A 144,179-nucleotide genomic window follows, 5' to 3' on the forward strand; every position below is an offset into this window, starting at 1 on the left:
CAATACTCCTTCCATACTTCTCATGGATCTGGTAAGTGTCTACCCAGATCACAGGTTCATAGGTGTGTAATAGGCTAATGATCACAAGGGCATTTTTAAGACTAGTCATGCATCCCAAATCTCCGACAAGTTCTGGTACCCTTGATAAGTGTAAGCAGGGGTTTGGGAGATGAAACATTAACAAGCAGGCCCAGGGAGATGAACCATTTACAGGTTACCTGTGCCCATTAGCGACATAGGTGCCAACCCAGGGATGAATTGCCTGCTCCCCATTCAATTGCCCAAGTGATGCTTGAAATGGGTTAGGGAGGAGCTCTGCTTCACATGGATGGGGAGCTTGTTAAAGAGATGGGGTAGTGTCTGGGATACATACCTATCTCTCCAACAGGTCCTGTTTATATCACAGGCAAGGTTTAAGACTTTAGAATGGATAATTCTGGTGTTGTTTGTTTTGTGGATGTGCAGGAGGCCCATCAGAGTGGGGTCTGATAATGCCCTGTATGCCAGGCATACATTTCCCCTCAAAAGCCTATAGGAGACAGAATACAGGGATAGGGCATTGAGGTCGTCTGCATAGGAAATTTTACTTACCCTGTATTCTTTTAGTGAGGAACCTCTGTGAACATTCCAGTTGTTGGATATTCCTGTTTAGGTACATACCCAAGGAAGCGTTGTACTCAAAGATAGCTGTGATGAATGCCGAATACAGTGGAACAATGATTTCCTTGGAATTAGATACCATACCTTTGTTTATAAGTTGTGCAGCATAGAATGATTTGCTCACCACTGTAGACACGTGATGAGCAAAGGCTAGATTACTATCTATGTGTGTCGCTAAGTCCCTGACTACTGGTTCAACTCTAAGGTTGTATTGTCAATATGATAGTTATCAGGGTAGATGACTTCCAAAAGAATACTATTATGCATTTCCTGGCATTTAGTTTTAGTTCATCGCTCTGACACCAGTTGTTTGTCCATGACAGCCATTGCTGGAGAGCATTTGTGTCAGTGTGGGATTCAATGACAGCTCCTAATTTGCAATCATCTGCAAATGTAGTCAACCAGAGACCACTGGCATGGGCCTTGACTTCAGAGAAGTAAATACCAAGTGACCGGCCTCTTTGTAAAGGAGGGCTCCCCAGTTCTAACTTTCTGCATCCTGTCTGTGAGCCAGTTGGCTATCCACTGGGTGACATAAGGGTTTGTACCTAACCTCTTGAGTTTGTCTACAATGCCTGAGTGAAGTATTGTGTCAAATGCCTTCACCAGGTCAAGCTAGGCAGTGTAAACCATTTTGCCCTCATCCATTGCTTTGGCAACCTTCTCAAAGAAGCCCACTAGGTTAAGTAGGCATGACCTGCCCTTGACGAAACCAAACTGGGTTGGATCCAAGGTCTGGACGTTTACTATATCACTATTGATCATTGATCATCTCCATGACAAGTCTTTCCATGTCATTATGCATAAGACTATTGAGACTTATGGGTCTCTGGTTTCCAGGGTCTGTAGATTCCCACCTTTGTGCAGAAAGATGACTGTTACTGTTGTCTATTTATGAGACATGAAGCCTGTTTGGAGGCTACAGTTAAATAACAATTCAGAGGACCTGAAAGGTCATGTTTCATGCTATTTAGAAGGCATCTTGGATATTGTTAGGATATTGTCAGGACCCATTGATGCAGTGTTCTTGGCCTTAGAAAGAGCATTTCATACCCGTTCCTTAGTGATAGCAGGGGGGAGTTATATTTGATGGTATTTCCTGAGGGAAGGTTGGGGGGGAGTTGGAGCTGAATTTATCAAACAGTAAGGTTGCTATTTCTTCTAGCTCAGTATAGGTGGCTCCATTTACAATGATCTCTGCACACAATTGTGTATTGCCTTTGAAATTGCAGACATAGCTAAAGAATGCTTTGTGGTTGTCCTTGGATTAGTTGTGAAAATCCAAATAAGTTAATATGTTTTGTGGGATTGTTTGAATTGCAGGAGAGCCAATCAAAGTTTAGGTCTCCTAACAGGATAGTTTCTTGTGACAGGTTGGCTGTAGCCCATTGTAAGATTTCCTCCATTGTTGGCGAGTTATTTCCTGGAGGGATATAACTGCGTATGATGCTGATTCTCTTTTTGTTTTTTAGGGATAAAATTGAACCTAATGTTTCTGCATTTAGGAATTTGGGAAGTGGGATTTGCAGAGACTGGAGCAGGATATCCTCAAACATCCTCACTATGTCCAGAGGGATTCCTGACAGGAAATACTATCCTTATTTGTAAGGATAGTACAGGGAACACTCATTATTACAGCTGTAAGGAGAGAAGAGACAAAAAAAACTTAGTACTTCAGGAAAGTAGGAGGAGGATTATGTAGAGGATAGGGCATAGAGAAGGAAAGTTCAGAGTGAGAGGGATAGTACCAGTGCGAGCCAAGGAAAGAGGATACAGAGAGTGAAAGAGGGAAGAGAGTCAGGTGGGGGGAGAGACCTATACTGTAGCAGAAGAAAGAGTAGAACTGGAGGCAGAAGGAGAGACAACTGCAGAAATAAGGATAGATGAGGAGGAACGGGAGGCAGATTAGTAGTACAAATTATGGACATTGACATGGCATAAACATGCCATTAGGTCTAGAATTTATGACCACTCTCATGCAATTAGGAGGAAGATTTATAGTAATGATTTAAGTAGACATGCCAGGAGTTGTAATATTTCTAACTTTTTTTTTATTCTTGAAGAAGTTCCAATAGGACAGAGAGAGGATAACTGGGACATGTATCTTGAGTTCAGGCAATTATATTGGCAACTTCTACTAAATGCTACAACACACCCCCCCCCCCCCCCACACGCCTAAATGATAAGACTTCTGTTAATAGTGTGCTAACTGTCAGGGCATCAAAGTTATGGATTGTTTTGCAATTTACTTTGAAAGTACTTTATTTTTAGTAAATGGCTTTAAGAAAGTTTTTAGTTATATTCATGAACATTAATTTCAATTTAAAATTGTGGTCATCTGATTTGATAATTTTTTTTGAAATAATGTAGTTTTAAATATTCAAATGAATGGGTTCTCATGAAGCAGTTCTTCAATTTACTGTGGAACAAAAGCACAAAATAGATTTAACAAACTGCTCACCATACATGGACAACTTTTTTTGTTTTTTGGAACATTTGTTTTTACATTTAGTTATGCTGGTATGAATTGGTCCTTTGTTTCTAGTGGGAACCTAAGTCAAGTGAAGTTCAGACATCTACAAAATGGCAATCCTCTACTTGGTTAGTGTGCTGTACCAGTAGATGAATGGGGGTTTCCAAGTTATCAAGGTCATTCTTTCTAGTAAAAGTGATGTCAATATCCTGTACTTTGAATTTGATGTAATGCAGTGGCCTAAACAGGGTTATAGCAGGGTCCCAGCTTCCTGCCATGTCTGACACAAATCTGTTTGGTAAATTACTATAGAGGGCTTCATTGGGGAGCAAGGGCTTTTTCACTTGAAGTCCACCATGTGTATTCACACAATAGAGCCCTCAACAACCATACCTGTGCCTGCAAAACTGAAATATTTAAGATGGGTAGGGGATGAGGAAAGGGGAAAGGGGAAAGTGGTATGCATATTGCTGGAAATTAGGTTGGGGGAGATATTTGCAATCACAACAACATGAAAATATAGATGCACAAGGGGGAAATAGAAAGATAAATATAACCTGAGAGAAAATAGAGACCACAAGAGATGTGAGTCCACAACAAAATGAACGTTGTGATAACAATGAAGGAATAATCAAGGTTAAAAAGAAATTCCTTAGGATAAGCTCAGAGGCCATGGTTTTAATAATAAAAAATGTGTGGCCAACAAATTGAAACATTCAGAAAACATGAATAACATATTCAGGAATGAGCAGCAAGAACAAAATTAACTCACCTGCACATTCTGTATAATAACCATCGAAACAAACATGGCTAATGCAATGGAGATGAGCCGCTGGGGAAAACAGCGAATTCCGTAGCAAACAGTCATCTGATAACAGCAATGTGATAACATTTCTAGGTATGACAAACTACTTCAGTAAAAACAAAAAAGAAAACAAGAGTCTAAACTCATGCAAAATAAAAAATGGCGGACTAAAGTTAGAGAACAAAAATCAGTTTAAACGACCTTAATTCTGAAAGCAATGCACTGACCAAGCTAAGCTGCCCAGAAATGACAGTATAGTTTAGCCAGATGTAAAGACGGTGCATAAACAGGGCAGTAACACACCAGCAAAACATCCATCAATGTAATATAGTAACTGTCTAAGGCAGCCACATATCAAACAGGAGTAAAATAGAATTACCTAAGCTATTTCTTTGTTTGAGTAACACGAATGATTCTTTAAAGTTAAAAAAATCTAAATATCACATCAAACCAATACTATAGAAATTAAATTTGCCATTTAGTTATGGAAAATAATTTATTTATTTATTAGACATTTCTTGATTTAATGGATTAGTCCAACTGAGCAGATGCCCATTTTCAGCCAAGACCCAACGAGATAAATAATAAAACTGATTACAGGGATGTGTGTGTATCTAGGCTCCAGTTCACTATTCTTCCAGATATGAGGATAAAGAGATCCTGGATAGCTAGTGGCAGCAATTGTAAAAGTTCAAATTTCTATGAGGCTTTCAAGAAAAGCAGGTGATCTTCAAAAAACGGAATCTACAACAAAAGTCGTAGACTGAGGAAACTCCTAATGAAATATGTAAATCCAAAGTAAAACAAAACACACTGTAACAAATATCTGCAGGCTGAATGCATAAATGGCAAGGGAAGACAAAACAACCAACCATGGATAACTAAATGCAGAAGAAAAATTGGAAAAGACACTAGTTTCAGATAATCCAGGACTCTGCTTCCTGCACTGATTATTTTACAGCTTAATGTAATTCTTGTGGGTGCAAAGAAAGCCATCCCTTAGTGTCTGTATATAGCACCTTCAGCAGAAAATGCATCAGTTACCGAAGTATTTATCATTAGTTAACTGCATGAAAAAACTGCTCTGAGAATCATTTCCAGCCATAATCTGGGCCGCAAAGATAAAGTCAATATACAGAGAGTGTAACAAATCAGAAATCAAAAAAGTAGCAAAATAAGTATAAATAAAATTATCTACAGAACAAACATCTGGCTATAGTAGATTATTATGTACAGTATACAGCCAGACACCCAAAAAAGCAGGAAAAAAAAAACATTAACAGCCTCACAAAAGAAAGTACAGCACATAACACTTCCACCAATGTGCCAGAAACAGTCAGCAGGACAGCAAGTAATGCAGTGGGTAAAGTGACAACGGACACAGAATTCATAAAGGAATAGGTGATGCAGGCATGACAGATGTAAAATCAAAGCTAGAAAGTCACAACCATGAGTTCAGGAACAAATGCAAAATGCAGTAGGACATTTGTCCTGTAAGTCTGCAATATAATTTACTTGCACATGCTTGGCTTATGTTGCATTGGAGAGGGAAGTGAGGCTTAGCGATGCAGTGAACAGATACAAATTTTGACAAGGATGAGGCTGAGATAAAACTGATGCCCTGAGAATGACAAAGTGCAAAGACTGCAATACTCCTTCCATACTTCTCATGGATCTGGTAAGTGTCTACCCAGATCACAGGTTCATAGGTGTGTAATAGGCTAATGATCACAAGGGCATTTTTAAGACTAGTCATGCATCCCAAATCTCCGACAAGTTCTGGTACCCTTGATAAGTGTAAGCAGGGGTTTGGGAGATGAAACATTAACAAGCAGGCCCAGGGAGATGAACCATTTACAGGTTACCTGTGCCCATTACAGACATAGGTGCCAAACTAGGGATTAATTTCCTGCTCCCCATTCAATTGTCCAAGTGATGCTTGAATTGGGTTAGGGAGGAACTCTGCTTCACATGGATGGGGAGCTTGTTAAAGAGATGGGGCAGTGTCTGGGATACATACCTCTTTCTCCAACAGGTCCTGTTTATATCACAGGCAAGGTTTAAGACTTTAGAATGGATAATTCTGGTGTTGTTTGTTTTGTGGATTTGCAGGAGGCCCATCAGAGTGGGGTCTGACAATGCCCTGTATGCCAGGCATAGATTTCCCCTCAAAAGCCTGTAGGAGACAGAATACAGGGATAGGGCCTTGAAGTGGTCTGCATAGGAAATTAATCTTACCCCTGTAGTCTTTTAGTATGGAACCTCTGTGGATATTCCAGTTGTTGGATATTCCTTAGGTACATACCCAAGGAAGTGTTGTACTCAAAGATAGGTCTGATTAATGCCAAATACAGTGGAACAATGATTCCCTTGAAATTAGATACCATACCTTTGTTTATAAGTTGTGCAACGTAGAATGATTTGCTCACCAATGTAGACACATGATGAGCAAAGGCTAGATTACTATCTATGTGTGCCGCTAAGTCCCTGACTACTGGTTCAACTCTAAGGTTGTATTGTCAATATGATAGTTATCAGGGTAGATGACTTCCCAAAGAATGCTATTATGCATTTCTTGGCATTTAGTTTTAGTTCATCACTCTGACACCAGTTGTTTGTCTGTGACAGCTATTGCTAGAGAACATTTGTGTCAGTGTGAGATTCAATGACAGCTCCTAATTTGCAATCATCTGCAAATTTAGTCAACCAGGGGCCACTGGCATTGGCCTTGACTTCAGAGAAGTAAATGCCAAAAAGGAGTGGTCTAAGGAACGATCCCTGTAGGACTCCACTTGTGACCAGCCTCTTTGTAAAGGAGGGCTCCCCAGTTCTAACTTTCTGCATCCTGTCTGTGAGCCAGTTGGCTAACCACTGGGTGACATAAGGGTGTGTACCTAACCTCTTGAGTTTGTCAATAATGTCTGAGTGAAGTATTGTGTCAAATGCCATCAACAGGTCAAGCTAGGCAGTGTAAACCATTTTGCCCTCATCCATTGCTTTGGCAACCTTCTCAAAGAAGTCCACTAGGTTAAGTAGGCATGACCTGCCCTTGACGAAACCAAACTGGGTTGGATCCAGGGTCTGGATGTTTACTATATCACTATTGATCATTGATCATCTCCATGATAATTCTTTCCATGGCTTTACACATAAGACTAGTGAGACCTATGGGTCTCTGGTTTCCAGGGTCTGTAGATGGCCCACCTTTGTGCAGAAGGATGACTGTTACTTTTGTCTATTTATGAGACATGAAGCCTGTTTGGAGGCTACAATTAAATAGCAATTCATAAGACCTGATAGGTCATGTTTCATGCTATTCAGAAGGCATCTTGGATATTGTCAGGATATTGTCAGGACCCATTGATGCAGTGTTCTTGGCCTTAGAAAGAGCATTAAGTACCCGTTCCTTAGCAATAGCAGGGGGGAGTTATATTTGATGATATTTCCTGAGGGAAGGTTGGGGGGGAGTTGAAGCTGAATTTATCAGGCAGTATGTTTGCTATTTCTTCTGGCTCAGTATAGGTGGCTCCATTTACAATGAGCTCTGCACACAATTGTGCACTGCCTTTGAAGTTGCAGACATAGCTAAAGAATGCTTTGTGGTTGTCGTTGGCCTGGGAGGTCAAATTTAACTTAAATTTGGCTTTGGTAGTCTTTATTTGTCCTTTGAGTTGTTTGTTTAGTTTGATGATAGTGTTTTTATCCTGCTGGGTGCTGCACCTCTTTATATTTGTCATGATTTTCTTCCTTCTGTTATACAGCCTAATGATTTTGTGATTCCACCAGAGTGAGTTGTTTTTTGAGCTAGTTCTGTACTTCTTCCTTGTGGGTACATTTGCCTCTATGCAGCTATTAACATGCTTGTACAGGGTTTCTGTGAGCAGCTCTGCAAAGGCAGCAGTGTTCTCAGGGTTTATGGGGGCTTGACATTTTGCCAGGTTATCACTTAACAGCAGGAAGTTAGCCTTAAAGTAGTTCCTGAATATTTGAGGTTTAGCTGGGGGTCCAGGTTTTATTTTTACTTCAAAGGAGACCATTTTGTGGTCTGACCTTACCAGGAAAGACATTACAGTAGGGGGGTGTGCAGCCCTCTCCCATATTAGTGAGGACCACTTCCAGTATGGTTGCACCCCTGGGTATATTGATCCTGCTCAGGAAGAATGAGTGGCTAGAAAATGACGACTGTCATAGATATGACAGTCTTGTCAAAAGACAGACAAACAGGAGAAACCCACAAATTATATGGTCTGCTAACAAGAGTAATTTAATAATCCAGGATTTAATCGCTTCAGTTTCTATTTGCCTTCTGTGTGGCTGTGAGCAAATTACTTTAACAACCATTGTTTACTGCTTGTCTTCGTGGGTTCTGTTCAAGCAGCTTTATTTTATACAAACACATCTTGATAGAAGATTACTGACTAACTTAAGTAATTTATATACAAACTAACTGCAGGATTCATACATGGTTACTCTCTGGCTGTACTCTCAAAATGGCACTAGGCACATGCTCAGTATTTATACATGCACGTTATGTCTTTGGCATGCTTCTTAAAGACAGAGTACACACAGCATGTGCACTCTGATCTGCATCCTCCCTCCTGAAAAACAAAACATGCAATGTTATGAGTCTACTCAGCATGCAGATATCACACACAGTTTTGTATCATACAATTTCACAAATGATATACATATATACACAGTTAAGTCCATGTTGCTGCAAATTTCACACTGAGCCTACATACTCGTCCATATTGTTTGACATAAAACTGGGAATTGGACTTAGCAGCCGACGTGGTCTCCATACATTGATCAGTCTTAGAAGTGTCTGAAACATCTTCAGGATTGGAATCAGAGATAGTAACACGCTCTAGGATGGAAACAACATTCAATTCGCTCTGAGATTTAGAGTCTGTGTCCTTCAAATGATATTTTGATGATGATTCTGGTACAGGGAGTAAATGTCTACGGTTTCTCCTGTACTCCATACCCTCAGATTCTACAAGGTAGCATCTCAGCTTGGCACATATACCTGTAACTCGATCAATCTGGTTGAAACCTTTCATCATTTGCATTCTCACTGTTTTTCCTTCCCTCAATGGACAAAGAAATCTGCTTAATTTGTCATAACTGGACTTCTGGATTTAACACTTTTTGAATAGTTGAACCTTTACAGTTCTGTTGTTCTTAGCTTTAGGTCTTAATAAACTGGAACTAATAAGTAGCATCATTCTAGTTTTCCTGGAAAAAAGTCTTTCAGCAGGTGAGCTAAGCATATCATCACTGGGTATGTTTCTGAGATTAAATAAGTTCAAAAAGACATTAGTACTGTCATGCTTTGACCTTTCAAGTAATTGCTTTGCACTCTGCACTGCACATTCAGCTAGATCATTTAACTGTAGATATTCAGGACTGCTAGTAACATGTACAAAGTCCCACTCTCTTAAAATTTCTAAAACAACTGTCTAGTAAATTGAGTACCATTGTCTGACATAACTTTGTGTGGACTACCATGGACCGAGAAATGATGTTTCAACTTAGTAATAACTAGTTGATTTAAGGTTAGGTAATAAGTCAATCTCAAACCAGTTCAAATAAGAGTCTACCAATACTAAGTAGTGTTGATTGTTCCACTCGAAGACATCAGTGGCTACTGTTGACCAAGGTAGTTCAGGGACTGGACTTAGCTGAAGTGGTTCTTTTTGCAGATGCGGCTTAGTACTTTTGCATACAGAACAAGAAGAAAGTACTTTATCAATGTCTCTCAGTAATGACAGCCAAAATACTAATTCTCATGCTCTTCTCTTAGTGTATGCAGAACCTGGGTGACCATGATGCAAAATCTGGATATATTCTTGTTGTAAGGAAGCAGGAACAACAATTTTAGGACCTTTGAAAATAATGCCATCTTCCATCAACATTTCATTCATCGCTGTAAGGAAAGTAGGTTTTCACTACAGATGATGCACTATATTGCTTTGATGGCCATCCAACATTAATGTAGTGATTGAGCTTTAAGTTCACTTCACGTGCTCTGTCTGGAACTCTCTTTAGGTTTCTGTCATGCTCTGCTTCACCATTGCCTCCAACTAGTAAATCATCTACTATTATGGAACAAGGATAACCCAAATAAAATTGTTCCAATGCACGCTGAAAGACTTCATTTGCAGAAGTATTCCAAATGGCATCCTTAGGAATCTGTATCTGCAAACTGGGTACCAAAAGTGGTTAGTAATGAGGATTTGCAATCAAGCATCACTTGCCAAAATGAACATTTTGCATCTAAGACAGAAAAAACAGTGGCATTCGGTATTGGAACTGCGACCTCTTCGACTCTGCACAATGGATGATATGGTCTCTTCAATACTTTGTTCAAATGTCTTGGGTCAATACATATTCTGATTTCATCTGAGCTTTTTTGTGAGCTGCCACCATAGATGACACCCATTCAGCTGATTCTGTAACTGGACAAATTACATCATGTTGTACCATTTTATCCAACTGTGCCTTGACATTATTCTGTATAGTTATCGGAACTCTTCTTGCTGGTCTGACCACTGGAATGACCTCTGGGTCTAACTTCATGGAATACACTACTGTAAGTCTGCCCAACTTATCATTGAAAACATCAGCATACTCTGAGAAAATAGCTTCAGAAAAATTGGAACTCAGAGGTGCTATCTTTGAGACCCAATAAAGACTGTACTGGTCTTTGAACTATGTAGAATAACAAGCTGTAACAGTTTTTGGCCAAATAACATGAAAGCATCACTGATCCTTTGGTTTGAATTTCTTCACCTCCATAAGCAACAAGTTTCGCACTACTGGTCATCTTGAGTTGTTCATTAACTCTCACTTTAGCAGATGTGCTTGCTGATATAACATTACACTTTGAACAGAAAGGATCAGTGAACAGCCGATAGCCTAGTACCAACCTATGAACCAGTGTCTACTTTTAAGTTCTGTGGATCTACCATTGATCTGGACAGTATAAAATACTTCTCTCTTTGCCAATAAATTCACTGCATCAGCTCTTTCACCAAGCACCACCTACATAGAAAGCTGACTGTTGTGTCTCTACTTGATCAACCTGCTTTTTTGTGTGACCTTTTTTTGCAACTGTATGGGTTTTACTTGATCTGCAAAACTTTTGAAAATGGTTCCATTTTTTACACTTGTGGCACTGCTGACCAAATGCTAAACATCTTTCTCTCTTTTAGACTCATGATTTGCACCACAATTGCAACAGCTGACAATAAAGCTGGACTTGGGTTTTGCTGATTCATGCTTGTACTGCACTGCGGATGTTCCTTTAGCTGAACTAGCCTTAGAACTTGCTGGAAAGCTACACGGTTTCCCTGATGAGCTAGCAGGGGCTGTGGCTGACATGTGGTTAGGCCTACTTCTGTTTGCCACATGTTGCATCCTATTTACATTTGCTCTGGAGCTTGCTGAAATCATGCTCTTGTCACTTGCAAGCATACTTGTGTGTTTTTCTGTTACTTCATGGATCTGACAAATCTCTGTGGCTTTACTTAATGCTAAATCACTGTCATGAAGCAAGATCTTTCTCACAGCAGCACTATTAATATCACACATGAGCCTGTCCTTTATTAACTCATCTTTTAAGTCACCAAACTAACACGTTTTAGCTTTGCTTCTCAGGTCAGTTATGTAAGCTGCAAAAGTTTCCATGGTTTCTGATCTCTTGTGTAAAACAAATGCCTTTCCTGTGTAATATTTGTCTGGAGGTTACACATCTCTCTGAACTTGCGCTTCAAACACTCAAGTTCTTCCCTTGATTCAGTCTGTACAACAATATGGCAATTTTCACTTTCTCCCTCATATACTGCTGGGGCATATACAAATGAACACTCTCTTTCTGTGGCCTCTGACCCAGCTAGGTTTAACAAAATGAATGCCTTGGTGCATGTATCTTTATCTGAATAAGCTGCTTGTATAAAAATATCATACGTTTGCTCAGATATTCTCCCATTCTCTGTAATATTCTGATCAAATACAAGTGGTGGGGATTTCTGAAATCTGTCTGCCATATTAACACATATCAGTGAGGGGTTTTGCAAATAAGCACGAACACATATACGTATTTGTAACTTTGCGCTTCTGAGATTATGCTTTTGGGCTTTTCTATGAAACAACTCTTTCAGCACTGTAACACCTTTGAAATCACTTTATTGCAAGAAATCGCCTCTTATCTGCGTAAGAAATATATCAAACAACTTGCACGATGCAAGTCTTTATGCAACTGGACTTTGCAAAAAAAGTCTCTAGGGCACTGTGATACTCTTGAAATTATTGCCTTGCTAAAATAATTTATCATCATTTTAAGAAGCATTTCAAACAACATCACAGTGTGAATGAACTGGGCAAGAGAAGCTCAGAGTCAATAACATTTCGAAGTAATTGCACTTTGCGTATAAACTGTACACAGCACACTGAAATTTCCCCAAAATGGTGGTACCTTGCGAGACAACTTTTTACAGTGCAAGAAACAGTCTGTAATGGTGGCACTTTGCAAATAGACATACCACACATAGCACAAGAAACTTTTCGAAATGGCTGTACTTTGACTGTACTTAACAAAATAGTTGCACTTTGCACACAAATAATTCTTGGGAATACATACACAGTAATAAGCACACACTGTAAGCACTTTTACACACTCTGAGATACTTTGAATAACTGTAGTTATGCCCTTGATACAATACAAAGCCATAGTTATGCCCAAACACAGCACTTTGCAAAAAAACATACAGTAGTTTTGGGCTAGGGTCAGTTAGAAAAGAATTCTTTTGCAGACAGTGAACAAAATCCAGCTAATTAGTGGGAGGAGCTGAGAAATAGTATTCCTCCTTTATAGATAGATAAGTACTAAGCTAACTGCCCTTGTGAGCCATTTAAAGCTTAGCCAATTATCCCTTGTGAGACTCAAACCCTGCACGTTGTGTTTGTAAGGCAAACACCTTAACCATTAGGCCACCCTCCCACCCTATCTGCAAGTATTTAGTGGCATCTTTAGTTGTAGTGCAGTGTGACTTGCTGTTCTCTGCCTAAGTATTGCTCATTTCTGTCTGCATGTGATCCCCCCCCCCCCCCCCACCTGCCACACTGCTGTTCTGCTTTTAAACTTGGTGGATTTTATGTTGCCCTTCCCTTCTATACATCTGATTTTTTGGCACTCTTCCCAATCTCATCTCATCAGCTCATTCCACCAAGCACTGAGATGTCATTTGAGAAGGCCTCCCCTCCCTTAGTCTCTTAAATTGAATTATCTGCTGATTCTTACAGTCCCACTTACTAAAAATAAAAATAAAAAAAAATAAAAAATGCACTTTATTCATCTGCTTTTTCTGCAATTCTGCTTATCCATACTTTATTAAGCTTTTTACTGCAGATTCCTAAAGTGCTCAGTTGCATTTAATCTGCTGCATTTATAACTGTTTGTTAGTAGCCTGATTACATTGTAACTGTTATTATAAGCTTCTTAGTTCTGATTTAAGCACTTGGTCTCCTAATTAGTTATCTTACATTAGGAAGGTCTGTGGTCTACGCTCTTGTGGCAGGAGAGGTAGCATACACCTTCCTGAGCTGGGAATTACTGGTGAAGGCTTATTGGGCCTGTTATTCCAAGTGTCTTTGTTCTAGTTTAAGCACTTGGGCTAAGACTTCATTACTAAATCCACTCTTTCAACACTTGTTTTTCACATTTCTTGTCACAGCGCATTAATTGAGTGTGTCTGTGTTGAATATCTTAACTTTTTGACCTTTTCTACAATCTTTAGTTAGAAATGCTGTTCTCTGCACAGCAGCGCGCATAGCGGTGATCTGTATAGATGCTAATATTTTGCAGCATAATTCCCCTTGTAATATGTGTAGACCCCAATCTCTCAAAGTGTAGGTTTCCCTTAAAATACCCTTACTGTTGTAGCAAATTTTTTAACTAGTAGAGCATCAGGTTTGTGCATAGCTGAACATTGCTAATCAAGTTCCCTGTCTTATTGATGTATTCAATACTTGAATTTCTCTCACTCCTCCCTAGTAGGTCAGCAGCCATGGATATGCACTTCTGGAATCTTTCTCTCTAGCTAATCTAGTTGAGATGAGTTTCTGAGGCATTATAGCAATTGCCTCATGCACACTGACAACCCAATTATTCTTAATAAAACAGCTAAAGAATGTGGGGGGGGGGGTAAATTCACTTTAACAGTGGAGGCAAAACTCTCTTGTACAACCAAAACTAATCCTATAGAGGTTGTCAGTGACGCTTGTACTATGCCTACTGCACAGGGTAAAGACCCTATGCATAAAACTACTTATGCTGAGGCACTAACAGGTAACATTCCTAAAACACTAAGACCCTCTGCACAGCACAATCAAAAAAAGGGTCCTCAGGCATCACATAAATCCTCCATTAAAACACCACACAGCAACACATAGTACACTGTATCTAGTGCCTCTACTGCTACACTGTGTTAAAATACCATGCACAGCTACACATAGTAACACTGTATCGAGTGTCTCTACTGCTAAGCACTTAAGGCAAACTAGTGTACAACCAAATTTCTTGGTCATTGTTGATTCTATAATGAAGCACACAGATGTCCCTGCAGCAGACTGAGTAAGGACAGAGTCACATTTATCTGCCTTTATGGGGCTAGGATACAACAAGTCACACAGCCAGCCAGTTCATTGAACCACAGGTTCCAGTATAACTCTGCCATAGTTCATGTGAGTGTTAATGCCCTGAGACATACCTCCTTTCACTATATGAAGTGACAAGTGAGACATGATCACATTCATTTATTTTGTGCCACAGACAGGTACGAGCCTAGCACTGAGTGGCATACTACCTTCTGCAAGGACAATGTCACATTAACAACAGAAAATGATTGATTTTTAACAATTGGCTTAGCTTCTGGTGTCAGTCCAAGGGCGTACAATATTTGATGGCCTGGGAAGATACAAATGACAGGCCACGCTGCTTTGCTAGGGATTGTCTGCCCTTATCCCCCTCTAAGCTTTCAGATATTAGCAAAGACCTTTTCCACTACCATAGTGTATTTTTTAGGCAATGTTAAACAGATAAACCTCCCAGCTTAACTGAATCTGCAAAGGAATATCTGAAGGTGGTACTGCCCATCACTAGAAGTCTTAACAAGAAACTCCACTCACTAAAAGCCTTCCTCTCCCTTGGGAATGTAGATATCAGTGTAGTACCGGAGACATCGTTTAAAGCCAAGGAGAGTTCCCTGGTAATGCAAGGTTACAATGTCTTTCAAACCTTTAGACCAGCTACTGCACAGTAAGGAACTAAAGAAGGAGGAGTCTCAGTCTATGTAAAGAACAACTTCACATCCTGACTAGTTAAAGTGCATAACCCACTGGAACTCATACATGTACTAAAGTCATTCCCCTACATAAAGGCGGTCCAACCACTGACCTGGTAACTACAGGCCCATAAGTCTGATCAGCCTCATATGTAAGGCCAAGGAAAGAATCATCATGAACATGATAAATGAGGACATAGGTAACCTCCAAATGCTGAAACCATCACAGTTTGGCTTTATTAAAGGAGGGTCATAGCTATTAAATCTGGCAGACTTCTTTGAGAGGGTTGCCAAAGCAATGGATAAGGGAAGACTGTGCATGCAGCTTAACTTGACCTGGCCAAGGCTTTTGATATAATAGCCCAGTCAGGCATTATAGAAAAGCTCACCAAATTAGGTATAAACCATTTTATCACCTGCTGGATAGCCAGCTGGTTCAGTGATATGACCCAGAAGGTCAAGAAAGGTGAGGCCACCTCCATCAAGAGGCCAATGAATAATAGCCTCCCCAGGACTCAGTACTAGGCCCACTCCTTTTTGGCACTGATTTCTCTAAAGTGGAAGCAAACCCTGAATTTATATGACTGACTAAGTTTGCAGATAATTTCAATCTGGAGATTATAATCAACTCCCCTGCAGACACTAGCACTCTTCAAGAAGGCCTATCTCTAATTAACAAATGGTGCCAAAGCCATGGTCTTAAACTCAATGCTAAGAAATATATAATTCTACCCTTTAGGAAACCAACCATCCCAGCTAATTAACATGCTGATAACAGGTCCCTAAGGGTTGATCCAGTGATCAGGGAGTATGCACTTAGATAGTAGCCTAAACTTCAACCCTCATGTGGCCACAGTGGTAAGGAAATCCTTTTATGTTGTGCAACATATAAGTAAGGGCATAGCATCTAGATCCAAAGAGGTCATTATCCCACTGTACTCTGCCCATATCAGACCAGTCATAGAGAATACCGCTCTCTTTGGTATGTACCTGACCAAGCATATACAGCACCTAGAGTGACCTCAGAGGTTCCTTACAAAAAGAATAAAAGTTTTAACAAACCTGCCTTATGTAGAGCTCCTTAGTCCTTTACCTCTACTCAGTCCCCTGTAAATTTTTGATGGGGTAATCTATGCATGGCTTACAAGGCATCCACAAACCCCACACTTATGAATCTCCTGCATATTTGTAAGTCAAACAGTACCAGAAATGCAAAGTCTAAGGAGCTGAATTTTGTCTGTGACTTAAACAAAACATGCAGGAGGCATGGATGTGTGTCCTAGAGATTGCTCCTCCTATGGAGCAGGTTTCCCATCCATATGGATTTGAGTTCATGTATTACCCAATTTAAGTACAACCTAGACCAGTGGATGGGGAACAGGAAAATTACATTGGTTCTCTTACCCATGTCCCTTATGGACAGAGGTAGCTTATAAATGCCTGTTTCTCAATATCATATTTGGATACAGGGCATCATTATTCTTTTGGGAAAATTTGACTAAGCTTAGAAAGGTCCCCAGGGTCATTAGCTAAGTAGCACTCTATGAATCTATTAATACAATACTATGTCACCACCTGGATTGCCAATTGACTGACAGGACACAGATAATCAAAATAGAAATTACCTCCACAATGAGACCATGGGCCTCTCCTGTTTGGCATCTCTTTTCTGGAATAAAAGTCAATGCCAAAGGGCTCTGGCTGACTATGTTTGCAGAAGGCTGAAAGCTAGGAGCAGCCATTGAGTCCCCAAATGACTAGGTCATCGTACAGGAAGACTTGTTCCAAATAAATAACTGACCCCAAAAATCACAGACTGAAAATAAATACCAAAAAAATATTTATTGTATTATTTTGGAAGTCATCTACCCCAGGGAACTGCCACATTGTCAATATATCCCTAAGAGTTGACCCAGTTGTTTAGGATTTGGGAACTTATGGAGAGAGTGACCTAATGTTTGACCAACATACTTCCATTGAAAGAAAGTCCTTCTATATTGCACAGTTTATAAAAAAAGGACTTGTGTCTAGATCTAGGGATATCATTGTCCCCTGTTACTCAGCCCTCATTAGGCCAATTGTTGAATATAATGGCCCCTTTGGCATGTATCTTCCATGCACATGCAACAATTGAAACACCTATATAGGTACCTTACTAAAAGGATACAAGTCCTAAACAACATGTCCTACATGGACTGACTTAAAGCCCTATCACTAGACTCGGTATCCTACAGGCTGGTAAAAGATGACCTGTGTATGTCATATAAGGCATCCTCTGACACTTTACTGATGGATTTCTGAACATCAGCAAGTCAAATGGCATTGAAAATGTTCGATCTAGGGATCTAAATCTTTTCTGCAACATCAACAGAATAGTTTGGAGGGACAGGTAGATCTTGTAGAAGTCACCGCTGCTCTGAACCAGAGTCTCCATCCACATAATTTAATTCTCATCTCCATCCATATTCAAGCACAACTTAGAGATATAGATGGGAAATAAAATTTACTATCCTTTAGTCTAGCACGACTCTGGAACTCCCTACCACCATCCATTCGTACTACCCCTAGCTACTCTATCTTCAAAAAATCTTTCCACTCACATCTAGTAACCCAATGGGAATGCTCCGGCTGCCACCCTACATAACTTACTCTGCAAACTTTCATCTTCTCTTCCCTTCAATAGCATTCTTCCTTTTCATATATTCATGTAAATTAGTTTCTAAATGTATGTAATTCTTACCCACACCTCTCTCTGCAAGTTTACCACATGTATTATCGATCCTGTATATGTCTACTAATTATTCCCTTAATATTCTGTATTATCTGTTCATTTATCACTAACCTAGACTGTTTGTAATATTTGTCCTTGTCTAAATTTCTGTAGTATACTTTCAATCTATGACATATAGTAATGGTAATAGTTTTTGGTCCGCTCTATTTTATAACACATGTAAGCTTATAATCTACATCATATAGCAACCTTGATTTGTTTATGGAGCTTTTCTCCCCAGGACTCCATTGAAAACGGGTTCACTTTGGCCCAATGGACTATCCTGGTAAACCAACTGCAAATAAATAAATAAATAAAAAATACTATAGGACTGGTCCTTGTACCACTAATGGACAGAAGTAGCTCATAAATGCTTTATCCCATTCATGAGTCCCCTAAAATTGTCTATGGTATAATCTTAGTTATTCTCATTAGGGATAATATATAGTTATTGACCATGGGATAGGTAAGGCCAGTATATAACCAATTGGGATAGGTAATTTTGAGCACAGAAAGGGAACCGTTCCGCAAGGACAGCTAGCCTAGTACTTACCCTATGAACCTATAAAGGCTATTTAAATACCATTAGAATGTGCCATTTTGAAACCAGCAAGCCATCTAGTCTACAAAGTGGTACAAGATGAAAACAAACAAACAAATGGCAATATTAATTAAGGATGCGCTGTAGTCACTAAATAGTAGCACATTTACTAAATTCACAAGATAAGCGTTTTCATCTTAATGTAATCACAAAACTTCATTACAATAAGTATCACAATTGAATAGTCCCATTCATTAAGTTTCAAATATGTATTATAAAAACAGACTTAAAAACTCACTTATACACTCAAAAAACATTTCAAAAACATATGACACCTACTCTAAAACCATCTCTTATATCAAGTACATTTATTATTGTGTATATGCTCTTAGCTTAAGCAGGTAGGTGATGGAAGAAACCTCACTGCACCCTAGGGAACCACCTGCATTCAGTCATAATCACCATGTAAGTTCCTTTTTCCTCTAATAACAATCCCCAAAGGCCACCTCTAGGGTTAACACCTAGCTCTTCCAAAATTAAAAACGTAAACATAAGTGAGTTTTTAAGTGTTATTTTATAACAAGCATTTGAAACTTAGCAAATGGGACTTTTCAGTTGTAGTACTTATTGTAATATTGTTTCTTTAAGAATTTTAGTGCCAATTTATCATGTGACTCTACTGAATTTTAAATTAAACTGTTTTACAAGTTTTTTTAAACGATAATGTCTTTTGATTATAGTAAGATGAAAGCACTTATCTTGTGGATTTATTAAACGTGGTACTGTTTACTGACTACAGCGCATCTGCGCTTAATTCTGCAAAGCCATGTATTCTAACAAGACTATGCATTGATATCTGGACGTCTGCCTGCATCTAGTTTTGTTATGTCAAGTCATCTGTGACTTGTGCTAAATTTTACTAATTTCTTTAGATAATTTGTGAAATTCTGCTGGACTTTATGGCTGAAAAATGTGGTAAAGATGTTAAAACAGACTTTAGAAAAGGGACTGTGTGTATGAGTAAATCAAAAGCATTTATTGAGACTGCACAGCGCAGTTAATAGCAATGAATGAATTTACATAATTAGAATTCATGAACTTAAAATTGAACTATTTGGTTTCAGCAGTAAAATATGCTGAATTAGCCCAACAGGCCCACTAATTCTCTGTGTCCTAGGACAGTTTTTGCCCTGCAAAGATAACTGCGTGAGTCATGCAATTTTGTTGCTTTGTGAATGTGGGTCTGTAGTGAATGGGACAGTTTACTGACCAAATTTAAGATGCACTTAAAGTTTTCTAGAGCAGCTAAGGTGACAGCTTAAGGTGACATAAATGCACAAGTTAGCATGTTTCACCCATTTTGTTCTAATCTTAAATGGATTCCTAAAAAGTGCCACCAGCTTTGAGCATATTAGTTAACTGCCTGTTGCACATTTGGTAGGCACAACTAGCTAACCTCTTGTGACTGCCTGTGCTAAAGCTGTCCTTCATATGGAAAAAAGGTGCAAAGATGTAGTTGCAGCACCATTGTCTGATGTAGCCTCTTAACAGAAAGGCATTTGGGTAGTATAGTATGACATGTGATCTAGTTCTGTACCTTTCACAGATTGCAGCATGGCAGCTGGTCGTATCATTAAATTGCCACCTTGCTTCACTGCTACAGAGGAATGGCATCTAGAATTTAATGCAGGTAGGTCTGTCATCAGAGAGAAAATACTTACAGCCTCTTATTTGGAGAAGGTGGCCAAGGAGGCTGAAATGACACTTTGCTTACCATCAAAGAGAATTAAAGCATCCCACTCCATTGCAAGGGAAGTCAAGTGGGCAGGTTTTGGATAGGAATCATAATTTAGAAGGAGGCCAAAACTTTGCAATAGTCCACATAATGTTTATGATTTTTGGCCTTGGTGAGGTGTTCTCATTCCCATTTGTGACAACCGTTTGGACAGGTAAATATTACAAGGATCATCATACTTGATCAGCCTAATGAGTGCTAAGTACAGTAAAATGATTTAGAGCTTTTCTTCCTGAGAATACACTGAAAATGGTTTCCTACCCAGTTGGACCTTCCTGGTAATCAAATGTCAATAAATAAATATGCAGCTTCTAAACTGGATCGAATTTTCTGTGCAGCTTATGCTGTTTTAGTTAGTGCACTATTTTCTAAAGTAAGTCTAGTAAACTTGACTTTTGTTTTTAAACTTTGTGCATTTTATTTCAGAAATTTACTTTGTACTCAGCCTTTTTTGCTCTAGTTTGTCATATTTGTAAAGTTTGTGACACTGACTTGCTATTTCAGAATGCTTGACCTAATTTTACTAGCTAACCACCCCAAACACATTTTAGTAACACTGCCCACCACTACCACATGGACTTTATCATTTTTTGCATTTGTCAGTCTTCTTATTTCTATTTCACATTATATGTGGGTTTTATTCACATTTTCTGAACCTTTTGAATTCTCTGGGAGCATAAGGTTTTTACTTTTAAGCATGGCTTCTGAGCCTATTCTATGGAATTTGCTTAGCTTGTTTCTCTCTCTCTCTCGCTTTCTCTTTTTTTTTTTTCATAATAAATCTTTATTGTTATATACTTTTCATACAAAATTATAAAATACAAACTACTAACTAACACTGTAACAATCACACCAAACAATATACAATATTTACAAGAATGCTTCCATATAAGACATTAGAAATATAAGAAAAACACAGGAATAATTAGTAAGTTTCCAATATTGAACAGTTTGATTAGACATTTCTCTCCAAATATAGCAATGATTATTACTATCTTCAATTCAAAAGTTTTATGCTAATATAATATTAAATATCTGTTCCCAAATTTTCGGATTATTGATACCCTTACTATGTGAATTTAAAAGTAATTTATGAGCTAGTATATGTTTTGTCGCCAACACTCTGAAATTTTGCCATGATGTTTTAGTTGGGTCTAGCCAATTTGAAGCTATATAAAGCTTCATTAGTAAGAAAATATTAATATGAACTATACTCTGTGATCTGGTAAGTTCCTTTGGGGGAATATGCAAAATCATAAATTTCCAAGACAGTGTTGTGCTTTGGTAGCCCACTTTCTGAAGTTGAATTTTAAGGGAATTCCACAGTTTGTATACACACTTACAGCTCCAGAACATATGAAGAAGATCAGCCAGTTGAGTTTTGCAGCATGGACATGTTGCAGAGTTTTTAGAATTAAATTTATGCAGGGCAAGGTGTGTATAATATGCATTATTCCAAATCATCAGCTGTGTATATAACAGTTTTTGAAGAGAAGTTGATTTAATAGTCAATTCAATTGCCTTTAACATATTACTTTTATCTGTCAATAATATTTTCTCTTCCCAATAATTTGATAACAAAACTTTACCTTGAAATTTAAGTTCTTTAATTAATTTATTCGTAACTGTTATACATTTAATATCCTGTTGGAGAGCTTGCCATACCTCAGAGCATTTATTTATAGTCTCTTCATCCAGTTTAAAGTTTTGTAGGTAACTTATAGTAAATTCTCTAATTTGTCTAAGAATAATCAGGTAATTTTTAGATAAATTGAATTTTTGTCTTATTTGGTTGGGCGATCGATCCAGATGTTTATATATATCGATCATAGTTAAATTCACAATTAATGGAAACTTCTTTAGATCAATTAATTAGTTGTTCAGCTTTACATTTGGGTTTCTGTGAAAGGGCTGAAAGACCATCATATGCTGAAGTAAATCCAATGATTGAAATAGACTCTGTAAAGATAATATTTCAGTTTTAATGTGTTCCACAATCCCATATACCTTCAGAATATCTTTACTTAGAAAGGGCATTGCTTTAGGATTAATGTTCAACTTTAAAATATATTGATAGTTCAGGGTTAGCCAAGTTGGTGTCCACTTAGTACTAGTTATCTCATGATTGGCCATTCTTAAAATCCTATTGGAATTCACAATAAGATAATACATTTCAAAATTAGGCAACTCCAGATCTCCTTTACTTTTTGGGGTCATTAATTTGTCATAAGATACCCTAGTTTTCTTTGGCTCCCAAATAAATTTAGCCAAATCTTTATGAATTTGTTCAAAAAAATGTTCTTGAAAGAGATAAATGGGCTGACCTAAAAATATACAGTAACCATGGCAATACATTCATTTTTATAATAGAAACTTTTGCTAATACTGGCAAGTGCAATTTTTTCCATCTCACAAAATCAGAAACTATTTGTTCCCAAACTATTTTAATGTTATTATTATAGAAATCTTTATTATCTGTGGAAAATACAACACTGAGGTATTTAATATTATCTTTGAATGTTACCTGCCCCACTAAAGGTAATAATGAGAAAGGTTTAGGTGTCTTTAAAGGGAATATATTGGTTTTCCCCAAATTAATTTTATAGTTAGAAACCTCTGAAAAATCATTAATTGCTTTCAAAATCTTCTCAGTGTCTGATATTGGAGATGCACAATAAATATTCAGATCATCAGCAAAAGCTGCCATTAATAGTTTAGTTCCATACATTATTGGGACATTATGATAAACCTTCTGCTTAAAATATATGAACAAGGGTTCAAGGTAAATATTAAATAGTAAAGGGGACAAAGGACAACCCTGTCTCGTTCCCGACCTAATCTGTATTCTTTTGGAAAAAACTTCTGTTAATATACAGTGTAGTATAAGGATTACTATATAAAATTTGTAAGATTTGAACAAATTCCGGGGATATATCAAAATAAGGTAAGAGATAAAACAGAAAATGTGTGTCTACCCTATCAAAGGCCTTCTGTGCATCTATTATAAGAGCATATATATTCAGATTATTTTGCTTTGCATGCGCTATCATGGTATGTAATGAAAGGTTATTATCACTTGTTTGTCTACCTGTCATAAATCCAGCCTGTTCTTTAGATATTATATGAATCATGATTTTCTTCAATCTAAATGCTATAATTGAGGTTAAAATTTTCATGTCTACGTTAATTAATGATATCGTCTATAATTATCTGGATTCTGGGGATCTGAGTTAACTTTATGTATAAGAATAGTTTTAGAAGCATTAAGATGAGGATCATGAATTTTATTCCTAATTATATAGTTAAACACACCTGAAAGTATCTTACCGATAGACTCTGCAAACTTCTTGTAAAACTCCACTGTCAACCCATCAGGACCTGGTGATTTCTTTGGTTCCATATGCTCAATTATATATATTATGTCTTCTTCTGATATCGGTTTAACCAAATCATTTTGAAAATCCTCTCCTATTTTTGGAAACTTAATCAGGTGTAAAAATTGTTCATAAACTGTATTAGGGGATATATCCTTCTGCCCCTCATAAATATTAGTATACATTTTCTCAAAGATATCAATAATATCTGCAGTTTTACGATATATCTTATTATTAAATTGTATTTCTGAAATTTGCCCATTTGTTTTTGATTGATTAATGATCCTAGTCAGCACTCACGATGGCATTTGAGCATGATTAGCATACTTAACTAGAGTCTTATAATCTTGAAATGTTACTCTAGAGTTTTGAATTAAGAAGAGATCCCTTTGACATGTAAGCAACTCTTTCTCTGTTTGCTCATTAAAGTTTAACATTAGCTCTTGATCGAGTAGTTTGATTTTGCATTCCAAGTTTTGAATGTCTTTATTTAATATTTTTTTATAATAAGAGGCTTTTGCAAAGGACCCTCTTATTTGAGCTTTAACTGCAGCCCATTCAATATCTGGGGCATTCTGATGTTTATTTAAACCACCCAGTAAATCTTTAAGGTAGTTTGAAATTTCTTGTAATATGTCATCCTTATTTAGCAAGTTTGGATTCAGAGACCAATTATACCCTCTTTGTCGTAAGATATCTTTTACTTCTTTAGCGAAACTCAGCAAAATTTTTGAGTGATCTGATAGGTATCTGGCATGTGTAACAACAGTAGGGTCTAAGTTAATCAATGATCTTGAAATCAGAAAAAAATCTATTCTGGACCACATTTTGTGACATGGGGAATAAAATGTAAAATTATTAGTACTATTATCATTATTTAAATAGTGAAAAGGGTCATATAATTGAAAATCTTCTTTTAAATCATTCAGTGCTAATACAGCATGCTTATCAAATGCTCTTTGTGGACAAGATCTATGCAACTTCGGATTTTGGTAAGCATTCCAGTCACCTCCCATAATTACATAATGTCTATCGAATTGCGTTAAAATAGAATATAATGATGTTATAAATATTTGTTGGTTATTACATGGCGCATAGATATTAAAAAGTACTATAGGTTTATCAAATAGGGTAGACGAGAGGGTGACATAACACCATCTCCCATCTTTAACTGAATTAGAGTCCAAAATCTTCTCTTTATATTGATCTTTAATAATTATAGCTACCCCAGCACTATTTGACTTACCTTCCGATGTTATTACCTCTCTGATCCATTTCTTTTTTTTAATATCCACCCATTGATCATTCATTAAATGAGTTTCTTGCAGTAAAATAAACCACGCCCTAGCCTGCAACAATACATGAAACAATAGTTTCCTCTTCTTCATGTTCTGGAGCCCTTTAACATTCCATGAATCTAATTCCCACATTTCAAAGATTGGCTATACAGTAAAAGGTTTGGAGGGAAAACATAGGTAAACAGATACAATAATTTCAAAGTCATACATATAGTGGAAGCAATTCTTATATCCCGTCCTACCCCAGTGCTTACCCACTCTAACCCCGGACCAGGATAAATATAGGTCTTATATAACATGTAATACCTAAGGTATACAGAAAAAAAAATATATAAAAAACACTACATTATATAGTTTAAAATGTGTTCCATAGTTAAGACCTATAAACTTACTTATGACAAAGCCTAAACTAAACATTCCTTAACGAACACTGCCATGAACTACAACTCTATGGTTACCTATTATTTAAACAATTCAAACTGCACATATAATAAGACAGTACATATAAAATCTATTACAAAAAAGGGAATTTTTTCCTTTTCCTATACTGAGATTAGTTATCATACATAGTCCGCATGAGAGACAGAAAAAAAAATACCTTTAAATAAATAAAAAACTGCTTAGTAATATCCTTACTTATAAGTTCACTTTAACCTAATTTAATAATAAAACAGACTACTAACTAACTAAAGTAAAATATAGTACCCTCTATACACAGTACATTAATAACTATAATGACAACTACATTGTACTAACATAATAATATCCCTGCACCCTCTGTAACTACTATAATTACAAGATTTTAAGTAACAGTTATTAGGAAAGCATAACAAGTGTGCCTATGTGTTTAATTTACCAAACATCATGTTTTTTCACTGTTAAATAAGCAAAAGTAGTGTTTAAACAGTTCCCTTTGGATTCCCAAGGCAGGAAACACTATGAAATATTCACGATGGGGGACCGCTTTAACAGACGGACACCCAGAAGTGTCACATCGAATTCGACCCTTGGCAGCATTTTAGGCATTTCCTGTCTTCCTCCTCATCGAAAACAGTTTGTTTAAGCCATAAAACATCGGAAAATGAGCGCAGGTAATCCAGATAAGGAAAACAAACAGTTTTATTACTTTGAAAGGGGCCTGCAGCTTTTCACATGAAAACAAAGGATTACACAGACCTGGAGGCACAGTAGATAATGGATCCCATCTCAGCAGCCTGCCAGTCTCAACGAAGGTTCAGTTCAAGTCTCTGATGCAGGTAAAGCCTTGAAAACTTTAAGAAAAACAGTTTTAGCCTCATTTTTCATAGAAACAAAATATTTGATTCCATCCATTGTAAAAATAAGCACATTAGGGTATTTCATTTGAAACTTAATTTGTTTATTAATGAGGCATTTGCAGTATGGAGACAAAGCCTGTCTTGCCTGTTTGACTTGCATAGGCAAATCTTGTGACAAAGATATTTTATTATTTTCCCACATAATATAACCACCAGCTTGTTTTGCAGTAATAAGTATTTTACTTACATCTTGATAGTTGAGAATTTTAGCATATGCAGGTCTCGGAAAGTTAGATGCTTGTACCTCTCTTAAAGCTCTGTGCGCTCTTTCAATAACAATCTGTTTCATCCCCTCAGAGTTATTTAATAGCACTGCAAATATTTGTAGTATGGATGAAATTAGCTCATTATACTGGACAGATTCTGGAATCCCTCTGATGGTAACATTGTTTCTTCTGGATCTTGCTTCTAAGTCTGTAAGCTTGTTTTGCATAGCCTGTATATCCAGATCATGTAGATTTGTTTTTTTTCCAGTAAAGTTATTTTGTCCTCATTTTCTGGAATTCTAGCTTCCGTCTTATCCATTCTTTCCAGCAACTGAGTACATGTACTTCCAAATGACTGTATTTGATTAGTCAGTTCTTTCAGTGCTTCTTGAATAGGCAGCAAAGCTCTTTTGATGTCTTCCATATTTAAAGGCTGATCAGGTTTAGATTTAATGCCTGTTTTCTGTTGTTCCTGCATTTGGGTAATTCTTTGCCTTTTGGAAATCGCATCTTTTTCAGGTGATTGTAATTCCGAAAGCTTGGTTTTAGTCATAGTTGTCTCCATACTTTTAAATTCTTTAGACATCCTGTTAGTACACAAATCCTTACAGTATAGAAAGCACACAGTCCCTTTGTTTACTTCTCTCTGCAGAGCCAGCTAATCTATTGCAATCCAGTAAAATATATTCCTTTTTATCCGGTTTTTCTCCTTAATATAGGATAATTAAGTGAAGATAAAATTATTTCTCGAAGATTTGATGTTAAAAACCTCGTGTTATCAACTCAGGGTTTTGAATTTCTCAGGTTAAATGGAGAGCTGCAGTTCAGCAGTGTTCCCAGAATGGCAGACATCTTTGAATCCCCTCCCTTTCTCTTTTTATTCCTGCATTTGTTTTTGAACATTCTTTGGTCATTTTGTGCTCTCAACTCTGGTGGCCTGTGCTTTCTCTTTTGGTTTGTATTTATTTTCTATCTTACCTTATATTGGTAGAATCAATTAATTTCTTGGGCTGATACACTTTCTCGTATCTCTGCATTTTCATTTCAATGTGATTGCAAGTGCCATCTCTGGCCCCCCTACTGCTGGCTTTCTGACTCTTCCCTGATCATTCTCAAGAAATCTTAAGTCTTTGAATAGTGAAGGTACATTCATAGCTCATGGCAATGGGCCATTGCAGTTACTCTCTTTGTACACCCCAATGAATATTTGGTCAAAACCCAACTTAAAGATGGCATACTCTCAGGAACCTTTCCTATCCTTTCTTTACATAGTAACAAATGTTAGGAAACTATGACACATCCTCCTGTGGCCATCATAGCCGGCCTTAGGCATAGGCCAACTAGGCAGCCGCCTAGGGTGCCGCTGTAGTAGGAGAGCTTTACCTGTATTTATTTGGTGTAGATAGACCAGGATGGGGGCACTGAGTGGTGTGGTGGAGGGCACCATGGAGTCCTTTTGCCTAGGGTACCAGATGACCTAAGGCTGCTCCTAGTGACCATCTTTAGTGATTTTCACATAAATGCCCAACCTCAACCAGACTACAGATCTCAGATCAGTTGCATGACAGAGACTGAGATAATTAACAAATTTGGATGATTGGGTAAAAGCTCATTTTCAGCAGATGTCTCGGGAGAAAAGCACCAAAGTATTACAAAGCATTTTAAGAACAATAATTTTACAATCTTCAAACAATAATACAAAAACATCTACCGTTTAAATAATTATACCAAACTAGACATAATATGAAAACATTGGTTAAGACCGGATACAAGTTATCTGACAATGATTTAATATTTAGAGACATTTTAGCCAGTTTATAGAGTATAATACTAGCAGGAATTGTAGTATGAAGTGAGAAGAAAAGCAGGCTTCTGGTACATGTAGTGAGAAAGTCATAAGAGAGAAATTGATAGAAAGAAGGAAGTGAGTGAAGAAGGCAGAGAAATGAGTTATAAGGTATGAATGGATAAAATCTCAATAAAGAATATTATATTAATAGGTTTGCTATCAAAATGAAGAATGAAGGCTCAGCGAATACAGGAATACCGAACGGAAGTTTACTGATTCCCATATTTCTGAACTTCATTTGAGCAAGTGTCCTTTGCAGCGAATGCTACTGTGCATTGGCTTATGCGTGGTTGATTTTAGGAATAGAAATCGCAGTACATTGTGGACTGGGAAATATATCCTTTTCCTTACTGTAGTGCCAACTCAGAGTTGGAATTTATAGTTTCCAAGGAATGCAGGGGGTGCAGGGGGCCTTGCCTCCCTGCAAAAACGTAAATTCCATTTTAGCAATTATGCTTACTTTACCACATGTAAGTATATAACATTTGATATTTGGCGTAAATGGTGATATTACTAAATTTGTTCATCAGATTCAACATTTTTACCAAATTAGTATGCATGATTTCTACATTGTCTTTCTGTGTAAAAGCCGTTTTTTTTTTCAGTGTCGACATTTTGATAGTAAACCGAATTAACATTATGATGTAGTAAATGACCAGGAGAGCCAAAGTTTAAGTAGAATTAACATGGAATTAAATCTAACATTTAAATGGTGCTGCACATTTTTTTAGCAACAAAGTTGATAATGAAATAGCAGAGTCCAAGTATCAAGTCAAACAAACCAATACTAGAAAAATAGAGCTAGTCATTCGGCATGATCCTCTGTATGCAAACAATGCAGCATTACAAGCCAAATTTAATCAGAAATGTCAACAAATGATAGGGAAGCGAAATACAAAACTGAAGACACATGAAATGAAACACAGTACAGATATGACAGTTGTCACTGCAGCAGACTGGGGGGGGGTCAAAATAATCTGAAAATTGAGATTGAAGTGAAAATAGTGGAACAAATTAACAGCCTCAGGTATCGGGGGGGTGGATGAGGAGAAAGGAATGAGGATGTCAATCTCTGCAATTAGAGCTAGGCTTCTTCTGCTCTGATGTCATTTCTTTATTTGCCCCATTGTCTGCATCCTACTACCCATCTCAGACATATTGTTTCTATCACCTGTAGCTTTCTCAACTGCTCTGCCTTCACTGCTCAGGACTGTGTACCAGACAGAAGTATTAGTCGTACCACTGTTCCATACACCTTACTTTTCAGCTTCTTTCTGTCACCCTCTACCCCTGACTCTCTGTGCTAGATGGTTGCATAGCTTTTGATTTTACCTTTGACCTCCTTATTCAGACTTCTCTTCTCCTCAATAATCTCAGACAGATACTTGAAGCTTTTAACCTGCTCCACCATACCCCCTTCTATCTCAGTTTTCAGCTTCTTCTGATTTCCCCATTTGCTGCCATGACAACTGTCTTGTCTGCACTCAGCTTCATCCATTCCCCAATCATTTGTTTAGCACATTGCTGCTCTACACTATCTCAGTAGATGGGCTCTGATCTGTTCACGTTCTCTACTCTCTGGCTCACTCCACTACCTACCCTATTCTCACCCACCCCCTATTACTGTAAACCTAAACATCTTTGTCTCAAAACATTTTATCTAATCGTCTAATGACCTCAAACTTTCTCCTACTCCATACTCAACTATAAATATATATATATATATATATATATATATATATATGTGGATTCACTTTATAACCTCGAATTACTGAAATGTCGAATTTCAGTATCTCGAGGCTATAAAGCCGAATGTTAAAAATAGCGAAAGCCCATAATCGTGAATTTGAATATATGTCGAATTTGCGGTTATAACCTTATGCTGCGTAATGTCCGGGATTGTGTTTTAATGGTGCATGGTGCTATGTGTGGATGTAGGTGTTATGTCAGGTAAGTGTTTTCTAAGGGTTGTGAGTGGGAGTTAGAGTGTGTGTGAGTGTGCTGATGTGTTTGATGTGTGTGTGAGGGGTTGGAGAATGTGCGTGTGTGAGTCGGCTTCTGTTTTGTGTTTATGCGATCTCGGAGTTAGTATATATAAGTAGGGGGGTGTGGGGGGTGCAGCCCCCATTAGAAGTGCAGGGGCTTGCCCCTTCTTATGTGTGTATGAGTTGTGTATGTATGTAGTTTTGTTTGTTTTTGTTGTGATGTGGGTGTTGTGGTGTATGTGTAGTATTGTGTGTGCGTTTTATTCGGTGTTTTGACTTTTGCATTTTTTTTGTGTCTGTGTTTTGTGGATTCGGTTTTATAGTCTTGAGATACTGAAATTCGACATTTCAGTAATTCGAGGTTATAAAGTGAATCCATATATTTATATATATATATATATACATGCATGTACTTCTTTAGCAACTCCCCCTTCCCTTTTATTCATCTCCAGCTAGGACACTCCCATTCAGACTTCACTATTTCAATGTACTATCCTCTCTCCTTTTCCTACCTCATATCAACCATCCTTCAGACATCATTTCCCACCACATTTCTCCCAGTACATCACAATTAATATTTATACTTTTCTGCTACTGTCTACAACTCTATATCAACCCATAAGCTAAACTTTTCAATCCTGTACTCATCTATGAAGTAGGTGGTATATACCATATGCCAAAATTCAACTATCTTTTCACATTTATTTTTCCACCACCTGCATCATTGTACATTCTCCTACCTTGTCTGACCATGTTATACTTCCAGATGACGATCTTGCCTCAAATATTTCTGTCAGCTCACTTGATATCCTTTTCTCCATGCATCTGCATAAGGCACACCCACCAGCATGGATACCCTTAACAAATATTGCTCAACATCTATTCACAGATGGAAAGCTTTCAAGAACACCCAGCCTCCACCTATATACATCTCAAGTACAATTAACACCATCAAAACCTAATCATTTTGAAACTAGTCAAAAGATAAAATGAAAATAAAATGGCTTACCCCCATCCACACACTCACCCCACCACCACATTCCTCTGCACTTATAAGCAGTGGCATTCATCCCAACCTTGGTCCAATAGATAATCATCAATCCTTGCTGCAGAAACTAATTCCATACCTTTCATTCTCAACTTCCACACTACATATTTTTCACTTCAGCCTCAGAAGTATCTATAGTAAACTAGCTGAATTCTATGCATGGTTAACCCTATACTCCTTGACAATTGTACACACAGGAAAGTGACTAAAACAAGAAGTTACGATCACAAAATCCAACCCCATACTATAATATTGTAACAGCTGATAGAAAGCATAAAGGAACATGATGCACTGCTGTTATTTATAAAAACACTCTTCAGCTAAATCACTCTCCTTACAACACTTGGTCCCTTTGAAATCCACATCTCATTTCTCTGACTAAACCACTACATATGTTTATGTGTAATAGGCATATGTGATCCCTAGGGCAATAATATCAGTTGTTTGTCTTTTCGGCTTTTCCCGGTTAGGGGTCGCCACAGTGGAACTCTGGTCCGCTAATGATTGGCAGTAGATTTTGATGGTGCTGAGTTGCCAGTCCAACGCCCAACCTTCAGCGAAGGCACGCCCATTCAAGCATGTCTTTCGGAGGCCACTCGACCGTAGGGAGGACATGCAGACTCCCCACAGAAGGCACTCCAGCCGAGAGTTGAACAGGAAAACCTCTTGCTGTAAGGCAACAATGCTACCACTGTACCACTGCTGCTTATACAGGGCAATAATATCAGTACTGCAAAAGAATTCTATTAATATTATTGCCCTGTGTAAACCACGGTGGTACTGCAAAAGAATTCTTCTGTTGAGCCTCATCTAGCATCCCTTATAAAAAAAAATATTCTTTACGATTTTAAACATCATCTGGTTCTGTGTTTCATCTAATGGCCTTGACAATGCTGTAAATTTATATGGCCTGCCACAACTGATTTCACAGCCCACTCATATGAATAAAACTAGTGATAAAGGGGCAACTAGTGACTGGATTTTGACAGTCTCCTAACAAAATTGTATGCTTAGGCTCTCTGGCTGATTCGATAAGTAACCACCTTATCTTCACTATCAGAAAGCAGACAGGTATCCACAAATCACAACATATCAAACTAGACTGCAATCTATTACCCTTCTATAAAGGCATTTTCACCTCTAACTTAAAAATAGTTAACTGGAATCACCTCAGATATCTCCATCTATCTGAAGGTGTATCAGATGTCTCTTTAAATATCTTAAATGAACTTGCCTCACTGAGAACAAAGTACATTAAAGCAAACCCTTCCCCCTGGCTATCCAGAAACACTAAACAACTCATGAAACAGAGATAAAGCATGGAAAACTTCATCCATGAATAAAACACAGACAGACCTACAAACTTGCAGACAACTCTGGAACCATTCCAAGCACTATATAAAATCTAACACGTTTGCACAAATCTCCAAGCCACAAGCTATACCAGCCCCACAACTTTCTGATTCTCTATAAATCAGCTTTTAAATCTTGGTCATTCTACAAAACCTTCTCCTACAATAATCAACCACAATGACTTGCACAACATTGCCAGTCTTTTTAACTCCCATTTCATTAACTCAGTCTCCTCCGAAATAATTTAGGCCCTTCAAATATGCATACTCCAACACAAATACCCTTGCTTACTTCTTGTCAGCCAGTCCCTACCTCAACCACTAAAGCATTTCTTCCAAAGTTAAAGCCTACCTCTTAGCACCTGACAATCTACCAGCTGAATATTTTAAAACTGCAGCTGAGGCAGCAGTTTTCCAAGAAAACATCTTAAAAACCATTCTATCAAAGAATTCTATGTCCGTCTACTGTGGAAATAAAAGCTGCATTCTACCTCTTTGTAAAGGTGGCAACTCAACTGAACTCACTAACTGCAAATGTATTACCATAAAACCCTCCCTTATCTAAGGTATTAGAAAAATGTGTAGATTCAGCTACTTAATTACATCACACGGTTTTCTCTCCTTTCCATTTCAGCATGGATTTCACCCTTACCATTGCAGCACCACTGCTCTCCTTAGCTTCAGTAACACAATCAATATAAACAGAAATGAAGGAAACCTGGAGTTCAAAATGGCCGCTGTTCCGTGAGCACTGCTATCACCTAGGTCTCGATATGCCCTGGATTAAAACAAACCCAGAAGGCAACGCAGAATTAATAATACAGAAATAACTGTAGATATTTACTGCTAATATCATCCAGCAAACAAAAGAGGAAGAAAAAGTGACAGATTCAGCTCAGAAACAGCAGGATTAACTAAGATTTCTGAATAACAGCTTAAGCAATGTGCTACTAAGGCCCTGCATCTGACTGCAAGATTGGTAAAACACTATACAGCAAAATGTCAAAAGAGGAAAATAATATGGAAACAACAACTAAGACCAAATTCTCAGTACTTGCCTCACCTGAGAAAGACACAACTTCAAAAAGACAAAAGACAACTAAACAAACTGACAACTCTAAAAATACAAATAAATCCAAGACAGACCAGCCAGATAATCTGGAAGACATAAAATCTGCCTTATTACCTATCCAGCAAGCATTAAAGGACTTATCATTACAATTTCAAACCTTTGGTGACTCATTCAGCCAAATAATATCCAGAATGGAAAAATCTGAGTCCAAAATAATAGAAAATGAAATAAAAATAGACTCTATTTCTCAAAAACTGATGCCCATGACAAAGAAATACAAAACTTACAAGCAAAATTAACAGACCTGGAAGCAAGATCTCGAAGGAACAATATCATCATCAGAGGAATACCTGAAACTGTACTTCATAACAATCTAATACCAACAATCAAGCAAATAATAAATTCTCTCCTAGAGGAATCTGAAGAAATGCAGCAAATAACAATAGAGAGAGCCCACAGAGCCCTGAGGGAAATGCAAACATCACTGAAACCAAGACCTGTCTATATTAAAATATTAAACTACCAAGATGTAAATAAAATCATACTGGCAGCAAAGAAAAAAGGCACACTCACCTGGAATAATAATAAAATCTCCTTTGCTCAAGACCTCCCAATACAAATAAGACAAACAAGACAACTACTATCTCCATACTGCAGGTTCCTAATAGAAAAAAAAATAGAATTCCAGATGAAATATCCAAATCAGTTAATCTTTTACATCAAAGAGGTTGAATACATGGTTGCTAACCCCAAAGAGGCAAAAGAGACATTCCTGGCTGTTTTCAAGCAAATTCCACCTTCAGAAGTGAAATAAATCCACAAAAAAAAGATAAAGGTCCCTTGGATGAAAAAATGACCCCATTCACGAGCACTCTAGCTGGGATCCAACTCTGAAATTTTCCCCTTGCTGTCTAGGCCCTTGGGTCATTGATGTGAGCCATGAGGAACACAGGAAAGGGAAGTACAGCCTGGGTGGGAACCAAAAATGAACTGCTGTTTCCGATGCACGAATATAGGAAGGAAGTTCCCATTTCGGATATTGGCTTGCAAATTCAGTCCCCCTAGGCTTTTGATGGCTTCATTAAGAACAGTCAAACAAAATGGATTTCAGCAAGCTCCAAAGGATTTTACTGCCTGAAAAATGAAAATTGATCTGCACCAGCTAAAAGAAGAAAGTTGCACCATAGATGTCAACCAACCTGCAAGCAAAACCTTGAAGAAATAAGGTACTGTTGAACTGAACCATTCACTAAAACAGTACACCCAGTACTGTGTAGGTGAATGAAACTCCAGCCTTAAATAATAGGCAAGAAATAAACTGTCAGAATTATGCTAGCTCATAGATTAATATTGGGAAAAAAAGGGAAAAAATTGTTAAATGATTTATGTAAATACTAGAAATGTGTTAAAAGATCCTGGAGAGAAGTAATCTCAGGAAATTAGTAAAATAACCTAACAATCCTGGGATAATGTAAATATAGCCTTAATATGTGAACTATAGCAGAAGGACTGTTTGGCTAAGCTGTTTTTCTTTTTTTTTTTTTTTTTGTCTCTCTATACTTCCTACTTCTGTTAAATAGGTGCCAAGTATATATTTTATAACCCACACAGATTGATGTGGAAAAACATCAGTATAGGCACCAAAGAAGGCCAAAACCTAAATAAGTAAAGGGGAGGAAAAAGAAGTCAAATGAGAGAAAAATGTAAAAATGACAAGATTGATTGTTTAACAATATTACTATGGTACACATATTGCTATAATTTACTGAGGGATGTATATTAATATGCTGTTTTAAAAATACTATTAGAAAGAATTAGTCACAAGACAAAAACAATACATGCTGTACCTTAAATGCAATACCATCACTGTATAAATAATATGTTGGAAGAGGCTAGGGATATTAAGTAGCAGTGTTTGTTGAGGGAACTAGTTTGTTCAGCTTTGTCCACATTGTTTATAGTAACACAGGGGGGATACTATGGAGTAAATCTATATCTAAAAAGAAAACACATTCCAAGATTAGACGTAAAGGTAAACCATATAATGAACCTTCCCCCCTGATTATTCCTGGTCCAGGGATATAGTGGTTAGGCACAGTGTAGGACGGGATAAATAGATGCTTTCCTAAACCATCACACAGTAACACATACAAAACTAACAAAACAAAACTAATATACATGGCATATCTAAGGCATACACCTAATAAATAAATGTGGGAAATAGAATCATGGAATGTTAAAGGGCTCCAAAACAAGAAGAAAAGAAAACTATTCTTACACCTTACATTAAAAACCACAGCCAACCTCATACTAATACAAGAAACGCACTTGACTGCAGATCAATGGGCAGAAATTAGCAGAAAGAAATGGATAAGTCAAATCATAGCTTCAGAGGGGAAAACAAACAGTGATGGGGCTGCCATAATAATTAAAAAACAATTTAAGGAAAAAATACTTAAAACCAAAGCTGACAAGTTGGGAAGATGGTGCTATGTAACATTTAATAGTCCTACAATACCAAAACCTATAATGGTACTTAATGTTTACGCACCCTGTAATAACCAACAACACTTTTTTATGTCATTATACCCAACCTTAAACCAATTTAAAGATCACTACCTAGTGATTGGAGGTGATTGGAATACATATCAAAACCCAGAAAAGGATAAATCTAATCTGACCAAATCACATAATAAACAAGCCACATTAGCCCTTAATGAACTCAAAACAAGATTTCAAACTATATGACCCTTTTAAACATGGGAACAGTGCAGATAAAACAGGGAAATTCACATTCTATTCGCAATGCCACAAAATGTGGTCAAGGATAGACTTCTTCTTAATCTCTGACATATTCATTAACATGGACCCAACAATAACTATACATACCAGGTTCTTTTCAGATCACTCCAAAATCACACTGAACATTAACTGGGACAAAAAGATATATTTAGAGAATAGGGGTCATAATTGGTCATTAAACCCTAATTTACTTTCCAAAATGGATGTAATAAAAGAAACAGAAGCAATACTAAAAATAGCTCTTACAAATATCACTAACTCCCAAGTACCAACTGACATGGAATGGGCTGCAACCAAAGCATAAATCAGAGGATTGTTTATCAAAAAAGCAGCATACTACAAAAAAATACAACTGAAAGAGGAGCATATACTGAAAGGGAAAATAGAGCATCTTGAAAAAGAACTAATAAATAACCCTAAGAACCAAACAGAAGCAGAACTTTTAAATCTGCAAAGGGATCTATATATGCTAGAAACCAGGAACCTATCTTTCTATGAAGCCAGAATGTTAGCCACTTACGCAGAAGAAGCTCAAATACCATCTAGAGCTCTGGCCAGAATTATCTGCCAACACAAAAATGCCTCCAATATATCAGAAATAAACTACAGAGAAAAAAACTACACAAAAAATGAAGACATTATTAAAACATTTGAACAAATATACTCTCAAATATATGGAGCACAAATACTACAAACCTCAAAGGAAGATAGAACTCTTTTTCTTCAAAAACTGAAATTCCCTAAACTCAATTTAGACCAACAAAAAAAACTAACTGAGCCGATATCCATCAGTGAAATTACACTTAAAAGTGCATAAGGCTCCGGGTCCGGATGGACTCACATCAGAATTTTACAAAGCATTTTCCCCCTTGATAGCCAAACTACTATACTATACACTGAATTACATAATAAACTATAAAATAAATGATATCCACTTTAATGCCTCTAAAACTATATTTATATTAAAAGAACACACAGACCCCAAAAACCCCAAGAGCTAGACCCATCTCCCTCTTAAATATAGATACTAAAATATTTACCTCTATACTTGCAAACAGAATGAAAAATATGATAGAAAAAATCCTCTCCCCAGAACAATCTGGTTTTACACCACATAGACAGACTAGTGACAATACATTAACATTAGATGCACTAATATCCTACGCTAACCGATACAATATCAACATCTACACAATGGTAGTGGATGCCCACAAGGCATTTGATAAGGTTAATCTAGAATTCTTACTCCAAATACTACCCTACTTTAATATACCCAATAACTTCATTCAGATCATCCAAACTCTCTATAGCAACCCATACACATCTCTGTATATAAATAAAACTTGGTCAAATAGGATCCTAATAAAAAATGGAACAAGACAAGGATGCCCACTATCACCCTTCCTGTTTAACCTATACCTAGAACCACTCTTTCTATACATTAAACAAAATACATATCAAAATCTTCCATCAATGCACAACTTCAAAATATACCTCACTGCATTTGCAGATGATCTGAACATATACTGCACTACACCAAATTCAGATATAAACAAAATAATAGCTGCAATTGAACATTTCTCGACTATGTCTAACTACAAACTAAACCTTAATAAAACTAATATTTTCCCCCTAAAAACACCCAAACTCATCTCACTAATACCATTGTTAAACACAATAAAAATTAAAGAAGAAACTAAATACCTGGGAATCACCTTTTCCGGAGTAACAAAGACTTCTACCAACACAATGTAAACCTTAAATGGCAAAATATAATGCAAGACTGCAAAAGATGGAACAACCTAAAACTACCATTCTTGTCCAAAGTATCAATAATCAAAATGAACATTTTACCTAGATTAATGTATACATTCATGACATCACAGACAACAATACATAATAAATTCTTCAAACAAATTCATACCTTCCTAGCAAAATTTATATGGGAACCCAAAAAAAAAAACAGAATCTCCTATCCAAAATTAACACTCCCCAAAAGCAAAGGAGGACTAAATCTACTAGATTTTAAAATGTACTACTCAATCATTAACACTAACAGAATATTGAAAATAGCTGAACATAACCCGTCAATGGAAAATTGGTCTCCTCTTTGGGTGACAATATATTATAGATATATTAAAGCTCTAGGTTTCAATCCCAAAGCACTTCCATTCCTGAAGCAGAAAGAAATACAAACTTATAACATTATAGAGCCCTTAAAACATTCTATCAACCTAGCGCAAAAACTCTTTCAACTCTTGAACCTTAGACATGACATGACAATACTGCAACCCCTTCATAAAAACCCAAATTTAAAAATAAACAATAAGATGCTGGACTTAGTCCCTTTTCCCAGACTAAAAGATAAAACAATCCAAGATATAGGTTCACAGGTTCATAGGTTCATACTAGGCTATCTGCCCTAGGGCATTTATAAGCCTAGCCAGAATGTGTTTGGCTTTCGCCACCCATTTTAAATTTATTTTGCTATGCCCTTTTTCGAGGTTAGTATACTGTGCCTCTGTCTAACGGTGACACAGAAGTGATACCCAGGGTAAACCTACGATCTCCCATCCACTCATCAAGATTCCTCTTGAAGAGAGTCAATGAGGGACTCTGCCTAACCTGGACTGGGATTTTATTCCAGAGTGAAGGGAGCCTCTGGGTTATGAATCTGTCCCTCCAGCATGTCCTATTTATTTCAGTGCTGAGGTTCAAGTCTCTCGAGCGTAGCTCGATGGGATTTGGATTTTCTGAGGTGCAGCATGTCCATTAATTCCGGGTTGGACATGGCTTTATACGTCAGGCACAGATCGCCTCTGAACAGGCGGTATGCCACTGAGTAGAGCTGGAGTTTCTTTAACCGGGCAGCATATGGCATCTGTTTGAGCCCTTTAATCCTCTTGGTGAGGTACTTTTGGGTTCTTTCCAGTTGCTGCAGGTGTCTGGTAAGGTACATCCCAAAGGCATTGTACTCAATTATGGGCCTGATGAGGGATGAGTAAAGAGGCACGATGACCTCCCCTGATCTAGATGTGAATCCCTTCATGATTAGGTGGGTTATATAAAATGTTTTTCTAACCACTTTGGCCACGTGGTTGTCAAATGAGAGATTGCTATCAACTTGGGTCCCCAGGTCCCTAATTACTTCTTCTGTACTTAATGGATTACCACCTATGTGGTAATTTGTGGGCACTTTGTTTTGCCAAAGGGAATGACTATACACTTTTGGCATTTAGCTTGAGGCCATGGCTCTGGCACCAGTTGTCTGTTTCTATGAGGCCTTTTTGGAGGATGCTTGTGTCGGCTGGAGAGTCGATTATGGCGCCCAGTTTGCAGTCATCTGTGAACTTGGTCAGCCACAGTCCTTCGTGTTGGCCTGTACCTCCGAGAAATATATACCGAACAAGAGAGGTCCCAGGACTGAGCCTTGTGGGACACCACTTGTAACTGGTTTGGAGTCTGACATGGCTCCAGCAATTCTAACCATGTGGGTTCTGTCCTTGAGCCAGTTTGCAATCCATCTAGTGACATAGGGGTTTATATTTAAGCTGGTGAGCTTATCTATAATGCCCAAGTGGGGTATTGTATCGAAGGCTTTTGCGAGGTCCAGGTAGGCTGTGTGGACCACCTTCCCCTTGTCAATGGCCTTGGTGACTGTTTCAAAGAAATCAACCAGGTTTAAGAGGCAGGATCTGCCCTTAACAAAGCCGAACGGGGTAGGATCCAGTGTCTGTAGGTCCCCAATATCTTTATTTATGAGGTCCATGATGATCCTTTCCATAGCTTTGCAGACCAAGCTAGTCAGGCTTATGGGGCGATAGTTTCCAGGATCCGTTGAGGCACCACCTTTATGGAGAGGGACCACTGTTGCTGTACGCCACTCTCTTTGGGCACATATCCTGTAGTAAGGCTGAGATTGAACAGTAGTTTTATGTTTGGGTTTAGCTCTTCTTGGAGTTCATGTAGGACGAGCCGGGACACCATCTGGTCCCATTGATGCTGTGTTTTTGCTTTGGAGAGGCGGCTCTTACCTGAGCATCTGAGATGTCAGGGGCAGCACTCTGCTGGGATAGATATTTGCCCTTTTGTGGGGGGAGTTTGCGCTGAACCTGTCAGCTAGGATGTTGGCAATGTCTGTGGGTTCGGTGTATTTTTTGTCATTTTGGACTAATTCTGAGCATATCTGGGAATTACCACCCAGGTTCCTAACATAACTAAAGAAAGCCTTGTGATTATCCTTAGTGTCCTGTGCAATTTTTCTCTCGAAGCTGGCCTTAGACAATTTTATCTATCCCTACCTTAACTGTTCAATACAAGAAATGAGGACCAACTTAAACCTCCCTAAATCACACATATCAAAGAACTGTGTTCCAGTTATCTCCAAAATTTTACTATGACCAATAATGACATAGAAACTTGTAGCAGGCTTTGGAAAACTATTATCACAACAAAGAAAACTATTACCAATTCATATAAAATGATAAATGAAATCAAATACCAGAAGGACCTCCTCTTCTCTAACTACTGGAGAAAAATTAAACCATCCATAGATGATCAGCAAATAAGCCAGGCAATCAATCTAACACTGAAGATTCTACCCCTCAAAAAGTTAGCATACACTCAGCTCATGATCAATAATAATGCTTATTTTACACCTGCAATCCTACACAAATTTAACACATCAAAATCACCTTTCTGCCCACACTGTAAGGACCAGATAGCTGACTTAATCCATGTATTTTGGAGCTGTAAATGTGTCTATAAACTCTGGAACTCTCTCAAAGTACAATTACAAAAAATGGGTTATCAAACATCAACATTAACTTGGGAATTCACTCTGTTACACATTCTCCCACCCAACATCCCAAGAAAACAAGCAAATACACTTTTAACAATTTTCCTACTAATGAAACTGTATATAGCTTTTAAATGGCTAGATACGATAAATATCTCTTGGGAGGGTTTTAAACAAGTAGCTATACAACACCTTTTAGCTCATAAAATAGTAATAGATAAAAGAAACAAAAACATGAAATCCAGAGAAATTTGGGAACAAACCTTTAACATCATATTAGCATAATCCATCACACAGCAACTTAGAAATACACTATAATGGAACCAAAGAACACATACAAGTTCAGATATTAAATAATAACTTGGATATTATGAATGTATATACTGTCTGTATAACTGTGGAAATAACAATGAAAGCTTCTATGTACATAGTGTAGATATGTTGTATGACCTATATCCTGTGGTATTTGACATCAATGTATAACATATGTATATGTGTGTATGTGTATGTATGTACATATGTGTGTATGTATGTATGTATGCATATATATATATATATATATATATATATATATATATATATATGTGTGTATGTATGCGTATGGATATATATATATATATATATATATATATATATATATATATATATCTATATATATATATATATATATATATATATAGATAGATATGCACACGGTCATGTTGTAAGTTGGTTTTTATTTGTGACATTTATTAATGTAAAAATAAAAATAAAAATTATTGAAAAAAAAAAAGAAATGAAGGAAACCTTGTATCAGCTCTTTCTCTTGACCTTTCTAAAGCCTTTAACACCGTCTCTCATCACACTCTCCTACAAAAAGTCTTGCCTAGAACTCAACACTGCCCTAGCCTGGTTCCACAACTAACTCTCTAACAGATTGCAAGCATTTAAGTGGCAAAATGAACTCTCCTCATATTTTCCCATAACTGTCGGCATCCCCAAAGATCCGTTCTGGACTTCATACACTTCAAAGTATTCATCAATTATCTCTGTACGACAACTAAGAATGCTTACATAGTTCAATATGCTGATAACTTCACTCTTATTTTAATTCTGCAAAAAATGTATTTCAGTAGAGACCTGCCTGACAAAATCTGAACTGTTTCTCAAGCCCCAAAAATTAATTTTCACCCTCAAACAGCTAAATATTAAAAACATGCTTTCTCTATTAAATCTACAAACAATTCTGAAACTGAACTTGTCCCATGTACCAGATTCCTAGTTTTATACATAGATTAAGCTTTGTTTGTGTAACTTGAGCACTAATCCAGACATTCTCTAAAGTATTCAATGGTATTTATTACTGCTTGGTTGTAACTTGATTAAAGTGTAGCTATCATTCAAGTCTTTTGGATTAAGCACTTGGGCTTCAGACCAGTTGTTTTACATTAGGAAGGTTTGTGGCAAGCACTGTGGTGGCAGGACAGGTAGCTTTCATCCTTCTAAGTTGGGAACTGCTGATTGAGAGCCCAGTGTCCAAGTGTATTAGTTCTGGTTTAGGCACTTGGGCTTCAGGCCAGTTATTTTACATTAAGAAGGTTCGTGGACTGCACTCTTGTGGGAGAAGAGGCTGGACTCTGCCCTTCTGAGCTGGGAATTTTCTGGTTAAAGGTTTATAGTGCCTGAATATTTGAACTGTATCTTACTGAAATTGGTTCACCTTGTTTGCTCTAGCATAGACTAGATCCAGGCCTACTGAATCTAGCTTTGTTTATATACTTGTTGTTTGTTTGCTTGTTATTTCCCTGGAAGCTAATTCACCTAATACGCAACTTCTCAGCTTCTGTGGATCACTAGTGATATCTGCATTGCTTACTGTACTTATTTCCTTGTTTCACTTGAAAGAAAGTTACTGTTTGTCGTTTTTGCATTTAGTTACTTGTATCACATTGCACTCAAGTTACCTGGCACTTGCTCACTAAAGCAATTATATAAGTCAGCACTAAAAATTAAAAGCACTACACCCTCACTCCCCACTGGCCCTTGTTTTCAATTAAGGATTTCCCAATATTATTCTAGCATGTCCAAAGGTCAGTTGTCAATCTCCTCTCCGGTCCAGCTGGTGAATCTGGGAATCTTGAGGCAATGTTATAACTGCCTCATGTACACAGACAACCCTCTCCTCCTCCCACATAACACAAATACTTGCGAGATGCAGCTATTTAGCCAAACTGGAGGCTGAGCTCTCTCAACTCAGGACTGGCAAGACCAGACAGGAGGAGAAGGCAACTACACACACCACAAAACCAGCCTCACATAATGCTACCACTCCACTGAATCAAACACATAAACACACAAAGACATACTGAGGCTCTGAGTAAAAATTTACCTAAACAGCAGAGGCCTCCAAAGCAGACACCCAAACAACTGCTACCTCAAGACACCCCACAAGCAACACATAAACCACAAAAGCAGTGTGCAAAGCAGTCACAGCCCTTAAGGCCAAATACAACACCAAACATACTTGTCATAGGTGACTCCATAGTCAGACACACTGACGCCCCACTCACCAGGCTGAACAAGGAGAGGGTCACAGTAAGCTGCCTATCGGGCGCTAGAATCCGCCACATAACACAAGCACTCGGGTCACTCCACAGCAAGTACAAATATGACACAGTCATTGTCCATGCTGGTGTGAACGACCTGAGACGTACCTCCCTGGACTGCATGAAAAGAGACATAGAGGAGCTCTCTGATTATGTAGCCCAGGCAGGTATGACCCTAACCCTGAGCAGTATCCTTCCTTCACCAAGAATGATGCCACAATATAGAGACAAGATGATCAGCTTTAACAATTGGCTTAATGTCTGGTGTCATTCAAAGGGGATCCAGTGTCTGTCTGCCTGGGATGACATGCTTGACAAGCCACGCTGTCTCGCAAGGGACGGCTTGCACCTGTCACCCTGGGATTCGGATATTGGCTAAGGCTCTTGCCACCCCATAGTGCCTTTTTAGGCAAGGCTCAAATTCTAAACCTACCACCCTAGAAAACAAAATGGGAAGAAATTGAGGGTAATGCTGCTCAATGCCAGAAGTCTAAATCTCAAAATGCACGCACTCGAGGCCCTTCTCAGTATGGAGAACATCGATGTCTGTGCTGTAACTGAAACCTGGTTCAAGGCTCCTGAGAGCACCCCGGCACTATTAGGTTTTACCTCATATCATGCGTTCGGCCCCAAAACCCGGACCACTCCACAAAAGGAGGGGTGTATCCATATTCATAAAGGATACTCACACCTCCAGGTTGGTGGCAACGCATGAAGCTTCGAAACCATCCAGGTGCAACTAACCATAGGCAAAACTGCTCTACAAATTGTAGCATGCTACAGGCCACCCTCTCAAACTCAGGAACCCCACACAGCCTTCCTGAAGACACTGGAGGGTATAAATGTATCTCCAAACACCATCATATTGGGTGACTTCAACTACCCGAATATAGACTGGGAACATTACTCAAGCCCTAACTTTCTAGCCCAACGGTTCCTGGAGTTCATAAATTCAAATGCCATGGAACAGCTAGTTACTGTTCCCACGAGAGGAGAAAATATACTAGATCTCATTGTCACAAACATGGGGACAAAATGCTCCACACCGAAGTATATCCCTCATTGGTGAGATCTGATCATAAACTAATCTCACTGGAAATCCACATCCCGCCCCACCCCAAACAAAAGACCATAGTGAAGAACTTCTCTAAAGCAAACTTCACACTACTCAAGACTGGTGTGGTATCCTTCAAGGCCCCTGAGTCAGAGGAAACCACAACCCAAGCTGCGGAAGCCCTTACAAATGCCTTCTATGAACACCTCCAGGACTGCATGGATCAGGCAATCCCAAATAAAACCAAGACTCTTTCCACAAAGGGCAAACGTCCAGTCTGGTGGACCCCAGCCATTAACAAACTTTGCAATAAGAGGAGAAAGCTATTACATGATAGAACAAAATCCATAAAAGGGAAGTCACCCCTGATCATTATTAGTAAAAAAATACGAGCACTCATAAAATCAACTAAGGCCAGTTTTGAGAGAAAAATTGCCATGGATTCAAAGGACAATCATAAGGCCTTTTTCAGCTATGTTAGGAACCTGGGTGGAAACTCACAGATATGCTCAGAATTAGTCCAAAATGATACAAAAATCACTGAACCCACAGACATTGCCAACATACTGGCAGACAGGTTCAGTGCAAACTTCACCCCCTCTCCCCTAAAGGAGAGATAACTATCCCAGCCGAGTGTAGCCTCCCGGACATCTCAAATGCGCAGGTGAAAGCTGCTCTCTCTAAAGCTAAAAACACAGCATCAATGGGACCGGATGGTGTCCCCGGCTGTGTGCTACACGAGCTAAATGAGGAATTAAACCCGCACATAAGGCAGCTGTTTAATCTCAGCCTTACCACAGGATACGTGCCCAAGGAGTGGCGTGCGGCAACTGTGGTCCCACTCCACAAAGGTGGCGCCTCACGGACCCTGGTAATTACCGCCCCATAAGCTTAACAAGTCTAGTCTGCAAAGCTATGGAGAGGATCATAATGGAGCTCATAAACAAAGATATAGGGACTTGCAGACATTGGACCCGACCCAGTTTGGCTTTGTCAAGGGAAGATCATGCCTTTTGAACTTGGTCGACTTCTTGAAATAGTCACCAAGGCCATTGATGAGGAAAGGCAGTCCATACAGCCTACCTTGACCTTGCAAAGGCTTTCGACACAATACCCCACTCGGGTATTGTAGAAAAACTTACCAGCTTAAATGTAAACCCATATGTCACAAGATGGGTTGCAAACTGGCTTAAGGACAGAACCCACAGGGTTAGAGTTGCTGGCGCTGTGTCAGACTCCAAGCCGGTCACAAGTGGTGTCCCACAGGGCTCGGTCCTTGGCCCCCTATTGTTTGGCATCTACTTCTCAGAAGTACAGGCCAACATGCGAGGAGTTTGGCTCACAAAGTTTGCAGATGACTGCATACTGGGCGTTATAGTGGAAAGTGCATCGGACACTGATATCCTTCAGAAGGGACTCACGGAAACAGATAGCTGGTGCCAGAGCCATGGCCTGAAGTTAAACGCCAAAAAATGTATAGTCATACCCTTCGGGAAAAACAAGGTAACCCCAAGCTACCATATAGGTGGCAATCCACTAAGCACAGAAGAGGTTATCAGGGACCTGGGGACCCAGGTTGACAGTGGCCTTTCTTTGACACTCACATTGCTAAAGTGGTTAGAAAGACCTTCTACATTGCCCACCTGATCATGAAGGGATTCACATCCAGATCTAGTGAGGTCATTGTTCCCCTGTACTCTTCACTTATCAGACCAATGATCGAGTACAATGCCCCATTCGGGATGTATCTCACCCGACATCTGCAGCAATTGGAGAGACCCCAAAAGTTCCTCACCAAAAGGATAAAGGGACTCCAAAATCTGTCATATGCTGCCAGATTGAAGAAACTCCAGCTCTATTCAGTCGCATACCGTCTGCTCAGAGGTGACATGTGCCTGACATACAAGGCCATGTCCAACCTGGAATTAATGGACATGCTCCACCTCAAAAAATCCAAATCCACCAAAACCACTAGAGCAAGCGACTTAAACCTTAGCACGGATATAAATAGGACGTGCTGGAGGGATAGATTTATCACTCAGAGACTCCCTATGCTGTGGAATAAAATCCCGGTCCATGTGAGGCAGAGCACCTCGCTGACTCTGTTCAAGAGAAATCTAGACCTGTGGATGGGAGATCGTAGGTTTACCCCGGGAATCATCTCTGGGTCACTGCTGGACAGAGGCACAACAAACTAATGGGCACAGTATTTTTTCATATAAGGGGTGGCGTAAGCCACAATAATTTGGGCTAGGCTTATAAATGCCTTAGGGCAGATAGCCTAGTATAAACCTATGAACCTATGAACCTATCTGAAATTTTGTTAACACATTCAACCCATAATTTAAGAAAAAATCAAAAGCTACAGATATAAACCTTTCCTGACCAACACTGCAAAAAAACATATTGCCTACTCTCTCCTTCTGCCTACATTCTTTTATTCAACTCCCATTTTGACCAACAAATCACCTAACTCAGCAAGCTGTAACAATGGTACAATAAAGTATCTAAATTTGCTGGAAACCTTTCTTACTGGACCCACCTTTGTTTGGCCATCAAAACAGCTGCAATAGATAGAACTTCACCCATAATCTAACATACTCCCAACTCTTAATAATTCATAACTTCATTCACAAGCCAAATTCTATCTCTTGCCAGCATCATTTAGCCTTACACTCCAACCATATTGGTATAATCCACCAACAAACTCATAATACATATTGATAAATCTAAAAGCACAGCAGGTGACTGTCTTCCCTACCTATGTTTCCAACATTTGGAACACCATTCCTTTCTCCTTGAGGAAAGATGATAATGTTTCATTCAGCACACATCTGAAATATCATCTTATAAACCAATGGATCTGTCAGTATTCCTATCCCGAGGGATGAGGTTGACATAAGTCGCACTGTACTTCCCCTACACCATCACATGAGGAAACGTTATAGTATAAAGAAACCCCAACACCCCATATCGAATCCTGTAGTATAACAACAGCCACATTTGCGTACACAGATCTGGCATTGTGATCCTACCCATCTGTCCACATAATGGAAACTGTGACCCACTCAGTCTCTTTCCCATGTGGTAACAGTGGGAATATCTGATGCACAGTGTGGTTTGACAGTGCCCTAAGCAGCATATGTACACTGAATACATCATGTTTGATCCATGTCATGGTAAAATGTCATTGTGTGCTCATAAAGCCCAATGCATGTCAACTAGATATCAATGCTTCACCCATGCTAAAATGTACTGTACCTGTCACTGTCTGTGAATGGTAGCACAGCTTCCAGTTTATTTGCATACTCTGTTTATTTGTTTGGTTTTGTTTGTCAAGAAAGGCTGACTTGGTTACATTGCCCATTTTCAGCATAGACCCAGGGATAAAAGCTCCAAGAAACAGTAGCTGTACAATGTAACACAATTTAAACATAACTCTATTATTTATTTATTTATTTATGTGTTTGTCTTTCGTTGACTAGGTTACTCCAGCTGAACCAATGACCCATTTTCAGTGGAGACCTGAGGAAAAAAGCTCCACAAAAAAGTATGTTAACTATACAAGAAATCATAATGATAGACATGCATGTAATACATGCAATATACAAATAATCAGAAAATGAAGACAGTACAGATGATAACATATAGAATATGTTATATACAAAAGATAAAAAAAATTGTTTTTATCATAACATAACAAATAAACCAGAAATATACATGTTTAAAACTTGTAGGACTGAACAGAAAAAAAGAGAAAAAAGTACTAATAGTCAAGTAGAAAAAATAGAGAGATAGATATGTATAAATGAGTATTAAGTATAGGGAAAAGAGATGAAGTAAGACAGAAACATGAAATTTGTTTATTTTGGAGTAAATTAAAGTATACATCTGTTTAGTAGAGAGAGGGAGGTTGTACATTATTTGTTATATTTTCTTAAGGAAAGTAAACATGTCAAGGGAATATGAGTTAGGTAGGGTGGTGGCAAGAGCAGGAAGGTAAATTAGCAAGGTAGTTTTTTAGTTCTTTTTTGAATAGTTTGAAGTTCTTTTTTTTTTCTGTAATGTGATTAATATTTTTATTTGTATGTAACTTTGTGGAGCTTTTCTTCCTGGGCCTCTGCTGAAAATGGGCTCATTCCAGGCCCAGTGCACTTTCCCGGTTAACAAATGCAATACATAAATAAATAATAAATAAATAAAGAGCAATATAGATTTGATAGAATGTATATTACTGGGAAGTTTGCTCCAAGTATGACATATTGAGTATTTATAGAGCAATCGGCCTGTTGATTTGTTTAGTTTGTAGGTGTTGAGTAGGAATTGTTCTGAGGTACGGAGAGTACGTGTAGGTATATAGTGGGATATAACAGTGGATCGAGAGGGACAGTCTGAGGGTTTGTTAATTAGTGAATTGGCCATTTGTAGCTGAGATTGTTGGAGTAGTTGACGGCATTCAAGCCAGTGTTTTTGTTTCAGAGCGAAGCAGTGATGAGATCTGTAAGGGAGGTTACAGGCAAATCTTGCAATTTGATTGTAAGTTTGTTCAAGTTTGGCTATAAGGTTGGCTTGGAGGTGGGTAAATATAGGGGATGAGTACAACATGCAGGGGAGAAGGTAGGCTTGGGCAAGAGAAGTTGTTAAGGTAGTAGATAGATATTTTTTGTTTCTGTAGAGTAGACCAGGTTTTTGATTTGTCTTTTTGATGCAATGTTGGTTTTCTATTGTAATACCTTGGAGTTTGGTATGGGAGTCGGCCATGAATGATGGTATTGACCAGGGAAGAGATATAGAAGGAGGCACTAAGCCTGGACATAGATTTAGGATGGTAAAGAAGTAATTTAGTTTTTTTAGTGGTAAGAATGAGTTGGTTGTTAATCAACCAGTGTTCAGTGGTGCTGAAAGTGCTCTGAGTGATGGTGTGGAGGTCAGTGAGGTTATTAGAGCAGGTAAAAAAAGAATAGAATCATCTGCATACTGGATCAGTGAAGATATGCAGCAGGTGGAGTGTAGCCTGTAAAGATATTAAAGACTGGAGACCCTAAGATAGGTCCTTGAGGTACTCCTGTTTGGACAGATTGGAAAGGAGAGCAGGAATTTTGCCATATAACAGATTGTAGTCTGTGACTACAACTCTAAAAAGACAATGAACAAAAATGCAGTTCATTAGAAGAGAATAAACAACTACTAAAGAAAGTGATATTGATAAATATTGCAGGAAATTATCAGTATAAATGCAGCAACATCACTAGGCATTAGAAAATATAAAAAGACATATGGGCAGCTAACGTAATGTGATATGTATATTCATGTTGATATGCAAGCTGATAGGATAACAATAATAAATTAAGTTCTTATCGGAGGGGTGCAATAAGCTCACTAGAATAAGACATAAAAAAGTCATTTGGGAAGAAATGGTTTACTATAGCAATAACGCTGGGTGGGTAATAATTTACCCACGGTTGGCGTGGTTTGGTCCCAAGGGCTGCCCGAGGGACCAAACAAAGCCAACCGTGGGTAAATTTAGCATTACCCACACCCAGAAGTTATTGCTATTATGACATTATTATTTAAGAAAAGAAACTATTACTTTTCTTAAATAATGGCATAGTATAATGCCTGTTTACTGCCCTTCCGCAGATGTCTGGCATCCGGCAGTTCTGATGTACTATCAGAGCTGTGGGCAAAACGGAGAAAGCAAGATCTCCGTTGCTTTTTAGCGTTTATATGTTAAATGAGTTTAACATAGCGAGACAGTTTTAAAATAAGCAACGGACATCTCCGCTGCTTATTTTAAACTGTCTCGCCATGTTAAACTCATTTAACATAGCGAACATAAAAGCAACGGAGATCTTGCTTTCTCCGTTGCTTTTAACACTGTCTCGCTATGTTAAATGGGTTTAACATGCGAGACAGTTTTAAAATAAGCAACGGAGATCTCCGCTGCTTATTTTAAAGCTGTCTCGCTATGTTAAACCCATTTAACTTAGCGAGACAGTGTTTAAAACGAGTTATACTAATGGAAAAAGTCGGCGACGGACCTTTTTCCATTAGTATAACTCGATTTACAATGGGCACGCTGGCCAATCAGCGTGCACGTTTTGGGGGGATCATGGTATAATAAGCAAGAATTTTGAGTATTTGACTAGTTCTGTCCTGGAGGTTCAGAGCAGTTTCAGGTTCTAGTGACGTTTAGATACAGTTTGAAGTTGGTTTTAAGTGTGGAGGAGGTTTGCCTGATGCTGAAGGCAATGCTGTCACTCATTCTAGCTATACCAACTGATATATGGAGTCCCAACATCAGCTGCTGGGTTTTTAAGATTCTATTAGGTGTTGGTCCTTTGATCAACGGTACCGTTTAGGTTTACTCCATTTTATTATAATACTGATTGTTGGAGTGTTTCTAAGATATTGTAATATTTTCAGTGTTATTGAGTTTCATATAAGATATCTCATATAGTAGTCCTGGCCAGTTCAGCTCTTGCAGGAGAATGCAGTGACTGATTTAGTTTGGGAGGCTGGATGGAAATACACTTATTATAGAAGCATTCAGCTGGTTAATCAGTGCAGTCTGAAGATTTATAAAAACTGTAGATGCATACAACAGCACTGGAAGGAAGGCAGATGTTACAGCTGCCTCCTTGCTGTGGTCAGTGACAAATTGCCTGTATTTGTAAAATAACCATAATTTACAGTGGATTTTTTGGACAACCACATTAATGTGTTATAAAACTTGTTTGTTATATACAGTGGCAACCAATAAATTGGAGTGCGTAACTTGTTCTATTCTAGTGTCAGATGAGACTATATTTAGTGCAGATCTAGTTGGTATGAGGTTACTGCAGGTAAACATGATTAACTTTTTTAAGGGATTCTGGAGTAGTTGGATGACTTTAACCAGGTCTTCAGAAGTGTAGTTAGGATGGGGTGGCTACCCCAAGCACAAGATGTTGGGGGACATGATCATGAGCACTGAAAATGGCCCCTCCCATATTGACATGAAGGTGTCACATTACATAATGATGTGGCTCTCGAGGGAAGAGACATTTTTAGTTTTGGGGGTACCAGATTGAGGAATGACACTTGGGGCCAGAAGACATGACTATGGATCTGAAGGTCTCAACAGACAAGGAGGAGAAGACATCTTAGATGACTGTGTGTAGTTGGTATAGTTCTGCGGCTGAGTTACTGCTATTCCTCCACATTCTCACTGGACAGTGGTATTAATACTCCTTCCTGACTAGCACTATGTACATGGTCTGACCATACTGGGATCCTAGGCTCATACCAGTATCCTAGGACTGTACAGCCTGTCTCCTCACAACAGTATTATGGAGAAGGCAGCATGATAAACTGTATATGTTTTGTATTGGTTCGCAACCAAAATCTCTACTGGGTATTCAGTTTTACCTGCAACAGAGTATGAACGTGTTTGGGGACTTACAACATACAAACATATTAGAAATGTAGCTGTATAGTTTGACTTTGGCTGTACTGACTGGGTTTACAACTAGATGGTCTTATGGAAGTGCAGAATGCAGGAAACTGTCATATAACTGGGATGTGTAGTAGATTTGAGAATCATGTAAATTGCCTGGGTGCTGTGCATTTCCTGTAGAACTGTTGCCCTTCCAGTTCATAAAACTTTGAGACTGTTGGATAGCTGAGGCTTTTACTGATATGTGTGCAAGTTTTGGCAGCCAGTACCTCGATGAGGTGAGTGATGTTAGAGAAACACATAATGTTGGCTTTCCTGTGGCTTTCCTGTGGTGTGCTAGGAAAGTGTATGTATGTATGTATGTGTATATATATATATATATATATATATATATATATATATGTATATCTATATATATATATGATTGTCTACATATAGAAGCATTATATACTGAGGAATTCTGAATATTCTAGATGTGTAGCCTGTGAAATACCTTTCATGTCCATACTTTGTCTTTGAAATGGTTCTGTAGCTAGTATGCAAAGAGATATACATGCCTTGGTCTCCACAGGTATGAGAAGGACATTCTTGCCTATTGGTCCTGCTTGTGGGTGTGGCCTGGACCTGTACAGCCACCCAGTGGACTCTTAAGTGACACATACTGTCCTTACTGACCTTGTGATACTTTAACAAAAAACAATGCCATTTATGCTGGATGGAATTGGATGTACTAGGGGCTATAGTACATTGTTGCTGCTGCTGATGTAACTTCAAGGATGCATTGATGATATTTTGGCTGCTTTGCCCCTTTATAGTCAGTTTCTATAGCTACATGAGTTCCTTTGAAGGTGAATATGAGTAATGATTGTTTCCAACCTGCATACATTTAAGAATCATTAGGTATCATGTTAATGCCCTGTTTGGTTTGTTTACATTATGCAGCCATTTCCATATACCTTTTGTTGTTGCATTCGGTCTCCTTGTTCTAGAGTTTAACCTGGTACTATGACTTTCCACTGCTCTGTGCTTGGCTGGATATTGCCTATTTCAGAATGAGGCTTTGCTGTCAACTATGCAGCTTTTCTATGAATTTCAGACTGTATACTTCAAGTGGCCTGTTTAAATTATAGGATCTGGAACTGTCCAGATACAAGTTTATCTGCCACAATGTTTGGTTGGCATCAAGACCCAAAAAAAAAAATAATAATTGTTATCGCCATGATCTTCAAAGGATAATGTTCCCCAGACTTCCCATTATTATGATTTTCTGTGTCTGCTGCACTGCACCTTGACATATTTCAGTGTAGACACCAAACGATTGACCCCTTGTGTAGACTCCATCTAGGAATTGCTCTCAATTCCTCCATACCTTGCAGCTTTGCAATTATTAACCTTAGTGGCAAATGATACTCCTGTTTTTGCTGCTGCTATATTATCAAAATATGCCATTAAACAATGGCATACATGTTTTTAATTTAAATTCACTCATAAACATCTTTAGATTCTTAAACTTGCTACATGATAAAACTCTTCCAAAAATTAAATGTTTCTTTAGTTATTGTTTATCAGAAATACTATCTCCAGGACATCTTTCAAATTACATGACTATCAAACAACTCAACAACACACTACATGTTTAACATCTAGTTTATCATTCCAATGGAGAAAGCTGGAAGTGACCTTTATTTATCTTAGTCTGTTTATCTCACCTCAAGATTAATCTTTTTATCTGGCTATTCATTTTATTTTATTTTACATTTGTTAACCGGGATGGTCCAACTGGACACAGGTCCATTTTCAGCAGAGGCCCGGGGAGAAAAGCTCCACAGTAAGTAACATTTTACAGAATATGTTAAAATATAGTATGCAGAGAATTTTCAAACAATATGTTAAAATACAGTGTACAGCAGAAGACATAACAAGACCTATATATACAGGAAAAAATAGTTACACATGGTTAATAACAGACTAAGTATACAAATTCAATCAGCATTAGGAGAAGACCTAGACTGTAATATATATTACAGTAGGTATATTAGGAAGTGAGGTATATAAGTGGAATAATCTGAGGACTTATGTAATACATGGGCATAGCCACTTACTCTTTAAGTGTGTTCTAAGTGAGTTTTTAAAGTGAGAAGAGGTAGGGGCAGGAATCAGATCAGGAGGGAGATTATTCCAGGTTCTAGCTATGGAGTGGGAGAACAGTGCTTTTCCTGCATTATTGTTAGCCCTAGAGATACAGAGGAGGGGTTTGTCGGAAGATCTGAGAAGATGATTTAGGTTCATAGGTTCATACTAGGCTATCTGCCCTAGGGCATTTATAAGCCTAGCCAGAGTGTGTTTGGCTTTCACCATCCATTTAAATTTATTTTGCTATGCCCTTTTTCGAGGTTAGTATACTGTGCCTCTGTCTAACAGTGACACAGAAGTGATACCCGGGGTAAACCTACGATCTCCCATCCACTCATCAAGATTCCTCTTGAAGAGAGTCAATGAGGGACTCTGCCTAACCTGGACTGGGATTTTATTCCAGAGTGAAGGGAGCCTCTGGGTTATGAATCTGTCCCTCCAGCATGTCCTATTTATTTCAGTGCTGAGGTTCAAGTCTCGGCGCCAGAGCTCGATGGGATTTGGATTTTCTGAGGTGCAGCATGTCCATTAATTCCGGGTTGGACATGGCTTTATACGTCAGGCACAGATCGCCTCTGAACAGGCGGTATGCCACTGAGTAGAGCTGGAGTTTCTTTAACCGGGCAGCATATGGCATCTGTTTGAGCCCTTTAATCCTCTTGGTGAGGTACTTTTGGGGTCTTTCCAGTTGCTGCAGGTGTCTGGTAAGGTACATCCCAAAAGGGGCATTGTACTCAATTATGGGCCTGATGAGGGATGAGTAAAGAGGCACGATGACCTCCCCTGATCTAGATGTGAATCCCTTCATGATTAGGCAGGCTAAATAAAATGTTTTTCTAACCACTTTGGCCACGTGGTTGTCAAATGAGAGATGGCTACCAACCTGGGTAGCCAGGCCGCTAATTACTTCTTCAGTACGTAGTGGATTAGCACCTATGTGGTAATTTGTACAGCAGAAGACATAACAAGACCTATATATACAGGAAAAAATAGTTACACATGGTTAATAACAGAATAAGTATACAAATTCAATCAGCATTAGGAGAAGACCTAGACTGTAGTATATATTACAGTAGGTATATTAGGAAGTGAGGTATATAAGTGGAATAATTTGAGGGCTTATTTAATACATGGGCATAGCCACTTATTCTTTAAGTGTTAAAACAGAAAAAACCAACCAGGAGCAACGCAATGAAGGGCATACAGTCCAGAATGAGACGGTTTAGTCCAACAGAATAAAACGATCACATCCAGTAACAACTTCCAAAGATACTTGATACTTAAAAAAGAAGAGTTTAATTCATGTGCACGAATACAATAGTGGTAAGCGCTTTCGCAAACTGCTTCATCAGACCAATTAACAATCAGCACAGCAGGGTTTAAATCCTGGAGCAGGCGGGAAAATAAACAGTCATCTTTCACTTTTAAAGCAATACACTTTTACACTAGAAAGCTCTTCACAACCATTTAAACAGTTAGATCCAAATGGATCAATAATTCATAAATAACTAAGGACATTTCAAAAAAATACATATACATAAATCAATACTTATAAATGCCCTACCTAATTCAGTATATGATAATCAGTTATAATAACTTCACTGAAGCCAATAAAGAAAATGTATATATATATGCAAACACATATCTCCTATCTAATACACAATTCTAGTTACTAATCTCGAATACAATGTGTTACAGATATATAAACATGTCTCATTACTAAAACTATATAAAAACTACTCTGAATAATTGTTCACTCAATATACATTAAAAACTTCAAGATCTTAAAAAATCAATATGTATGAACTAACAGCAAATCTAAACACTTAATATTGGCACACATAACACAGGAGAATCAAAACTTCACAGTCATATCTTAAGCCTCCTCATCTTTAGATAAGGTTTAATGGGAACTTTCCCATTTAGACCAGGTGGCTTGTCAGACCTGAGTTTGATTATCCAATCACTCTCCTTTGATTCCGTGAGATTGCGCATATCTCCTTTCCTGAATGACTCATAAACTCTCTCAACTATCCTAAACTTGAACGTATGATCTAAACTAAACTCAGCAGTGTGTTTGGCCAAAGCATTGTGTACTGTACCCTTCCTAATGTGGTACATGTGTTCACACATTCTATCCCTAAGGCATCTGTTCGTTTTGCCAACATAGAATGCGGAACACAATGTACAGGCGGCCAAGTACACCACATTGGTGGACATACAATTCCCGCTGGCACGGGCTTTAAACTGTCCAAAACCACTAGGGTGTACAAATATAGGACTAGAATCTATGTGTGAGCAAAAATTACAGTGTTGACAAGGGACTGTAAAGTTGGTAGTTCCTAGCTCACCACATGACTGAACCTTGGGGTAACACAGCAAGCTCTTAAGATTCTTTTTATTTTTGTAAACAAACCTTGGTTTGTCCCCCACCACACCCCTGACGGCTGGATCTACTGATAAAACATGCCAATGTTTACTTATAACATCCTTGATGTTACCTACATCCCTGGTATAATAAACTGGACAGGCGACCCCTTTTGGACTATTACCCTCTCCCTCTTCATCTATCTCCAAATCTCCTGACCTGTTAGAAAAATATGGTGCAGCCCTTCCATTCCTTAAGGTATCTATATCCAGCATACCTGTGAGCAAGTCTCTTTCAGTATAGCCTCTCTCTCTCAACATTGAGGTGAGGCTATCTAATTCAGAACTAAAGCATGCATCTATTGGGTTGTACCTAGAGGCACGCATTGCCTGACCTCGCACTATATTCTTATAAATATAGCCAGGATGCATGCTATGTCGATGTAGCAGAGAGTTCCTGTAACATACTTTCCTATACAACCCAGTATTTACTATTTCCCCTTCCAGTCTCTCTACATAGATGTCCAGAAAGGATATCTTAGTCTTGGACGACTCCACGGTAAACTTCAGAAAACTAGTGGTATCGTTCATCTCTTGGGTAAACTTATTGAGTTCCTCTGCAGACCCCTTCCACAGGAAAAACAAATCATCTACAAAACGCCTGTAGAAGGGGGAACACCTGACATATAGGCAATTGGTAAACATATGCCTGAATTCCCATTCAGCCATAACTAGGTTGGCGTAGCTATTGGCACATGAGGTGCCCATAGCTACGCCATCCTTTTGGAGGAACAGTTTGTCTCCAAAACAAAAAACATTGGACTCCAATATAACCTCCAAAAAAGTCATGAGCAAATCAATCTCTATACCACTGTATTCAGACATCCTTCTTAAATAACTATCCACCATTTCAACACCTGCATTATTCGGTATCATCGTGAACAACGACTGTACATCCATTGTAACAAATGTATAGTCAATATCTGTTGATTGTGCTCCTAAAAATACATACAAGTCTATCAAGAATTGTTTAGTGTCACGCAAGACATATTGGTTGTTATTAACAATACCCCTTAATTTATGTTCAACATAAATAGAAAAGGGTTCTGTGGACCACCCTCTCCCTGCCACTATCGGCCTGTAGGGCATAGATTCTAGTCCTATATTTGTACACCCTAGTGGTTTTGGACAGTTTAAAGCCCGTGCCAGCGGGAATTGTATGTCCACCAATGTGGTGTACTTGGCCGCCTGTACATTGTGTTCCGCATTCTATGTTGGCAAAACGAACAGATGCCTTAGGGATAGAATGCGTGAACACATGTACCACATTAGGAAGGGTACAGTACACAATGCTTTGGCCAAACACACTGCTGAGTTTGGTTTAGATCATACGTTCAAGTTTAGGATAGTTGAGAGAGTTTATGAGTCATTCAGGAAAGGAGATATGCGCAATCTCACGGAATCAAAGGAGAGTGATTGGATAATCAAACTCAGGTCTGATAAGCCACCTGGTCTAAATGGGAGAGTTCCTATTAAACCTTATCTAAAGATGAGGAGGCTTAAGATATGATTATGAAGTTCTGATTCTCCTGTGTTATGTGTGCCAATATTAAGTGTTTAGATTTGCTGCTAGCCCACACATACTGATTTTTTAAGATTTTGAAGTTTTTAATGTATATTGAGTGAATAATTATTCAGAGTAGTTTTTTATATAGTTTTAGCAATGAGACATGTTTATATATCTGTAACACATTGTTTCTGAGATCAGTAATTTGAATTGTGTATTAGATAGGAGATATGTGTTTACATATATATATATATACATTTCCTTTATTGGCTTCAGTGAAGTTATTATAACTGATTACCATATATTGAATCAGGTAGGGCATTTATAAGTATTGATTTATGTATATGTATAAAATTTTTTTGAAATGTCCTTAGTTTTTTATGAATTATTGATCCAATTCGATCTAATTGTTTAAATGGCTGTGAAGAGCTTTCTAGTGTAAAAGTGTATAGCTTTAAAAGTGATAAATGACTGTTTATTTTCCCGCCTACTTCAGGATTTAAACCCTGCTGTGCTGATTGTTAATTGGTCTGATGAAGCAGTTTGCGAAAGCGCTTACCACCATTGTATTCGTGCACATGAATTAAACTCTTCTTTTTTAAGTATCAAGTATCTTTGGAAGTTGTTACTGGATGTGATCGTTTTATTCTGTTGGACTAAACCGTCTCATTCTGGACTGTATGCCCTTCATTGCGTTGCTCCTGGTTGTTTTTTTCTGTTTTAATTCATTGTGGTTCACTCTAGGAGCATTAACCCCACGTGAAACTATAGTTATACTTGTTTTCGTATTCTTTAAGTGTGTTCTAAGTGAGTTTTTAAAGTGAGAAGAGGTAGGGGCAGGAATCAGATCAGGAGGGAGATTATTCCAGGTTCTAGCTATGGAGTGGGAGAACAGTGCTTTTCCTGCAGTACTGTTAGCCCTAGAGATACAGAGGAGGGGTTTGGCGGAAGATCTGAGAGGACGATTTAGGTTCATAGGTTCATAGGTTCATACTAGGCTATCTGCCCTAGGGCATTTATAAGCCTAGCCAGAGTGTGTTTGGCTTTCGCCACCCATTTTAAATTTATTTTGCTATGCCCTTTTTCGAGGTTAGTATACTGTGCCTCTGTCTAACAGTGACACAGAAGTGATACCCGGGGTAAACCTACGATCTCCCATCCACTCATCAAGATTCCTCTTGAAGAGAGTCAATGAGGACTCTGCCTAACCTGGACTGGGATTTTATTCCAGAGTGAAGGGAGCCTCTGGGTTATGAATCTGTCCCTCCAGCATGTCCTATTTATTTCAGTGCTGAGGTTCAAGTCTCTCGAGCGTAGCTCGATGGGATTTGGATTTTCTGAGGTGCAGCATGTCCATTAATTCCGGGTTGGACATGGCTTTATACGTCAGGCACAGATCGCCTCTGAACAGGCGGTATGCCACTGAGTAGAGCTGGAGTTTCTTTAACCGGGCAGCATATGGCATCTGTTTGAGCCCTTTAATCCTCTTGGTGAGGTACTTTTGGGGTCTTTCCAGTTGCTGCAGGTGTCTGGTAAGGTACATCCCAAAAGGGGCATTGTACTCAATTATGGGCCTGATGAGGGATGAGTAAAGAGGCACGATGACCTCCCCTGATCTAGATGTGAATCCCTTCATGATTAGGCAGGCTAAATAAAATGTTTTTCTAACCACTTTGGCCACGTGGTTGTCAAATGAGAGATTGCTATCAACTTGGGTCCCCAGGTCCCTAATTACTTCTTCTGTACTTAATGGATTACCACCTATGTGGTAATTTGTGGGCACTGTTTTTGCCAAAGGGGATGACTATACACTTTTTGGCATTTAGCTTGAAGCCATGGCTCTGGCACCAGTTGTCTGTTTCTATGAGGCCCTTTTGGAGGATGCTTGTGTCAGCTGGAGAGTCGATTATGGCACCCAGTTTGCAGTCATCTGCGAACTTGGTCAGCCACAGTCCTTCCATGTTGGCCTGTACCTCCGAGAAATATATACCGAACAAGAGAGGTCCCAGGACTGAGCCTTGTGGGACACCACTTGTAACTGGTTTGTAGTCTGACATGGCTCCAGCAATTCTAACCATGTGGGTTCTGTCCTTGAGCCAGTTTGCAATCCATCTAGTGACATAGGGGTTTATATTTAAGCTGGTGAGCTTATCTATAATGCCCGAGTGGGGTATTGTATCGAAGGCTTTTGCGAGGTCCAGGTAGGCTGTGTGGACCACCTTCCCCTCGTCAATGGCCTTGGTGACTGTTTCAAAGAAATCAACCAGATTTAAGAGGCAGGATCTGCCCTTAACAAAGCCGAACTGGGTAGGATCCAGTGTTTGTAGGTCCCCAATATCTTTATTTATGAGGTCCATGATGGTCCTTTCCATAGCTTTGCAGACCAAGCTAGTCAGGCTTATGGGGCGATAGTTTCCAGGATCCGTTGAGGCACCACCTTTATGGAGACGGACGACTGTTGCTGTACGCCACTCTCTTTGGGCACATATCCTGTAGTAAGGCTGAGATTGAACGGTAGTTTTATGTTTGGGTTTAGCTCTTCTTGGAGTTCATGTAGGACGCAGCCCAGGACACCATCTGGTCCCATTGATGCTGTGTTTTTTGCTTTGGAGCGGCTCTTACTTGAGCACCTGAGATGTCGGGGGGGCAGCACTCTGCTGGGATAGATATTTGCCCTTTTGGTGGGGAGGGGGGGGTTGCGCTGAACCTGTCAGCTAGGATGTTGGCAATGTCTGTTGGTTCGGTGTATTTTTTGTCATTTTGGACTAATTCTAAGCATATCTGGGAATTACCACCCAGGTTCCTAACATAACTAAAGAAAGCCTTGTGATTATCCTTAGTGTCCTGTGCAATTTTTCTCTCGAAGCTGGCCTTAGACAATTTTATGTGTGCCCATAGTTTTTTGCTAATACTGATCAGTGATGCTTTCCCTTTTTGGGATTTTGCTCTATCATTTAGTAGCTTCCTCCTTCTATTGTATAGTTTGTTTATGGTTGGGGTCCACCAGACAGGACGTCTGCCTTTGGAGGACTGGGTTTATCTGGGATCGCATGATCCATGCATTCCTGAAGGTGTTCATAGAATGCGTTTATAAAGGATTCTGTGGTCTGGGCCATATTTTCCACAGGCCCGGGGGCTTTGAAGGATTCCACCTCAGTTTTGAGGAGTGTGAAATTTGCTTTAGAGAAGTTTTTCACTGTGGTTTTCTGGGCAGGGGGTGGGGTCGGGATGTGAATATCCAGTGAGATTAGTTTATGTTCTGATCTTACCAGTGAGGGATACACTTCTGGTCTGGAGCATAGAGTCCCCATGTTGGTGATGATCAGGTCCAGTATGTTTTCCCCTCTTGTGGGAGTGGTAACAAGTTGTTCCATAGCATTTGAGTTTATAAATTCTAGGAACCTTTGGGCTAGGGTGCTGGAGCTAGAGTAATGCTCCCAGTCTATGTTTGGGTAGTTGAAGTCGCCCAATATAATGGTGTTTGGAGAGACCTTCATATTTTCCAGTGTTCTCAGGAAGGCCGAGTGGGGTTCCTGAGTTTGGGAGGGTGGTCTGTAGCAGGCTATAAACTGGAAGGCAGTTTTACCCACTGTTAGTTGCACATGGATAGTCTCTGATGCTTCGTGCTTTGCCACCAACCTGGAGGTGTGAGTATCTTTGATGAATATCGATACTCCCCCTCCTTTTGTGGTTCAGTCCAAGTTTTGGGGCCGAAAAGCATGGTATGAGGTATAACCTGGTAGTGCTGGGGTGCTCTCGGGAGCCCTGAACCAGGTTTCTGTTACTGCACAGATATCGATGTTCTCCATGCTAAGGAGAGTTTCGAGTGCATGCATCTTGAGGTTTAGACTTCTGGTGTTGAGTAGCATTACTGTTAGTTTCTTATCTCTTGTGATACCTATGGAGGTGGGTTTGTCTTTTGAGCCTTACCTAAAAAAGGCACTATGGGGGTAGCAAGAGCCTTTTCCAATATCCGAAAGCCCAGGGGTGACAGGTGCAAGCCGTCCCTAGTGAAGCATCATGGCTTGTCGAGCATATCATCCCAAGCTGACAGGCATTGGATCCCCTTTGAATGACACCAGTACATAAGCCAATTGTTGAAATTGATCATCTTATCTTCATATTGTGGCATCATTCTTGGTGAGGGTAAGATGCTTCTCAAGGTCAGGGTCATACCGGCCTGGGCTACATGCTCAGAGAGCTCCTTTATGTCTCTTTTCATGTAGTCCAGGGAACAACGTCTCAGGTCATTCACACCAGCATGGACAATGACTGAGTCATATTTGTACTTGCCTTGGAGTTACCTGAGTGCTTGTGTTATGTGGCGGACCCTAGCGCCTGACAGGCTGCTCACTGTGACCCTCTCCTTGTTCAGCCTGGTGAGCGGGACGTCAGTGTGCCTGACGATAGAGTCACCTATTACAAGTGTATCAGGTGTGTTGTTTAGTCTTAAGGGCTGTGACTGTTTGGCACACTGGCTTTGTGAGATATGTGTTGCACGTGTTTTGTTTTGGGGTAGCGGCTGCTTGGGTGTCTGCTTTAGAGGTCTCTGCTGCTTTGGCAGATCTTTATTTAGAGCCTCCAAGTATGTTTTTGTGTGATTATGTGTTTGGTTTGCTGTCGTGGTAGGTCTATGTGAGACTGGAATTGTAGTGAGTGTAGTTTCCTTCTCCTCCTGACTGGTTATGCCAGTACTAAGTTGAGAGAGCTTAGCCTCCAGTTTGGCTATATGGTTGCATCTCTCACATGTTTTGGAATTTGTTGGGAGGAGGAGAGGGTTGTCTGTGTACATGAGGCAGTTGTAACATTGCCTCAAGATTCCCAAATTCACCAGCTGGACCGGAGAGGAGATTGACAACTGACCTTTGGACATGCTAGAATAATATTGGGAATTCCTTAATAATTGAAAACCAGGGCCAGTGGGGAGTGAGGGTGTAGTGCTTTTCATTTTTAGTGCTGACTTATATAATTGCTTTAGTGAGCAAGTGCCAGGTAACTTAAGTGCAATGTGTTACAGGTAACTTAAAAACGACAAACAGTAACTTTCTTTCAAGTGAAACAAGGAAATAAGTACAGTAAGCAATGCAGATATCACTAGTGTTCCACAGCAGCATTGTGAAGCCGCGTATTAGGTGGAATTAGCGTTCCAGGGAAATAACAAGCAAACAAACAACAAGCATATAAACAAAGCTAGATTCAGCAGGCCTGGATCTAGTCTATGCTACAACAAACAAGGTGTACCAATTTCAGTAAGATACAGTTCAAATATTCAGGCACTATAAACCTTTAACCAGAAATTCCCAGCTCAGAAGAGCAGAGTCCAGCCTCTTCTCCCACAAGAGTGCAGACCACAAACCTTCTTAATGTAAAATAACCGGCCTGAAGCCCAAGTGCTTAAACCAGAACTAATACACTTTAAGAATGACAGACACTGGGCTCTCAATCAGCAGTTCCCAACTTAGAAGGATAAAAGCTACCTGTCCTGCCATCACAGTGCATGCCACAAACCTTCCTAATGTAAAACAACTGGTCTGAAGCCCAAGTGCTTAATCCAAAAGACTTAGAATGATAGCTACACTTTAATCAAGTTACTACCAAGCAGTAATAAATACAATTGAATACTTTAGAGAATGCCTGGATTAGTGCTCAAGTTACACAAACAAAGCTAGATCCAGCAGGCCTGAATCCAGTCTAACAAGCAAACAAGGCGCACCAACTTCAGTAAGAAGCAGTTCAGATATGCATGCACTATAAGCCTTCAACCAGAAATTCCCAGCTCAGAAGGGCAGAGTCCAGCCTCTCCTCCCACAAGAGTGCAGACCACGAACCCTCTTAATGTAAAATAACTGGCCTGAAAGCCCAAGTGCCTAAACCAGAATTAATACACTTTTAGAATAACAGACACTGAGCCCTCAATCAGCAGTTCCCAGCCTAGAAGGATGTAAGCTACCTGTTCTGCCACTACAGTGCAGACCACAAACTCTCTCAGTGCAAAACAACTGGTCTGAAGCCCAAGTGTTTAAACCAAAAGGCTTAGAATGAGTTACACCAAGCAGTAATAAATACAACTGAGTACTTTTAAGATGATGCAAAAGTAAAAAGTAGGTAGAAACACAAGTACAGTAAAAGCAGATGAAATTTTTTTTTTTCTGAACAAATGCTGAGATCAAAGAAACAGATTTGAGTGCTGAAACTAGAAAACTGGCTAGTTATAAGAAAAAAAACTAAGCTAGAAGGCTTCCCTCCAACACAGAAGGGATTGGGGCTCAGAAGCCTACAAATAGTCTATACCACTTAACAGGAAAGGCAGGAAACAAGCTTAATATTTTTTCTGTTTCCCAGATGCTCTCTTTGTACACAGTAGGAGTGCCTGAAATCAGAATATGATCTCACTGCACTCAGTTGAGTGAGCAAATGAGATGGGCCCAGAAGGAGTATCCAAACACAAATTTACAAGAGGGGTGGGCAGTTGCAAGGCCACTAAGATTAACACCAAAACAAAAACAGGGAAGGTGGGTGGGACTAACTGAAGAGCAGAGTGAAAACTTCCAGTTCAGTTAATATTCCTTCCACACAGTTAAAATCAATTTAAATACTGTATTTTTTGAAAAAAAAGAGCAGATAAAGGTACTTAAATTCTCTTATACGTCCAGTTGAATATAGCAAGTTCTTAGCCAGCCAAAGCTGAGGTTTTTAAGCAGAAAATATTTCTTACTGTACCACTTAAATAGGCAAGGACAGGAAATCAAAGAATATGACTACCCCCACACCTGTAATTACTAGCAAATAACAAAATTCAGCAAACACTGACTAACTTCCAGTTCAGCTAATATTCCTTCCACACAGTTAAAATCAATTTAAATACTGTATTTTTTGAAAAAAAAGAGCAGATAAAGGTACTTAAATTCTCTTATACATCCAGTTGAATATAGCAAGTTCTTAGCCGGCCAAAGCTGAGGTTTTTAAGCAGAAAATATTTCACACTGTACCACTTAAATAGGCAAGGACAGGAAATCAAAGAATGTGACTACCCCCACACCTGTAATTACTAGCAAATAACAAAATTCAGCAAACACTGACTAACTTCCAGTTCAGCTAATATTCCTTCCACACAGTTAAAATCAATTTAAATACTGTATTTTTTGAAAAAAAGAGCAGATAAAGGTACTTAAAGTCTCTTATACGTCCAGTTGAATATAGCAAGTTCTTAGCCGGCCAAAGCTGAGGTTTTTAAGCAGAAAATATTTCACACTGTACCACTTAAATAGGCAAGGACAGGAAAGAATCTGACTACCCCCACACCTGTAATTACTAGCAAATAACAAAATTCAGCAAACCCTGACTAACTTCCAGTTCAGCTAATATTCCTTCCACACAGTTAAAATCAATTTAAATACTGTATTTTTTTGAAAAAAAAAGAGCAGATAAAGGTACTTAAATTCTCTTATACGTCCAGTTGAATATAGCAAGTTCTTAGCCGGCCAAAGCTGAGGTTTTGGGTGAGAAGTTGGCCTAGTGCAGAGGTTTTTTCTTGATGTGCTATCACATTGTAGGCAATGACTAATTGGTGATAGATTAGTTGCTGGGGAAGTTCCAGCCATTGCAGTTCCCTTAGAGGCTGGCAATGGTGGGTTCTAAATGTTTGCAAATGTGGCGATTTTATTATAACATGATTCAAGTCTGGCAAGGTCAAGTTTTCTAAGCTGGGTAAGAATTGGAGCAGCATACACTAGGGTAGACAGGACATGAGTTTGGGCTATAGGGGTAATCCCTGCTTGTTTCCCAGACAGTTGACTGCAGCCCTTCTGAATCAAGCTTTGACCTCCTCATTCAGTCTTCCTTTCTCCTCTGGCTTCAGTCTTAAGATGAATGTGACTAACTTGTTTTATCTCAGTAGCTTCAATAGAGACAAGCCTTTGAGATGGTCTAAATAGGTTTTATGATTTATGCCTTTGATATGTTTTTAGTGAAGAAGCATTGTAGACGTACCAACTGTCACAAGTGTTTGGAAAAGATCATAAGAAAGCTGAAATCTTTGTTGTTTTATTTGCTAGAGGACTTATTATGTAGCCTAGTCTAGTTTGTACTGCCAAAAGCACCTTAGCCAGTCCACTTTTAACCCCTTGTGTCTCACAACCCTGTAGCTCACCCAGTGAAGGACCTGACATAATGTATATGCACTTTCCCAATTTCTCTACCACCAGTTTGGTGAATATGGGTATATTGAGATGATGTAACAATAGTCTAATGTTCTGTGACAGCCAGTTAATCCTCAAAGCAACAAATACAGTATGCAAGAGACATATATACACTGTCTGTCTCTGGGGGCAAAACTGTCAAGTACAAACACTCATAATAACAATCTGGTTGTCAGAAACATACACACTGCACCCAGCACAAACAGTATGCACCACACACATAGACCTACTTATGCTGAGGCACTTAAATGCAGTCTTCACAAACCCCAATTACCTCCCATATATTCCACCGGAAAAATTATCCTCAGCAAACCCAAAAGCACTCAGCAGAAACAACACCTAACAGTGCACATACAGTTGTATCCAGTAGAACCACAACTACCAAGCCCATAAGGCAAGCCAATACATTCACCAGCCATCTAGTCATAGGGGACTCCTTTGTATGATATAGTGATGCCTCACTTACCAGGCTGAACAAGGAGAAAATAATGGTCAGTTGCCTATCAGGGACCAGGATCTGCCAAGTTACAAATGCACTCAAGTCTTTGCTCCACAGGTACCAATATGATGAGGTGGTCATAGTCCATGTAGGTGTAAATGAACCAAGATGTACCTCACTAGACTATATGAAGAGAGAGATGTTATGGAGTTCTTGGACTATGTCTCAGCCTGTTATGTGCCTAGAACTGAGCACCATTCTACCTTCACCAAAGATGATGCCACAATACAAACGCAAGATAGTTGACTTTGATAATTGTCATTGATTTTCATGTTATTCTAGGGGAATACAATATTCTTCAGCATGGGAAGGCATGATTACAAACTATGTTTTTTGTCATGGATGGGCTGCACTTGTCTCTTCTAGGTTTTCACATATTGGCTAAAGCATTGTCCTCCCCAGAGAGGTATTTATACTCAATGCCAAAATGACAACCCTTCCAACATAAAAAAGTCTACATAAGGAAATCTAAAGGTGTTACTTCTCAATGCAAGGAGTCTAAACAAGAAGTCCCACTCTCTCAAAGCTCTCTTGACCTAAGAGAATACAGACATCTGTGCTGTTACTGAGACCTGTGGAAAGTACATTGACAATGCAAAGCTTAAGTGCCTTCCACACATTTAGATCAGCAACTGCACATACATGGACTAAGGTGGACATGCCACAATCTAAATCAATGACAGGTATACTTCTACATTGGTTAAACAGAATGATGCACTAGAGCTCTTCCACATTCAGATTACCATAGAGTCCCATACCATACCATAGACTGTCCCAATACCGTATCCTAGCAAGTTATAAATCGCCATCTATGCCCCCTGAAATCCAGTGGTTGAATTGGAAACACTCACCATTCAGCCAAATATCATACTCCTGGGGGACTTTAATTATCCCTCTATAAACTAGGAATCCTACAAAGCTCCATACATGCAGGTGCTAAGATTCATATATTTGCAAACAAAGACACCCTGGAGCATTTAGTTTATGTACATACTAGATGTATAAACATACCAGACCTGGTCCTCACAAATACAGGAGAACACTGCATGCTCCCTCCCGGCAGTATCATGTTCTCTCTGTTAGGCCAGAAAACAAAGCAGTCTCCTTCGAAATAAGAATCAATTCTGTAACCCCAGCAAACCCTGTAACAGTTAAAAAATACTTCAGGGTATACCACCCTTTAAGTGATAACCTAACAAAATGCCAAGCCCCTCCACACCCAGATAACACAGCAGCCAATGCTGAATTATTCACAGAAGATCTGTACAATCATGTCAGTAATTGCATAGAGGCTGCTGTGCCTACCAGAAGTTCAAAACTAACTCAAAACTGCCCACCCTGGTGGAATCCCAAATTAAACCAGTTGTACAACATAAGTAAAGTCATAGATAAAATATGGAAGTGTAACACCAAAGCCAATAAACTCTCTCAAACTGAATAGACAACTACGAGGACTAATGAAGTCCAACAAAATTTTAACATAAAGGTAATGTCCCAGGCCAAGGACAACCTAAAGTCTTCTTTAGCTACGTTCAGAACCTCCAAGGCAGCACACAACAGTGTGCCAAATTGTTGGTAAATAAAGCCATGGTCATGGAACTGGGAGATATGACAAACTTTCTGGTTGACAAATTCAGCTCTAACTTTACCACCCACCACCACCACTTCCTCCTCCCCCTCAGGAAATGCCAGCTAACATAATCTCTCCAACTATCATTAGATAGCAGGTCTTAGATGTCCTCTCTAAGGCCAATAATTCAGCTTCAATGGGCACTGATAATATCCCAGGAAGCCTCCTAAATAGCCTGACATATGACTTATAGGTTCATAGGTTCATAGATTAGTACTAAGCTAACTGCCCTCGCGGGCCATTTTAAGCTTAGCCAATTGTCCCTTGTTAGACTCAAACCCTGCACCTTGTGTTTGTAAGGCAAACACCTTAACCATTAGGCCACCCTCCCAACCCAACAGGCCCACTGGTGTCACTATTCACCCATAACCTCTGCACAGGCTTCATGCCATATGAATGGAAGACTGTAACAGTCATCCCTTTGCACAAGGGCAGACCACCATCTAATTCTAGGAACTACAGACCCGTTAGTCTGACTAGTCTCATATGCAAAGCCATGAAAAGAATTACCATGGAAATGATTAACAGTGACACTGCACCCAATGCACTTTGGTTTGGTCAGAGGCAGATCAAGCCCACTGAACCTGGTGGACTTCTTTGAGAAGGCCAGCAATGCAATGTATGAGAGCAAAATGGTACATACTGCCTACCTTGACCAAGCTAAGGTATTTGTTAATACACCCTACTTAGGCATTGTAAACAAACTCACAAAATTGAGTATAAACCCCTATGTAACTCACTGGATAGCCAGCTGGCTCACACAGGACCCAGGTAGTTAGGCTTTACAATCTGCAGGTAAATGCCAGTCACCAGTGGAATCCATCAGGGCTTTATGCTGGGTCCACTCATCTTTCACATCTATTTTTCAGAAGTTAAGGCCAATGTCAAGGACATCTGGCTTACCAAGTCTGCACACGATTGCAAGCTAGGAATAATCATAGAACCCTACCCCCAAAATAGTAACATTGTACAGGTTTAAAACAGACAAATGACTGGTGCCAAAGCCATGCCTTAAAACTCAATGCCAAAAAATGCATAATAGTACCTTTGAGAAGTTAACCACCCAGAGAAACTACCTCATTGATAAAATGCCCATAAATGTAGACACAGTAGTGAGGGATTTGGGGAATCATGTAGATAGCAGCCTGGCTTTTGATCAACATGTGTTTAAGGTTGTAAGAAAATAATTTTATGTCGCTCAGCTTGTAAGCAAGGGCAAGGCATCTAGGCCTAGGGAAGTCATCATTCCATTGTACTTCACCATCATCGGACCCATGACTGAGTATAATGTCCACTTTGGTATGTATCTGATCAGGCACATGTAACAGATAGAACTTCCAGAGGTTCCTTACAAAAAGAATAAAGGAAGTAAGCAATATACTGTGCAGATTGCCTCAAAGCCCTATCTCTGTATTCTGTTTCCTACAGACTGCTTAGAGGCAATTTATGTCTGGCATACAAGGCATCCTTAAATCCTGCTCTGATGGACTTTTAACATATCAGCAAAGTGGACAGCAGTAGACCTAAAAATTTAAATTTTTCTTGCACCTTAAATAGGGCAAGGAGGGACAGGTATGTATCTTGAAGGAGAAAAGAGACATTGGTTTGATTTAAGTATTTTTTTGGCTTGTTTCTTAGTAGATATTGCTAATTCCACCTAAACGCTCGGTTTCTAGCATTTATTTGATACTAAAATGCCTATTTCAACTGTTTATTGTGCTTACTGTTTTCACTTTTAAAATCGTTTCTGTGAGCATTTAAACTGTTTTAACTGTTGTAGGCTACACACTCAAGTGTGATAGCCATTTTACTGTGCTTTAAAGTGATTTTTTTTCCTGTACTTGCCTTAACTTCTAAAATTAACAAAAAAAAAAAATAAATAACCAATTCTACACTTGTTTCCTACCTTTCTGAAGCTAGTAGAGTCCAGTTTTCAGAGTCTGCTGAATCCAGGGCTGTATTGTAGTTTCTATGTTGCCCATACGCTATGTGGATAGAAGGAAGCTTCTCTGTTCACCTGTGAGAGTGAGGAGCTTGAGCAGCCTATCTGTCCCTGGAGGAGTGGTTTTCAGCTCAGAATTTGTTTATTGGCCATTTTGGTCTAATTTCTATCCCTTTCATCTTTTTGTTATAAAAACCCACAATTGCACAGTTTTGTGCACCACGCAGTGTCGGTTAGCTAGGGTTAACTATCCTCGGCTCTACAAAGTCTGCTCTTCAGTTTTTCCCTTATAACTAGTCAGTTTTTCAGCCTAAGCACTCAGACCCACAACTTTTAGCCCAGCACTTGTTCTAAATCTGCTGCAGCACTAAATAACCCCCAGCACTCAACCCCCACATCTGCCTGGAGGGAATAGTCTATATACTTCCCTACTTGACAACTACTTCCCCACTTAACAAAAGCAAACAGTCTGTACTACTTATTCAGGCATGTCCAAGAGACAGCTCCTGGTGTACTCTCCAGCCTACCTGATGAACCTGGGCATCTTGAGGCAATGCTACAACTGCCTCATGTACACTGACAACCCTCTCCTCCTACCACCAAACACTAACACTTGCGAGAGATGCACTTATACAGCCAATCTAGAGGCAAAGCTCTCTCCAACCAAGACTGGAACAGACAGTCAAGAGGGGAAGGTAATAACTCACAGCACCCTACTCACTTCACATAGACCAACTAAACCAACACCTCCAAAACCCACACATAGTAACACCAAGACATATACAGGGGCTCTGAGTAAAATTCTAAATCTGCCTGGGCAACAGAGACCTCCAAAGCAAACACACAAGCAACCTCCTCCCACCAACACACCCCAAACAACACATAGCTCACAAACTCAGTGTGCCACACAACCACAGTCCATAAGGCAAAACAACGTACCCAACACACTAGTGATAGGTGACTCTATAGTCAGGCATGCCGACATCCCACTCACCAGGCTGGACAAAGAGAAGGTGACTGTCAGCTGCTTGTCAGGTGCCAGAATGTATGCACTCAGGTCACTACAAGGCAAGTACAAATTTGACTCTGTCATTGTCCATGCTGGTGTAAATGACCTGAGACGTACCTGCCTGGACTACATGAAAAGAGATATGGAAGAGCTCTCCGATCTTGTAGCCCAGGCAGGTATGACCCTAGTCCTGAGTAGCATCCTGCCATCACCAAGAATGATACCACAGTACAAGGATAAGATGATCAACTTCAACAATTGGCTAAGCTTCTGGTGTCATTCAAAGGGGATCCAGTATCTGTCTGCCTGGGATGACATGCTTGACAGGCCATGATGCTTCACCAGAGATAGCCTGCACCTGTCACCCCTGGGATTCAGGATATTGGCCAAGGCTTTTGCTGCCCCCATAGTGCCTTTTTTAGGCATGGCTCAAAAGACAAACCCACCACCGTAAGAACTACAGGTGACAATAAACTGAGGGCAATGCTGCTCAATGCTAGGAGTCTAAACCTCAAAATACACTCACTTGAGGATCTCCTCAAAATGGAGAACATCGATATCTGTGCAGTGACTGAGAACTGGTTCAAGGCTCTGGAGAGCCCCCCAGTACTACCAGGCTATAATTCATACCACATGTTTTGGCCATAAAACCAGGACCGAAACACGAAGGGTGAGGTGGGCCCATATTCATCAAGGACATCCACACCTCCAGGCTAGTTGCAAAACACGATGCCGCTGAGATCATCCAAGTGCAACTAACCCTGGGCAAAAATGCATTCGAAATTGTAGCTTGTTATAGATCCCCCACCATGACCCAGGACCCACACTCCTCATTCCTGGGGGCATTGGAAGAAATGAGGGTCTAACAAAATACCATAATAATGGGCAATTTCAACTACCCTAACATAAACTAGGAAAACTACTCTTGTACTAATCCCCTTGCTCAACGATTCCTGGAATTTATAAACTCTAACGCCCTAGATCAACCTGTCAACACCCCTACCAGGGGCAACAATATTCTGGACCTGGTCATTACCAACATGGGTGACCAGTGCTCAATGCCCAAGATCAACTCCTCACTTGTTAGATCAGACCATAAACTAATCACCCTAGATATCTACATCCCAACCCCACCCCCACATAAGGAATCCATAGTAAAAAATGTCTCCAAAGCGAACTTCACGCTACTCAAAACTGAGGTGGCTAATTTCGCGACACCCCTGCAGATGGATAACACAGTCAATGCAGTCACAACTGCTGAATCCTACACAAATGCACTTTACAAGCACCTGTATGAGTGCATGGATTGTTCTATCCCCAACAAAACCAAGACGCCATCCTCCAAAAAAAGGAAGCCGATCTGGCGGTCCTCTGCCATTAGCAAACTCTACAACAGAAGGAAGAAACTGTTGCAAAAAAGAGTAAAAACCCAGGAATGGGGGAACTCCCTGACGGGCCTCAGTAAGAAACTAAGATCTCTCATAAAATCCTCCAAAGCTAATTTTGAAAGAAAAATTGCCTTGGATTCCAAAGACAACCACAAGGCATTCTTTAGCTATGTCAAGAATCTCCATGGCAATACCCAGATCTGCAATGAGCTACAACTGAACGGTACAAAAAATACAGAGCAAACTGATACAACATCTTGGAAGATAGGTTCAGTGCAAACTTTACTCCCCCTCACCCCCCAAAGGGCCTATAACTATACCAGATGATTGTAGAGCCTCATGAATCACAAACACGCAGGTAAAAATGGCACTCTCTAAAGCCAAAAACAGAGCATCCACGGGACCAGACAACATCCCAGGCTGGGTCTTACATGAACTCCAAAATGAAATAGCCCCCCACCTAAACTCCATTTTCAATCACAGCCTCACCACAGGCTGTGTGCCCACTGAATGGTGCACAGCAATGGTTATCCCACTCCACAAAGGAGAAGCCACCACAGACCACAGGAACTATCAACCTATTATCCTGACAAGCCTGATCTGCAAGGCCATGGAGCATATCACTCATAAAAAAAGACATTGGGAACCTCTAAACTTTGGATGCTACCTAATTCGGATATGTGAAGGGTAGATCATATCTCCTAAACCTGTTAGACTTTTTTGAAACAGTTACCAAGGCCATAGATGAGGGCAAGGTGGTCCACACAGCCTACCTGGACCTCGCTAAAGCCTTCAACACTATCCCCCATTCAGGAATCATAGATAAACTCATCAACTTTAACATAAACCCTTAGGTCACAAGATGGGTGGCCAACTGGCTCATGGACAGAACCCACATGGTGAGAGTTGTAGACTCCAGATCCGACTCCAAACCAGTGACAAGTGGAGTGCCCCAGCGTTCAGTCTTGGGACCTCTCCTGTTTGGTATATACTTCTCTGAAGTGCAAGTAAGCACTGAGGGTCTATGGCTAACCAAGTTTGCAAATGACTGCAAGCTGGGTGCTATTATCAATTCCCCTGTTGACAGAGATATCCTGCAAAAGGGCCTCACCGAGACAGACACCTGGTGCCAAAATCATGCCCTCAAGCTAAATGCCAAAAAGTGCATTGTTATCCCCTTTGGTATAAACATGGTACTCATGAATTACCAAACGGGGGAAGTTCACTTAACACAGAAAGTGTGATAAGAGACCTTGGGACCCAAGTGGATAGTAACCTCTCCTTTGATAACCACATTGCCCCAGTGCTCAGAAAATATTTCTATGTGGTGCACCTAATCACAAAAGGGTTCGCATCTAGAAATAAGGAAGTCATTGTCCCCTTCTACTCGTCATTTATCAGACCCCTCATTGAATACAATGTCCCATTTGGGATGTACCTCACAAGACACCTACAACAACTGTAGAGGCCCCAAAAGTACCTCACCAAGAGGATTGCTGGCCTCAAACAGTTGCCCTATGCTGACCGGCTCAAGAAACTCCAACTCTACTTGGTCGCATACTGCTTACTCCGAGGAGACCTCTGTCTGATATACAAAGCTATGTCAAACCTGGAATTGATGGACATGCTCCACTTAAAGAAATCCCAATCTCCCGAGATACATGCTCTAGGAACCTAAATCTCACCACAACAATAAATAGGACATGCTGGAGGGATAGAGTCTTGTCCCAGAGACTTCCCATGCTCTGGAAAAAATTCTCATCTATGTAAAGCAGAGCTCGTCATTAGCACTATTCAAGAAAAACCTTGATGAGTGGATGGGTGATAGGAAATTCACCCCGGGGATCATGTCTGGGGCTCTGCTCGATAGAGGGGCAGGAATTTAACACTACATGGGTGGTGAAAGCCTATACACTGTTGGCTAGACTTATGTTAGCCCTTGGGCTGATAGCCTAGTACCTACCTATGAACCTATAAACCTAGGACTTCCCATTCTCTGGATTTGGCTTTCCTTCCATGTGAGGCAGAAACTTTCCCTAACCCTACTCAAGTGCAACCTGGGCCAGTGGATAGAAATTCATAAATTCATCCCTGGTCTCATACCTATGTTTCTGATAGACAGAGGCAGCCATTAAATCATGACCTAACTACCACACACCCATTACAAGTACCTCTAGGGCACAATAACTCATAGGATGCATTTGGGTTGCATGGCAAGGCTTATAAAGGCCTCAGTGGTTGTTAGCCTGCTATGCACCTTGAACCTATACTAAAAGGGGAATTATACTCCATGATTAGCCTAATGAGTGTCGAGGACAACATAACTATTATTCCCCTGGATCTGGATGCTGTACCTTTAGATATGAGTTGTGCATTGAAAATGTACTTCATTACAAACTGATCAAAGGGCAGTTTATTGTTGGCTTAAGTACCCAGTTCCTTAACAGAAGGATCATTTTTTGGTGGGGGGAGGTAGTCAATATGATAGTTACAAAGGGAGTCATGCTTGCCAAAGGATACAATTATGGGCTTCTTGGCATTTCGCTTCACTCCATGGTTTTGGTACCAACTGTTTGTTAGGGATAAGTCCTCTCTTAGGATCCTGGTTGTTTCCTCAGGGATGTTCATGAGGAGACTAAGTTTGCAATCATTTGCAAACCTCGTCAGTCACAATATTTTCACATTAACTTTAATCTCTGAGAAACAAATGCCAAAGAGAAGTTCTCAAGGAGGGAACTCTGTGGCACTCCACTAGTGACAATCTTTTTGGAGGAGGTAGAGCATCCAGTTTGCTATCTAATGAGTTACATAGAGGTGAACATGGGATGAACTTTTAGCTGGAGAGTTATCTATAAAGCCTGAGTGTGGGATGGTGGCAAACACCTTTGCAAGTCCCAGATAGACAGTCTCTGCTGACTTGCTGTCCCCCATTGCCTGAGTAACTTTTTTGAAGGAGTCAGCCAAATTAAGTAAGCAAGACCAGCCCCTGATGAATCCAAACTGGGTTGGGTCAGGAGTTTGTAGGTCACATATATCCCTTCTTATTAGTTCCATAATGATTCTTTCCATACCTCATAGAAAAGACTGGCCAGGTTTGTGAATCTGCAAATACCTGGGTCCATTGTAGCCCCACCTTTGTTAAAAGGACTGACACTTGCTGCCCTCCATTCATTCAGCACAAAGTCTACTTTGTGGCTATTATTAAATAGCCGTTGTAGAAGGTCCAACAATTCATATTTCAGGCTAGCCTGTAGGCAAACTGGTATGTTATCCAGCCCCACAGATGTACTGATCTTGGTCTTAGAAAGTACCTGGAGAAACTGTTCTTGAGAGATTTGAAGATGGGGAACATGTGGACATTTAACCTAAGAACTGCATTTGTCTGCTAGTAGGTTGGCTATGCAGTCTGGCTCAGAGTATGGGGTATTATTTACTATTAGCTAGGCACAGCATTGAGCAGTCTTTGTTAGATTTCTATAATAGTTAAAAAGGCTTTGTGATTATCTTTTGCCTGAGTATCTATTTTACTTCATACATGACTTTGGCTGAGTTATCAGGAGTTAGAGACTCTTGTTTAGTTTAGCAAGAGCATTTTTGGCTTCTTGAGAGTTGTTTTATTTTTGTAAGCAATAAGGTTTCTTTTGTTATAGAGTCTGTTTTTTATTAGTGCTTTTCCATAGGGGTTTATTTTTAAATCTAGCATTGTATTAATTCCTGAGGGGGTCAGATGTATCTGCCCAACTATTTACATATGCGTAGAAAATAAGCAGTGGGGTCATCAAGATGGAAAGGACTTTTGAATTTAGATAGGACAGTTTTAGTAGATTTGCCTTGGTTTAGTCTCTGAGTACTCAGTTGTGGGATAATGCCTTTGGCTTCAGTCTTAAGGTAAATCTGATTAACTTGTGATCCAATAGACCAGGGAGGAGGTTACTATAGGCAGAAAACATAGCTAGCCCATATTGGTAAGGACCAAGTCCAGGATTTTATTTCCCCTGGTTGAGTGTGTGCTAACTGGTCCAGGGAGTATGTATTTAAGAAGTCCAGAAATCTCTGAGCAGACATGTTTGTATGCATATAATTCTTCCAGTTCATGGCGGGGTCATTAATGTCTCCCAGTAGAATGGTGTGTGACTTAATGCATAGGGACTTTATACTAATAGGTAGGCAGTATGGGCCAATGGAGGACATAGAGGAAGTCCTGCAGTTAACCATGATGTGATAAGTGGTTTTGTTTATAGTAAGTTTGGACATAGAGGATTTCCAAATCATCATCTTGTCCAATGGGTCTAGAGTTGAGATGGATTTTTAAGAATAGAGACACTGCCAACTTATATCCTGCCTACTTCTAATGTAGTGGTCCTGTATTTGTCATATGCATTGATGGAGTACTTTCACTGCTCTTGAACCAGGTCTCCATGACAATGCATATATCTAAACTTTCCAGAGTAAGCAGTTGTTGTAGGCTGTAGAGTTTTTGTTAATGCTGCTGGCACTGAGTATCAATACAATTACATTGTCCTGATTGTTTAGTAGTTTTGGAAGCTTGAAGGCTGGCTTTTCCTAAAATTGGCATTATGGAGGTGAACAAGGTATTGGTTAATATATGGGAAGCCTAAGAGCTGGAAAGAGATGCAGGCCATCTCTAGCAAAGCAGTTTGGACTATCTATTGTGTCATCCCAGGGTGATATATATTGTACCCCCTTAGAATGACACCAGAATCTAAGTCAGTTGTTGAAGTCAGTTATCCTTTGTTCATACTGTAGCATAATGTTTGGGGATGATGGAATACTGCTTAATGCTTAGCTCATTCCTGCTTCAGACACATTGTGAGAGCTCCATCATGTCTGTGCCATCATATAATCTAGAGAGATATACCTGAAGACACCACATGAACAATGTCTTATGTGAACATGTGGTCCAGAAACATAACTGATTGTGTGATGGGGTAAAGTCACCTATAATGAAGATATTGTTATAAGTGGTGCATTTGGATTAAGTCTGTGTGACTCAAGGATGTGTGTGTTTAATGGTGGGCGCTGCCTCTGATATGTGTTTGTGAAGTTGCTGATGGTAATTGTTTCTTGAGTTACATTTAGGAAACCTCTGTGGTTTTGGTAGGTTACTTGTAAGGGCCTCAGCATATGCAGGTCTATGTATTTAGCTTGAACAAAGGAACATACTAGGCAAACGATCACTGGGACCATAAGATGCCTAGCCATGTATACCTTTAAGCTGACCATCTTCAAGGACTTAATAGTGTTCACCTTCCAAACTGAGCAGGGCTGTACATGAGAACCCTGGTGGAAATTTGTGTCTGCCTATCCAGTCATCAACACTAGCCTTAAAGGTAGCCAACGTCATACTTTGTTTGACCTGTAGGAATATGTTGAATTAGGAAGGTATCTCTCCAGTAAGCCTTGATTACTGTATTTGTTGGCATAGATTCAGGTACTTAGTGTGGGTATTTGAGATTGGTTCACTGTGTGCTGCTGACAACTTGCTTGTTATCTGTAGTGGCTTGATGTGAGAGCTTTGCCTCCAGTAACATTATATAACTACATCCCATGCACTATGGAAGATGTGTAGTAGGTAGTTGACAGTTCACGAGACAATTGTTACATTGTTTCAGGATGCTCATTTCACCCAGGCTGGTTACAGAAACATTTGGAAAGTGCAGACCCATGGTTCCAGTTGCTTATTACTGTGAGAAGGCAAGGGGAATAATCTTAAGAAATTAGGAATTCTAGACTGGAGTGTTATCCATTTCTGAACTAACAATACAAGTTGACACAGGAAGAGGAATGAGGCATTTCACACAAATCTAGTAATCTTTGAAAAATTACTGACTATTAAGGACACTAAAAATTGCTGCAGTAGGCTATAGAGACAAACTTGAGGTTCCAAGTAGTCAATTCTGTACAATACTTGGTTAAATGTGGTGGTGTGATGAGCAGCTCCATGCAATTGTGAGCAGTTTATAATAGCACAGAAGGGGTGGGAGAGAGAATTGTCCCTGGATTTACAGAATATTCTTGATTATTACATAAAAGAATCTGGTCTGTTTCTTGTAAAGTTTGTGATTTTTTTTTTTGTTAATTCAGGACTGCAGTTATTAATGTTAGTAATCTGAGCTTTTTTAGTCTAACAAATATATAACAGTTATATTTAAAACCTGTCCCTGATTTTGATTCTTTGTTCTCATTATTTATTGGAGTTGTCCCTGATTCATGAGTTAAGAAGTTGAGAGCTACTGTATGTGTCTGAATGTTGCAATCAGAAATATATTACTGAGGTCCTTATTTATGTGTTTATACATTTGATCCTATCAGACATCTGATGTGTACACATCCAGTAAAGTAGATCTGTTTGCTGGACAGTGTGTGTGTGTGTGTGTGTGTGTGTGTGTGTGTGTGTGTGTGTGTGTGTGTGTGTATGTCCATTTATTTATTCATTTGGTCACAATCTACCAGCTGAAGAATGCATGCCAAAGTGGCAGTCATTGTTTGGCAAATATGTGCATTTCAGGGAGTTGCAATGGTTGAAGCATATTCATGTTAGAGTAACAAACAGACATATGCAGTGGGATAAATGTTCTTTTTTCTGTTTTGGCTCCTACAATGCTGACCATTAGCCCCCATACCAGCTTACAATTGCCATGTCTACCTAGATCCCCTGTCCTTAATAAAATAAATACATTCTCTGGATTATTAGAAAGTTAATTACCAGTAATATGCATAACTATCATAATTGTGTTAATATCTTTTTTTTTTCAAATAAGATTTTTATTGTTTTATGCAAACATCAACACAATTGCAGAGTAAGAAAACACTGTACATGACTTTGAATATGCTTGTCAACTTACAATAGCATCCTAGAGTGTATAAAATAATAGTATTGTTTGAGGTACAGGAAAAACAAAAAGGATAACCAGACTGAACTATATACAATATTTACAAGTGTGCTATCATTGTATCTTGGAATAGGAAATAATCTTAAAGAAAAAGAATGAACCTCCAAATATCAAGAAGAACAGAAAGGATGAAAAAAAGAGAAAAAAATTGTTTTCCTCAATCTTTAGAACATACAGTTTGATTAACCATTTAAAATCTGGCCAAGTAGAATTTTCCAGAATTTCTGGTAATATGCTCTCTTCCTAAGACATTTAATAATAAGTTTTTGTGATGATATGTGCTTAAATGCTATATCTCTAAATCCCTTCCAAATGAGTTTAGTACGATCTAGCCAGTTTTTAGTAATCTATAACTTGACAAGTGAGCAACGTGTAATTAATACATGTTGCTTTAATTTAGCTTATTTGAGATCGGAGATGTGTAGTATAGCAAGCTCCCAACACAGTGTGGATTTCTGATAACCCATTTTTTCTAGGCATGTTTTAAGAGAGCACCAAAGTTTATAAGTGTGATTGCAGAACCATAACATATGTATGAGGTCAGCATGGGGATAAGAGCAACATGGTCAGGCTGGGGAGATTTTAGGATCAAATCTATTTAGAACAGTTGGTGTATAATAGGTGTTATTATTAATCATTAATTGTGTATATAAAATATTTTTAAAGGAAATAAATTCTATGGTGTTTTTGATTGCCTTAAGTTTTTGTTCAGTGAATGGGGCCAGACTGTATAGTCTTTGATAAGAGGAAAATCTGTAAGATTGACTAATTTGTTGTTGATTTTTATATTCGGATTTGGATGAAGTGGCTGAAGAAAAAAAGAAGGTTTTATTAAGGCTGATAGATTTTAACAGGTCCTGTAGTGTTCTAATCTTGGGTATTCTTTAATTTGATGACTCTAAGGTTTGCAGGGGTAAGGAAGGGAAGAGCCTTCGGATTAATATTACTTTTGGTCATGTGTTGATGCCAAATTTTTACCCACAAGGGGGATGTCTTGATGTTGTCTGAGTCTAGGTTTGAGATTACCATGATTCTATTAGCGCATATGATCTTGTAATATAATTGAAGATTTGGTAAGCTAAGGCCTCCCTTATCCTTGGGGTAGGTCAATTTGGAGTAGGATATACTGACCGATTTTGGAAACCAAATACATTTGGCTAATTCTTTACTCATTTTGATAAAAAGATTGTTTGGAATAGTAAGGTTCGATGCATTGAATTGATATAGTAGTCTCGGCAGTACATTAATTTTCATAGTTGCTACTTTGGACAACATAGAAAGTTTCAATTGCTGCCACCTGTGCAGATCCTGGGTGATTTTTGGCCATATCTTATGGAGATTATTTTGGATCAAGGAGGCCTGATTATGCTCAAAGAAAATCCCTAGATATTTAAGGTAGTAGGTTGTTTGAAAAGGAGATTCCGGAAAGTAGTTTACTTTATTATTTGCAGGGTTGATGGGAAAAATATGGGACTTCTTATGGTTGACTTTGTACACTGAAACTATTGAGAATTTATTAATAGCTTCCAATGTTTTCTTCAGGTCAGTATTGGGGTACTGGAAATATATGTTAAGATCATCTGCAAATGCAGACAGCATTGTTTTAATATTGAGAAATTTACGTATTGAGTGGAAAGTATTTTGTGAGATATAGAGGAAGAAGGGTTCAATTAGGCTGATAACGGGCAGCCTTGTCGTGTTCCATTTATTATTTTAATTGGGTTAGATATCCTTTTGTTCACATAGAGGTAAGTAAAGGAATCTTTGTACAGTATTTTTATCATGTCAGATAATTCTTTAGCGATGTTAAAGTAAGATATAGTTAGGAACAAGAAGTCCCAATTGACCCTGTCAAATGCCTTACAAGCATCAAGTGTTAAAGCGTATATCGGGTTTCTATCATTCTTGGTTAACTGTATCAAGGAATCTAGAGTTAGGGTATTGTCCCATGTGTGTCTATTGGGCATAAAACCTGCCTGGTCTGGAGATATCAAGGATGACAGCACTTTTTTAAGTCTATTTGCAAGGATGGAGGAGAGTATTTTAATATCTACATTAATCAAAGAGATGGGCCTATAATTGTGTGGGTTGGCTTTATCCTGATTATTTTTCGGGATTAGGATGAACTTCTTTGAGAAGGTCACCAAGGCTATAGATGAAGGTAAGGCCACCTACCTTGACCTGGCCAAGGCATTTGACACAACACTCCACTTGGGTATTATAGATAAACTCACAAAATTGGATATAAACATCTATGTCACCAGACAGATAGCTAATTGGCTCATTGATAGGACACATGTTCTTAGAGTGGGGGGCAATCCACATCCCCCAAGAGGCCAGTCACCAGTGGAGTACCACAGTGCTCAGTGATGGGCACCCTTGTGTTTGAGATATACTTCTCAGATGTCAAGGCAAATGTAGACGGCCTTTAACTGACCAGGTTTGCTGATCACTGCAAGTTGGGGGCAATCACTGACTCCTCAAACAATGTTGATATTGTACAGAAAGGTCTGAAAATAAATGTGAAGAAATGCATAATAATACTCTTTAGGAAATCAAATACTCCTGCAAATTACATCATTGAAACATGCCCCTAAGATTGGACCCAGTGATGAGATCTGGGCACTCAGACAGTAATCTAAACTTTGACCAGCATGTGTCCACAGTATTGAGGAAATGCTTCTTTGTGGCTTAGCTTATAAGTAACAGCATGGTATCCAGATCCAAGGATGTCATAGTACCACTGTACTTGGCCCTCATCAGACCAAAAATCGAGTAAAATGCACCTTTTGGCATGCACCTCACCAGGCACCTGCAACAGTTGGAACATTCTCAGAGGTTTCTCACCAAAAAAAATACATGGTATAAACAACATGTAATATGCAAACCAATAAAAAGCCCTATCACTGTATACAGTTTCCTATTAATTACTAAGGGGTAATCTGTGCCTAACCTACAAGGCAGTCTCTAATGCAGTCCTGATGGAACTGTTGCATATTCACAAAACTAACTGCACGAGGGTTACCTGCTTCAGGAATCTAAACCTGATCTCTGAAATGAATAGATCATGCTGAAAAGACAGACATTTGTCCCAGAGATTGCCCATCCTCTGGAATAGGTTTCCTATTCACATGAAGAACAGCCCTTCATTGACCAACTTCAAGTGGAATCTGGACCAATGAATGGGAAATTGCTAATTCCCTCCTGGATTAGCAGCAGTGCTGAATATACAAACGTATGCACAGCGGCAGTCTAAAAATAGTCAAAACCCTGCTTGAGGAACCCACTTATCTTTCCCCTGTGGAATAAAAAAATGGGTAAAATCTGGATAAAACTTGCTAGGCTTTTAAGGACTATTGAGCCATTAGCCTAGTAATCTCCTATGAACTTATGACTGTGAGAACCTATGTCTAACAAGCATCATTTTACATAAATTGCAGGAACATTACTTTATGCAAACATTTCAGGCAATGTCCACACAGTTGCATGGTGAAACAGAATTTTACAGGACATTAATGTATTTTGCCCCAAAGGAGAACTTTTGAAAGCAAAATAATTATGTGCCAAATTAATATTAATGTTAGGATGACTTGAATAGAATATATATGGTACTTCATGGTATCAAATGAAAGCTTGCAACAGTACTGCAAAAGTTGTCACTTGCATCTGATGCCTGCTTCCTACCAGTATGCAGATATTTATACTTATTAAATAACATATTTTATGCAAATGTATCATATTTATGTGAATATGTCTGGCACTGTCTACCTAAACACATTGCAAGAACAACATTCCACATGTCCAGTTATCTTAGAAGTCACTCATGGCTCCTCAATAAATGGAGTGCATAGTACCAAGAAATATATGTTAATATTAAGAATATATGCCATTTGTTAAAAATTAATACCTTGAACCAGAAGTTGTTCATATGGTTCTCCAGTGTATCGGGATATGTGAAATTCTACCCAGGCTAGGTGTAAATGAGTTAATGGGATGGAGACAAAGTAAAGCAACTATGTTACTACAACGTTACTTAATTAGGCAGTCATCTACTTTAGCTGATATTATTTAATTTTATCGTTTTGTTATAACACAAGATTACAGACTATAGAAGATAGATTTTTTTTGTTTTATTTTTTGTAATGTTGCCCTTGAAAAAATAGTGAGGGATAGGAGATATCATCTGCATCAGGCTGCAAGAATAAGAAGGAAAGATGTAAAGAACCAGTGGTAATTGTCAACTGAAATGTTTTGCAGGTTGTTGAAACCGTAACATACTGGAAGAAAATTTAGTCTGTGTATGAAATCCTGTATAATCTAGCAAGCAGTTATAGAACAACTAACCAGACTACTTTCAGATAAAAAAAACATGATGAGGAAATACTGTATGTGAATTGCAAAATGCTGGATATTGCTTAAAAGACTGGCACAGAGCAAAGTACGGGTATAAAATAAAATGCACATTGCAAAACATAGGTTCCCAAACTCCCAGGCTGCTTCTGATGTCATGTGTTAACTGGATTGCAGCTGAAATTTGTATCATATGATGCATGGCATTTGAAAGAAGAAGTGTGAATGCTGACTGTAGCACAAACAGTTCCCATGATCACTGATGCTTGTGTCCCCAGCAGTGTTATTTTAATTGTATGACATAACATACGGCATTGCAAAAGACTGTGTGCAAAGGTTCTCCTCCCTTTCAACATCTGGATATGGTACTTGCAGGATATTATACAGATATTGAGAAAATGAAGTAAAACAAAAGATTAAAGTACTGAAAGCAAAGTAAGAAGAACAATGTAACATGCAAATTAAAAGGATAAACAATCCTTGCATTTGTATGTCCAGTACTGTGCCTGATTTTTCCTCAGTCTTCCCTTACATGATGTGTGGATTTGAAAGACAGCTAAGATGGCCAAGTAAGCCCTTTTACTTTTGACACTCATTTCTTCCTGGTTAACCAAAGAACAGATAGTTAGTGATGATTCACTTGCCCGATAAAGCAAAATGCAAATGAAAAGATATCTACAGGATGTTAATAATTTATTCCAAGGTAAGAAGATTCACACATTTAAAACTCAGTCCTGGCTTCATTCCTGTTCTACTGCCCTTCTCCACAAGATCCCTCCCATCTTTCAATTCCTTCTTGTTGTTCTCTTACACAAGATCCCTCCAATCTTTCAATCCCTTCTTGTTGTTCTGTTACACAACATCCCTCCAATCTTTCAATCCCTTCTTGTTTTTCTGTTACATGATATCACTCCAATCCTTCAATCGTTTCTTGTTTTTCTGTTACATGATATCACTCCAATCCTTCAATCGTTTCTTGTTGTTCAGTTACACAAGATCCCTCCAATCTTTCAATCCCTTCTTGTTGTTCTATTACACAACATCCCTCCAATCTTTCAATCCTTCTTGTTTTTCTGTTACATGATATCACTCCAATCCTTCAATCCTTTCTTGTTGTTCAGTTACACAAGATCACTCCAATCTTTCAATCCCTTCTTGTTGTTCTGTTACATGACATCCCTCCAATCTTTCAATCCCTCCTTGTTGTTCTGTTATGCAGCATCCCTCCAATCTTTCAATCCCTCCTTGTTGTTCTGTTACGCAGCATCCCTTCAATCTTTCAATCCCTCCTTGTTGTTCTGTTACACAACATCCCCCCAATCTTACAATCCCTTCTTGTTGTTCTGTTACATGACATCCCTCCAATCTTTCAACCCCTTCTTGTTGTTCTGTTACACAACATCCCTCCAATCTTTCAATCCCTTCTTGTTGTTCTATTAGCTCTATAATGCATGTAGAACTAATGTGCTGCTGATAGACTGACATAATATTTGCACCCAGTTCCCATGAACTACCTCATAAATGGTAGTCCACTGAACACAGAAGGGGTTATAAGAGATCTGGAAACACAGGTTGACAGCAACCTGTCTGGTCAAAAAGTCCTTCTATGTGGCACATCTCATTACTAAGGGTTTTGCATCCAGGAAGAAAGAGGTCATTGTCTCCCTCTACTCTTCCCTCATTAGATCAGTCATTGAGTACAGTACCCCATTTGGCATGTACCTCACTAGACACCTGCAACAACTGGAGAGCCCGCAAATGTACCGCACAAAGAGGATCTTAGGCCTTAAACACTTGTCCTATATGGACAGATTCAAAAAACATCGACTATTCTCTGTCTCATATTGCCTACTTAGAGGCGATCTCTGCTTGAATTACAAAGCCATGTCTGACCCAGCTCTGCTACATCTAAAGAAATCCCAATCCCTCCGCACCACATGCTCCAGAGACCTCAACCTCATTACCACAATCAACAGAACATGCTGGAGGGATATGTTCATAACCCAGAGACTGTCCATGTTATGGAATAGACTTCCCAAACATGTCAAACAGAGCACCTCACTGGCCCTCTTCATGAGAAATCTTGATGAGTGGATGGGAAATAGAAATTTCACCCCGGGGATCACTCCATTAGCTCTACTCAACAGAGGCACTGGAAACTAAGCTCGGGTGACACAATGCCAGGGTAATTCCATGGGCTAGGCTTGTAAAGGCTCTAGGGCCATTTGCCTAGTACACACCTATGAACCTACGAACCTATATGACATTTTAAGGTTTAGAAGGGGATTCATACATATATATATATATATATATATATATATATATATATATATATATATATATATATAAAGAGAGAGAGAGAGAGATTGGGTTAAAATATCTTTATCATTTCTCAAAGTGTTTTATGTAAAATGTGTTTGTACTAGTGCCAGTGTATTGTATGGCAAAAAATGCTTGTTTTTCTAAGAGAAAGATCACCAGACAAGGAGGAAGCAGTAAGTACACACAAATAAATGTACCAGTAAAACAAAAATAGTAGCACACCTGGAAGCACCAGAGCAAAGGAAATGTTTTGAAATAAATCCAGAGGCTTTGTGATTCAAACAAAAAAACATGCTTTATTAACACTTAACTGTATCAATGTGTTTTCATCCTATACAAAAGGACTTCATCAGTTGTCCATACCTTACAACCATCACTTTTTAAATATCTAATTTCCTTTCTAACCAATTGTAAGACTACTTAATTAAACTATTGTTCACACAATATTTAAAATGCCCTTGTCCTAACTCAATAACCTAAATATAATTCTAAAGTACAGTAAAAGAGATGTATAAATATAGTCATTTTACTTAAAAGTTTAAGAACCTCAAAATAATTTTTTATTCATATAAATAATGCCTACAAAAATAGATAGATAGATAATATTAAAGTGCAATCCTAGCTACCATTAAAAATATTCTAAACAGTTAAACAGCACAGCCATCTTGTGACCCTATTTTGTAAATGCATTGAAATCTGCACAATAAGATGAGTTAAAATAAAACAAAATAACATAGGTACAATATGTGCAGTCCACCTTATTTGTGGGTAATGTAAGAACTTTTATTTCAAAGTCTTGCCACTCTTAATTTCATGATGGGAGCCAGGGAGATAGTCTCATTTAATCCATTTGTTTTATTGACTCCTAAAACCAATTAGAACATCCAACAAGAAAAGGAGCCAGCACAAGTCCTGTTTAAAATTGGGTGTATTAGAAAATACACATAGTATACATAATAGACTGCATAAGCATATAAATAACCTAACACAAACCGGTTTTGGCTAACCAGCCTTCCTCAGTGTGACTAAAAAAACATCATATTCTCATGCAGCCAATAAATTTATAGATATTTAATAGGAACAGAGACCAATCAGAGTGAAACACAAATAAAACATTCAAAATTGTTCATTTAAACCAGGTGGAAAAAGCCCACCCAGTTTCACAATCCACTTTTTTTCTTTAATGTTTAGAACTTGATGTAAACCAGCTAAATCAGTATGTTTGTGTAAAATACAATCAATAATAGTGAATCTAAACAGGCCAGTTGGATGTTTAGAAATATGTTTATATAGAGCACTGGGTTTCTTGTGTGTCCTGATATCACTCAAATGCTCACTAACTCTAAACCTGAAAGGCCTAGAGGTTTGACCCACATAAAAAGCTTGACAAGAGCAACTAGCTATATAGATAATCCAAGCTGAGCTGCAATTGCCAGAAAATGAATGTCATAGACCTTAGAAGTATTTTTGCTACTGAAACAGGTGGTTTTACATATGTGTGAACAGCTAGAGCAATGACCACAAGGATGACACCCTGCCAACTTATGCCCAGTAATAGTCATTTGCATTAATGTTTTCTCTTCTTGTCGAACTCTTTTATAATGGCTAAACAAGGAACATAGGGATCTACCCCTGTGAAAGGAAAAAGCACATTTATCATCCAAAATATCAGTCAAATGTATTTCACCCCCTAAGATGTTCCAATGTCTGGAAACTATATTCATAAATGATTTGCTGTTTTTACCATAGGTAGTTACTAGCCTAATCTGAGAACCCTGGGTGGAAACCTGTTCTCTATATTTCATCAGTTCAGTCCTCTGTAATGATTCCACATATTGCTTAGCTGTATGGATGTCACCATACCTGTAACCACGGGCTCTGAATCTGGCACAAAGATCTGATTTGAAATATTCGTGAGTGGCAGTACTGGAGCATATTCTTTTGACCCTAAGAAATTGGGATTTGGGGATATTCCTGATGACATGCTGGGGGTGGAAGCTAGATGCATGAAGAAGTGTATTATACTGAGGGAATTTGTGGAACACGTGTGTATCTAATGTATTGGATAAAGTGCGTGTGATCAGGACATCCAAAAAAGTAATTTCTTGTTTGTGCCAAGTTACCTTGAACTCAATGCCCCAAAGATTATCATTCAGGTATTCCACAAATTCCTGAAGATACTCAGCATCCGCCCTCCACACCAACCAACAGTCATCAAGATATCGTCTTCAAATATCCATTTCATCAATATAAATATTATGACACATGTCCTAAATAAGTATTTCTTCAATGTAGGCCATGAATAAATCGGCATATATAGGGGCAAAAGATGCCACCATTGCCGTGCCCCGAACTTGCCAAACACATTGTTGTTGAAAAAAAGAAAACATTCTTATCAAGAACATATTCAGCCAGGCATACCAAAAAAGTATTAAATCCTGGTCTATATAGATCAGTCCTATCTAACCAATATTGGAGTGCCATCAGGCCCTCCCAATGCAGAATATTGGTATACAGGGAGGTGACATCCAGAGTGCACAGCAACCAGTAAGATTCCAGTTGGAGATCAGAAACAATTCCCAAAAACTGGGTTGTGTCTTGAATCCGTGACTGAATATGAGACAACAAAGGTTTCAAATGTTCCTAAAACCAATTGCCAATAAATGTCTCTATATTCTATTTTGGTCTCTCATGGTCCTCCCTAGGGTCCTGCCCTACCACTTCCAAAACAAAAAAAAGTGAAACCAGCTTGCTAACAATTTACAGTGTGCTTATAATGTGCACGTTTTCCTTATTCTAAATCTTGTATAAGTGTTCATAAATTCTTTATTTTTCAGTTTGTGTCGTCTTCCCTATGTAAAATGCATCACATTTTTTACACAGAGATATAACCCCTATAGTGTTGCAGTTAGAGTAAGTCACAGCTTCAGTGTATCTATCCCTTGCCATAATGTAAACTAAGTTGCTATTTACTATAAAAGCACACTGTGCACAAGCCCCACATTTATAGGTTCCTACCTTTCTATTTCCCCTTCTATTCATTTGTTATTTTATAGGAGATCTTTGATATTGTTGCCCTTCCTAAAACCAAAATGTAATGGCTCCTTGAAAATCTTATCTAAATCTGATCCAATCATACCTCTCAACTGTACAGATTTATGCAGAATGTTCAGATTTTTGCCTCTTATTTTTGGTCAGTTTTTAATAAAATTGTGGTTTTCTGGTAAATAAGTGGCAAATCATTTAAGACTGAAGTTAAAAAAAATAATGATGGATGTTTGAGTTTCAGACTTCAGATCCTTCAGAAAAATCATGCTAATGCAAAACTTGTTATTCTAGCAACTTTCAACTTTCTAAGTTTCTAAGAGCGATATTTAAAAATTGTCCCTATTTTTGGGTCTTTGTCTCACTTTTATCTATGACTTTGCCTAGATTTCATTTTCTAATAGGTTAAGAGGCATGGTTCCAATTGTTACTTATAAAGTACAGTTTTGTACCTACCATAAATGTAGATGTTCGAGCGACCGAGGACCCGCCTGACGGCAGGCGAACCCATCTGTTATGACTGCAGCTGTATGCACGATGAACATCTTCCGTAATACCAAGTGTGTCACTATTAAATTTCATTTTGTAAGTTTATAGGTGTTATTTAATTCGTCTTTATTTTTGTCCTGTGCCAAATCAAAGACCCCCCCCCCTCTTGCTGACTACCTTGATCTCTTCCTAAAATAGGGCTACATTTACCCTGTCTTTCTTTCTTTAGCTCATTCATTACTTCCTCTATCAAGTTAATGGGGTATTTTCTATCTAAAAACATTTCTTTAAATCTAATACACTCCTCATAAAAATATTGGTCATTAGAGATCATTCTCAATCCACGTATAAATTGCCCCCTCACAATTCTATTTTTTCTGCCTGTAGGGGTGAGCACTGGTGTAATATAAATATGAATTAGGAAAGGTATACTTCCTAAAAATTGTAGATTTAAACTCTTCTTTCTATTCCAATTTGTGAATCATAACATCCAGGCAATTCATTTTATCCCTGGTTATGTTGTGTGTAAACTTATGAAATCCTGTAGTGTTGTTAATGTACTTTAAAAATTCAATTTCTTAACCTGTCCAAAAAATACATATATCATCAAGATATCTCTTATATAGATTCCAATTTTTTGCATATATGGAATTAAAAATATATTTTTGTTCCCAAATTGACAACACTATCTTAGCTTATCTTGGGGGCACAACAGGCTCCTATTGCCACCCCACTTTCCTGATAAAAAAAACTTTGAAGTTCAAGTAGAAAGAGAACTCAGAAAAGTTATCCAGGGTAACAAGTTGTATTCCAATCTCCCCACGTTGGATTTATTTCAAAAATTTCCTTTACTCTCATGCTTCGTGGTGCACTACCGTTTTTGCTTTTCTTAGATAAAGACATAAACTTTTTTTTTTTTTTTTTTGGATATCGTGCCTCATATTAAACAATTAAGAGCCTCTTTACAGTTTATACAGTTACATTTGACTGTTTTCCTGATCTAAATGCTGTTTAGAAAGGAATGTAGTTGTGGACAAGGTTGTGCTTATTTTACTGGGTCTATGTCGTAAGTGCAAATGCTTAGGTTGTTGAATACATGATCGACACCTAATAAGTGAACTGCGAGTACACTGAACACTGGAAACTGTGAAATTCAAAATCCCGATTCGGCATAGTCTGCCCTTCTGCGGTATAGCTCTGTAAGGTAAGTGTGCGATAGTTACAGACCTTAGGGTTAGGGTGCGGGTTAAGGCAAGTGCATAGATAGTAATGTATGTAAGGGTTAGAAGTAGGGTTTGGTTAAGTGTATGTGTGTGGATTATTTATTTTGTTTGGGTATAGCTTATTAAGGTAAGTGTGCAATTGTTACGGACCTTAGGGTTAGGGTGCGGGTTAAGGTAAGTGCATAGAAAGTATAAGTGCATAGAAAGTAATGTATGTAAGGGTTAGTGTAGGTTTAGAAGTAGGGTTTAGGTTAGTGTATGTATGTGGTTTATTTATTTTGTTTTGCTGGGTAGTATGTAGCGAGCTGTGTAGTGGGAAGTGCGTTTTGTTTTCGTTAGTGGGTGGAATGGTGTTGGCCAAGTAAAAGTATTCGGTGATGTGTTTTTCCGCATTGTGAGGTTTCGCTGACTTGTGTGTTCACTGAATAGGTGTCGATCATGTTGTATTCGACAACCTAAGCATTCACGCATATAATATAGACTCTATTTTACTCACTACAGCTGCCTGGTTTCATTGGAACTCCTGCTTGAAGATGGAAGTGATTCTCAACCTTTGAATTCTATAGAAACAGGAAGTAACTGTTTTAGAACATTCAGATGGGCAGGAAAAGCCCATAGATTTGCACTGTTTTTCAACTTATGTTTAGGGCTTATGCTGAGACTACTATTGAATCTTCATGCAAATATTGAGCCATTTACATGAAAAGAGACAACTTGTACCTATGCTGTTATCAACTGTGTGTTATCCTTCTACGTGATGTCTGAGTTAGTCTGACTTTGACTGATAGCCACAATAGCGTTCAGGTTTGAAGCTCTTCTTGTTCACTATAGTGCATTTTCCTTTTACATGATAAGTAGAGAGTCGATTATCCAAACTAATTGGGACCTAGGGTAGTTCGGATAATCAAACTGTTCGGATAATGAAACATAATTGAACTGGATCAAAACTTCTAAAATCTTGTTTTTTTTTGGCACACAAGAATACACTTTTCAACCATTTAGTGATTCCAGTGGACAATAAAGACTATTTTTCACATACGAGCTGGCAACAAGTTCAAAAACATGCACAAGCAAATACGTATAATGTTTACATATTTGGACTTTATGATTTTTCCTACCCGAAAACTTTGGAAGGTTGATTTGGATAACTGACGTTTCGGATAATCGACGTTTGGACAATCAACTCTCTACTGTACCTGAATTAACCTTACAGAGACTGACAGCAACAAAAGAGTTCTGGTTTGGAGCTCTTGTCGTTAACTATAGTGCATTTTCCTTTTACATCATACCTGAATTACCTTGACAGACACTGACAGCCACAACAGAGTTCTGGTTTGCAGCTGTTGCAGTAATCATTCAGAAACATTTCTAAACATGCTTTTCTAAATTCACTGTAGAATTAAATAGTAACAGTGTTAAAAACTATATGGTTTGATAAGCAATAATCAATTTATGTCGACCTACACACGTTATTATTTACATAGACAGTAAAAGTACCAGTTCCCCTCCTTGCCTTTTATTTTTTTGTTTAGTGAATGAGCACACAGATATGGGTGCAGCCAGCCATAGTCATGTATAAATAGTAAGGTAAACACAGCTCTGTTTTATGCAGACAGGTTTTAACAGACTGAGAATTTGGGGAGGACATGGCTGGTGTATGGTCACTGCAACATATAAACAGTTGCTGTGCATCTTCATTATACATTATTATTTTTTTAGTATTGTAATTGTTTTAAACACTGCAGTGGGTTTTACAGTTCATGATCTGATTTGTGATGTTTTAACTTCAGGATTGTTAGTGCATCAATAAACATTTCTTAATGTTTTGCATCACTGTTTGTTACTTTATTATGTTTTAGGGATGCTTCATTAGCACATTTAAGAAAATGATAGCTTTATTTGTACTTACATTATTAATCTTAGGCTGATATTTTCTTTAAGGGAAATGAGATTTGGAACAGACCGATTTGTCCTGGGACATCTTCAGGTGGGGCTAGATAAATAGAGTAGCAGGAATTAAGAAGATAAAGGGAGGATAGGGTTAAATGGGATGGAGGGATGTGTGGGAGGAAATGAAGCAATGATAGAGAGGGCTTAATGGGTTTTAGGCAAATGTAACTGGGGTAGGAGTCACATTTTTGGACTGAACTTGCTACCCTCCCTCCCGTCCCTTTTTATTGTGGGGATTGTGGTTATTTCAGTTTGGGTAGGGCAGAGAAGAGAGGCAGGTTTGCCCTCTTCTGTTCCCTCTCTGGTGTTGGATGTTTAATTCAATAAGTTGGGAAGGAAAGTGAGCAGTTGTGCTGCTTGATAAGTAAATAAGCAAGCAGAGCTGCTTATTTGGTTGGTGGTGTAATTCAATAAATGAAGGCGAGTGGTGGTACGCTGCCTTGTAAGTGCAAGGATAAGTGAGCAAGTAGGGGATGCTGCTTATTCAAGGGTGAGTGGTTACACTGCCTTTATGGGTATTTATTTTATGTCTTCTTTCCATGGATGTTGTTATCACCTGTCTCATGTTTGGTTGAAATTAATAACTATTGGTTAACAATCATGTTTTTGGAAGTTTAATAAAGGTTGTCAAATGTCATTCGGTGTGATGTGTTTATTGAAGGGGACTGGGACAAATGATTTTATTTCCTTGGTTGTTACTCCTTTTCCTTGAAATTTTGCTTTGTGTGAGCAAAAACTTTTAATTAATGAGCTTGTTTTTTTTTTTTTTTAGTTATTTATAAGAATGCAGGTAATATATTCATGAAATATATGTTGAATGTTACTTTATTATAAGATTTCACATTTATAGGCTAATGAAATGTTGATATATAGTTCTTCTAGATATTTAAACTAAATCTTACTGTTGAACAGTATATTATTATTTGCTTGATGTTAGGTAGGATAACAATTATTTTAAAAAGAGTTTCATTTCAAAATGTTTTTTAGATATAGTATTGCCATATTTATTACTTAAGATGATGGCATACTTTATGGTTCATATACACTTGTTATATAATATGTTACTGATTGGATCTACTCTCTGTATTGTCAATGTTTTTTTTAAACAAAAATGTAAATGATATATTTTTCTATTACATAGAGATCTATTACTTTATGTTAATTATAATGAACATATTTAGGACATTTGATACAAATACTTACTCTATTAGATTTTGAGTAATACTTATTGTTCTAATAGAATTTTAACTTTTCCAATTTTATAATATTTTCTATCAATAACTAAGTAATAATGAAATAGATGTCATTTGACAGGTTTTGTATTTGAAGATGTCATGATTTTCTTGCATTTGTTTCTGCTTTCTACAATCTTATGAAACTTAAAAATGTGTAGTAATGAGTGTCCCATTTTTAGTTGACTATGATAATGTTATTTGGTTAATTTTAGGAATTAGAAGCATCTGGATGGGTCCAAACAGTGTAATGGATCCACTAGTTAGCAGATTGTATAATAGGAACATCAAAGTGGGAATTTTATATTCCATGTTGGGGGTATAAATAGTCTTAAAATAGAAATGTTATTATTAGTTTAGAAATGTTATTATTAGTTTTAGTGTATTTGTCGCTAACAAGCTATATCAGAATTCAATCCTTGTTTTTACATACTAAGCCTCTGTATGTTGTCTTTTAAACTATTGGTATTGAATGTCAGTTTTTTTGTTATTGTATTTCATTACATATCAATGGGATAAATAGTCCATTAAAGAGATGCTGTTTAGTTAAATACTTAAAGTTACAATGAAGCACATATAGTTATCTTACAGGAAACAAATGTATTGGCCAATCCCAACATACCATTATTATCAGAGTATGTATCAATTACTTTAGGCACTCTTATTCTTTGGAAAAATACAACAGCTATGCCTAAAGTAATTGATACATACTCTGATAATAATGGTATGTTGGGATTGGTGATTGTAGAAATAAATAAAAAACTTTATACATGTGTTAATACTTATTGGTTACTGGGATTGGGGCAAAGTTGCTAAGAAATATTTAAATATTATGGTATTGTATGCAAAAGGAGAACCAGTTATAGTGGGAGACTTTAACAGTATTTTATCTATCAAAGATACTACTAAAGATAGAAAGCCCAGATTATCTACAGTTGCTAAATATTTTTATATATGATTTAAAGTTAGAAAATGCTCTTAATTTTACACACTATTACTATAAATAAGGTGCCCAAACATATATTGATAAAGTTGTTACTTCTACTGGTTAATATTCAAAAATAGAGTAAGTGCTGATAACATCATGTCTTTTAACTGACCACAATGCAATTACTTTTGCACTTACTTTAAAACCTAATAATTTAATTTATTGTCAGAGACTCCCTGAGTATTTAATAAAAATTAATGGTTTTAGAGAAAAGTGTTAATGAATTAAATCAATTTGTAGATTTTAATAAAAATAATGAAGTTGCAAAAGTTATTTTATGGGATATGCTAAAAGCTTATTTATATGGCAGAAATAAAAATGTGTATATTTATAAAAGGAATGAGTGGGATAAGCAATTAAATGTGCTCCAGTCTGATATAGATATAGATAAATCTTAAACCTAATGATAAGCTTGCAAATTCTAAGTTGAAAATATTGAATCAGAAATACCGTAAGATACTTCAGCATAACATTTCAATAAATTTGGAGAAATTACAATTTCAATCATATTCTATAAACCCTAAAAGTTTACATAGATTAGCCATTGGATCAAAGCACATAAAGATAGATAATATAGCTTGTACTGGTGTTAGGAAATATTTTTCACAAATCACCTATAGAAAGGTGCTGCGGTAGCATTGTCGCCTCACATTAAGACTTTGTCCTGTTCGATTCTTAGCTAGAGTGTCTTCTGTGTGGAGGCATGTGTGAATGGGCGTACCTTCGTTGAAGGTTGTGCATCAGGGCTGGCAACTCGGCACGTAAAATTCTACTGCCAGTCATTAGTGGATCGGAGTTCTGCTGTGGCGACCCCTAACCGGGAAAAGCCAAAAGACACAACAACAACCTATAGAAAGGATAGTCATGTCACTGTGAATGAAAAGATGTTTTGGATAAACACCTACATGAAAAAAATGTCCTGTTTTAAAAAAAACAGAAATGTGTAGAGCATCCAAGCCTTCTTTTGGACACACATGTTCAGCCAGGATGGTGTGCATTTGTCTAGATCAGGGAAAAGAATTTTTGCAGCAGATATTTTGCAATAGTTGACAAACACTAGCCAGGATTTTTGCTAGGTCAGAAATGTAACAGTTTACAGATAGCAACATTTTCTGATGGTTGTTAATGCTTGGAGCATTAATAATAAAGTTTTTTGTTAGAAAATTTGTTATGTTCCCACAAGATTGATGCTGTTATAGTTTGTGAAACATGGTTAAAGAACAATGACTGGAAACCAGTTCTGTCAGGGTATAAATGTTTTTACTGTAACATACATTATAACAAAAAATCAGGTGGAGGTGTTTTGATAGGGATTAAAGATAGCCACGAGACTTGTGATTATTACATGTTCAATGATGACACCAATACTATAGACTGTGCAACTGTGACAATAAAGACAAACCTGGAACAATTGTTGGAGTGTACAGACCACAAAAGTCAAGTGCAGATGACCTAGAGGAATTCATACATTTCTTGCATGAAACACAGGAGGGAGGAATAATATTAGCTGGGGACATAAATTTACCAGAAACAGACAGGAATAATATTGATTCAACAACATTAGTGAAGAAATTATTCACAGAGCATATTCAAGAAAAACAAATGCTTCAGATTGTAAAAAACCTACCAAGACACGGAATATACTAGATATTGTTTATGTTCCCAAAGAAATTACTGTAACTTGAAGTCAGGTTTTACCACCATTGATGTGCAGTTATCATGGGGTCATAAAGGTTAATTTGTTGCTAGATAAGTCTGCCAAACTGAAAATCTAAGCCAATGCAGAGAAGGTTAATTACAGATTATAGGGAAGCAAAACAGTTACTATATAAAACTAACTGGAGTGAGGTGTTCAGTGGAAAAACTGCAGATGGAATGTGGAAAGTTTTGAAAGAGAAATTGTTTGAGTGCAAAAAGTCAAAAAAAGTTTAACATCAGGATCTAGGCATGCAACATTAGGAGGGTATATTTCCATAAGAACAATATACCAGATTAAGGTGAGAGACAAAAAATATAAGAAATGGAAGGCAGGTCAAACTACAACTTTTTAAACTGAAATAAATGAGCTGGACAAACAGATTAAGCATAGTGTTAGACAAGATCAAGAAAAATTTTAAGAAAATTTATATAAAGATATTGAGCATAATAGGAAACCTTTTTATAGACACATAAGATGTGGAAGGAGTAAAGATACACAAATTGATAAACTGTATGCAGATTCTAAAATTTATTCTCGGACACAACAGATTATAGCTATATTTACAAAATCTTATGCAAAAGAGTTTGGCTCCACAAAAGGGGTGGTAAGTTGTCCTAGTGACATTCAGGTAACCCCAGATACTGGTATCAAATTAGATTATATTAAAAAAGAACTCTGCAAACTGGATCCAAACAAAGTGCAGGGAGGCGACGGAATAAGTAACAATGACCTGAGAACACTTAAGCAAGAACTTACACTGCCATTACATTTATTATTCACTAGGTCATATAAATATGGGGAGATTCCTCAAGATTGGAGACATGCACTTATTAAACTGTCTTTAAGGGAAAGGGAAGTAGGACAAACCCAGAATCATATAGACCCTTAATTCTACTTTCATGTTTTGGAAAAATAATGGAGAAGGTAATACTGGATAAGTTATTGTCAGAACTGGATAGGTTGGGAAATGAAACTATATATCAGCATGCATATGTTGAAAATAGATCTATTACCATCTGTAACATGATGTTCTATAACAATATAATAACAGCAATGAATGAAAAATTGTGCTGTGATGTGATTTATATAGATTTAACTTCAGCATTTGATAGGGTCATGCACAAAACACTGATCAATAAATTAGTTCAACTAGGTATTGATGTACTGTTGATAAGATGGATTGCTGCATGGCTTACAAATAGGACATGGCAAGTATCACACACCAACTGGACAGGTGAAATCCTTGGTTACAGTCAAGGTGTCCCACAGGGTTCTGTACTAGGCCTTTACTTGTTTAGATTGTATCTTTCAGACTTTACTTTTTTATCCGAGGTATTCTACAGTCTGTAGGCTGATGAACTGAAATTGGGTAAACTGATTTCAAGTGTTACAGATAAGGCATGTTTGCAAAATAATTTGACTAAATTGACCATTTGGGGACAGGAGAATAATATGTTGATAAATACATCAAAGACTAAGCATATGAGATTTGGGAGACATAAACTGAAAGGTGAATATTTAATACAGCACACAGTGATTGAAACTGTAGACTCATTTAAGGACCTGGGTATATGGGTAGATTCAGCTATAAGTTTTTCTAATCATATCAACCAATTGGCTAATGATAGTTATAAAACTATAGGTTGTATAAAAAGATTTATAAAAGCTAGGAAATCAAACATAATGAAGTCATTGTTTGTTAGTTACATTAGACCCAAACTTGAGTATGGAATAACAACATGGAAACCCTATAGGAAAACAAGCATGAATAAATGGAAAAGCGTACAGCAGAAATATACTAAGGGCATCTGTGGATGTGAAAATCTAAGTTATTATGAAAGACTAAAATATCTGAACTTGTACAGTGTCTTACAGCTATTTAAGAGGAGATCTTATTCAGGTATATAGGGCATTTAGGGACAACTATCTCTAGGAATGTTTGGGGTTATCAAAAAGTACTAGACAATCATCAGATAACCTATGTAGAAGATTCTATAGGAATGAGAAGTGTATTAATTAGTTCTCTGACAGAGTAGCTGATGCTTGGAACAGACTATCAAATTACATTAAAGCAAGTATTAGTTTAGATATTTTTAAGAACAGCCTGGATATTTATTATGGGAACAAGTGTTTTGGCATATTGGCAGGCTAGAAGGGCTTTAATGCCCGTGATTGAAACATTTGTATGTATGTATGTAAATAATTCTAATCATATAAAGGAAATCTTGCATAAAATTGGGAATATGAATAAAAAGGCAACATATTTAAAAGACACATTAGAATATTTTACAGATTATTATGAACAAATTAATAATAACAAGATATGTGTTGATAACAGTAGTCTAACCGATAACATTTTGAAAGATAATATACTATGTAAGTTAACTAAAGAAAAAAATATTAGACTTGATAAATCTTTTTCTTTTAAAGAATTAAAATATCAAATTAAAAAAAACTTAAAACTGGTAAGTCCCCAAGTGTTGAGGGTATTATACCAGAGTTGTATATGTTAATTCTTGATAATATATTGAAAATTTTGTTAAAAGCTCTTCAGGATGTTAAAGCAAATTCAAATATGCCTCCTTCTTGAAGATTGTCTATTGTAGCTCCCATTTTAAGATAAGATAAGGATCCTAAATTATGTTCTTATTATCCCATTTCACTATTGAATGTGGATTATTAAATCTTTGTCTATGTTAGAAAATGATTAAATCTTGTTTTGCCAAGTTTAATAAATTATGATTGGATTGGTTTTCTTTTGCATATGAGCATTCATGATAATATTATTAGACTTGATTCTTTGATAGATAAAGCTAAGAAAAATAAAGAACTATTAATAATACGTTTAGATTTAGAGAAAGCATTTGACTCAGTTAGTTGGCCTTATGTGTTTAAAGTGCTAAAAGAATATAATTTATCACTAAAATGTATTAATATTATAGCAATATTATATAATAACTCATTGCTTTGGTTAAAATAGGCTCTTATCTATCTAGTAATTTTAAAATTGGTAAAGGTCCAAAACAAGGCTGTCTAATGTCTCCTTTGTTATTTACACTGATTTTGGAACCCTTTGTTAATTATATTAGATTTAATGTGGATATTAAGGGTTTCTTGATTGATAGCTATCATCTGTAAGATTCAGCTATTTGCAGATGATATTTTACTAACTAGTGATGATATTCATTCATCTCTTATTCATATAATTAATTCCTTAGGTTGCTTTGAAAGGATTTCAGGTTTGATGTTTAATCATGGTAAAATGCATACTTTGCTCATTAATATATATATATATATATATATATATATATATATATATATATGTATGTATCTATATATCTATATATATATATATATATATATATATATAGAGAGAGAGAGAGAGAGAGATGCCTTTTTCAGGAATTGTAAAGGATACCATGCCAATAAATTATAAAATTTAGTTGACATTGTTACCAAATTAACTACTAACTGGAATAAATTATTTTTTTACAATGGAAGAATGGCTTGTATTGATAGAAATGGTAATATTACCAAAATTACCAATTTTATTTTATGTAGTCATAAATCATACTCCCTTCAAAAAATTTAAGAACATAAGATCTATTCTCCTTAGCTTTTTATGACATCCTAATAAACCTAGAATATCTTTTGAATGACATGCAAAACATTGTGGGAAAGGTGGCATAGGCTTCCCGAATACTGAATCATATGCTAAGTTTGTTATGCTTAACATAATTACTTTATGGTTAAATTCTTCATATGATTCAAGTTGGAAAACAATACTTGAAAGATTATTACTTGTGAATAATAATGATGTTGTAGAATCTAATATGTAATTTGGAATTAATAAATTTTATTAGATTTTAAAAGATTATGTTAATGGCATGAATGATTTCATTGACATTCCTTTTGTAAGTGAAATTCTTCTTAATTTTTTAAAAGATTTATGAACTCAAATTTTACAGTTAAAGAATTGCTACTTTTATTATTTCCCATACCTATACTATTGGATGTCTAGAATCATTTAATCTAAGTAAAATGTTAGATCTTAATGATACTAATTTAAACTTTTGACACCAATTTCTTAATGGTAATAAAATACACTCACTGACATCCTTCTGGCAAATTTGGAGAAGAATAATTGGTCGAGTATGCATAATTGTAAAAAATATGTGAGTGATAAAATTAAAGTTTATCTAGATTACCAACTAAAACAAATTCCAAAAATATTGAATTATCTTTAATGTCAATAATTAAAAAAATAATAAATCTTACTTATCTACAGTATATTGAATTGTAAGAGTTGCATTTATTACCCCCAGATATGACTTTTTTGAATTTGTCAACAAAAATAAATGCAGAAGTATTTTCAGACACTGACAGAAGATTAATTTTAAACTTTGCAGGAAAATCTTCTTATGCACTTTATTGAAGAATGTATACTTGGCAATATTTACACATAAATTGTTTTAACTCCATATAAAGTTACATTAATATTTAATACAAGGAAAATTAATTGCTGGAGATGTGAAGTTGTTGATGCTGATTGGCTTCATATGGTAATTGAATGCAAAATAATAACTTCCTTTTGGAAGGAGTTCAGGAATTTTGCTAAAGCTTAGTGGTCAGATAATTGTATTATCACTAATTCTTTAATCTTATTTAATGCCCCAATCCCAGACTCTATGCCAATTTCACACGTGCCTCTTCTTTGGTCTATATTGGGTATAGTGAGGAAAGTTGTTACAAAGAACTGGAAATGCAAACTACCCTTTCTTTCACTGAATTTGTATGTTTAGCAAAGGCTGCCTGTAAAGAAGAACTGTTAACTATATAAAACAAGAACTTCAAATGTTACTCATCAATACATATCTTGGCAAAAATTAAATGACTTACTTTAAAAGTTTTGATGGTTTAGTTTAATATATGCAAATCTTGTTATGAACTATTGTAAATAGTTATGTATTTGTTATGTTTTATCAGTTCCATTTTGTTTATTTAAAATCTAATAAAAAGTTGTTTGGAACAAAATAAACATATCTTTGTACTGAATATAAATTTATTTATTATTTTTATTTTACATTTACTAACCGGGTGTGTCTGACTGAGCCGAAAAGGCCCTTTTTCAGCAGAGGCCTGAGGAGAAAATCTCCAGACAGAAAAATTACAGATACATTTAGATATTTAAACATGACCAGTATACACACAAATTACAATACACATCTTTTTACAGTGGTATGCAGAACATCAGCTGTTACAGTGGAGAGAACAAACAAGAAAATATTAATTTAAAAATAAAGGTAATTAATAGATTTGTGGTGTACAGCTGAAATTTGGCTCAACAGTCTTATAAAGGTAAGTAATGTCTTTCAGTATATGAAAAAAAAAAGCAAAATCCTGATAGTGCTACTACAAGGTAAGCATGTCAAGTTATCAAGGGCAGGATTTCAATTAGTCTACTATTCTCTACTTGCCTACTAAACTCCTTTCTGGTTGCAGCTGTTCAGGGGATCACTGTAGCAGTCAGATGCAATTTGTTAGCATTGATGGATGGACACTTATCTTGAAAGAAAAAAAGAAAGTGTGGGGGTTAATTTTATATCTTGAGCAGATGACACATCAGCAAAGAAAACCCCAGAATGCCTCCTATAGTAAAGCAATAACTAGGCTTTTCACACAACTATAAATCTCGGACATTGTGCATAGATACATACGTACAAAGGCTCTTGCAAAGTAGATACTTCCAGCCAAAAATCTGGGTACCTAATTCAAATAATATCTGAATGCTGCATGCCATATAACTCTTCCCATCAACAAAATGAATCTGAACAAATCTCTTTTTAAGCAAATGGAGAACTGTCCTCCCTAGCTTTTATTTGGTACCCTCCAGGAAGTGAAAGTGAACCTCAAGGGTAGACATTGGGATATGATCTTGTAGTGGAGAGTTATTTTGGCAACTTAAGTTAAATGCATAGGATTTACCTAGATTGAATGACAATATTAGTATTTCTAGTGTTGTGAAGCTGCGGTCAATGAATTTAATAATGGATTTTGTAGATTTCATAGTGTATGGAAACAAAGTTTGTTTTATGTTTTTATTGATATTTATGTTGATACATGTACATGTCAAAATCCATATGGTGAACTTAATTTTTAAAAAAAGTAACAGATAGGCATAAGAATTTAAGTCTATATCTAATAATATATATATATATATATATATATATATATATATATATATATATATATATATATATATATATATGTATATATATATATATATATATATATATATGTAGATATATATATATATATATATATATATATATATATATATATATATATATATATATATATATATATATTTATATATAAAATATATATTTATATGGGTCCCCTTTACATGGTCGACATTTCAAAAAGTCGAAGACCATATAGCCAAAACTATATGATCGATCTTTGAAATGTCGACCATGTGGAACGGGCATCTCCATACAGTGCAGAATGGAAATATTTCTATCTTCTGCACTGTAGTGCGATTTCGGAGTTTGAATATTTAAGTTGCAGGGGGTGTGGGGGCCCCCCTGCTAGCAATGTGAAGGTAAGTTATTGTTGTGTTTTTTTTGTTTTTTTTTTATTACACGGTCAACATTTTGATTGTCAATCATATGGTCTCACCCATAGGGTTTTCAACTTTCTGAAATGTCAATCATGTAAAGTAGACCCATATATATATATATATATATATATATATATATATATATATATAAAATTTAAAATTGAAACTTATTTTTTTAAATAGCAACAGATAGACACAGGACTTTATGTCAGGTCTATATCATATTGTTGAATGCTTAATTAACCAAATCGCTATTCATCAAACCCAATTAAGGGAAAGCTCAATTAAGGGAATGACAATTTCAGCAAAAACTTTCCAAGGCAAAGTAACCACTGGGCCAGCCCCTGGCCCCCTGACAATAACAAAGACAACAAAATGTAAAACTCTGCAAAGTGGGGGGCTATGACCCCCACACTTACCAATGTGGTAGCTTCTCCCCCACACCCCCCTAACTAAATATACCAACTCCGAGATCGCACTATAGTGGGAAAAAGTGCAAATACCCAATAACAGCCAACCACATCATTTCCCCAGGAAAGTTTTTGCTGAAATTGTCATTTGCTTAATTGAGCTTTCACTGGATAGGGTTCTATTAATAGCGATTCCCTCAATTAAGAATTCAACAAACTGAAGTAGACCCTTTAAGTCTATATATAACAGATTTATTAGTGATTTAAGGCCCATTAAAATTATTTCAACATTTTACATATTCACACTTAATTTTTAACATTTTTAATGAATTATAAAACTTTTTGTATGCATCAGTAAAATATGAAACTGTAACTATGCATGTTTCTTTCATAGGATCATAGGATGTTACTAGGCTATTGGCCTTACAAGCCTAGCCAAGAATCAGCACCCTATGCCACTGTCCAGCAGGGATACAGGTGGAATCCCAGGGGTGTATTTTCTGTTTCCCATCCAGTTATCCAGGTTGCGCTTAAAAACGGTTAATGAGGTACTCTGCTTTACGTGGAGAAGAGTCTATTCCACAGAAGCAGTAGTCTCTGGGACACAAATCTGTCCCACCACTAAGTCCTTTTGATGTCACAGACCAGGTTGAGGTCACGCGTGTAGGTTACTCGAGTGGAGCTTGACTTCCGGATATGCAGCAGTCCCATCAGGGCAAGGTATGAAATTGCTTTGTATGTCAGACAGGCGTCACCTCTGAGGAGTCTGTAGGAGATTGATTAGAAGGACAGATGTTTAAGGTAGATGTTTGAGGCCCTGATTTCTCTCTAAGATTTAATTACAATTTGATGATGCTTACACCAGAATAGTTTATATTAAGGTGGTTGGATCAGTTCCATTTAGTTCTTAAGAAGTCCATTCATTTTAACATGAAGAAAGTGCTTAAATAATTTATTACTTTTTTATTTTAATATTTGTAATAAAAGTGATTTACTCACAGGTCCCGAGTCGCCTTCTTGCAGGCAGAATTGCGTTGGTTAGTATATGCGAGTTGAACCATTTCAATCTTTTTACTCTTCATCAATTTCCTTCAGTATTAGATTTTGTCTTTCTTGTAACCCCTGCTGTTGCACTCTGATCCATTCCTTATATGCCTTCTCATGTCCTTCAGGTTCTTTAAAATTTTCTGGCGGAACATCAGAAATGGTTTAACCAGGCATCTCCACTCTGGATTCTTCCATTTCTGGGGTCCTATAGCTCCCAAAGCATGCACTGCCCCTTTGCACTGTTGTTCCTAATTGGACTTGTAGTTAGCTAGTTCTTCTACTGCAGTTTCTGGGTCCAGATACAATCAGATTCCATGCAGAAAGAAGATTTTTAATACTGCAAGGCATAACAATTTGAAATGGAAGTCCCAGCTGCCTGCAGATTTTAAAATGTTGGGTAAACTTGCCATGCTTCATTTGCCCAGTGAGAAATCTTGATCCAGAAATATTGTTTGATTCCCTATTGTCAGAATCGTTTTCTCTATACAGATTGTCGTAGCTGTTCTTTCAAGTGTTATGTTTGGATCTTTGCTACTATAGGTCATGTGAGACGCCTTGCTCTCCCTGCCAGGGGGGATACCCTTTGAGCCCTGTATATCAAGATTGATTATTTTGGGAGCTCTGCTCATGGTTGCTCCATTAGAAAGTTTTTACCATTACTACCTTCAATAGCTTCTGGGACATTAATGAATCGTAGATACTCTCGTCTCTCCCAATGTTCCATCATTTGTAGTTTTTCCTGCGGTTCTTCTTTGGTTATTTCAAGCACAGATAGTCTTGATGATGCCTCACATGTATTTATTTTTAGCACTTCACTTTTGTCAGAATGACAAGATAAGGTTGTCTTCTGCTTCAATTTAGAAAAAAAAATTGCCAGGGTATCTCCTATTTTAACTACGTCTGTATATAACTTGCCAAGTTTCTCTGCAATGGTAGCCATATTTGTTTCTGATGCCATGCGGTTACTCTGTACTGGGCAACTCCTGCTGCAAAACTATGTCTGAAGTATTTTTTGCTTGGCTAGGTGGTGATTGTTTTTGACTTCCTGAGACTTCTTTTTTCAATTAGACATATAGTGTTTGTCTTGGTGGTCTAAGGGCCCAATTCAAAAGTATTTCCATCTGCTTATTTTATGCAATGACAGGAGAGAACTCCTAATGCTTCCTTACCACTTGGTGCCATCCCAGAGGCCATGCTAGACAATGTTTAATGTTACATCCGTGTTACTACACTACGTGACAATCATTATACACTTTACAAGGAGTCATATTATATGCTAATTTGCTGTCAAACTGTTTCTTCTAACATTTACATCAGAACTCTTGGTCACATGACATGCAATCAAGAAGTAACTGAGAGCTGTTCAGTCTACAGTAAATACAAACATGTTCACCATACTTAATTTGTTACTTCAGTAGAACTATGCTTAAATAAGATCTATTTATTTTATAATTAGAAAGCCTACTTTACTTAATGAAAGCATAATTACAGCAAAAAGAAATTGTAACAAAAATCATTGCATTTCATGTTTCAATTTAACCCCTGAATTTCAATTATCTTGCAAAAAATCTTTGTAAGTACTTTAATACTTTATTGTCTTTTTATTTACACTTCATTAACCAGGTTAGCCCCTCTAGGTCAATCGTCTCTTTTCAGGCGAAGCATGGTATTCATGCTGCCTAGGGAAAATTTGGCCAGGACACTGAGGAGCTCTCCTTATTTTCTATAAATGTTCCACCTGAACCAACCCGGGCAGATGGGGCCTCAGTTTAAAACTTCATTCAAGTTACTTACAAGGTAGACACTTGATAGTCACCCCTAGGCTTTCAAATACTGGCCAAGGCTCTTGCTGTCCCCATAGTGCCTTTTTTAGGCAAGGCTCAAAGGACAAACCAACCACCATAACCTGCACAGGTAACCAAAAACTAAGGGTAATGCTACTCAACGCCAGAAGTCTCAACCTCAAAATGTACGCACTCGAGGCAATCCTCAGTATGGAAAAAATCAATGTTTTTGCAGTGACAGAAACCTGGTTCAAGGCTCCAGAGAGCACCCCAGCACTACCAGGTTACAATTCATATCATACCTTCTGGCCTCAGTTACTGGATCGTAGTACAAAGGGCGGAGGCATATCCATATTCATCAAGGATACCCACATCTCCAGGTTAGTGGTACAGCGTGATGCCCCAGAGATCATCCAAGCGCAACTATCAGCAGGCAAAACCACATTTCAAGTCATAGCCTGTTATAAATCACCCACCATGTCTCAAGATGCTCACTCAGCATTCCTTGAGGCATTGGAAAATATAAAGGTCCTACCCAACACCATCATTTTGGGTGATTTCAACTACCCTGGTATAGTCTGGGTGAACTACCAAAGTTCTAACTCCTATACCCAGTGGTTCATAGAATTTATAAATTCAAATGCCCTCAAATAACTGGTATGTTCTCCCACTAGAGGGGACAACATATTGTATTTAGTCATCACAAATATGGACACCCATTGTACCACACCTGTTATCACTCCCTCTCTGGTCAGATCAGACCACAAACTGATAACCCTAGCCATCCTCACCCCTTAACCTCCCCCGGTCAAAGAAACCATCGTAAAAAACCTTTCCAAAGCAAACTTCAAACTACTTGCGTCAGAAGTGGAAAGCTTCACTATCCCCCTGCAGAAGGATAATGATATCCAGGATGCAGAATCCTACACCAAGGCACTTTATATACATCTTCAGGATTGCATGGACCATGCTATCCCAAATAAGATCAAGACTCCTTCCTCAAGCAAGAAGAAACCAGTCTGGTGTACCCCGGCCTTAAGCAAACTATACAATAAAAGGAGGAGACTTATACAAAAAAAGGCCAAATCTCAAGTAGAAAAATCTTCCCTGATCAGCTTTAGTAAGAAATTGAGGGCCCTCATCAAGTCAACTAAAGCCAATTTCGAAAAGAAAGTTGCCAAGGATGCCAAGGATAACCATAAGGCCTTTTATGGTTACATCAAAAACCTAAATGGCAATGCTCAGGTCTGTTCTGACCTAGTACAAAATGGAACAAAATACAATGATCCCACTGACATTGCCAACATCTTGGCTGACAGGTTCAGTGCAAATCCCCCCCACCACCACCACCTACAGGGCCTATTACTATTCCAGGGGATTCTGTAACTCCAATTATTACTGATACATTGGTTAATAAAGCTCTATCTAAAGCTAAAAACACTGCTTCCATGGGACCAGATGGTGTCCCGGGCTGTGTCATACGTGAGCTCCAAAATGAATTAACCCTGCATATGAATACCCTGTTCAGTCTCAGCCTCTCAACAGGATATGTGCCCATATATTGGCACACAGCAACGGTAGTTCCGCTGCACAAGGGTGGGCCTACAACTGACCCTGGGAACTACCGACCAATAAGCCTGACCAGTCTGATCTGTAAGGCAATGAAGCAAATCATTATGGAACTGATAAATGGGGAGATTGGGAACCTCCAAACACTTGACCCCACACAGTTCGGCTTCATCAAGGGCAGATCATGTCTCCTGAACCTGGTGGACTTCTTTGAGGCAGTTACTCAGGCTATAGATAAGGGAAAGGAGGTACACACAGCGTACCTTGACCTTGCTAAAGCATTTGACCCATTCCCCATTCGGGTATTATTGATAAACTCACCAACCTGGGCATAAACCCTTACGTCACAAGATGGATCGCAAACTGGCTCTCAGACAGATCCCACAAAGTAAGAGTAGTGGGATCTATGTCCGAATCCAGACCAGTAACGGGCAGTGTGCCTCAGGGCTCTGTCCTGCGGCCCCTCCTGTTTGGCATATACTTCTCAGAAGTACAGGCAAGCGGTGATGGGCTGTGGCTGACCATGTTTGCAGACAACTGCAAACTGGGTCCTATAATAGAGTTTCCGGCCAACATGGATATCCTCCAGAAGGGCCTTAACGAGACTGATGCATGGTGTCAAAGCCATGGTCTCAAGCTAAATGCTAAAAAATGCGTAGTAATCCCCTTTGGAAAAAACAGAGTACCCGCGAACTACCACATAGGAGGTAACCCCCTGAAATCTGAAGTAGTAATAAGGGACCTAGGGACCCAAGTAGATAGTCAGCTTTCCTTTGATAACCATGTTGCCAAGGTGGTTAGAAAATCCTTCTATGTGACCCATCTGATCAGGAAAGGGTTCGTATCAAGATCTAAGGATGTAGTGGTGCTCCTCTACTCTTCCCTCATCAGACCCATTATTAAGTACAATGCACCAATTGGAATGTACCTGGCTAGGCATCTCCAGCAGCTGGAGAGACCACAGAGGTACCTCACTAAGAGGATTACTGGCCTCAAAAAGTTGCCCTATGCAGCATGATTGAAAACACTAAGGCTTTTCTCTGTTGCATACCGCCTTCTCTGAGGCGATCTCTGTCTAACATACAGAGCCATGTCCAACCCAGAACTGTTGAACATGCTCCATCTTAGCAAAACCAAATCCACTCGAGCTACACGCTCTAAGGATATAAACCTCAGCACAACAATGAATAGAACATGCTGGAGGGATAGATTCCCTTCGCAAAGACTTCCCTTACTATGGAACAAGGTCCCAATCTACATAAGACAGAGCCCCTCACTATCACTCTTCAAGAGGAACCTTGACGAGTGGATGGGTAACAGAAAGTTCACACCAGGATCATACCAACAGCTCTACTAGATAGGGGCCAAGGGTACTAGCTGCTAGATCAAGGGTCTAGGGAACTAACCAAATTGGTGGTGAATACCGCACAACATGGCTGGGCTAATATATGCCATTGGGCAGATAGCCCAGTATCTACCTATGAACCTATGAAACTATGAACCTATTTAGACCATCACATAAAAATGGTCAGAGAAGAACTCAGTAGCTGACTATTTAGCATTCCGTGTTGATGAGTGAGCCAAACCTCATTAGACTGAATGCACTAGTAAATATTTAAAGTAAAATGTCATGGGCATTCTGAAGTGATGTAGTAATGTCCTTAAGGTGTCATTTGCATATATCCCATGGGCCTCCACTACATGAAGATTAAGGTATTACACAGTGAATATTCTGGCTTGACTGGGGTTTTCTTGTAGGTTTTACTAAATGGTTTATCTGCACGATCTTTTTACCCCTTGACTTGATTATTTATTAATATATGCAAAACTTATCCAACTTGGTTCCTACAGTATCTCACCAGTGCTGGTAGTGTCAAGATTCAAGTATCGGAGTATGGAAACATGATTTCTAGGCCTGTGGTAGACTGAACACTTCCTGTTCAGAGATAGAAAAATATTATAAAGCTGTCAGGGACCTGATGTTGCTAAATATTTGTTATTGTACCGAGTCAAATTGTTAAAAGTCTCTCTGAGGCTGCTAAAATACAAATACAATTTTTAGTGTTGGTAGGAAAAGAGTAGTACCTGCAAATGGAAGATAGTTCTTCTACCAAGGATTTAAGAATGGCAACCAGAAGTGCAATTAGAAACAAATTGGCTTCTTATCCTGGCAAAAGTTAAAGGTGAATGGAGAAAGACTAAAGTTGATGAAATGTTTGAAGTGCATGAACATTTTTAACAACATTTTATTGAAAACATTTTCTGATTAGAGACAGAATAAAAGTATAAACAATACATAACAAGCTAAACTGAATACAGATAGAAAAAATGACAATAAATAACATCCAATTATTTATAATAGCTAACAATATCTACAAGTTTTTGTACATATACTCCCAAAAAAAATATGCAAAATAAAGGGTATGTGGACAAAACTCTCATAAATATAATCAATGGTTTTACATGTAGAAAAAAATGTCAGAAAAGATATGTATGAATAGAAATTAAAAAGAAGGTGGCATATGATATTCCCTGCCTCCAATCGTGGATATAATTTGGAGTCCATAGGTTCATAGGTTCATAGGTAGGTACTAGGCTATCGGCCCAGGGGCCTAAGTAAGCCTAGCCAACAAGGTTCCCTGGCTTTTGCCACCAAAGAAAGTTATTTTCCTGTGCCCCTGTTGGGCAGAGCCACAGAAGTGATCCCTGGGGTGAATTTCCTATTTCCCATCCACTCATCAAGATTTTTCTTGAAGACTGCTAATGAGGAACTCTGCTTGACATAGATGGGTAGTTTGTTCCAAAGTATGGGAAGTCTCTGGGACAGAAATCTATCCCTCCAGCATGTTCTGTTTATTGTGGTGACAAGGTTTAGATCCCTAGAGTGTGTAGCTCGGAGGGATTGGGATTTCTTTAGGTGTAATATGTCCAACAGCTCTGAGTTTAACATAGCTTTATATGTTAGGCAGAGATCACCTCGAAGTAGGCGATATGCTACAGAGTAAAGCTGGAGTTTTTTGAGATGGTCAGCATAGGGCATCTGTTTGAGGCCAGTAATCCTGTTGGTGAAGTACTTCTGCGGCCTTTCCAGCTGTTGCAGATGTCTTGTGAGGTACAATCCAAAAGGGGCATTGTACTCTATAATGGGTATGAGTGATGAGTAGAGGAGAACAATGACCTCTTTTTTACTGGATGAGAACCCTGTCGTGATGAGGTGTACCACATAGAAGGATTTCCTGACTACTGTGGTGATGTGTTTATCAAAGGAGAGGCTACTGTCCACCTGGGTCCCAAAGTCTCTTATCACACATTCGGCATTAAGTAGACTGCCACCTATGTGGTAGTTCATGGTGACAGAGTTTTTACCAAAAGGGATGACAATGCACTTTTTGGCACTGAGCTTGAGGCCATGGCTCTGACACCAGGTTTCTGTCTCAGTGAGGCCCTTCTGTAAGATGTCCATGCCATTTGTGGACTTGACTATGGCTCCTAGTTTGCAGTCATCTGTGAACTTCATCAGCCAGAGACCTTCTGTGTTAGCCTGCACTTCAGAGAAGTAGATACCAAACAGGAGAGGACCTAGGACTAAACCCTGTGGAACTCCACTTGTCACTGGTTTGAAGTCAGATTTGGAGTCTGCAACTTTTACAGTGTATGTTCTGTCAGTAAGCCAACTGGCAACCCATCTTGTGATGTAGGGATTTATACCTAATTTAGTGAGTTTATCTATAATTCCAGAATGGGGGATGGTGTCGAAAGCCTTGGCGAGGTCAAGATAGGCTGTGTCAACCACCTTACCCTCGTCTACGGATTTGCTGACTGCTTCAAAGAAGTTGATCAGGTTCAGGAGGCATGATCTGCCTTTCACAAACCTGAACTGAGCAGGGTCCAGAGTTTGGAGTTTACCAATGTTTTTGTTTATAAGTTCCAGGATGATACGTTCCATGACCTTACAGACCAGGCTCATTAGGCTAATAGGGTGATAGTTCCCAGGATCCATGGTGGCTCCTCCTTTGTGGAGTGGGATAACTGTTGATGTGCATCATTCAGTGGGCACAAAGCCTGACATGAGGCTATGACTGAACATGATGCTTAAAAGGGGAGCCACTTCATTCTGAAGTTCATGTAAAACACAGCCTGGGATGTTGTCCGATCCCATGGATGCTGTGTTCCTGGCTTTAGACAGTGCAGTTTTTACCTGCATAGTTGTGATTTCAGGGACTCTGCATTCTTCCAGTATAGATGTGGGCCCTTTAGGGGGTGAGAGGGGGTAAAGTTAGCACTGAACCTGTCTGCCAGGATTTTGGCAATATCATTTGGCTCTGTAATTATTGTGCCATTGTGCTGTAACTCAGAGCAGATCTGGGTGTTGCCATTGAGATTTTTGACATAGTTATAGAATGCTTTGTGGTTGTCCTTAGAATCAGTGAAAATTTTATTTTTGTAGCTAGCTTTTGGAGGATTTTATGAGGAATCTCAGCTTCTTACTGAGGCTGACCAGGGAGTTCCTCCACTCATCGGATTTTACTCTCTTTTGCAACAGTTCTTCCTTCTGTTGTAGAGTTTGTTTATGGCATGGGAGCACCAGATTGGTTCCTTTTTTTGGAGGATAGCATCTTGGGTCTGTTAGGAATAGCCACAGTCCATGCACTCATGTAAGTGCTTATAGATTGCATTTGTGTAGGATTCAGCAGTTGTAACTGTATTGTCCTTCTGCATGGGTGTCATGACGTTCACCCCTTCTGTCTTAAGAAGCATGAAGTTGGCTTTGGAGAAATATTTTACAGTGGTTTCCTTAATGGGGGGTGGGGGTGGGATGTGGATATCTAGGGTGATTAGCTTATGATTGGATCTGAGTAACGAGGAGTTGACTTTAGGTGTGGAGCACCAGTCACTCATGTTGGTAATGACTAGGTCTAGGATATTGTTGTCCCTGGTGGGGGTGTGGATAAGTTGATCCAGGGCATTGGAATTTATGAATTTCAGAAAGTGTTGAGCGATGGAGTTGGTACATGAGTAGTTTTCCCATTTAATGGTGGGGTAGTTGAAGTCGCCCATTATTAAGGTGTTTGGTTGAACCCTAATATTTTCCAGTATATCAAGAAAAGAGAGTGGGAATCCTGGGGCATGGTGGGGGATCTCTAGTAAGCTACAATTTGGATTGTAGTTTTGCCCAGAGTTAGTTGCACTTGGATAATCTCAGATGCATTATGCTGAACAACTAGCCTGGAGGTGAGGATATCCTTAATAAATATAGACACACCTCCGCCTTTAGTGTTCCGGTCCAGGTTAGATGGCCAAAAGGTGTGGTATGAGTTATAGCCCGGTAACCAGGTCTTAGTCACTGCACAGATATCAATGTTCTCCATTTTAAGGAGTGCCTCGATTGAGTGCATTTTGAGATTTACAGTTCTAGCATTGAGTAGCATTACCCCCAGTTTTTGCTTGTCTGTACCTGTTACTGTGGTGAATTTGTCATTTGAACCTTGCCTAAAAAAGGCACTATAGGAGCGACAAGAGTCTTAGCCAGTATCCAGAATTCCAGGGGTGACAGGTGCAGGCCATCTCTGGCAAAGCATTGTGGTCTGTCGACCATGTCATCCCAGGCAGACAGATACTGGATCCCCTTTGAATGACACCAGAAGCTTAGCCAATTGTTGAAATCAATCATTTTGTTCTTGTACTGTGGTATCATTCTGGGTGATGGCAGGATGCTACTCAGGGCTAGGGTCAAACCTGCCTGGGCTACAAGATAAGAGAGCTCTTACATGTCTCTTTTCATGTAGTCCAGGGAGGTACATCTCGGGTAATTCACACCAACATGGACAAAGACAGTCATATTTGTACTTGTTGTGGAGTGACCTGAGTGCGTGGGATATGAGGCAGATCCTGGCACCTGACAGGCAGCTGACAGTAACCTTCTCCTTGTTAAGCCTGGTGAGTAGGACATCAGTGTCCCTGACTATAGAGTCACATATGACTAGTGTGTTGGGTACGTTGTTTTGCCTTACGGGTTGTGGTTGAGTAGCACACTGAGTCTGTGGGCTATGTGTCATTTGGGTTGTGTTGCAGGGTGGATGTTGCTTGCATGTCTGATTTGGAGGTCTTTGTTGCTTGGGCAGATTATCACTGAGAGTCTCCATTAATGTTTTTGTGTTTCTATGTGTGGTTTTTGGTGGTGTAGGTTTAGTGGGACTATGTGATGAGTGTGGTGTGGTGCAAGTGTTTACCTTCTCCTCTTGACTATCAAGTTCAGTCTTGGTTGGAGAAAGCTTTGCCTCCAGTTTGACTAGATAAGTGCATCTCTCACAGGTTGTAGTGTTGGGTGGTAGGAGGAGAGGGTTGTCTATATGCATGAAACAATTGCTACATTGCCCCAAGATGCCCAGATTCATCAGGTAGACTGGATAGAGCACCAGGAGCTGACCCTTGGACATGCCTGAATAAAAAACTATTTACATCTAGACAAGTGAGGAAAGTAAGTACAGGAGCTGTTTTTTCCTCTAGGCAAGTGAGGAAAGTAAGTACTAAAACTGGTTTCCTCTGGGTAATGAGGAATGTTGAGTGCTGTAGTAATTTGTAGCTTACTTAGTGCTTACAACAAGTTCTGAACAAGTGATGAACATGAGGAAGCAAATTCAAGTGTTAAAACTAAGAAACTGGCTAGTTCTAAGGGAAAAACTGAAGAGTAGACTTTGTGGCACCAGGAATAGTTTATCCTAAGCTAAGCGGTGCTGCGCAATGTGCAAACTTGCTGAAACACAGGTTTTTAACTCAGAAAGTTTAAAGGGATACAAATCAGCACAAAACGGCCAATAAGGTACTATTTCAGAGCTGGAAAAAACTCCTCTTGTGTCAAATAGGCTGCTCAATGCTTATCACTCTCACTGATAAGCAGAAAGACTTCCCACTATCACAACAAAGTCTGGACAACTTAGAAACACAAACTAAAGTCCTAAAACCATCAAATATGGGATCCGGACTATTCTAGTATAGGAAAAGGTGGGAAATGAGCAAAACAGATAGTATTTTTTTTTTGTTTTTTTAACAAGAGAGATGGATTGAAGGCTTTGTGGTATTGCATTATTAGCTCGGTAAGTTTAGATTAATTAACTGACTGCAAAAAGTACCATTTCTTAGATATACAGAATTTTATCATTATGAACAAAATAATAAGTACTCTTTATTGGATGGACTTAATATTTTTAGGTTTTAAGTGTAAGCAAATTGTGATCATATGGGTTCTAGAAGCAGGAATTGGGAATGGGTTCTTTGTTGTGCTATGTGTCATTTTTTTTTTGGTAACTGGGCATTTCCAAAATATATGTAAAGTATCTGAGATGGGAAGATTGCAAGCAGTACCATTAACTGGGAAAGATTTATTATAAAGAGCTGTTTTAGCAGGCATGATGCATGCAGTGATATTATAAAGTGAGTGTAAGAGAATTTCTTGATAAGGGATGAAATTAATATTAAGTGTAATTAAATGATTACAGCATTATCATTTTTGGCCAGTGACTGTTAAAAACAGATACGACTGACTAACTACTACATTCAGAAATAATTTTTATGCTAAAATACTGACATATGCCAAGAGGGCCTTAGTCAACTGTTTGAAAATGTCAGTCTTGTCTGACTATGACCCACTGATGATAGGATTGCAGAGCTACAATAACTGTATTAATAAGAGCGGAGTAACTTTTTTAGCGTACAGAGAGATTGTCAAATATGAAGCAAGAGGTGATGTTTAGTCAATCAGTGTGCCAGATGGTATGAGATTTTAGTAGAGGAAAGGAATTAAGATTGATCATAGTATTCAGTAAAACATCTGGATTGCTGTGTAAAGGCTCTTCCAAGTCTAAGATTTTCATTACGTCTTGCAAGTAGTCAATATATTGTATTCATTTATTTTTCATTTTTAACCACTTCATAGAATTTCCATTTAAAATTTGTATAGCAGGAGGATTACAATTGTAATGTTTAATACACCAGACTATATATGTAACCAGGCTGCACATCAAGTAGATTTATTGAGATTGAAATTAATGGACTTATTGAGATGGGATAATCTGATTAAGTAATAAATATAAAAGTCAGGTTATATCATTCCTCTATGATATTTAGGGTGTATTAATTAAGCAATAACCCACGCCTGGGTGTGGGTAATGCTGGATTTACCCACAGTTGGTGTGGTTTTGTCACGAGGGCGAAGCCCAAGTGGCCAAACAAAGGCAACCGTGGGTAAATCTAGCATTACCCACACCCAGAAGTGGGTTATTGCTATTATACAATGACATTATTTAAGAAAAAAATACTTAGTTTTCTTAAATAATGGCATTGTATAATGCCTCTGTGCTGCCCTTCCGCAGCTGTCCGGTATTCTGCGGCAGTTCTGATGTACTGCACATGCATATGCTTATGCAGTACATTAGAGCTGTGTGTGTAAGCAACGGAGAAAGGAAGATCTCAGTTGCTTTTTAAAAGGTGTCTCGCTATATTAAAAGAGTTTAACATAGTGAGAAAGCATTAAAAAAGCAACAGAGATCTTCCTTTCTCTGTTGCTTTTTTTAAAGCTGTTTCGTTATGTTAAACTCGTTTAACATAGCGAGATTACAGCAACGGAGCTCTTCCGTTTTCTGTTGCTGTCTAACACACAAAAAAAAGACATACTAATGGAAAAAGTTCAGGTGACCGGACCTTTTTCCATTAGTATAAGTCTGATTTACAACGAGCACTTTGACCAATCAGCGTGCACATTTTGGAATATTAAAGGAGGGCTCATTGTATAATTTGCTATAATCAATTATTGTTATTTTTGGAAACAAATTAATTTTGAAATGCTAATATGTATAATTTAAGAAATGCTTAAAGGGATAAAGTGTATAGTTAATGTAAGAAAAAAGAGAAGTCTGGAAAAATGTTCATTTTAACAATATCTGTCTTGGATAGAAAAGTGAGATTGAATGGCTGTCACCTTTTTATGTTAATAGTGATATTAGTCTAGGTTTTCAAGAAGTTTATGTGATAGTTGAGATGGAAATCAGAAGGTTTATTCCCAAATATTTAGTTTTAATTAAGCCAATACCATCTAGTTTTGATACATCAATAGAGTAATTCCATTTGGAAAGAAGAGTAAATAAAGAAGATTTTTGGAGATTTAAGTTGTATGTTCAGGATTCCTGATATTTTAATATAGGAGAAGAGATATATATTTACATCATCAAGAGATATATAGTTACATTGTCGGCAAAATCAGTAATAGGACTAGCAAAGTTATGTGGGTAGGGAGTTAGAAAAAAGTTTTGATTGAATTATATATCGAGAGAGGACTTCAATGTACAGATTTAATGGATATAGGGAGAGTGGGCACCTTTGTCAATCTCCATTTCATAATTGGATTTGCTTAGATAGGTTCTTGTTGACTATAAAATTGGTAGAATTGTCATAAAGTATTGTAGTACATTTTATGAAATCTATAGGTAGGCCAAATCTGGGTAAACTATTGAAAATAAATTGAATGTTTATCAAAAGATCTGGATTGATTGATAGAGCTTAGATATTGGTAGTATAGTTAATGTTGAGCAATTGAAGTGATTCAAAAGTTATGGTCTGGTCAGAAGTTTGCCTGTGCTATAGAAAATCAGATTAAAAGGGGAAAATTATAATGGACAAGGCATTTTCATACATCGTTGCATATATCTATATACCCAGGTTAATTAGTACAATAGGTTCATAGATATGTACTAGGCCAATGGCTCTGGAGCCTTTACAAGCTTACCCATAGAAGTGCCCTGGCATTATGCCACTGTTAGTTCCTAGTGTCTATCAAGCAGAGCCACTGGAGTGATCCCAAGGGTGAACTTTTTATTTCCCATCCACTCATCAATATCTGACCCATCTATGAATAGGTCCAATATTATTTTTAATTTATGGCTTCTAATTTATTTGACTTTAATTGATTAAAATAATGTTGGATCTATTCATAGATGGGTCAGATATTCCATATGAACTTATAAAACGGAATATGTGAAGTAAAATATCCATTTGGTCTTTAAAATGTTTGTAAATGTCAGATAGAAAACTGTTTGGCCCAGGTGTTTTACTCCTTTTTAGTCTAGTTACAGAATTATTAATTTTGTGTAATTGAATAAGGCTGGATAACAGCAAGTGACTAGGATTTATTGTGGAAATGTAATAGGGCCTAACTAAGTAATATATGAACATTTTTCAACCATGGGCTCAACTTTATTATGAGTAAATGGCAGTGCCATCAATATAATAAAAATAAAACAAAAAATAAAACAACAAATCATCAAATCAGAATGTACTAAGAATAAGAAAAAACATTAACAGTCAGTAGATGTGGTTAGACCAAAACTAAATCTAATTAAAATCTTGTATAATTCTCCAATATAAAAGCATGGACTACATCTGATTCTGTAAGGTCATCTCATGTTGGTTCACTCCTTCAAATTATGACTCTGAGAAAAATGTGTCCCCAGTTCAATGAGAACTTACCAGTATTCAAAAATCTCTTCAATTAATGTATGTACTTTATCCTTTTCATTGTAGTTTTAGATTTGAAAAGTCATTTGTAACATTCTGAATGCCTAATAAAACAAAACAGCACATCATTATCATTGGACAATTTATAATGAATAACTCTTCTTACAGCTCTGTAGACAGCACACCACAGTAGTGGCACATTAGGACAGGACCAGCATAAGTGACAGTAATGGGCTTCCATGCTACCACAGTGGCAACATCAAGAGTAGACCCTCCATGCACTTACCAAATGATGATGGAGTATATTGCCAACAGTAAAACCATTTTAATGAGCAATCACGACAATTTTTAGCTTTATTAATTGCTGTCAAAGCAGTACTTAAGTACTTACTGTAGCCTAATTACTATAGGTATTTATTGAGAAAACATTACCATAGTATGAGAATTGTATTTACTGTAGTGTGCCTGCTAGAGGTATTTGTTAGCATATTACTGAAGCATGACAGCTAAGTATTTACTATACTGTGGTTGCTATAAGTATTTATTAAACTATCATTTCCAGAGAAAGGAAGAAGGGTTGCATACAAAGACTGTTAAAATGTCCCATGTGACAGTGTATAATAAATAAGTGATCTAAAGACAATGTCTGTGAGTTCAGTGAGTGAATTACTACACTGCATGAGTGATTTAAAAGCAACTCTAAAGAATAAAAACAGTTATGCAAAATAAAATAGCTTTGATGCAAAGATCATTTTGCTTCAGATTCTCACAAACCACCCACCATTTCAAAATAATTTTATTGCAAAACATCTAGTGCACCTAAGGCCCCTTCCTATACCTTATCATGTTTACCAGCTGACAAACTCCCAACCTAACTTAGAACCTTCAAATTCTATGTTTTCCCTAATCAAAAATATTTTAAACAGCCAACTAAACTAGCAAGGAACTCTGCACTCCACAGACCTTCAGACAAAAGAGCATCTCAACTGTGGATTTCCAAGCTTCCAAAAGAGTTTTCAGAAGCACAGCATATTGATTTACATCTACAAGAGGCCAGCAAGCCTTAATTCAGACCTCATGTCCTATGTCTGTGAGACAGCTCATTGCTTATTTGATATGTCCCTAAAGAAGACAATTTCTTAACAAGTTCCACTGTGAGACACGGTTACATAGTTGCAGTCCAGGGGATCATTGAGGAGCCTAGAACAATTTCCCAGTCCCCTCCCCCTCCAAGCACTGGCTGGTTAAGTGACAAACCTGTACCACAGGAACTGCCTGCATCACAGCTTTAACCCTCAGTGCCAACCACCAGAAACTCTTTCATTTGTGCTATAATTTATTTACATTTAAAACAGTCATAGACTACAAGCTTACAAAACAATACATTTCCCAGAAATGCATATATAGCAATCTCCTGCATGCTGTTAACTTTTCTACCCTTTAACCCCCCAACCCCACCCCATCAGTTGCAGCAGTCTTTTATTTATTTATGTATTTATTTATTTAACATTTGAGTATGCAGTAACACATAAACAGCTTTACAAAAGACAACAGCTGGAGTAATTAATGTCTTCAGCTCTGATGCACGGGTTACAATGCCTGTGTGGAGTTTGTATGTACTCTCTGTATCTGTGTGGGGCTACTACTACAACACATGCTGGGTGTTTCTACTTCGACTTCACTGAAGAATGGAGTTGTGGGTAGCAGAACAGACTCTAGAGTTCATCAGAATTAGTGGCAATCAGACTCCAGTGTAAGGATATGGCATTGTTCATAATATCAGTCAATTTCCCACAGCATGTTTATGATAGTAAGGAAAAGAAGGCATCTGAGCAGCAGTTACACGACCTACGAGATAAAGCATGGCAGCACAAGTTGATACTAATAATGGAGGACCTGAATGAACATATTTAGACAGACAGAACAGGATATAAGGACTGTCTCGGTCTACATGGGTGGAGCAACAGGAATAAAGAAGAGATCCATTCTAGACTTCTGTCTGTCAAATTACTTGATGGTGGCCAACCTGTGGTTCAACAAGAGAGATATCATCATAAGATTACATATGAGACTGGCTAACATGCAAATGAGGTACACTTCATTCTAGTAAGGAAAGGGCACTGGGATAGAATCAGAGATTAAAAATCATCCCCATTGAACCATTTGGCCAATAGCATAAACCACTGGTTGCCACAATCAGCTGCAAGCTCTAGTCAGAAGGATCTAAGGTCAACAGAGACTAGGCTGAGACCTGGTAGCTGACTGGACCTCAGCAAGAAGAAGAAATATGTAGAATTGAATGGCACTGCCTCAAAATATCATATGGGAGTACTAAAGAATAGATATACAGCCAAGCCAGACAGGGTCATAGGTTGGTACTAGGCTATCAGCCCTAGGGCCTATACAAGCCTAGCCATAGCAATTCCCTGGCTATTTCTTCCCACACTATTTACTTCCCTGGACCCCTGTCTAGTAGGGTGACTGACGTGATCCCCAGGGTGAATTTCCTTTCTCCCATCCAATCGTCAAGGTTCCTTTTGAAGACGGCCAAAGAGGCACTCTGCTTGACATGTATGGGCAATCTATTCCAGAGTCTGGGGAGTCTCTGGGTCAGGAACCTATCCCTCCAGCATGTTTTGTTTATTGTGATGACAAGGTTTAGATCCTTGGAGCATGTGGCTCTGAGGGATTGGGATTTCTTTAAGTGTAGCATGTCCAGCAGCTCTGGGTTTGACATGGCCTTGTATGTTAAGCAGAGATCGCCTCTGAGTAGACGATATGTGACACAGTATAGCTGGAGTTTTTTAAGGCAGTCAGCATAGGGCATCAGTTTTAGGACTGTGATTCTTTTAGTGAGGTATTTCTGTGGCCTTTCCAGTTGTTGCAGATGTCTTGAGAGGTACATACCAAATGGGGCGTTGTATTCTATAATAGGTCTAATGAGGGATGAGTACAGTGGGACAATGACCTCCTTTTTTCTGGATGAAAAGCCCTTAGTGATGAGGTGTGCCACATATAAGGATTTCCTGACTGTTGTGGCGATGTGGTTATCAAAGGTGAGACCACTGTCCACCTGTGTCCCTAAGTGTCTTATCACACTTTTGGTGTTTAGTGTACTGCCGCCTATATGGTAATTCACGGGTACATGTTTTTTCCCAAAGGGGATAACTATACATTTCTCGGCATTGAGCTTGAGCCCATGGATCTGGCACCAAGCATCTGTTTCTGTAAGGCCCTTTTGTAGAGTATCCATATCATTTGGGGATTCAATAATGGCTCCCATATGGAAATAAGGTACAGAAGGAATGCTGGTGGTAGAATGTCGAAATCCAGGAAGTCATCAAAAGAAAGGCATGCAGGAAAAAGTGGGATATACAAAAGACAGATCGAGCTAAAAAAAGAGTACTGGTTGGCTAACAAAGAGAATGAGAGCAGTTGCAATAGCAAAAAACATGACATCAAGTTGGGAGGGTGGCCTAATGGTTAAGGTGTTTGCCTTACAAACACAAGGTGCAGGGTTTGAGTCTCACAAGGGATAATTGGCTAGGCTTAAAATGGCTCACATGGGCAGTTAGCTTAGTACTAATCTATGAACCTATGAATCTATGAACCTATAATCAGAGGCACTTTACCAATTTCTGGAATGGGGACTCAGCAGATGGCACAAAATCTGTCAAGTTGCAAGGCAAAGACAAAGAAAAAAGATGGCCATTACATACCCTTCATAAGGGATGCAAGCAACAGCCTGCTCCCCAAACCACATGACATCAAAAACAGATGGAAGGGGTACATCCAGCAGCTTCTGAATGAAGAAAAACCTATGGAAGCTGTATTGTCCTAGACACCATCTGCAATGAAAAAAAAAATAGGAGCCCACCCTAAAAAGTAAAAACAGCATTAAGGTAAATGAAATCTGGGAAAGCAGTAGGCTCATATGAGATTATTGTAGATATGATTAAGATGTTGCTTGAATTAGGAGGGAGAAATGGCTCCTGGGGTACTCATAGCAGAATGGAGAGAATGGTATATCCCAGATGACTGGAGAATAAGCATTCTAATGCACATGTACAACAACAACACAGTTCATTCACAACTGTGGGCAGTATAGAGATATCAAACTCCTGTCACACTACATGAAATTTCTGGACAGGGTGAAAATATAGAGTAGAAAGTAAGATGGGAGATAAGAAATTTGGATTCAGATCATGATGAAGCACAACTGACCTGATGTTGAAAAGGTAGAGATGAAGATAGGGTCCAACTGGGCATTCCTAGATTTGGAGAAAACACAAGAAGGTATCAAGAAAGCTGATTTGGACAGTCCTATGATTATTTGATGTCCCAGAAACAGAATTAATGCAGGCTGGGTACAAGACCCCAATGCCACAAACACAAACAATGTTTGGACTTGTAGAGGGTTCCCAGTGGAAGTGGGTGTTCATCAGGGTTCAGCTCTGATTCCATTTGTAATGAACTATATTAGCAATCAGAGTGGAGAGGAAAGATCAACAAATCTGGTATATGCAGACAATGTGGCATTACATGCAGGCTCTGAGCAAGAACAATGAGGCATTACAGGCAGACTATAAGAACAATGAGGCATTACAGGCAGACTCTGAGCAAGAACTTCAGCAAATGTTAGGGGAATGGAATACAAAATTGAAGGCACGTTGAATGAAAGTGAGTACAGATATGAGAGCTGTAATGGCAGCAAATGAGGGAAATCAGAAGAAGCTAAGACATGAGAGAGAAAAGGAATAGATGACTATGTTAATAGCTCCAAGTAACTGGGAGGGGTGGTTGAGGAAAAGCAAAGACTGAATAAGAAAGTCAGAGGTAGAATCACAGGGGAAAACTGGCACAGAGTTTTAGGGAAGTGTTTCAGAGAAGAATGCAAAATAAGCTGAAAAGTAAGGTGTACAAGTCAGTGGTGTCACCAGTACTACTGTATGGTACAGAAACCTGAACAGTGAAGGCAGAGCAGAGGAGAAAGCTAGAGGTGATGGAGATGAAGTGCCTGTAACAGGTGGTAGCATGCACACTGTGGCAGGGGAAGAAATGAGGACATCAGGGCAGAAGCCCATGTAGCTCCAGTTATAGAGAAGTTCAAAGAGAACACATTATAGTGGCATGGGTACAGCTGCTGGAAAGCAGCAGACAATGTGGTGAAGGTTTGGGATAGACAGGAAGGCAAGAGGCAATGAGAGCATCGAGGAAAGAGATGGGTGTCTAATGTGAGAAATGACCTGTGACAGCCAGGCATGGCAACTGAAGGTAAGACAGTGGCATACAATGCAAAGAGAACAGTTAATGCGCCACTGTGTAGAAAACGAGAGAGGAAAGGTGTTGATGAACAACACATTTCAAAATAAATACAAAAATTGTCTAAAGTCATGTAAAATCTGAGTACAGCAATGGTTCAGAAAACAAAGAAAGTGGATGGAAAGAAGAGTCATTTGCAAGGAAAAGCTTTTAAAAAGTGAAGTTTGAGAAAAAATTGCATTGCTGAAATTGATAGATACACAGGATGCAAAGTAAAACTTCTTTGAGAGGCCACACCATGGTAATAGGTAGAGGTGCCAACACAGAATGTGATTGGATCGTTCATTGGATGTAGCAGAGATTGAAAAAGATGATGAGTAGATACGGTGAGTGAGAGAAAGGTTGGGGGAGGTAAGAGGATGTGGGATTATTGCCATGAAAAGAGGCTATAAAGTGCCAGTATACAGTTTGAGGCTGGGCAGAGGATGATACAGAAGGGATGTGAGGTGAAAAGGCATGAAAGAGACAGACAGTGAGTGAGAGAGAAATCAGGGTAGTGAGTCAGGAGATGTTGAAGGGGAATAGCAGGATGTATCACAAATAAGCGGGAATGTGAGAAGAGTAGGTAGTGGTAAGGAAAATGATAAGGGAAAGGAAATGATTTAAGGAAGAGGGGTATTTGACACAGAGTTTCCATCAGTATAGTGTCCTTGTATAAGGTGAGGGACAGCATCGTTTATAGTATGCTGTGGGTGAACATGCTTTTTTGTCAAGCCAGGAGTTGAGCAGAAGCAGAGCACAACTATGTGTTTATTGGGTGGTGTTTTAATTAAGACTTGGAATATTTTGCCTGAGGTATTTTAAGGACAAGGGGGTGGAATTCCAGATGTTAGAGATAGGGGAGGAAGAGTCATCAGCTGAATTATTTGGTTATTAAGAGCAATTTTTTACCTACTGAGTGAAGAAGCCTCTTACAGTAGTGTTGAAGGATGTCAGTTAGGTTACGGCATCCTTCAGGTTTGTGAATTAATTTGTGTGTTAATAATTGAAAGAGTCAGGGAATGAGGCAGTTTTAGCCAGTGTAGCTGCTTTAGTGATAGACAAACCCCGGGATTCATGAAGCTTGCGCCAGGCGCATGCATAGCGTAGGCATTATAACGCCAAATATGGCCACCGAGCGATTCAGGTACGATCCAATTCCATGTGCACTACAAGCGTACCCCACATCTGCGCAGCCCCCAGCGTAGGTATGCAAATCACCCCATGTGCAGTGTTGCACCATGCAAATGAAGGCATATAGCGATTCATGAAGTGGTGCAGGCGTAGCATACGCCCACAGAAATGTAAACCAAAAAAAACGGTTTACATTTTCCCAAACATAACATCGGAGCTATGGAAGAGGGCCAGACCCAGGTATCACAACGTGAACATATGCCAATGGCAAAATACACAGCCAATGGCATAAGAAAAGATGCACAATGCGTATATAACAACATTTAATGTCATGTCCACAGTAACGCACAGCAGAACCGCAGGGCATGTGTGCGGAAGCTGTAACATAAAGAAATAATATAAAAATGTCATAAAATCGCAACGTAATAGAAATCAGGTTTACAGCATAATACACAATGGTAGGCATGGAACACCACAACCAAGTTGCAAGGGTTGCTAAGGGCTTGCGATAGTGTTCGGCACGGTAACTATGAATTAGTAGTCAATGCCATGCAAATGAGGCAGATAATACTGAATCGCAAATGTCCCGCCGGATGAAGGTTGTACCATACGGCGCAGCGGTATAACACCGAGGAGTGGCTGAGAGGAGATACATGACATCAGCAGAGGGGTGTGCCACCATAGCACTAAGCACATTGGAGCAGTGCAAATCTGGCCTGTCCGTTGCTAAGCAAAGCTGCAGGACAGGGGTGGGGAGGAATCGTTTAGCTGAGAGCACACATGGTGGCCAAAAGCGCATGTGTACGAGGATGGAAACGTGCCCGAAACCCAGTAATCAGACGCACGCGCCACAAACAATAGCATAAACAGGAAGGACAGGGGAAGAAAAGAAGGAAATGCGGAAGTAGGGTAATCGGAGTAGTAATGAGCAATCAACACCAATCAACCCACGAAGGCCAATCGACGGCAGCTGACAAGTCCGCTTGCAGAAACCTGCAAAACAGGATAGGGGAGGCATGTGAATGCAAAGAAAGCAGGGGAGGTATTGGATTGCAAAGATAGGAGACCTGACACAGCAGAGCAAAGCAAACCGACAACAGACCGGCAGTAGCACACATAATGCAAGATACGCCAGGTCCAGGAAAGCACAAATGAAAGTAGGCTGCAGGATGCACGCCAGAAAATGGTAGGTGCAATGCGCAGAAATGTAAAGGGAAGGTCAAGAGGTAATCCACAGCAGGCAAATGTAATTCAACACCAAAGGCACCACAATAGTAGTCCCGGCAGTAAAACACATAACGTAACCTGTAGCTACGAACGTACATACACACCCTATGACATCATCGGTGTTCACAGCACAATAGTATAAAGTGTGTAAGCACCCAACACACACCTGTGTATTCCCAAACACCGCACCATAGGTGTAAACACACGAGGAACTTTTAAAATGTACATGTTGGGAGCTGCCATAGCTGTGATTCATCAGCGTCAGAGACTGACGGTGTTGTTGAGGATGATGCCGACAACCACCGCAGGCCTCGGAGGAGAAGGAGAGTGTTCAGACCAAGGGTAACTTACCAGGGGCTACATGACCTGGAGATAGTAGAGTGTTACAGGGTGGACAGAGACATCTTACAGCAAATAGTGGAGCTGTGCCGGCCACGCCTGAGAACCAGAAACAACAGAGGGGAACCCATACCAGTGGACACGAAGGTATGTGTAAGCTTGCGAATAATGGCCACAGGTACCTTTCAAAGGCCAACTGGAGATATAATGGGTATCTCACAGGCATCAGCATCCAGGGTACTACACCAGTTCCTGGATGCCATGTTACCACATGCTAATGAGCAGATATACTTCCCCAGAACTCAGGAAGAGTTGGCCAGCAATATGCATCACTTCCACCGTGTGGCACAATACCCGGAGGTACTGGGTGCGATAGACTGCATGCACATACAAATCAAGTCACCACCTGGTGAGCAGGGTATGCGCTACATAAACCGCAAGGGATTTCACTCCATCAACTGCCAGGTCGTGTGCAATGCCCAGGGCATTATCATGGATGTGTGTGCTGGCAGCCCTGGAAGCTACCATGACTCCCATATCTGGCATGCCTCACAGCTGTATCAGGTATTTGTCAGGGGGGACATCCCACATGGCCATCTCGTGGGGGATGCTGGCTATGCACTGGAGCCGTGGATGATGACTCCCATCAGAAATGCACACACACCCATGCAAGAACGCCATAATGAGGCACACGCACAAACCAGAATCATCATAGAGCGTGTGTTCGGGATGCTGAAATCACGGTTCCGGTGCTTGGATACATCTGGTGGAGCCTTGCAGTACTCTCCAGGCACGTGTGCCCACATCATCATAGTATGTGCCATGCTACATAATATGATCCTGTGGAAGCAGCTGCAGCAGGGACAAAATGGTGAAGGCCCTCATAGCCCACCACAATTGCCAAGGCCAGTACAGGCACAGAGGGATTCAGACCATGAACACACTGTGCCAGCCCCAGTAGGCAGACGGAGGAGTGCCCAATATGCCTACGCCTTGGCAAAGAGGGAACGTATAGCACATACTCTGACCGTGTAGGCCCCTATGGACTGACACCTCTCCACCTGCACACACAGTAAAATGGATGGCACACAAACATGATCACCTGTAAATTGTAATGTATAGGTGGCCCAATGTGTGACTCCTACATAGGCAGCCCTCAAAGATTGTAAACACAACAGCCAGTGCAACACGGAATGCCAACACCTGAACAGTACATGGGTCCTACAGCATATGGTGGTGCTGTGTGCCTGTCACGTTCCCCACAGATATATATATATATATATATATATATATATATAGATATATATATATATATAGATATATATATATGTACACATATGCATATATATGATACAGATAGAAAGAGCAATAGAGGGATATATGGTGATATAGATGGATTCAGCGATATCTGCAAATATGATAGATAGACCAACGACATTCATAACATCATGGAGGTACAAATAAATAGGATACCGCCAACCAAGGAATGTGTAACATACCGACATGCGTAACCACGAGGCTGAAAGACCGATAGAACACAGTACCAGAACAGTACATCCGCGAGTAATAGTATGATGATATGAAGGGATGGTTAGTCACCGCTGACGGTGTCGTGGTCCACGTAGGTACTGAGTTCAACTGAGTCTGTGAGTGCCGTGGTCTGTGTAAGTGTACTTCGAGGGTGCCGTGTGCATTTCTGTGTGACTGTAATGTGTGTGTGTCCGCAACATGTGTATGTTGGTGCCAAGTCAGAGGCAGACCAGTATGGTAGGTGTGGGTATAGCTAGACGTAGGCATACGGTTACTACCTGTACCACAGTAGGAGGGACATCCCCACCCTGGGCAGGTGTGTCCTGACATAAAACAGTACAAAGGGCAAATGTCCGAGATGGTATATGTCCCATATATAATGTAACAGTCGTATTTAATAGTCATGCCTGTATGTAAGAAACTTAAATGTCACATGCAATATGATAGGTATCCAAAGTCACACAACAATAGGTATGTAGTGAGGATAAAAGTATGTGCTACCTGTGTACTGACCGTGGCCATGTGTTGGCCTGTAAACACCGCTTTGTGTCCCGCAAGTGTCCAACAATGACCATATGATAAGGTGGCAACCCATGGCAAACAGGCTCTTTTAACAACACAACCACAATGACTGCAAATATCTGGGACAGAAATACAAGGGATAGCTGTCACCTACACATATCCCCTGATATATCGCTGCAATTACGGAGGTATACAAGTAGTAAGCTCACCTGCAGATGATATAGAAACCAATTAACAATGGCCCAACGTACAATCCCGTAACATAAGTCTACTAACTGTTAGCTCTCTAATCAGGGACGGAGCCCACACACATATATACGGATTATGTAGAAATGCAAGGCCCACAAACTGTATATGTTACGTACAACCACCGACATCCCCCACACTAGAAACTAAAGCAATACAAACTGTAATAGCAGCACATACATCCAGTCAGTCAATTACATCTGCAGAACCCTCAACATACTGTGTGAGAGACACAATTAAAGGCGACATGCAAAATTGCAGGCGTAGTATAATGGAACAAACAGCCAGGTTACAGGTATTGATTGCAATACTCCGTTATCAGACGTCAGGATGACAGGTACACCCACATATTGAACCAAATACTCTACCTGTCACACACAATCCACGGGGAACATGAATCCAAACTATACTTGTCTCCATGCATAGCAGTTGCAGTTACACATAACAAAACACAATACAGACCGTCTCCCCGAAGGTAGGGCAAATAGGCAACGCCCAAGTGGAGAATCCAATTATACCCCACTGTCACTGCGTAATTGGTGAATGGAGTAGCTGCACAGCTGATATGCAAGTAATTAGTCACTCAGGAACACCAATTGGTGGGAAGAATCCACATGTTTCAGGTATCGACGTATATAAGGATGACTTGCCAGACATTCAAACCGTATGCTCATACCAAAAAACATTGGAAACGCTGTGAGAGAGATAGAATCAAACCGCCGTAACTACGACAAGGTATGTAGAATGCCCAATATGTAAGGTTATATATAGCATGATCTGTATTAATTAGTTTTACTGTATGTATAGCCTGGTTTGCATTAATTAAACGTGTCCGCAATGCATAAAGTGGGGAAAGGTATTTATGTAGTGATGTCTTGCCGAGCATACTAACACTTGTAGAATCTGTGCGTCCAGCAGTGGGACACAAAGTACATAGCACAGACACCAGAAGGGATGCTATATGAGGCCATTACACAGAACAATGCCATACAACCCGCCATCAGTGGTAGGGTATGTCCAACAAGGACGTGCCATAGCAGAGGATAGTATATGTTGATCTACTGTCACAGCACACATGTGTACGGGCAAATAACGTTAGTGACATATGTAAGGTGGTCCTGCTGAGCAAGTATGCTTTGCATCATGGGATACTATGTGAAATATGTGCAATGTATAGCATTATAGGTAGATATGACAAATATTCAACACAGCATAACAGGCATAACATGCATACTACAGGAACCGTCTATCGGTATGTACAATAACAGGATACATATGGCCTGTAGGTATGGGACATAGTAATAGCATGATAGCTAATCTAAATGGAAGGGCTACCAAGTAACCATGCACAAAGGACAAGTAATAGCTGCACAGGTGCATAGTGGAGTACTATGCAGTCTGTCAAGTCCATGTATAAGCACAACTACAGTGTTCACACTAGTGGCACCTCTCCAGGGTAGTGCCCTGTGAAGAGCAGAGCCAGGCATCACCTGCACCACTGCACAGTACAGCCACTGCAGTGATCCCAGGCCTACATGTGTCTCCCAACCACCAAGGGAGGTATCACATGAACAGTGCTACTGAGTGTCCCTGCGTGATGTACTGAGGACTTATGTTCCACAGCATGGTGAGTGTCCAGTCTGGGAATGTAACCCAGAAGCACATCCCACTCATTGTGGCATGTGTGCACATATCCATGAGCATGTTGCTCACAATGGCCTCTGCTTATGTTGCGTATGAGGAGTATATCCATCAATAATGTTGTGGACATGGGTCCTGTCTGATCAGCAGAGGTCATGCCTGAGTATGTAGTATGCAAATGTGTAGAGATGTGGTGTCCGTAGTGCAGCCGCAAATCGGCACTGTCGGAGCTCAGTAAACATCATGGTGTGTTAATGTTGTGGCATGTAAAGCTGTAGCTGTTGTGTAAGGTACACCCTAAATGGGGTGGTGTACCCTTGAATGTGTGTAGATGTCATGTGTTCAGAGGTACAATGGGTGCCTATGTACCAGTTACACACCCAGTATAGATAGGTGTGGCCACGTAGGAGGATATCCACGCCACAGTGGCAATACGGTAACCACAGGAGTGGGTGCGACATATGTGTGTACTGCAAACATGTACAATGTGATATGTATGTAGGGGACCACCATCCATGTGATAGTCAGTGGGTGAATGGTGTAATGCAAAGGTGATGTGCATGCACCTTGTGTCATGCTGCTTGCTGCCATGATAGTCATATTATGTATCTGTCACAGCGACATCCGTATGGTTGGAGTCAGTATCAGCTGGTGGAGCAATCATGGTGCTTGGTATGTAGGGGTTCTAAAGCCAGGCAGGGAAAGTCCCCTGTGCCAGCCTGTTCCACAGGGAAGCATATACATAACATGAAGGGTCCTATGACTGAGGACCGATGTATGCCAAAGTACCCGACATGTAGTAGGTGCTATGGTATGCTGGCCTCAGTGTGTGTCCTGTCCATGAGCCACATAGCATAACATTGTGAGACACAGGGTACGATGTGCAGGTGGATGTGTATGTTGTCAATACCAGAATGGGGAATGGTGCTGAAAGGCAATGAGAGGACAATGTAGGATGTGTGGACTCCCGTACCATCAGCAACTGCCCTGGTAACTGTATGAAAGGAGTCCACCATGGGTAGGGGCCATGCTCTGGCCTTAACAAGCCCAACCCGGGTGGCAGCAGAGGATGGGAGACCAACAATGTCTCTGAGAATGACGTCCCTGATGATGTGCCCCATAGCCACACAGAACAGTCCAGTCAGGTGTGTAGGACTATAGTCCCACTCGTGCAATGCGGTGCCACCTGTGTGTAGTGTGATAAATGCTACCGTGTGCCATTCATGGTCTACAATGTCTGAAACAAGGCTATTACTGAATATGGTGGCCTAGTGGTGAGACATGTAATTCGGAGGTTGGTGGACATCACAGCCTGGGACGTTGGAAGGTGACATGGGGCCAGTGTCCCAGGGCACATAGAGTGTAGGTCAGTACTGTGTAGGTGTGACCACAGGGACACCACAATGTTCATGTATGGATTGTGGCCCTGTAGTGAGTGAGAGGGTGTACTGTCAGCATTGAATCCATCCTCCAGCATGTTGCCAACAATACCTGGGTCTGCAATGTTCCTGAGTGACTGTTGTATGTGACAGCAGATGTGGGTGTTGCCATCGAATACTGACATACCACCATAATGCCTGGTGGTACACCCCGGAATGTGTGGCAGTCATGTTTACGTAGCTAGTCTGGGAGTATGTGATAAGGGACCCTGTGGCCCCACCACGGTTGACCAGTGAGCCACCCCACACATGGGAATGTACACCACTGTGCAACAGCCTACACCTGTTGTTGTACATCATATGTCTGTGGAACATGACCATCAGAGTGGCGTCTGTTATCTGGTGTGTACCATCATGGCTCTGTGTGGAATAGCATGATCCATGCAGTTGTGTACATGCTAATTAAGTGCACTGGGGTATGTGTCAGCATTTGTATGTGCATTGTCCATCTGCACGGGTGTCATGATGTCAACAACCGCTGTCAGCAGACGTCTGTAGTAGGTGTAGTAGTACACATGTACTGTGTACGCTGTGATGGGTGTGTTTCCGGCATGTGGCTAACACGGTAGATTAGCATATGTTTGGAATCCACCAATGAGGGGATAACCCCAGGTGTGTGACATCAGTCACATGGTGGTAGTGTCCATGCCAAGGGTAATGTAGGTCCTGGAGGTGGTGTGTATGTGTTGATCCAGCTGAGTGGAGGGTATGACTCATGGATGTGTCGGTACATGAGTGGCTATCCCAGTGAAGTGTGGGGTAGTGTCAGTCACACATTAGTAGTAGCTGAGGCCCACTGTCCACTATACCACCATAGAAGGTATGTTACCCATGGGGTATGATGTTGACTCTGACGCTTGATACAATGTGTATAGCAGTCCCGGACACAGTTAGTTGCACGTGGAGCACCTCTGATGCATTGTGCTAAGCAACTTTCCAGGATGTGTGGCAACATAGTGGGATATGGGAACCCCTCAGCTGTGGGTGTGCCGGTCCAGGTATGTGCCTGGAAGGTATGGTCCGTCTATAACCTGTCATTGCAGGTGTGCTCTGCAGAGCCTACAAGCAGGTCCCAGTCACTGCAGAGATGTTGGAGTGGTGCATTATAAGGTGTGCCTTGCCTGCGTGTGTCACAGGGGAAGATGCAAGCAATGTGTCACATGACCCTATGTCGCGCATGCCAGTTACCGCCCTGCCGGTGACAGTTATTGGAAGCTGTGCAGGACAGGCAGTATAGAAGCAGCAAGAGACTAGCATGTGAGCTGTACTCCCAGGGCCGACAGGTGCAAGTCATCTGTGCCACAGCATTGTGTTTGACCAGGACAGTCATAGCGGACAGATACCACATGCTTGTGGAATGACAATAGGAGCATACGCAACTGTTGCAGTGACACAGTTGGTCACTGTACAGTGGTATCGTGTCCGGACGAATGCAAAATGCTCCCCAGGGCTAGGCCCATACCCTCAGGGCTATAAGACTGGTGAGCTATTGCATGTCCCTGCACACGTAGTCTGTGAAGTGGCATCACAGGGCAGTCACACTAACATGGCGAATGACAGACATATCATACCTGGTGAGGTGTGGCATGGGTGCATAGGTTATGTTGCAGAAGCAGTTACCCGACAGCAAGATGTAAGTGACTAACGCCTTGTGTAGCCTGCTGTGTGGAACTGCAGTGTGACACCCTACAGAGTCAGCTATGACTGGTGTGTTGTGAATGTTATAACACACTACTGGCTGTATGTGGTGGGCACACATGAGTCTGTGGGCTATAAGCTGGTGATGTTGTCTTCCATGATGGGGGCTACCTCTGGTGCCTACAGTGAGTATGGGGACGTACTGCACAGGTTGTCCTCGTAGGCGTGGCCAGTGGTGTAGATTATGCGAGACAATGTGATGGGTGGGGTGTGTTGCGAATGTTACACATCACCAAATGACTGTCAGGTGCAGTCAGGGTTAGCGACAGCATTACCCCCAGCCATAGCTGCCATCCTCCTGTCCCCAAAATGAGGAACATTAGCCCTCATACAGTGTGACAAATGGGCGAAACATGGAACACTTACAACTGGCTTACTAACAGCGTCAACTAGGAAGGGCATATGATGGCTAAAATAGGCTGGACTTATGAATAAAACAGATATTCCAATGAATTAATATGATTCTCATCTATCTAGCCATGGCTAGCAGGTAAACTATGTACAACAATGAATGTGTGATGTACCCTTCCAATGTGGAACCTTGAGGAACATGCACCTTTTAGAACCCCAAATGAGGTACGTTCCCCGTAATGAGGTACACCTGAGAGCTATGGCCCAGCACGGCTGCAGACGTGCATCCCCTACAGGCTGTAGTGCCATATGTTGGGAAGTGAGCATTGAATGTGTACATGACACAATTGCTCTATTGCCACATGTACGACATATCCCTCATATAGACAGGCAGTAGCACTGGTATGTGACAGTTGGACATGCCTGCATATACAACCATGTCCCACAGGATGTGCGTTACGTGTGTACAACAGCTGTCGTACCTTAAGCAAGCTGGGAAGTGTAGGACAGCCAGTGTACCTGTGGGAAGTAGTGTGGAATGGGCGCTATAGTAATCAGTAGCTCATGACATGCTCACATGTTCTGAACAAGTGCCTAGCATGACCATACAATACAGATAGGGTGTTGGATAATATCAACCCACAAGAGGTGATGACAGTCATTTAGGGTGGCACCGCATTATAACCCTGCTGAGTATGGTGTGCATGTCCATGAACCATTAGCACTGTAGATGTTAGCAGTACATATGTACAAGATAGCACGGATATCTGATTACAAATACCTTTGCATGTCACATGTGTGTTCCACCAGTGGCCGGTTGACAGACCCACAACTACAAAAGGTGAAAAAGTGACATGTGTACAGCACATCTGTGCCAGATACAGTAGAACAGGGTTAATGTGTTGTACCCCACCCTCATTGTAGCCCATACCACACAGACAAATCTTAGGCATCTGTGTATGTGAGGCTGTGAATGGCCATGACCTATCAGTTTAGCTGTGTCAGTGTTGTGAACAACATACAGAATGGGCTGTGTGTGTGAGGTGTGTCACATATGTGCACAGTCTGATGGATGATACCAGCAGTGTCACCGCTAGGTGAACATCCCTGTACCCATAAACTGCTACCTAGGCTGTGGTCAAAATTATGGACACTGTGTAAGGGATGGTGCTGTGCAGGGCACCCCCGACATGGTGACGTCTCCAGGCCCCTTAGGTAGTCATCTGGGGTACCCATGTCATGTCAGGGTGCCATCCATGAGCACGGAGATCACTGGCCAGGCATATACAGCACTGTGGTGACCAATATTGGATCACATACCACCTGTAAGGGGTAATGGCTATGCATGGATGTGCGAGAACAGCCTTCACAATCCAAACCTTCACTATGCAGCATGCCGTCTACCTTGCAGAAGGACATTTGCTACACCATGATGATGGACATGCTACATGTCCATATCCTGATCTATATGACATATGCCATGGACATCCACCATTCCAATACTAGGATCACCACAGGCTGGACAGATCCCTGTGCCATACATGTGACATACTCCTGCCATTCCATGCAAGCCTGTCCATCAAAGCTGCAGATGTCATCCCAGTTATACATGGTGTGATGGCCGCATGGTAGATGTACTATCAACTGACTGGATCAGTAATGTGGCACTGATGCAGCTTGCGGTGGCACAATGGCCGTCTGTAACAGCGTGGAAACCACGCCCGCACATGCTATGGTTGATGACCAACCCTGCGAATGTCGTCTGACTATCCATTGCCCCATGTCTATCACATGTGTAATACAGGCGATCCGTGTCAGGATGTTGAACAGTTGTACAGTGCTGTGTAGATGTATATGGCAAAACACATGCATGTACAGGTGTCCATGCGTATGTGTGCATTGTCACTGCTCAAGTCCATTCCGGCTGTGTCTGTGTTGATATGTGACATATACACAGCATCCAGGTCAACAGTAGTACCGTGGACACATCGAGGCATGTGCAGATAGGTAAGAACACAAGTGCAGGCAGATAGACATGCCCACAGCAAGACAGCATTTACATGGAGTATGAACACTGCAATGAGGCAACACACATATATGGTGATGATATCCAATGCATAATGGGTGTGACATGTGTGACACAAACACGTCAGTCGTGTCAGTGTCATGGTGCTTTGCAAAGATAACTGTGCAGATGCAGTAGATGTCATAGAAATGTATGTGCAGCAGTATCTCTGTACATCTCTGAAACTGTGACCTGTCACCATCATTATGTTTTACAGATAATGCCCCATACATGCCTCCCAGCATACACCCGCCAGGAGGATGATGTCCTCATCCCACTGCTCCATAACAACTATGACTTGTTGTTCAGCCATGTGCCACAGCATGCCCAGCAGCGGGATGACCTGTGGCAGGATCTACGCAGGAGGGTGAACGATGTGGGTGGCCATAACCGCACCTACCAGCAGGTGCGCAGACACTGCATGGACCTGATACGACATGCAAAACAGCATGCCACTGCAATCACCAGGGAACAAGGTGGAACAGGTGGTGGGCCACCAACCCAGCCCCCACTCACACACACCGAGGAGCTACTGGCCAGTCTGGGGACACCCAGGAAACAGCATCCAGAAACACTAGCTGCCATCGTGGAGGTGGGTGTCTCCCAACCAATGAGCCTGGAGTTGCCTGGTAAGTCAGTAATGCACATATGGCTATTATATCCCATGTAGTTGCATGTGTCACTGTACATAATGTAAAGTAACAACATATGCCAGGTATGTGAACACACATGCTGCATAGTACAGTATGCTATGTTGTGTATGCACACATGTGCATACTATATGCTATTACACAGGTGAATGTGTGCACATGCACAGTGCAACCTGTGGCTGTCATACAGTCATGGATAATGTACATACTGGTGTGTCACCCCTATACAGGTACCTCTGGCGTGCCGCACAGACATGGTTCCGTTGCAGGTGAGACTGTCATCAGTATCAGGCATGTTACAGTGTAGATCTATTTGCCATGTGGCCAGTTAACACTTGCACACCTGATGTTTGTTCCAGTCAAGATATGCAGGTCGCACCAACATGCATTCACACATGCCACCCATGTGCAATATATGCAAACGTAATGATACACAGACTTGAAACCACAGTACATGTCATTGCGACATGTGTGGTCAGCTGTGCATACAACGGTGGAGGTGTTCTACAATGGAGGCATATGTAGTATGCATTGGAACAACATGTGTGGTACGCACACAGTACCACACAGTGAGCTGTGATATGGGCAGCCCACAAGTGTCACCATTGTGTCATATGCCCCCGCATCAGGTGCACATACTGTGATGTGCCACCAGACATGTCCCAGACATGTAGTGTCCTGTCTGCAATATTGTCACACTATCACATGACCTATACCCCACATACCAAACATACAACCCGTTGTCTGCATAGACCTGTGGAATGTGACATATCTGACATGTATGGGTGTATATTATATGGGACCACACAGAAATGTGGAGAAGATGCCCATCACACACAATGGCCACCACATGTGCACACATGGCCATGGGGGATGGCCAGAGACATGTAACCACACAGTACATGGGATGTGTATACACCCTGTTGCACATTGTCCACACATGGTCCAATTATAGCCCTAGTTGACCGATTATACAGTTGATGTGGTACAGTGGACAACCTAAAAGCCTGTGCACAGCTACTGGAGGTGTCACTGACGTCTACCATATATGATCTGTCGAACATCACAACTGTGTTGCAGTTATGGCTATGCAATGTGTACACATTATGCATTCTACAGCAACATACATGCCTCATGTTGCCATACAATGGCACAGTGTCTGTACTTCACACTGTAGAGCAATGTAGACAGCTCACACTACCCTCCCGTGCTTATGCACATTTAATAAACATGCATTCTATCTGTAGGGCATACACACAACACTGCAATGTGAAGCCCATTATGATGCTGTACATGCGTCAGGACACCATTGTGTCAAACATGTATGCATGTTAATGCACATGTCAGCAAATTACATGTCAAGGACACGTCAGACGTGTACTGTTATCCTGTTCTAGCCCACATGGTGTATCACGGAGATGCATGCATACTACCATGATTGTGTGACCTGCATGGCTACTGATATGACACTTGCTTGCTGTAGTGTGCACCCCAGGGAGGCATGCTTACTAACACTATTAATGTCTGAGCTGCATGCCCTCTGCTCTATCGCAGGCATGCTGCATGCCATCTGACAAATCATATGCATGGTGTGTCTGTGTGTGTGTCTGTGTGTGTGTGTGTGTGTGTGTGTGTGTGTGTGTGTGTGTGTGTGTGTGTGTGTGTGTGTGTGTGTGTGTGTGTGTGTGTGTGTCTGTGTGTCTGTGTATCTGTGTGTGTTGTGTGTGTGTCTGTGTGTCTGTGTGTGTCTGTGTGTGTGTCTGTGTCTATTGTAGTTTACAGTATTTCTTTGCATTCACAGGTGATGTAGGTGCGTTACCCTCCTGCGGTCCATCTGATGTTAGTGTCCCCACAGATACTAGCGGTGATGAACATATGCATGAGGTACAGGCAGGGTTGTCAGGGGCTGAATCTGTGCCAATGGTTACCATCCCAGCTATGTCCCCCTCTTCCCCGCACACAGTTCTGCTGCCAACACGTACTGCATCACCGGTGGTCATAGAGGAAGGACAGTCAGCGTCTGTTGGCATGGGACAGGAACGTGTGGTGGTTACAGAAGGTGTGTCTGCACACCATGGTGTCAGTGTAATGACTGCAGATGTGCCACACAGGCATGTGGCCGGTGCTGCTCGTAGGAGGACCTCTGGCAGACATGCACCTGCAGGACAGAGCACAGCAGCTGGTATCACCAGATGCATGTTCCAGACTGTAATGGTGGCACAGGCACGTGCTGAATGGCAGAACAGAGAAGGGCAGAGGCTGCAGAGGGCTGCTATCCACACCCTAAATGACAACATCCAGGCATTGGCGAATGCTCAACAGCAGATTGCTAATGTTCTGGATAGGCGACTAGGTGAAATGGTCGGTATCCTTGACCGAGGCATGGCAATCCACGAGCGGGAACTGGCTGTGCTGGAACACCTGGTAAGAGTGAGGCATAGGCCATGTAGACGTAGGCCAGCAACACCACCTAGTGTAGGTCGACGTGACCATGCCACCTCACATGTCCACTCCCATAATGCCGGTAGCAGTAGCAGTGCAGCTGCTGCTGCGCTGTCAACACCAGGACACAGCAGGCCATGTGGACGTGGCCCTGGACGGTCTCAGCAGGGACACGTTTCCAGCGGACATGTGTCGTCGGACAGTAGCCACTCTGTACCTCCACCTGGTAGTGCCCGTGCAACCCCAGGCAGGCACAGGTCACGTGGCCATGGACAGACACAGTGAGCTGTAAAACCTGCACTGTACAATCTGGGACTGTCAATTATACCCCATGTAGGCATCACAAATGGCAGAACTGTGTACACACATACACGCACACAGCAAACACAACTGCAGGGCTCCACAACACCCACATGCATTCTGCACAGATATGTCCAGTCAACTCACCGGCCCTTACACACACACATGATGTTATCCATTGGTGCAGCCTATGCCCCTGGCAAACATATCACCCTGTGCATATGATGAAGCCTGTGCCGCATCCCTGTCATCCACACCATTGGTGCAGGATTATGCACAAATATTCTGATGCACAGGGTGAACAGCATAGTGAGAGGTATATGTAATACCTGTGTATGCATAGTGAGAGATGTGTATGTCACAGTGGTTGTGTGCAGCCTATGCCCCTGGCAAACATATCACCCTGTGCATATGATGAAGCCTGTGCCGCATCCCTGTCATCCACACCATCGGTGCAGGGTTATGCACAAATATTCTGATGCACAGGGTGAACAGCATAGTGAGAGGTGTGTATGCATAGTGAGGGATGTGTATGTTGCAGTGGTTGTGTGTGAATACTGAGTTGTGTATGTGACATAGGTTTGTGTACTGCCGGCATGCACCAGTCACACCATGTAGTGCAGGTGCAGCATGCATTGTGATGTGTTCACGGTATGTGTCTCGGTTACATCTGTAGCAGCATGTTTGTTGTGATACCCTGGTTCCCTCCTATGGTGTACTTGCATGTGCCTACAGGTAGCAGTGTTTGCAGTACCCCACGTGTAACTGTGGGGTACACACAGGCATGTCTGGCAATATCAGCATGCTACATGTACCCTCATCCTGACTGTTGGACACAGAAACATGACACAGATGTCTGCACATATACTGCACCTGACGCATGTGGTCGGTGCCACAGGCTACACTAGACAGAGACATGACATACATAGCAGGACACATTACAGGTATGGTGACATGGTGCAGGGGTTGTACACAGCGGCCTGGCCAATGATGATGTGAGGTGTCACTTGGTAGCTGGAGGCCACACTGTGCAGCAGGAGGACCCGTAACAGTACGTGAACATGGCCGCAGTCACGGGGTGTACACCACTATAACGCACACCCCATAGTGTGCAGCTGGGGACCCTTGCCTGTGTGGTCATCACCCTCACAGTACTATGCACCCACGCGAAGTGTCACAGAGAAGGGACATGCACAAGTAGCCAGTATGGCTGGGACCTATGGCATCAACAGGGTTGTGCAATGCATCACCATTACGGGTTAGTCAACACGTGGGGCCAGTGATAATTTCCCACCGTATATCAGCATACACACTCACACCAAGCACCAGACATACATACAGACACACACACACTGTGGTGACCACACATGTGTATACGGACAGCCGATGTGTGTGATGCACATCACCGGCGAATGTCATGCTTCCCACACTGATGTATGTACAGTTCTTTACAATGGTGTACAGGGATGTATAGCAACTGAGACATATTCCCCGCGATATGTGGCAACCCTGGTCACACATTCGGACACACATGGCAGTGCTGGGAATGATACACCAGCCATATGATGACACGTTTGCTGGACATGCAGCAGTATTGATTGCATTATGTGTACCAATGCTATATCTGGCAAATGTGCTGCTATATACACACGGGAGGTTGTAGGTGTTACAGGTGCCATATGACATATAGTTGTTAATACCTGACCGCTGTGTATGCATTATGTCAGCACCATCACGTAACAGCGACATAGCGTACAGTTAGCACATGGCATGATAGGATGGTGTGTGACACAACTGTGAGCCACCCCCTGCACACATACATCTAGACAGGTGGCTCACCACATTACATACACACATCCCTCCATACGTGCTGTTTGTATGTCACCGTATACAGATGTCAATGATGGGTCTGCATTGCGTCTGCATGTCGTAGGTAGGTAGGTGCAACTATGTTACGGACATCGGCCACTGCACATGCATGTTTGCTGCATGCACAGTACAGATGTCACATGTGTCTCCTGTTGCCATGTTTGTATGCATTGCTATTGTTGGACATGTGTGTTGACATACATGACACATGGACTGCGGTATGATATCACGGGTGTCACAGGCGACCAGTACAGGGGTAGGTGTCCCGGTCAACACTGCTACCCCCTGTAGTGTGAGCATTCAACAGACATGAGCCCACTTTCAATTCGCATGTGTAGCATTGATTGGGCCAGTGTTATGCACAAGGTACATCAAAGGCCATGTATGTATGTGTTGTGTGTGCAGTCCATGCACACATCCACACAATCACATGTACGATGGACCCAAACGTGTGTTCATTGGTGTACAGCAACAGTCAGGTGTCACAGCTGTGCAAGGGCCATGGTATGTCATGAGCCAACCTGTTCATGTATACTGGCATCGTTGCAATGCATAACACCTGTTGGATCCCTGTTGGTACGTGTGTACTCTGCACAGCTGGTGTACACCGCTGTACAGCCCAGTGGTCATATGCAACATAGTGTTGTGGGACCGTAAGGCTGTGCAGTGCTTCACCAACGACATGGTGCTGACTTGACAGCTACAGTGTACACTGCAGTGTGTACATGTGTGACCTGCACCTGTGACAGCTGTGATGGCAGCTGTGTGTGTACAGGTCACTGCATGTGTGACCGCCCTGTGCATGAGGGCAGTTATACCTTACTGTGCCATTCTGTGTGTACACTCCATCTGCATGCAAGATTGCCCTTTGCAACAGCTAAGTGTGTGAGCATGCCCAGTACGCCGTTGTGTAGATGGACACACAGTACATTCCACACTGCGCCCCTCCGTGATTAAACTCCGTCTGCATGCAAGATGGCCCTTTGCAACAGCTAAGTGTGTGAGCATACCCAGTACACCATTGTGTAGATGGACACACAGTATATTCCACACTGCACCCCTCCGTGATTAGGCTCCGTGTGCATGCAAGATGGCCCTTTGCAACAGCTAAGGGTGTGAGCATGCCCAGTATGCCATTGTGTAGATGGACACACAGTACATTCCACACTGCGCCCCTCCGTGATTAGACTCCGTGTGCATGCAAGATGGCCCTTTGCAACAGCTATGTGTGTGAGCATGCCCAGTACGCCGTTGTGTAGATGGACACACAGTACATTCCAAACAGACGTGTGATACTAAGCGTGTGGGCATGGCCATTGACATCCTGTATAGCCATGGTGGTCATCCAGGCACCAGATGTCCAATTTCAATGTCACGATGGATGCCTACATTGAACACACTTGTTGCTCTCTCGAAGGGTGTACTGTCTGTGGCGCATCCCATATCTATTCAGTGTTTGTTGTGCTCCGTAGATATTTAGTTGGCCCGTTGACAGCACTGGCGTGTTTGTGTACGTCTACCTTGGGACGGTAATATGCTTTCAGACCGCTCACTCTCTAAACATTCCCTATCAGCATCTTTGCCTTTGCGGATGATGTCACCCACCTAGAAGTATGCCTCTGAGCGTGCTGTGTTCAGTAATCTCGGTATCGCATTCTGTAAATGCGTAATGCTGTAGTGTGTTAGAGTAGGTAGGTGTGTGTTCAACTCCCGGCCCTTCCAAGTGTGTGTGTGTATGTGTGTGCGTGTGTTTCCATATGCCTGGGGACACAGTAATGCTTTTAGATGCCTCACAACACATACATTCCCTATCGGCGTCTTTGCCTTTGCGGATGATGTCACCCAACTAGAAGTATGCCTCTGAGAGTGCTGTGTTCAGTAATCTCGGTAGCGCGTTCTGTAAATGCGTAATGCTGTAGTGTGTTAGAGTAGGTAGGTGCGTGTTCAACTCCCGC

At 39.6% G+C, this 144,179-nt stretch overlaps 1 pseudogene; it reads left to right on the forward strand.

Annotated features, from left to right (window-relative positions):
* Positions 1 to 139,995: 139,995 nt before the first annotated feature.
* The window catches only part of LOC122816495, a 30,744-nt pseudogene continuing 26,560 nt past the window's right edge, over positions 139,996 to 144,179 (forward strand).

Source organism: Protopterus annectens, chromosome 1.part1, assembly GCF_019279795.1.
Source record: "Protopterus annectens isolate FY-2018-M chromosome 1.part1, PAN1.0, whole genome shotgun sequence".
NCBI classification, from domain to species: domain Eukaryota; kingdom Metazoa; phylum Chordata; order Ceratodontiformes; family Protopteridae; genus Protopterus; species Protopterus annectens.